The following is a 121,821-nucleotide window of genomic DNA, read 5'->3' as shown; positions in this document are numbered from 1 at the left end:
TTCTCTGTGTAGCCCTGGCTGTCCTGTAACTCACTCTGTAGACCAGGCTGGCCTCGAACTCAGAAATCTACCTGCTGCCTGCCTCTGCCTCCCGAGTGCTGGGATTAAAGGCGTGCACCACCACCGCCCAGTTTTTTTTTAATTAATTAATTTATTTATTCATTTATTATAAGTACACTGTAGCTGTCTTCAGACACACCAGAAGAGGTCATCATTACGGATGATTGTGAGCCACCATGTGCTTGCTGGGATTTGAACTCAGGACCTCCGGAAGAGCCTTCAGTGCTCTTACCTTCTGAGCCATCTCTCCAGCCCCTTATTTATTTTAATTAATTTTTTTAAACAGCTTTCTACCAGGAAGTTAGAATGAGGATTGTGTGATACTAAAGGATTGGAGGCTAGTTTCAGCATCTTTGTCTGGGGGCTCACAACTGCCTATAACCATTTAACACCCTCTTCAGGACTCCACGGACACACACACACACACACACACACACACACACCATATCTTTTTTTCTTAAGGAAAAAAAAAGTCGCAGCTGGACATTGGTGGCACACACCTTCAGATCCAGCATTCAGGAGCCAGAGGCAGGAGGATTACTTGAGTCCAGGGGTTTGAGACCAGCCTAGGCAATTCAAAGAGATCTTTTCTCAAGAAAGAAAAAGGAAAGAAATCACATGGGAACTGGTTCAAAGGCATGCCCTTTGACCCGAGTAGTGCCTCTGTGTGGATTAGATGTATACTCAAACACACCCATGTCTGTCTGTGTTACACAGTAAGGACCTCCGTGGTCCCAGCTTCCCTGTGTTTTTTTTCTAAGAATTGCCTTCTAGGATGAAGAGAAGCCAGAGGTCTGCAGTCAACCAAACTGTGTGGGTGTCTGACGGCCACCAGGCAAGATCTCCTGTCCTCCTACAACTCTTGGCAGGAAGCAGAGGGGGAGAGGTCCTATGGCTACCAGGGCTGTTCTAGTTTATTGCTGTCATTCTGATGAGTGTTTTTTACAAGATGCAAGCAAAGTACGACTATTTATGGCCATGTGGATAGAGAAACTGATACCCAATGCGCGTGTGGAAGAATAAAGTATCTCTGTAAAGCTGAGCCCTGATCCATAAGCCCCTGTGAGGATCAGCTGGAGGCTGGGAGCTGGGGCTTATACCTGACATGCAAATGGCTCTCTAGCAGTTGACTACTAAGACACAGGCTTCTATGTCGACTGCAGTGAGGCCATATGGGCTGGTGCTTATAGGCTTTACAGCCCACAGACCTAGGATCGGGTCTCGTAGTCCCGTACACTAAGACAGCTTTGCCCCCCAGTTTCCCCCATGTCACTGGAAACACAAGACATCTGCTCACACTCTGAAGATTCAGTGAGAAAAAGAAGAAAGCCCACGGTGAGAACTTAACAGACTTCTCCTTCTCCTGCCTTAGAAATGTTCGGCTGTGAGAACCAGTTGCTAGTGAAGTCTGGGCAGTGGCCGTAAGACCCTGAAAAAAAAAAAATCCCGGGTCAGAGGATTTATTTTTCAGTGATTAAACGTTTATTAGAGAAAATTAGTAAGCAGGTCCCAGAGTGTGGTAAACTCAGAGTCACCCCAGCCCTGTGTGCTAATACACATACTTCAGTTACACCTTGCACAAAAATTATCCGAGCAGATGCAACAGTATCCTAAGACAACTATAAACAGTTTACCAAATAGTGTGCATTATAACGGAGAAGAACACCCCCTCTGAGTATTTTAGGCAGTTCTCATATACCGAAGAGCACTAAAACCAACAGTAAAGAACTTCTAATCACCCAGGTCTTAAAATGAAAAGGAACAGCTTCCAAAATGTTTCCAGTAGCTGCTTTGGGACTGTGGCCGTCCTGAGTAAGTTCAACTCTAGATAACTATTTTATAATAGCATAGTTTTAAAACAATAGTTGAGAAAGTAAGCTTCACAAAGATAATTTTTTTTTTTGTGATGTTCACTGCTGTGTCCAAACTGATGTCTGGGTAATAGTGAGGGGCCCAATATCTGTTGGGTGAGTAAATACCACATACATTTATTTCCCTTAAGTACTTAAGTTACAGACGTTTTTAAAGACGTATATTATATATTATTTAGCTACAATCATTACTTCAACCATTAAAAACAGGTTTTTAAACATACGGTACTGCTTTAGGGAGGTCAAGGGCTGAAGGAAAGGTCAGAGGTGTGGAAGTCAGCTGCTGGAAGCCCTCTTCACTCAAGAGTCTATAGTAGTTTTCAAGACTCACTCCAGAAGCCCCATTCTTGACTCAGCAAACCGGTCAGAGCAAGAGGTACACGAAGACGAACAAGGCCAGGTCGAAAAGGATGAAGAGCCAGAGATCCAGCCAGTAGGAGTGTTTCGGAAGCCCGTTCATCCCGGACTGAGGTGCCTCATCTTGGTTCCTCCTTCCAGCTTCGTACGAGCCCCTCCGTTCCCGGACACCGTCGGTACCAGGAGCCGCCTGGCTCACCTCTATCTCCGTGTCGCTTCACTTCCGCGCACCTGAGACCAAACCTGAAGACCGCTTCGTGCCCAGTCTAACAACCAATTCCGGGTAGCCCCCGGATTTTTTTTTAAGGTTTATTTTTATTTTTAATTATGTGTCTGTGTGTGGGTGTGTGCACTGGAGTGCAAGTGTCCCCAGAAGCCAGAGGTGTCAGGTGCCCGTGGAACTGTGCTGCTCAATATGGGTGATCTGCATGGGTAACAGGTCCTGGGTGGTCTGCATGGGTAACAGGTCCTAAGGAAGAAAAGGACAGGATGTTAAGTGCTGAACCGTCACTCCAGCTCTCAGAATATATTTTTCTTAATTTTAGCACATCTATTTCTCTCTCTCTCTCTCTCTCTCTCTCTCTCTCTCTCTCTCCATGTGTGTGTGTGTGTGTGTGTGTGTGTGTGTGTGTGTGTGTGTGTAGGTCAGAGGACAACCTGTTAGAGTCAGTTCTCTCTCTCCACCATACGGGTCTCAGGAATTGAACTTAGGTTTCAAGCTTGGTGGCAAGTGCCTTGGCCCACTGAGCCACCTCACTGCTCCCAAGCATGAGAATCTTTGAGTAAATCTGTAATAAAGGAGAGGAGTGTGCCTCATTAAGAGAATTATAATTAACTTGGGGCTGGAAAGATGGGCTCAGCAGTTAAGAGCACCGGTTGTTTCTTCCGAAGAACCTGGGTTCAATTCCTAACACCCACATGGCACCGACCAACCATCTGTCATTCCCGTTCCAGGAGATCCTATGGCCTCTTCTGCATACACCTGGTACACAGACTTACACACTACCAAAGCCCCTATGTACAGAAAATAATTAATAAATCTCAAAAGAAGCATAATGATCTCGAACTGAATATTGGCCTGACTGATACCAGTTATGCCTGTTTTATGCAGTGGGATTATCAATCTGGCTACTAAAGCAACAAACTCCTCAAGAAAATACATAAAGACAAGAATGCCATCTTGTTGAACCTTAGTATCCACAGAACCGTTTAATTGCTTGTTAAAGTGGAAGCGTTTCAGGTAGAGATACAGACCTGTAACTTAGAACTCGGGCAGCAGAGATGGGAGGATGAAGGATGAAAAGACCAGTTTTGCCAAGAAAAAAGGAGGGAAAAAGGAAATTTGGGCTGAGTGTGGTGGTACATGTTTGTAATGTTAGTAGGGTGGGGTTAAGAGCTGCAGAACCAGAGAGCGTCACATCCGGGTGAGGCGAGCCACCTTCAACTACAGGGTAAGACCTTGTCTCAGAAACTGACAAAACAGGACGTCTCTCCAGACTCCCGGAAGTTCCCTTTCCTTTCACAACCAGAACCAACAAAGGCAGGCTGCCTCCACACCCCTATTCTTGATTTTCTTCTTTCTCTTCTGTCTCCAATTCTTTATACTCTTCCTCAGTCCTGATGACTGCCAACTGGTGCTACAGGGTGATGACGGGCAGAGTCCCTAGGACACTGTCAAGCTGGCACATTCAGAGACTGGGATGATGTTTGTGTGTGGTTCATCGGAACTATGATGTATAGCTCAGCCTCCAGAGGAGCTTTGCAAACTTAGTTTTGTGATGTTTAATCTTTCTGAACATGTTGATATAGAGGGACGCTCAAGAGACGGGACAGATCATTCCAGGAAGGACTGCCGTCTAAGCATGAGTTTTATTTATTTATTTATTTATTTATTTATTTATTGTCTCCTTATCATGGATTGCAAACAGCGAGTATATTAGCTCTCAACCAGCTTCATGAGAAACCGTAGCAATAGATCTGTTTGCTGCTGCGTGGTTACCGAGAGAGGCAACTTCCTTGTAGTCACCTACATATGCCAGGCAGTGAGGTCATTAAACATGAAAGCCGCCATGTCTGAGGTGCGGCAGGTCTCTTCAGGGTACACACTGTTAATGAGCCTCATAAAGACCCACCCTCTCTGATCCTGCGATAAGGCAGAGGTGAAGGTCCAATCCTGTCTGCCAATTCCTACTTCCTTCTAAGTTACAGCGTGATCTGAAACCAACTGTCTCAGCTGGCTCAAAGGACTACATCTTTTTATTTTCTGAAGATGTTTTTATTTACTCTTTGTGTGTGAGTGCTTTGTCTGCATCTATGTTTGGGCCCCGTGTGCGTACCTGGCGTCCACAGAGGTCAGAAAAGCTTGTCATTCCCCTAGAACCAGAGTTAGAGATGGTTGTGAACCACCACGCAGGCCTTAGGAACTTGGATCTTCTGGAAGAGCAACAAGTTCTCTTAGCAGGAGTTCCAGCCTCCCCCTTTCTTTCCTCAAACCCCGGGTTAAATTATACAAGTAGATGTTCAATAAATAATTCTTTGTTTTGTTATTTTGAAACAGGATCTTACTGGGTAGCCCTGGCTGGCCTGAAACTGGTCCAGCTGTTTCTGCCTCCTAAGTGCAGAGAGGCTTAAAGGCTTGCTCTGCCACATCTGGCTTCGATTAATCATTCTTTTTTAATTTCTTCGAAGCCTTTGGTAACTCCAGGTCCTGCACCACCATACTTACCTAACTCAGGATCGGAAAGTTGCTCTGCAGCTACTTTTTTCTGACACCACAGGTGCCACAAGCGAGAGGCTATCCTTTTCCTCCTCCTCCTCCTCCTCCTCCTCCTCCTCCTCTTCCTCCTCCCCTTCCTCTTCCCTCTCCTCTCCCACCTCCTTCTCCTCCTCTTTTGTCTTCTCTTTCTTCTTTTTGAGATTTGACCTTGCCCTGTAGCCCAAGATGGACTTGAACCCAAGGTAATCCTGCCTCAGCCTCCTGAATGTTAGGATTCTAGTTGTGTTACCGCTCCCAGCTATGGAAAACTTTCTGCTTACTATTTCCAAAATATTTCTTTACATTCCCTGTCAAATGGAACTGCAAAACTCCTTTGTAATCCCCGAGATCACTTCTCAAAAGAATCCACTGAGTGGGGGATGGGGGCCCAGGCCTGTGGTCCCACCCCTAGGAGGCAGAGGCAGCAGGATTGATTCAAACTCCATCTGGGACCATGGTGAGTTCCAGGTCAACCTCGGCTACAGTGTGAGACCTTGACTCAGTAAAACAAAAGACATCGGAAAGCTCTACCATGGTCCTTCAAACTTTTCTCACAACAGATGGACTCTGGTATCTTCACCTAAGGCCCTGACTGTGTTCTAAGGCCCAACCTTCCATCTGCTTTCCCAAAACCTCCCTCAACTACCTTTGCCTTCCTTTTCTGTCCTATTGGTCCATTGATATGCAGGGTGTCCCGCTAAACTTGAACCCAAGTGCATGCCCAGTCACAGGTTGCACCTAAGCAGCTGTGCCACCCACACATGTAGATGACAGATTTTCCTTGGAAGTGGGAACCCTGAAGCAACTGGCACTACCACCACATTTCTCCTGCTACCCACCCCACCCCCAGCCCCTGCCCAGCGACTCCCATATTACAAATCTTTTGTTTCAAGACAGGGTTTCTCTGTGTAGCCTTGGCTGTCCTGGAACTCACTCTATAGACCAAGCTGGCCTCCAACTCAGAAATCCACCTGCCTCTGCCTCCCAAGTGCTGGGATTAAAGGTGTGCGCCACCTCCGCCCTACTTAACACAAATCTTTAAGGAATAACGGGGTATCCATTAGCCTCAAAAATTTTCCATCAGTGGGGACTGGTGACACAGCCCAGTGATTCAGAGCACAGGCTGCCCTTGTTGATTCAATCCCTTCCAGGGAATCCAATGCCTATTCTGGCCTTGGGGGAATACTATGTTCATATGGCACGTTTACATATAAGCAGGCAAAAACTCATACACAGAAAATAAAAAGAAATCTTAAAAAACAAAGCTCTGCAGGGTATGACTCTAGTGGTTTTAACAGGTACAGTTAAAACCTCTGCGTGTGCCAGAGGGCAGTCTTGAGTATGGTCTCTTCAGGCACTGCCCATCTCGCTGTTGTTTAACTGGCCTTAATTTCCAGACTCTATCTATGTATCTATGTATCTATGTATGTATCTATGTATCTATATGTATCTATGTATCTATGTATGTATCTATGTATGTATCTATGTATGTATGTATCTATCTATCTATCTATCTATCATCTATCTATCTATTTATCCATCTACATTTTTTTCTTTGTCTGAGACAGGGGTTTCACTGTGTAGCCCAGCATGGCCTGGAACTCGCTCTATAGACCAGGTTGGCTTCAAGTTCACAGATCCTTCTGCCTCTACCTCCCAAGGGTAGTTGGGATGGAGGGATTAATGTACCACCAGCACAGCTCACTTACACACACACACACACACACACACACACACACACACACAAACCCAGGGCAAGGGTAAGCATTCAAAACTGCTCTAGGTTCTGCCTGGCTTTTAAAAGACAGGGTGACTTGCTAGGGTCTGGGGTTCACCAGCTAGGCCAGGTTGGCTGGCCAGACAGTGCAGGGTTCTTTCTGTTCCTACTGCTGTTCAGTGCTAGAATTCTAAGCATCTGCTTCTTCCACATCTGGCTTTTTATGGATGCAGGGAGGGAATTAAAGCCCCCATGCATGGCAAGCACTTTTTTTTAAAAAAGATATATTTATTTATTTAATGTATTTGAGTACAATTATAGCTGTCTTCAGACACACCAGAAGAGGGCGTCAGATCCATTACAGATGGTTGTGAGCCAACATGTGGTTGCTGGGGATTGAACTCAGGACCTCTGGAAGAGCAGACAGTGCTCTGAACCTCTGAGCCACCTCTCCAGTCTCACTTTGCCATGCTCAACTATCTCTCCAGCCTCCCTCACATAATTTTTAATGCCTCTCCCTTCAACACACTATTGTTTAATTTCCCTTCCCTCTGGTTACCCTTGGTGACTCATTTCTCTGCGTGTGGAGTGTGTATATGGTGCTGGGGAAAACACAAAAACAAAAACAAAGCCGGGTGTGGTGGTGCACGCCTTTAATCCCAGCACTCAGGAGGCAGAGGCAGGCGAATTTCTGAGTTCGAGGCCAGCCTGGTCTACAAAGTGAGTGCCAGGACAGCCAGGGCTACACAGAGAAACCCTGTCTCGAAAAACAAAACAAAGAAAAACAAAAAAAAAAAACAAAAACAAAACTCAAAACACAGGGCCTTGTGCATGCATTAGACAGATGGACTACACTCCAGTCCCTAATTATTTCTTTTCTTCTCCTCCTCTCCCTCCTCCTCCTCCTTCTTTTCCTTCTTTTCTATTTTGAGGTCTCAAAGCACTGGTTAAGAGCGGGTCCGCCCGCTGACATGGGTGTGAAGCCTCTGTGGCACCTCTATCTTCCATACTTCATCCCATCGACCCACTGCTGAGGACTGGTGTCTGAAACACCATCAAGATCAGGAAAGGATAGAGAGAGACTGAGCTGGACTCCCATGGGTTGGGGATGGTGGCAATCTAATAACTAATATATAATATAGGTAGAGAGCTTGCTTAGCATGTGCCAAGCCGTGGGTTCACATCCAGCCTCATCCTCTGGCCTCACCATAATATGGTGGTTCCTGCCTTTTTTTTTTTTTTTCTTGTTTTGAGACAGGGGTTCTTTGTTTAACCCAGGCTGTACTGGAATTCACTTTGTAGACCAGGATGGCCTTGAACTCACAGAGATCCGTCTGCCCCTGCTTTCCGAATGCTGGGGCTAAGAGCGTGCAGCACCACAGTCCAGTTGTGGTTCATGCTTTTAATGATAACAGTTAGGATGCTGAGGTAGGAAGATTACCAGGAGTTGAGTCCAGTCTGGTACAGTGAGACCCCTCCTCAAAAACCAACCAACCAAAACCAAAAACAGTACAAAACCAAAAACCCTAGGTCAGCCAAGGTGTCCTATGCCTGTAGTCTCTATGCAAGTCAGCACTTGCCAGCCAGAGGCAAAAGAATCAAGAGTTCAGCCGGGCGTGGTGGCGCACGCCTTTAATCCCAGCACTCGGGAGGCAGAGGCAGGCAGATTTCTGAGTTCGAGGCCAGCCTGGTCTACAAAGTGAGTTCTAGGACAGCCAGGGCTATACAGAGAAGAGAAACCCTGTCTCGAAAAACCAAAAAAAAAAAAAAAAAGAATCAAGAGTTCAAGGCTATGCTCAGCTACATAGTGGGGGCAAAACACCCATACATGTAAAATAAAAATAAAATATTTTTTAAAAAGATACCATCTTTAAAAAAAGGCAAACCATCACCCATTCGATCCTTTCTCATGCCTCGGTGACTTAACAGAGCAGTGAACACAAAATTCTTCAAGGAAGAAGCCTTGGTGGTCATTGGTGGAGTCAGGGTCTCCAGAGAGCCCAAGTTGGACCCTAACTGCAGAGCTAGCCGAGGATGACTGTCAACTTCTGATTTTCTGCTTTCACCTTCCCAGTGCTGGCATTGCGGGCCTCTGCCACCAAGCCCAGTTTAGGAGATGCTGGAGATCAAACCCAGGTTTTCAAGTGTGCTCAACAAACAGCCTTCTGACTGATCTACATCCCCAGAGGGCTGGAAATGTGTCCAACTTTTTCTGAGTTGTGAGTTGATGGAGAGATTGGGGCAGAAGGGGAGTTAGAGATCCTTGAGATGCTATAAAGAATATTGTATCCAAAATTCTATCTGTGCTCTATGTAGAGATATCTAGTCTAATGCTTTCTGTAAACGCCCCCCCCCCGCCCCATTCTAGTGGGGAGGGTCATGCTATTTCATGAGGATGGAGGTCAGAGGATTAACTAGTGGGGGTGGGCTCTCTCCTTCCACCCTGTGGGTCCTAGGGACTGAATTCTGGACATCAGGAACTAGGGGTCAGAAGATCTCTAACAGGCAGACATTTAGGGATAGGACCACAAAAATAGGTGATGAAGATGGCAAACTTCCAGCTTCTCCCTCACCCTGCTGATCTGAGACAAAAGCCTGGAGGCTTAAATAGAAGGCCTGGCCTGCTTTTTCTCCCGCCAGTAGGGCCCACCTGCTGGAGGACCGGTCTGACAAGTTCAAGACTGAATGAGGACTGTTTATCCCACCGGTATGTGCTATAAGCCTATCGGCTGCGCTGTCTTAGTTCAAACTGACCAACCCAAACTGGGGGCTGAACAGTGTGTCCGCCCCCTACCCCCACCCCTCCAAAGACCCATAAAACCCAGGTCTGGAAGAGAAGCAGCACTTCTTCCCTCTGATGGACTGATTCTGCACGTGAGACCTGGGGCGGCGGCGGCTGCTGCTGCATGTTTCACTAGAGGTCTTTCCTCGATTTTTTTTTTTTTTTTTTGGTTTGTTTTTCGAGACAGAGTTTCTCTTGTGTGGGCCTGGCTGTAATCGAACTCACAGAGATCCTCCTGCCTCTGCTTTCGTCGTGCTAGGATTGAGGGTGTGTACCACCAGCCCTGGTTCCATTTCGAGCACTCACCAGTTGGCTCTTAGCCATCCATACATAACTCCTGCACGAGGGGACCCAAAGCCCTCTTCTGACTAATAAGAGGACCAGGCATGCAGGTGGTGCGCAAGCATGCAGGCAAAAATTCGTACGCATAAATAACTGTAAAAGTGTGAAAAGGTATTGGAAAGTAAGCTGCCGGGCGCAGCGCAAAGTCAAGGATTGTCTATTGTCTTTCGTCCAGGAAGTTCTCGGTTTGACTTGGTATCCCTTTCGGCTTTCACATCCAGTCTCGGGTGTCCGCGACATCCGGTCCTTCCGGGGTACTGGAGTCCCCGCCTCTGGTCCCGGGCAGCGCACACCTGGCGAGGGGGCGAGGTGGGGCGGGTGAGTCACCGCGGGCGGGTGGGCGGGCGAGCGGAGGTGAGGGCGGGGAGGGGCGTGGCCGGCCGCCGGGGCAGCAGGTCCGCAGGTCCGCTCCCGCCTCGCCGCGCGCACAGCGCTCAGTCCGTCCGCCGCCGCGCAGCGCGACTGTCCTCCGAGCCGTCCCGCGCCGCACCTCCGCGAGTCCCCCTCGCCGCTCCGCGCGAAGCATGGCGCGTCCCCAGGCCCTCGCCTTCGGGCTCCTGCTCGCGGTGGTCACAGCGACGCTGGCCGCGGCTCAGAAAGGTGAGGCGTGGACCTGGGGCGGAGGTGTGGTGGGGTCGTGTCTGGCCGGTGATGGGGAGCGGACAGCGGGGCTGCGGTCTCTGGCTCCGAGACCCGACGGTGCGGGCGGGCGGGACGCGCGCTCGGATGAGGCGGCGGTGTGCTGTGCCCGGCGGGGGCGGGCGGCCGGGGTGGCTGAGCGGCCACCGCCCCAGGTCTGGCGACTCCAACTTGGGGTTCCAAGTTCCAAGGCGCTGGCCTTCGTTGCTGCGACCTGCCAGTCAGCCCTCCCTCCCTCCGTACCTGCCCCGGTCCCCGGATGTGGGCCCCGGGAGGGGACAGGTAGCTCCCCCGAGGCCGCTATGCACCTGCGCGTCGGAGGCGGGCCTGCTGGGACTTACTGGCCGCCGGAGGTGTGTTTTTCCTTTTCTAAGAATCATGACTAATGAATGCAGTGTTTATTGTAGGGAGGACAGATACAAAGATAAACTGTAAAGACCTTTCTAAAAATCGCATAATCTCTCCACTCTTAATTAAAAATTGTGCATATTTGTGTTTCGGGATACAGGTAAATTTATATAGCTATCTTTCCAACATTTCATGAAGGAAGTTTTCTACTTTAGGCTTTTATTTTTAAAACTGAGTTTTCATGAAGTAGGACGATTTGTGGGAGTCAGAACAGTGACTTGAGTGATCTGTAGAGAGAAGGATGTGGAGTTCGATCTTAAGTACTTGTTCTTACTATAGAGTTTGCTCCAATTTTTGATTTATTTCTAAGATGGTGTCTGGAAGTGGAGACTTGAACAAAGCAGTCTGGAGAGAATTTCTTTCCCTTTTGTTTCTTTCTCAATTTTTTAAGTTAAATATAATTTAGTTCTGTTTTCTGGGAAGGATTTCATTCCCAACTGAGAGACGTGGCCTATATCCATTAATTACATTTTAATACAGTTTAATCAAGCTATAGCTTTCTGATCTCTTGGGCTAAATTGTAACTTGAGGGCTGGGATGTCAAGTCCCTGGCCTTGGTTCCCTAGAACCCCATAAACAAGGCACCTGTAACCCCAGACCTTGGGAAGTGGAACCTGGAGGATTAGCAATTCAAGGTCATCTTGAATTGGCGTAGCAACGGAGGCCAGCCTGGGCTAAAGGAGCCCTGTGAAATGAAGAAAAGCTTGAATAGAAACCTCCTGGGCCCCAAGTAGGCGTTCCTTAGGAAGTGACTTGTCGGGGAAGAGACATAGATGGCAGATCTGGAGTTGTTGACTTCTAGAGGAAAAGATAAAATTACTCACAGATAAGTGTGTAGTCGTAGAGGGGGACAGTGGGAAGTGACGGGAACAGACAGGTGTGGGAGCCTCAGTCTGTAAGCCCAGCACCAGCACTTGAGAAGCTGAGGCGGCTGGAGGGCTGTAGTGAGCTTGGGCTGTAAAATCCAGAAATATCCAGAAAGGGAGGGAAGGAGGGAGGGAGGGACTCAGAAGAAGGAAAGGGAAAAGATTCCTTTTTTTTTTTTTTTAATGACAGGACCATTTCTGGCTCAGTGGGTAAAGTTACTTCTGAGTTAAAGTCCCAAGGCCCACAGGCAGAAGGGGGAATGGACTCCCGCGTTGGCCTCTGACTTCCACATTTGAACTGTGGCATGTGTGTATGCGTTTGTGTGTATACACAAAATACATAGCTAAATGTGCAGAGTAAATGAGTGAAGGTTTAGCTTCAGAAAGGAAAGCCCAGTAGTGCAGCGGCAAGGCTGTAAGATCTTTAGAGAGTCGGGTTTATTTCCGGCTGGGCTGGTGGTGCAAGCCTTTATTGAGTCCTAGCACTCTGGCTGAAGATCTGGCAGGTAGGTCTCTGGTTGAAGGAGGCCTGGTCTATGCAGAGCCAGGCCGGCCAGGGCTACATATTATGTATATAGTTATGTACATAGCTGCATGTCTGTGATTCCAGATTGTGAACTTGAAGCTAACCTGGAGTATATAGCAAGACCCTGCTTCCAAAAAGACAAAAAAATTAAAAATTAAAAACAAAGCCAGCAACAACGAAGTTGTCCACGGGTAGTAATCAACACCTCTTAGCCCAGCACCGAGGAGACCAAGGGCAAAGGATCTCTAGTTTGGGGCCAGGGAAATGGCTCAGTGGCTGAAGGTACTTGTGGAAATGGCTCAGTGACTGAAGGTACTTGTGGATCAGTAGGCTTAGTGACTGAAGGTACTTGTGGAAATGGCTCAGTGACTGAAGGTACTTGTGGAAATGGCTCAGTGACTGAAGGTACTTGTGGAAATGGCTCAGTGGCTGAAGGTACTTGTGGAAATGGCTCAGTGACTGAAGGTACTTGTGGATCAGTAGGCTTAGTGACTGAAGGTACTTGTGGAAATGGCTCAGTGACTGAAGGTACTTGTGGAAATGGCTCAGTGGCTGAAGGTACTTGTGGAAATGGCTCAGTGACTGAAGGTACTTGTGGATCAGTAGGCTTAGTGACCAGGGTCCCCGGACCCAGGAAGTGGAAGAGAGAAGAAGCTCTTCAGCTTTACCCTCTGACCTCTGTACTTACCCTCAGAGTGCCCTGCTCCAGCCAGGGAGTAAATGCAAGGCAGAGAGAGAGAGAGAGAGAGAGAGAGCGCCTGCCGACAAGGAAGAAATACCACCGGTGCGCTAACCTATCCTGGCACTGCCAAGACAACCCCAGTCTTCCTCCCTTGGGGCCAGTCCCACCCCGCAGAGTTCTCGGCCACATTTCCCTAACAGACTTCGATTCACTGCTTAGAACAAATTTTTCTCTCCTGAAAATTAACAACGTAAAGGAAAGTGGAAGTGGGAACTGGCCAAGATTAGACAGTGTGATGTCACAAAGTGGCCAGTGTGAGGCGACTCACTCAAATTATAGCTGGAAAATATTCAGGGGTTACATCTCTTTTGTCTTAATTTTTAAATTATTTATTTTGTTTATTTAAGAGATGGGGGTCTATCTACATAGTTTTGGCTCTCCTGGAACTTACCGTGTACACCAGGCTGGCTTTGAACTCACAGACATCCAGCAGCCTCTACCTCTGTCGTGCTGGGATTAAAGGCATGCACTATTATATCCCAGTTTTTTGTTTTGTTTTGTTTTTTGAGAGAGAACACTTATATGACAAGTCACATGGGTGGAGGACTAAAGGCGTGCACCAGCACACCTGGCTCAGGACCCCTTCTTTTTTTTTTTTCTTTTTTAATATTTTTTTATTAGATATTTTCCTCATTTACATTTTCAATGCTATCCCCAAAGTCCCCCATACCCTCCCCCCACCACTCCCCTACCCACCCACTCCCACTTCTTAGCCCTGACATTCCCCTTTACTGAGGCATATAAAGTTTGCACGACCAGTGGGCCTCTATTTCCAGTGATGGCCGACTAGGCCATCTTTTTTTTTTTTTTTTTTTTTTTTAAAGATTTATTTATTTATTATATGTAAGTACACTGTAGCTGTCCTCAGATACTCCAGAAGAGGGCGCCAGATCTCGTTATGGATGGTTGTGAGCCACCATGTGGTTGCTGGGATTTGAACTCTGGACCTTCGGAAGAGCAGTCGGGTGCTCTTACCCACTGAGCCATCTCACCAGCCCTAGGCCATCTTTTGATACATATGCAGCTAGAGTCAAGAGCTCCGGGGTACTGGTTAGTTCATATTGTTGTTCCACCTATAGGGTTGCAGACCCCTTTAGCTCCTTAGGTGCTTTCTCCAGCTTCTCTCAGGACCACTTCTTAAAGGTATGATTGACAGAGTGAGTTGACAGTTGGAGCTACATTTTAAACTTAATTTTTTTTAATTTTTTTTTTTTTTTTTACAATTTTCTAGACTGTGTCTGTGACAACTACAAACTGGCAACAAGTTGCTCTCTGAATGAATATGGTGAATGCCAGTGTACTTCCTATGGTACACAGAATACTGTCATTTGCTCCAAACGTGAGTAAATCTTCTTATTGCCTGGAACTTTAATCTTGATAATACTTTTCAAATCGAGGCTCCTTGAGTTGTTTTATTGGCTCTAATCTGTTATTTTGTGGAAAGTATCTTCAGCCAGTAATTCAGTGCGGGGAATAGAAGGGCGTGTGGAATGGAAGGGTGCGTGAATAATCCTTGGCCTGGGATGGCAGCAGATTAAAAAGCTGTGCCCTGGGCACGTGAAGCTGCAGCTGTCTCTCATTGGGCGTTACTGTTATCACCTTTCCAGTGGCGTCTAAATGCTTGGCGATGAAGGCGGAAATGACTCACAGCAAGTCTGGGAGGAGGATAAAGCCCGAAGGGGCGATCCAGAACAACGACGGGCTGTACGACCCCGACTGCGACGAGCAGGGGCTCTTCAAAGCCAAGCAGTGCAATGGCACCGCCACGTGCTGGTGTGTCAACACTGCCGGAGTCCGAAGAACCGACAAGGACACGGAGATCACGTGCACCGAGCGCGTGAGGACCTAGTGAGTGAGCTTTCCCGTGCGCTTAAGTTTAGCTTTGAATACCAAATAAGATTTTTGTGCCTCGGAATTCAAAAACCGGGAAAAGCCAGGCGTAGGAGTTCAGGGCCAGCCACAGTGAGTTTGAGACCAGCCTGGGCTACTTAGATCCCTTTTGGAGTAACAAGTGTCCATCCTGTCTCCGTGCCTCATGAAATGGCAATCACCAACCTTGAGTTGGGCTTTATTGGCCCTAATCCAGTTATATTTGTTTTCTTGGCTCTAATCCAGCTGTGTTGTTTTGTGGAAATTGCCAAAGCTTTTTATCCTTGGCAAGTCATTAAGTGTGAGGAATGAAAGGAGGCCTGGAATGATCTCTGGGTTGTGACATTTCCAGAGCTGGCTTCTGAATGTCCTGTGTAGACAGGCTGGGTCTTAGGTTTTACGGAAACGGTAGTGGGCGTGACATCGGTTACTGAACCTCTGGTCCCCGTTTTGAAGTTGGATTAATGTAAAGTGCGTGTGAGTAGCTTACACTGAACGCACTCATGGATTGAGTCCTAAAGTGGGACTATTTGTGCTGGAGACAAGTGGTAGAGAAGCTGGGGCTCTCTCCCCGAGCACAGCACAGAGGACGGAGAAATAGATGAGAGCAGACAGGAGTCCTGTCAAGCTGAAGCCACTGTTGGAAGAACCTGGGAAGGCGGCAGGCCAGCTGGCCTCGTGTGCTGTAGCAGCAGCAGCAGTCAGTGTCAGAAAGGGCATTTCCTTGTGGGTGCGCTTTCTCCCAGGATGTAGGAGGCAGGTTCACCACAACACTTACAGGTTCTGTTAGCTCTCATCCCTCCCTGTTCAGAATTGGAATTCTGGCCTCTTTGGAAAATAGCTTAAAAGAGTTATACACAGTTGATACCATCTTGTCTTACAGCTGGATCATCATTGAACTAAAACACAAAGAAAGAGAAAACCCTTATGACCATCAGAGTTTGCAGACGTAAGTGTGATTGCACCTATACTACTGTATTTATGCACCTTGACAGGAAAACTATATAAGTGATCACGTGCCTTTCCCAGACCCAGATCACATCACGATGGGCTTCGTCCCTTTACAAGCTATGTCTGCTGGGTTTCTCTATTGTGAAGTTACCATTTTCCCTTTTGGAGTTTATGAATAATCCATTGACAGATACGTGGGTACTGTGTAAATGTTCTGCTCCTAATCAGATTGACACTCCAATGGCTGATGCTGGCTTGAACCACTAACTGTGATTTTAAATTAAATTAATTAAATGTGTGTGTGTGTATATAAAATAATTAAAATTATACAGTCTAGCCATCATTGCACACCAAGTCCCAAGTCAGCTAGGCTAGCTACATAATGAGCCCCCTTCTTTAAAGAAAAAAAATTGAAAAAAAAATGCTATATGCACATATACATATATATTTATGTATATGTCCTTGAGCTATCTACTTAAGAAGTAGAGATTCTATTGTGGTACAATTTCAAAAAGCGAAATTTGTAAATTATTTGCAGTGCCCTTCAGGAGGCGTTCACATCTCGATATAAGCTGAATCAGAAATTTATCAAAAACATTATGGTAAGTTTTGGGGGGGTTCTTTTTTTTGTTTGTTTTTTGTTTTGTTTGTTGGTTGGTTTGTTGTTGTTTTTTGGTAAACGAGCTAGTTTTAGCAGCAAGTTGGTAGGGGAGTGTGGTTTGAGTATAAATGACAGCCACTGCTTCCCTCTCCCACACCCAGACTGGGTCTCTCTGTGTTGCCCTGGCTGTCCTAGAACTCACTCTGTAGATTAGGCTGGCCTGGAATTCAGAGATCAGCCTGCCTCTGTCTCTCAAGTGCTGGGCTTAAAGGCGTGTTCCATCACTGCCCTGGCGAACAGCCAGTGATTTTTAATGGTAGCTAAATGAATTTTAGTATTAATTTAAATCCTGGGCACTTAATATGGAATCCCAGTGGTTTTCCTTCCATCGACCTCACAAGCTCCAGTGTACCCTTAAGGACACGTAAAGGACAAATAGTGTCTCTTATGCGGAAGCATGCTGCTCTTACACCTCGCAGAGCGCTCTGGGATTGCCTTCTGCACGCCCTGCCACAGGCTGTCCTTACCCAGCCTCTTGGTTTCCCTTCCTGTTGCTGTGATAAGGTGCCCTGAAGAAAGCGAGTTAGGGGAGAGAGGGTTTATTGGTGGTGGTTTGAGGTTTATTTTACTTGTATGAGTGTTTTTGCCTGCGTGTGCACCATGTTTTGACCTGGTGCTCCAGGTGTTCAGAAAAGGCCATCGGACCTCCTAGTGTCCGTGTTACAGATGGTTAGCAGCTAGGAATTAAACCCCTGTCCTCAAGGGCAACAAGTGCTATAAACTGCTAAGCCATGTCTTCAGCCCCAACAGGGTTTACAATTTTAGCTCACAATTCCAGATTAGAGTCTCCTTGTGGGAGTCAACTACAGCAGGAATTTACTTTGTGGTGGCCACCATTACATTGGTGGCCAAGCAGCTAGCAACATCCACCGTCAAGAGCAGAGAGAATGACTACACGCATGCCTGCCTTGCCCAGCTTTCTTTCATTTTAATACAGGCCCCAGCCTAGGAAGTGATGCAGGCCATAATCTTCCCACCTTAATTAACATAATAGAAATAATCCTCACAGATTTGCCATAGGTCAACCCAATATAGACAGTCCCTCATCGAGGCTCAAATGCTTCTAGATTTTAGTTGACATTTAAAACTAACCATCGTACCTAGTTGGCCCTTTACTTAACTCTTAAAGAAAAAAGCTGTTTGCATTGCTAGTTTACTCTCTTAGATAAAGTCCTCTCAGATTTTTCAGTTGCTAGTGATAAGTTATTCATTAATGGATGCATCCTGGTGGGTATAGATGACACAAAATAAAATTCTATATTCTGACTGCTGAACAAACTCTTTTTGTATTTTAATTATATTAATTTGTGTTTTCACTCTTTCTCCCCAGTATGAGAATAATGTTATCACCATTGATCTGATGCAAAACTCTTCTCAGAAAACACAAGGTGACGTGGACATAGCTGATGTGGCTTACTATTTTGAAAAAGATGTAAGTATAAACCGTGTAATTTTTAAAGCTTAATACTTTTTTGTTTTTGTTTGTTTTTTGAGACAGCATCTCAATATATATATCCCTGGCTGTCCTGGCACTCAAGATACACACACACACACACACACACACACACACAAACACACACATATATACACACACACATGCATTCATACGTATACATACATACACATGCACACACACACATATACATACACACATCTATCTCTCTATCTATATCCCTGGCTGTCCCTGCAGTCACACAGATCTGCTTACCTCTGCCTCCTGAGTGGCTGGGGTCAAAGACATGCAGAACCATGTCCCTATGTCCCTTTTTTTTTTTTTTTTTTTTTTAAAGACTTATTTATTTATTATATGTAAGTACACTGTAGCTGTCTTCAGACACGCCAGAAGAGGGCGCCAGATCTCGTTACGGATGGTTGTGAGCCACCATGTGGTTGCTGGGATTTGAACTCTGGACCTTTGGAAGAGCAGTCGGGTGCTCTTACCCACTGAGCCATCTCACCAGCCCACCATGTCCTTTTTGAGACAGTTTCTTGTAGGCTGGCCTCGGACTCCTGATCCTCCTGCCTCCATCTCCCAAGTTCTGGGCCCTGTCTACAAAGAGAGAGTAGTAGTTTGGGAAAGCAGAGACTATGAAATTACCCTTCCAAAGATGAGCTTTACAAGGAGAGAGGGCCTTGCAGTCCTAGGGGCTGTGGTTGGACCACTAGGTAGGAGAGCTTTATGAGGGATGGTGCATCCTTCCAGAGGCCTGGGGTCGAGGGGAGGATATAACATCTACATTTTGTGTAAAGTGGAGCAGGAAGATGGCTTAGCAGAGTGAAGACCATGCCCTGTTCTTTCAGAGGACCTGTGTTTGATCCCCAGCGCACACACCAGGCAGCTGTCAACTGAAGTTCAGAATAACAGATGGCTGGTGGCTGGCGCTGCCACTTGGGAGGCGAAGGCAGGCAGATCTGAGTTTGAGGCCATCCTGTCTACAGAGTGAGTTCTAGGATAGCCAGAGCTGCACAGAGAAACCCTGTCTTAAAAAAACGAAAACCAAAACAACAATTGAAGACAATAAAAGTAAATCTAAAGCAGAGAAAAATGTAAAATGAAAGAATAGAGATGTCTACCATGGCAGGAGCAGGCTGGCGAGAGAGCCCTTTCTTTGTAGCTTTCTCAGAGACTGGGGAACTTAGCCATAGTCAGATCGTGTTTGGGAGGGTGTCCAGGTATCAGCATTGTTAGGAGCAGAGAGATGAGGAAGCACAAATCCTGCTAGCAGGCGATATGGAAACCAAAGCTGGTAGGAAATGCATGGCCTGCTATCTTAGGAGAAGGAGGGACAGGTCTGTGATGTAATAGTGTCCCAAGTGCTAGACTACAAGTGAGTGTCACTATGACTAGTTTATGTCATACTGAGGACTGGTACCTGGACATGCTAGGTAAGCATTCTGCCAGTTTCTAGGCCCTCTGACTCCTGTTTTAATCTTTGCTGTGTTAGGAATTAAATCCAGTATGTATTCCAGTATGCTGGGGACAGTCTAGAACAGTCTACTACTGAACTGTGAACTATGTATACCTAGCTTTCTCTTTTCTTACACTTATTTATTTCCTCTCTCTCTCTCTCTCTCTCTCTCTCTCTCTCTCTCTCTCTCTCTCTCTCTCTCTCTCTCTCTCTCTCTCTCTCTCTGTGTGTCTCTGTCTGTCTCCTCATCCAGTATTCTAATAATTTCTATGAATAGGAGTCAGTCCCCCATTTTAAAGACTGATTCTCATTTTGTGTAGGTGTGTGTGTCTTTGTGTATCTGTGTGCATGTTAGCACAGGTGCCTTGAGACCAGAGGCTAAGCGCATCTCCAGGACCTCGATTACAGTTACAGTTTGTTGTGAGCTGCCTGATGTGGGTTCTGCGAACCAAACTCAAGCCTTCTTCATAGCTGAGATGTCAAGTCAGTCTCTGTTTTGGCTTTCTTTTTCCCGTGACAGAGTTTCTCCATGTAGCCCTGGCTGTCCTGGAACTCTCTCTGTAGAGCAGGCTGGCCTAAAATTTATAGAGATTCACCTGCCTCTGCCTCCCGGGAGATGGGATTGAAGGCGTGCACCACCACTGCCCAGCTTCCATTTTAAAAACATGTGAGCACCAGAGGTGGTAGAATACACTGTAATTCTGGCACTGAAGGCTGAGGCAGGGGGACTGAGTTCAAAGACAACTTTGTATATAAGTATATGTTTATCTAGTGTTTGTTCTTTATTATACCTCTTTGTTTTGAGACAGTCTTACGTTAGTCTAGGTTGACCTCTAGAATTCATGGTAGAGGGTAGGCTTCAGCCTGAGTTCTCCGATGGTAGGGTGAGAGATGGAAGATACTGCACCTGGCTAAGCGTGTGTTTATTACAGTGAGGTATTCTTCTGCAGTTTACTTCAGAATACTTTGGGCATGGAAGATGAAGGGATAGAAGAAAGCATGAGAGTGAATTGGCCATGTGTTGTTATGTTTCAGTCTGGACTTCGTTTCTCCTTTTGTGGATGGCATTTTTCCTGTAATAAATCCGTGCCTTAAAGTTTCCCTGGCTCAGCTTGTTAGCATGGAAACCAACCGTGAGGATTCTTGGCCGTTCTCTTCTGGCCCGCAGTTGGTATGCAGACACCGGTGCCTGTGCTGTCTGTCTAGAACAGTTTCTATTCTTCTCCTCTGTAGGTGAAGGGGGAGTCCTTGTTCCACTCTTCTAAGAGCATGGACCTGAGAGTGAACGGAGAGCCGCTCGATCTGGACCCCGGGCAGACTCTGATTTACTACGTCGATGAAAAGGCACCCGAGTTCTCCATGCAGGGCCTCACGGCCGGGATCATCGCTGTCATTGTGGTGGTGTCATTAGCAGTCATCGCTGGGATTGTTGTCCTGGTGAGTCAGGGCGCAGGGAAAGATGGGTTCTTATATTAGCCTGAAAAACTACCCGTGTTTGGAAACTTCAGTGAAGGACTGTATTGCGTTTCTGGTTCCTCTTTACAAAATAGTCACTTCCTAAAGCTGGAAAAGATGGATGGCTCATGAGAAAACACCTCAGCTGATGAACACAGCCCAGTTCCCTGCAAGGAATTCAGTGCTCCTGCCAGAGCACAGCAGACTAGAACTCCCAGATCAGTCACTGAGATGCACAACACCACATTTATTATTTGTTTGGTTTTGGGTTTGGTGGTGCCGCAAACTGAGCCCTGGCCCCAAAACAACACAGAGCTTAAGTTAGCAAGAAAATAATCAAAAGTATCCGTGTAGCAGTGATTCTACATAAATAACAAATTTGCACCGGGTACAGTATAATGAATGGTACATGCTCCTAATCCCAGCATTTGGGAGGTAAAGGTCGAAGACTCAGAGATTTAAAGAAGTCGGCTTTATCCTAGGACCTTAAGCGTGGTTGGTATCAGGCAGTCTCACCAGTACATCAGAATTCAGGATATGGCAGGGTAGGATGCCATACTTCTGTAGTCCAAGCCCTTGAGAAGCTCAGGCAGGAGGATCGAGACTTTAGGACCAGGGCCTGGAGAGATGGCTCAGTGGTTAACAGCACTTGTTGCTCTTGGAGAGGTTCCGGATTCAGCTTCCAGAACCCACAGAGAGTTCACAACCACCTGTAGCCCAGTTCTAAGGGATCTTAACTTCTGACCTTCATAGGTCCAATGTACTAGGCACCAGGTATACATAAACATAAAACAAAATGAATAGAAATCTTGGTGGGGCAGGGGAATGCCGAGGCAGGGAGGCAGGAGTAGGTGGGTAGAGGAACACCTTCATAGAAGCAGGGAGAGGGAGGATAGGAATAAGGGGTTTCCGGAGGGGAAACTGGGATTGGGGATAACATTTGAAATGCAATTAAATAAAATATCCAATAAAAAGAAAAGGCCGGACATGTTGGTGCACGCCTTTAATCCCAGCACTTGGGAGGTAGAGGCAGGCGGATTTCTGAGTTCCAGGCCAGCCTGGTCTATAAAGTGAGTTCCAGGATAGCCAGAGCTATACAGAGAAACTCTGTCTCAAACACTTCCCACCAAAAAAAAAAAAAGAGAGAGAGAGAGAGAGAGAGAGAGAAATCTTGGGGGAGGGGTAAAAATAAAAAAGACTTTAAGGCTAGCTAGAGTTTTACAGCAAGACCTTATCTCAGAAAGCCCAAATAAAGCTAAATTTGAAGGTGTGTGGTGACTTAGTTTTCAGTCTAGCATTGTTACCACACTTGGTTCCCATCCCGTAAAAACAAATATTGAGATCCTATTTTACACTGTCCGGGCTGCCCATGTTATCCGGGTGATTGGGGTAGGCACGATGGGGCACAGGGACGTAAGAGCTGGGCAGCTCACTTATGTTCTAACACGAACTCTAGATGAATAACTGCATGGAAGGTAGGAAGGTAATCTCAGAAATTAGCAGAAGGAATGCTGATGTTCTGCAGTGAAAGAAACCACATGATGGGGCTGGAGAGATGGCTCTGCAGTTAAGAGCACTGATTGCTCTTCCGAAGGTCCTGAGTTCAAATCCCAGCAACCACATGGTGGTTCACAACCATCTGCAATGAGATCTGATTTCCTTTTCTGGTGGTTCACAACCATCTGCAATGAGATCTGATTCCCTTTTCTGAAGTGTCTGAAGACAGCTACAGTGTACTTACATATAATAAATAAATAAATCTTAAAAAGAAAAAAGAACCACATGATGTTAAAATCTATAAAGGGATCTATTAATACATAAACGTAGCTGTGTTTTTTTTTTTAAGATTTATTTATTTTTATTATATGTAAGTACACTGTAGCTGTCTTCAGACACACCAGAAGAGGGTGTCAGATCTCATTACAGATGGTTGTGAGCCACCATGTGGTTGCTGGGATTTGAACTTTGGACCTTCGCAAGAGCAGTCGGGTGCTCTTACCCACTGAGCCATCTCACCAGCCCGTAGCTGTGTTTTTGTAGTGCTAGGGATTGGATATTAGAGTTCTCACATATGCTATGCAAGTGCTTTATCACTGAGCTATCCAAGCATCCCCAACTGTATTACTTTTCCACTGGTGTGACAAAACACTGTGACCTAGTCAATTTATAGAAAGCAAGAGTTGATTGGGAGCACTTGTGTATAGTTGCAGAGAGTTAAAGTCAATGATCACTAACTACTGTGGGGAGCACGGGGATGGAGTAGGGGGCGGGGTGGGGTGGGGCTGGGAGGAAGGCAGGAGTAGGAGCTAAGAGCTTACATCTGATCCATATGCACCAGGCAGAGAGAACTGAGAATAGCAGGGGCTTCCTGAAGCCTCAAGCCTAGCAACACACCTGCCCGCCCTACAAAGCCATGCCTCCTAATCCACCAACTCAGGGCCAGGCCCGAACATTTGCGCCTGTGAGCTCCATTCTCATTGAACCATCACGGCACCCTTTTCTTTTCGAACTCAGTGATCTGATTAGCTTCACCTTCTGCTCTTTTTTTTTTTTTTTTTTTTTTTTTTTTGGTTTTTCGAGACAGGGTTTCTCTGTATAGCCCTGGCTGTCCTGGAACTCACTTTGTAGACCAGGCTGGCCTTGAACTCAGAAATCCGCCTGCCTCAGCCTCCCGAGTGCTGGGATTAAAGGCGTGCGCCACCACGCCCGGCCTCACCTTCTGCTCTTAAATCCCAACTTTCCAAGAATTGGAGTCATAGATGTAAGCCATAGTACCTGACTTTCCCTTGTGTCTTTGTGTATGTGAATTTTTATTTTAATTTTGTTACGTTTCCTTTTGTTTTTAGAAGTGCAAACATGGACGCCCGCCGCTACAGAGAGAGGGGGGAGGGAGAGAGGGAACTTCTGAGTGTGGGAGGGTAGAAGGGGCTCCAGGAGGAGAAATACCCTTTATTTATTTGCATGTTTTATTTATTTTCTTACATGTATGTGCGTGTGGTATACTTCAGTATATGTGTTCACATGTGTGGGGACACATGTGTGTGCAAGTGCCCATGGAGGCCTAAGGGTAATGCTGGAAATCTTCCTCTCTAGCTTTTTGGTTTCCCCTTTAAGATAGGCAGACTCTCTCAATCAAACCCAGAGCAGACTGATATGGTGAGGTTGGCTAGCCAGCTTGCTTTCAGGCTGGGGAATCTCATCTCTGCCTTCTAAAGATGGCATTTCAGGTCCGTTTTCACACTTACCCACTGCTTTTGTGGGTTCTAGGAATCCAAACGTGTGAGTTGTGTCTCGTCTTGTATGGAGGTCAGGGGTCAATACCGGGAGTCTTCCTCTGTGCCTCTCCATCTTTTTATTTTGTTATTTTATTTATTTATTTGGGCTTGTTGGGACAGGGTCTCTCTACAAAGCCCTGGCTATCCTGGAACTCATTGGCCTTGAGCCTGGTCAGCCAGAGAGCTCTGGGAACTCTTGTCAAGTCACTGCTTCCCAACACTAGGCTCGCAGACACATGGCTACACGTGGCTTTTTTTTTTACAGGGACACGGGAGGGAACTTGTGTCCTTGTGTTTATACAACAAGTACTTTACCTACTATGCCATCTCTTCAACCATTAGTGAGTGAGTGCGTGTGTGCGTATGTGTTCCCCTGCCTATGGAGTCTACCCAGGCTGCTGTTGGATTCCTGGATTCAACTGATCACCTGCCTTTGCAGGGACACTAGGCATGTGCCATTATGTCCAACTAAAATTAAGCATTTTAACATTTGGTGCTGGGGTTCGTGGCTCACACCTGCAGGCCTAACCCTCAGGAGGCTGAGCTCAGCAAGAGGACTGAGAGTTTCAAGTTGCCCTAGGCTTCTACCAAAAGGAAAGCGTGACGAATTTAATGTGAAGCAGAAAATAGAAATAAGCTAGGGAAATATTTATGATGTGCAAAATAAAAAAAAAATAAAAGTGGATGTTCGACGTACCATATAATGAATTCTTACAATTTGATGAGGAAACCCAGAGAAAGAATGACAGCCGCTGGCAGGTAGAGGCCTTGTGCTGGAGCCTAGTTGAGGGGACTCAGCTAAGTGTGGCTATTATGGCCAGGTGAGCATGGCCAACGTGCAAGCCTTCCCCTTCTCAATTCCCTCTGCCTTGTTAAAAACTGTTAGTTTAGCCAGGCAGTGGTGGCACATACCTTTAATTCCAGCACTTGGGAGGCAGAGGCAGGCGGATTTCTGAGTTCAAGCCCAGCCTGGTCTACAAGTGAGTTCCAGGACAGCCAGGGCTATACAGAGAAAAACCCTGTCTCGAAAAAGCAAAAAAACAAAAAACAAAAAAAAAAAAAACACCAAAAACCCCCCCCCATAAAACAAACAAACAAACAAACAAACAAAAAACCTGTTAGCTTACATTCCTGAAGCTAGCCCCCAAGGCCTAGTCCTTTTTTTTTTTTTTTTTTTTTTAGATATTTTCTTTATATACATTTCAAATGCTATCCTGAAAGTTCCTTATACCCTCCCCCTTCCGTGCTCCCCTACCCACCCACTCCTGCTTCTTGGCCCTGGCGTTCCCCTGTACTGGGCCAAGGCCTATTTCCTATTTGACCATTTTCTCACTTGCCATCTTGTGAGGTTAGGATTTTGTGTGTATGAGTGGTGTGCAACAAAGCTAGACACAATGGCATAGACTCAAGGTGGCTGAGGCAGGAGAATTGTGGCATCAAGGTTCAAAGCTAGCCTACATAACATAGTCCTATCTTTTTTTGTTTGTTTTTTGAGGCAGGGTTTCTCTGTGTATTTCTGGCTGTCCTAGAACTCACTCTGTAGACCAGGCTGGCCTCAAACTCAGAAATCCGCCTGCCTCTGCCTCCCAAGTGCTGGGATTAAAGGCGTGCGCCACCACTGCCCGGCTTAGCAGAATCCTATCTTAAAACAGCAACAACCCCTTCCCTCGATATAAGATTGGTAGTAAGTAGGTACAGATGGTTTATAGGAGAGGATCTTCAGCGGGCAAATAAACACACAGAAGTCTAATTGTCAAATAGAAACCCAAGTAGAAGCTCAGGGAAGACGCTTGACTGAGTGTGAACACTTTCAATCCCTGCGCTCAAGGAGGCAGAGGATAGCTCGGGCCCACCTGGTCTCCATAGTGAGTTCCAGGCCAGCAAGGGCTACGTATGCAAGGAGTGTCATGTGTTGATGATGTCTGTGAGTATTCATTATCTGAGGATGAGTGGTAAGTGAATGTGTGGGGGTATTTTGCCTACGTTCAGTTAACAATTTTTGTTTCAGCAAGGTACCTCTGGTACTAATATAGCTGTTCAGAGAATTGGTACCATGGGACCAGTTTTTAGACTCCCCCAAACTGGTACACACGTGCTTAGGTGTGTTCAAAGCACATATGTTAATTTTGCCACCTTTGAATATTAACAGTAATGGTTTTTCTTTCAGGTTATATCTACAAGGAAGAAATCAGCAAAATACGAGAAGGCTGAGGTAAGTGGGTAAAGAATATGCTGAGTGTCTTATTCCGAGGAATCAGTGCCCCTTTCAAGACACTGGCAGACAGTTACACTGAAGTCCTGCACACGGTAGACTCTACAGTCTTGGGATGAGTTCTGTGACAGGCCACTTCATACTTGCCTTCTGTATCCTTGACAAGTGGCGCAGAGGCCTCTGGCTTTAGATTTTGGAGTCTTGTGGAGGGATATTCTAGTGAAGCCATGATAGAGAAACCCAGTATGGCTGCTGAGCTGATGTCCCAAGTCTCTGCAAGTTGATAATAATCGTTTGAGTTGGCCATAGGATGCACACCTTTAACCCCAGTACGAGGGAGACAAAGGCCAGCTAGGGCTACATTGAGAAATAATAAACTCAAAATTTATTTATTTAGATCCAGGGTCCCTTTACATAGCCCTGGCTGTCCTGGAACTCACTCTGTAGACCAGGCTGGCCGCAAACGTAGAGACCCATCTTCCTCTGCCTCCTGAGTGCTGAGGTTACAGGTGTGAGCCACCACATCCAGCTGAAGACCCCCAAACATTGAGGGGGTGGGGTTGGTGCTCGCCTTTAATCCCCAGCACTCAGGAGGCAGAAGCAGGGGATCGCTGAGTTCAGGGCCAGCTTGGTCTACTGGGTGAGTTCTGGAACAGCCAGTTCTTTGTTGCTTCTAAGCAAAGAAACCCTGTTTCCTCCTCCGTTGCAGATAAAGGAGATGGGTGAGATCCACAGAGAGCTCAATGCCTAGCCGTGTTGAGTGTTGAACTGAGGAGGGGGCCACCCGACGGGAAGTGGCAGAAGAGCTTGGACTGCAGATGTATAAACCTGGGGAAGATGAAGACCTACGAAGGGTTACTGCTTTGTTAGTTACTTTGTTAGTTTCACATTTGTAACAGTGAAATTTGTACTCATAAATACGAGCAGCTGGACACCGGCATTACCGATCGTAAAATTAGACGAATGTCTTCTATGTGCAGGTCCAGTGTGGAACTCAGAACTTAGCCTGCAAAGTTAAGATAGTTGATGCTTATTATGACAGAGTGTGCATCACAAACATTCCAACAGTAGAATACGGTGACTAGTCTCATTTTTTTGTGTGTGATTAAAGCTGCCCTTCTATATACCCGAGTCTTGTACATAATAAACTTTTTTTTAATGAAATAAAACATTTTAAAGTGAGTTTCTAAGTTTGTTTGAATCAAATTTTCCTAGCATATGCATAATTAAGATAATAGATCTCTAAATGCTCTGGCACTGCTAACTGGTACAAACCTATAATTCTGTACTTGGGAGGTAGAGGTAGGAGGGTTACAGCTTCCAAGGAGTTGTTGTGTATATGGTCTGCCACTGACTGGCCTTGGCTATCCAACTCCCTATCTGAAAGAAATAAAAGTCAAACTTAAAAAACTTGGGTAAGTCTTGTGTTATGGGAGGCTAGGGCAGGATTGTGGTTTTGAAGCCAGCCCAGGCTACGTAGACACAGAGTTCCAGGCTACCCAGCGAGACCCTGACCATCAGTAACATATTGTGAGAGTTGGGGTAGTGTGGGGTGGTTGGGAGGGTTGTTCAGTGGTACTATGTGCTTACCATGAAGAGGCCCTGTGTCCAATTTGCACTACCAGTGTCTTAGTCAGGGTTTCTATTCCTGCACAAACATCATGACCAAGAAGCAGTTAGGGAGGAAAGGGTTTATTCAGCTTACACTTCCACATTGCTGTTGATCACCAAAGGATGCAGGACTGGAACTCAAGCAGGTCAGGAAGCAGGGGCTGATGCAGAGGCCATGGAGGGATGTTCCTTACTGGCTTGCCTCCCCTGGCTTGCTCAGCCTGTTCTGTTATAGAACCAAGACTACCAGCCCAGAGATGGCACCACCCACAAGGGGCCTTTCCCCCTTGATCACTAATTGAGAAAATGCTTTACAGCTGGATCTCATGGAGACATTTTCTCAACTGAAGCTCCTTTCTTTGTGATAACTCCAGCTATGTCAAGTTGACACAAAACCAGCCAGTACAGCCGGGAAACACTCTTTGTATTACACCCTTAGTACAAACTGGAGCTTTTTGTGAGTACTTAATTCATACAGGATGTGGAACAGCCCTTCATGTAGAACTTCACAGAAAACGTCCTGTGACTGTGCACACACACAAAATGTCTGGACAGCAGCATCATTGCCGCTGACTCCTGATGCAGTGTGAGCCGCTGCCACCCCACCGGGATGGACTTCTGGCTCTTCCCTCTGTAAGCTGCTCTCAGCATTGTAGCAACGAGGAACGTGATGAACACCTGTGTGTTACTCAAGAGAACACCCAGGAGAATGCTACTGGGCATAGTTTTGAGAACTATATGACGTATAGACAAAGCTATGGAACACAGCGACAGTGATTCATTTATGCTGTGTGATACAGCTGCAGAACTAAGTGATAGTAGCCTTTACAGGAAAAGTTGGCTGACTTCTAAAATTACGAGATCCTGCCAAAGTGGGGGATGGGTTCTCCACCCCCCCCCCTTTAAAATCAGACCTCGATCCAGTCAACCCTGCTTGCTCAAGCCCAAAAGATTTATTTATTTATTATAATTATTATTCCTAAGTACACTGTAGCAGTCTTCAGATGCACCAGAAGAGGGCACCAGATCTCATTATGGAAGGTTGTGAGTCACCATGTAGTTGCTGGGATTTGAACTCAGGACCTTGGGAAGAGCAGTCAGTGCTCTTACCTGCTGAGCCGTCTCACCAGCCCAAGCTCAGCATTCTTAACTCACCCATATTTTGTAATTAGGATGATTGCAAGAGTAATAAAAGTTAAAAAAACAGCTGTGACCATTGTGGGCCTGCTACCCCTTTTACACAAGCTTTATTGGATACAGTGATAGAAGCAAAATTTAACACCCCCCCCCCCCGCAAAGATTGGAAAGGAGATTTCAGTGGAAATTTATTTGTTATCAGACAGCCTCCTGATGAACTGTTTCAAGGAGTCTGTGGATAGGCTACTAAAAAACAGCTAGTAGAATTTTCAGAAAAACCCCTCAAGCAGGGGTTTCTTTTTTTTTTTTTTTTTTTGGTTTTTCGAGACAGGGTTTCTCCGTGTAGCCCAGCTGTCCTGGAACTCACTCTGTAGACCAGGCTGGCCTCGAACTCAGAAATCCGCCTGCCTCTGCCTCCCAAGTGCTGGGATTAAAGGGGTGCGCCACCACGCCCGGCAAGCAGGGGTTTCTTTTGTCACACAATTTTCTTATGAGGATGCTACCGAAGCTCCCTGCGGCCATCCATCCATACAAAGCAAAGACAGATTTATCTGGATATCTTCGTCTTTGTGCAGAAATTGGACCCTCATACAATCAGTGTTTGGCTATGGTTGCTGCCTTACAGGGAACTACAGTACAAGCAATGCTTTCACAGCGCCAAAGTTATAAGGAATGTTTTAAGTATAAATCATCTTAGGAAAGACTGTCCAAAAATTAGAGGCATAGACAGACAGTAGAATTGCTCCCCTGGAATCTGGCCTCACTGCAGGAGAGGTAATCTTAGGGCCAGGACTCAGGAACTGACTAGGCTCAGATTAAGAAATTTTTTTTACATTTGAGTTAATGCAAAGCTCAGAGCCTACTCAGTGAGGTTTGTGTGGATCCTGCCTAGGGAAGTTTTTGGGGCCTCACCTTGCCTCCAGGGAATTATTTTTAAGCCATAACAGCATTATTACAGATCTATCCAGGTGTTGTTCAAAAGAAAGTTTAAACTTATGATTTATGAAAGGTCAACGAGGCTGTGGAACTTGTAGAGGCATTACAATCTGGCCTGCCTACTCTATATAGAATTATTATGGATTTGTAAGGGTTTTTTTTTGTTTTGTTTTGTTTTGTTTTGTTTTTTTCCTTTGCATCGTGATAATTGTGAAGGGTTTGCTTCTAGTGAGCTTGTAATCATTGAAAGGCTTTTTCCCTGGGCTGGAGAGATGGCTCAGCGGTTAAGAGTGCTGACTGCTCTTCCAGAGGTCCTGAGTTCAAATCCCAGCAACCACATGGTGGCTCACAATCATCTGTAATGGGATCTGATGCCCTCTTCTGGAGTGTCTGAAGACAATGACAGTGTACTTACATATAATAATAAATAAATCTTTTTTTAAAAAAAAAAGCTGAGCAGTGGTGGCGCACGCCTTTAATTCCATCACTTGGGAGGCAGAGGCACACAGATTTCTGAGTTCGAGGACAGCCTGGTCTACAGAGTGAGTTCCAGGACAGCCGGAGCTATACAAAGAAACCCTGCATTGAAAAACCAAAACAAAAAACAAAAAAAAAAAAAAAAAAAAACAAAAAAAAACCTGAGGAGATATCTATTCCGTGTTTTGAAAGAACCTAGTGGGGAAACCCCCACTCAATTCCCGTTTGGCATGCACCCAAAAATCATGAACAGCCGACCATCTTCATGTAAAAGCATGAGGTAGTTTAAATGACGGAGCTCTGGGACACTTATCTCCCGCAGGAGACAGAGGTGTTGACCACATGGTGGAGCCATAATGGCGGAGCTCCGGTTGAAACGTATCTCATGCAGGAGACAGTGGTTTCGACCCAGAGGCTTGGAAGCTAGGGACTTTTATAGAAAAGGGGTGGGGTCAGGGAGGAATTGGCGCGGTTTCACATGATTGGTCCATTTAAACATCAACAGACTGTCAGAAGGGCGGGAGATAGGGAGGCACCAGGCCAGTCAGGACATGTAACCACAGGCCTGCCCGGGCATGTCCTGGCCTGTTCTGCTATGTTCTCAGCCCCAGGTTTTAAAGCTCACAAACAACTCTTTGGGCTATTTGACATACATTACATGAATCACAGGTCTCAAGTTTTATTTCCTTTCAGTTTCAAACAGCAGTTACATCGGTTATTGCCGAGTACTGATATTTGGCATATTGCATGGTAAACCTTTTAGGCAAAATTGATAATTATTATCCAAAAGATAAGTTGTTAAAATTTGCTTGTGTGCATGCTTTTGTATTTCCTGTAAGTCTATGTATGCATCTTATAAAGACTACATCTACTATATTTGTAAACAGCCCTTCTATGGGACAGAGAAGTACATGTGATTGGATCACATGTTTATTCTTGTGAGTTTCCTTCTACTTCAGCACAAATAATCGAACTATGTGCTGCAGTCACTGTTTTTAAAGTGCTAAAATTGGGCTGGAGAGATGGCTCTGAAAGACCCACAAAGTGAGGACTCCCCCACGTTCTGACTCAGGAGAGGTGACACCTCAAATCACTCACAAGAAATGGCCTTGATGCAAACTGCAAGAGGACTTTTTATTCCTGGCGGGCTCTGGGGCCCACAGTCGTACACCAGGCAGGGGTAGAGGACCGTGGAACCCCGAGTAGCTGGGAGAGGGGATATTTAAAGGAAAAAAACCACAACTCAATGAGGTGGGGAGGGCGTTATTGGAAAATAGGAAAAATACCAGTTAAGAGTCATGAGGAAGTGGAAGTCACAAGGGATAATACCTGGTAATTGTGTGGTTATTTCTCAAGACAGTTTGTATGAGCCTCTAACAATAGCACATTTGCATAGCAGGTTCCAGGAAAGGTCAGGGTGACCCTTTTTTTGAACAAACACTCCCTGAACCCAGGAAGCAGGTTGGTGGAAGAATGTTGCTATCTGTTTTATGAGTAGCATGCCTTGGAGCATTGAGTCACAAAGGTCACATCCTCAAGCGTAGGCCTGAAGGCCTAGTCTTTTTGTTTTTATGTTACACTTTTTCAGCTCAGCATTAAGAGCATTGACTGCTCTTCCAGCGGTCCTGAGTTCAATTCCCAGCAACCACATGGTGACTCAAAACCAGCTGTAATGGGATCTGATGCCTTCTTCTGGTGTCGCTGAAAACAGCTACAGTGTACTCTTCATATATAAAATAACTAAATAAATAAAATCTTTTAAAAAATAATAAAAAAGTGCTAAAATCAATCTTTTAATTTATATACAGATAGACCGAGTGTGCGTGCACGCATTGTGTGTGTGTGTGTGTGTGTGTGTGCGCACGCACGTGTGTATCAGGGCTTACAATTGCTTGAAATTGTTTCTTTTTTAGATACTGCTAATTCTCAAATTTTGCAATTGTTTATGCATGGACAACTAAAGACAAAGTACTGTTCCTTAAAAGCCTGGCTTTAGACATTTAAGAACTCATCCTGGACTCCGTGAACAAGACCTCTTAAAGCAATGCCACAGCAGATTTTTTGTTTGTTTGTTTGGTTTTGGTTTTTCGAGTCAGGGTTTCTCTGTGTAGCCCTGGCTGTCCTGGCACTCACTTTGTAGACCAGGATGGCCTCGAACTCAGAAATCCACCTGCCTCTGCCTCCCAAGTGCTGGGATTAAAGGCATGCACCACCACCACCCGGCACCACAGCAGATTTTTTTCCCAGGTAGAGTATAAGCCTTACACGAGAACAACTGGCCAAATAATCTCATTCTTTATATCATTATACTGGCTAGTTTTGTGTCAACTTGACACAGCTGGAGTTACCACAGAGAAAGGAGCTTTAGTTGAGGAGATGCCTCCATGATCCAGCTGTAAGGCATTTTCTCAATTAGTGATCAAGGGGGAAAGGCCCCTTGTGGGAGGGACCATCTCTGAGCTGGTAGTCTTGGGTTCTATAAGAGAGCAGGCTGAGCAAGCCAGGGGAGGCAAGCCAGTAAAGAACATCCTTCCATGGCCTCTGTATCAGCTCCTGCTTCCTGACCTGCTTGAGTTCCAGTCCTGACTTCCTTTGGTCATGAACAGCAGTATGGAAGTGTAAGCCGAATAAACCCTTTCCTGCCCAACTTGCTTCTTGGTCATGATGTTTGTGCAGGAATAGAAACCCTGACTAAGACAAATTGGTACCAGGAGTGGGGTATTCCTGTGACAACCTGACCATGTTTTGGGGAGGACTGTGGAAGGACTTTGGATCATTGGGCTTGAATATCCATTCATTGTTAAGAGCTCTGTCAGATGTTTTGTAGGAGCTTGGAAAATAATGTTGAGAACAGTGCAGAAGATGGAGGCCTGGCTTGTGAAATTTCAGAGGGAAAATTAAAGACTCTTTTCAGGGCCATTGCTGTTTTGATTGTGAAGATTCTGTAGTTCTGGTTAGCTGGGGCTGAAGAATCAGCTGTGATTAACAAGATACCAGAACTACTAAAGCAAAAACTTTGCATTACTGGGACTATTGATGCTGGTTAGCTGAAGCTAAGAAATTAGCGGTGATTAAGAAGAGACCAGCGCTGGGCGTGGTGGTGCACGCCTTTAATCCCAGCACTTGGGAGGCAGAGGCAGGCGGATTTCTGAGTTCGAGGCCAGCTTGGTCTACAACGTGAGTTCCAGGATGCCAGGGCTACACAGAGAAACCCTGTCTCAAAAACAAAAAAAAAAAACAAAAAACAAAAAAAACAAAAAAAAGAAGAGACCAGCATCATTGAGGTGACATCTTCTGGCAAGTGTTTTCTGAAAGCACAAAGAGGCTGTGTTCCAGAGATAGCCAAGGTTGTACTCCTGCTGCAGCAGCGGGACTTGGTAATATGTAAGGGTCACCCAGGTGGTACTGGTTTTGAAGTCATGAAGGGGTCATGCAGAGCAGCTGAGGCTCAGCACTGTGAGAGGGCATGGAAAGCCATTGGCGAAGGTGCAGCCTTAGTTGCAATTGAAGGCCCAGGACTGAAGGGGTCACACAGTGTTTTGGAGATGCCAGTACCATGAGATGACCACCAAGAGCAGCAGCATCAGTGGAGTACAGGCATCTGGAGCTTAGAGGACGACACGTGTGCTACAAAGGGCATGGCTGGAGAAGTGACCCAAGCCCTTGGAGGAGCCCAGAAGATCGTGAGTTGGATTCCAGACATTGGACAGTTGGAGATTAATTTTTGCTTTTGATTGTGACTGTGCCCTGATATTTTCCCTCTTGAAGGAAGAAACTGTTTTAGTGGAGCCCACAGTTAAGAGACTTTTAATTGTAAAAAGACTTTGAATTTTAAAAGAGATAGATATTTTAAAGAGATTGAAATTTTAAGAATATGTAAAGACTGTGGGACTTTTAAAGTTATTTAGATTTTGGGGATGAGTAAGAATGTAAGGGTTGAGGCTTACTAGTGATGTGTTTGTGTGTCAAGTTGACAAGGGGTCAATTATATTGGCTAGTTTTGTGTTAACTTGACACAGCTGGAGTTACCACAGAGAAAGGAGCTTCAGTTGAGGAGATGCCTCCATGAGATCCAACTGTAAGGCATTTTCTCAATTAGTGATCAAGGGGGAAAGGCCCCTTGTGGGAGGGACCATCTCTGGGCTGGTAGTCTTGGGTTCTATAAGAGAGCAGGCTGAGCAAGCCAGGGGAGGCAAGCCAGTAAAGAACATCCCTCCATGGCCTCTGCATCAGCTCCTGCTTTCTGACCTGCTTGAGTTCCAGTCCTGACTTCCTTTGGTCATGAACAGCAGTATGGAAGTGTAAGCCGAATAAACCCTTTCCTGCCCAACTTGCTTCTTGGTCATGATGTTTGTGCAGGAATAGAAACCCTGACTAAGACAATCATCAAAATAGGTATGGCTTGAGATGATAATTTGGTATTTTTTAGAGAATGTGCATGTCAAATTGTAAAGACTTGTTGTCAGTGTCCTCACAGTGTTCTCGGTGTCCTTGTTCTACCTGTACCACATAATGGTGTTAATTCTGGGGGACTTATGCTTAACCAATTATTGCAAATGGATGCTCACATTTCTGATTTTAGAAAATTAAAACATGCACATGTGACTATTGATACCGTTTCAGGCTTTCCAGCTGCAACTGCTTTAACGGGAGAAGCAAATAAAAATGTAATTAGTCATTGCCTGCATTATTTTTCTATGCTTAGTGTTGCAAATCAGATAAAAACAGGTAATGGACCTGGCTATTGCAGTCAAGCATTTGAGATGTTTTGTCAACAATTTAATGTTACCCATGTTACTGGGATTTTTATAATCCTCAAGGACAAGGTATTGGGAAACTTTAAAACAATATTTTCTTTCAAAAACAAATAAGGGGGAACTATATCCTTCAAGGTCACCAAAAGCACATCTTGACTTTGTCTTATTTTTTAAATTTTTTTTTTTTTTTTTTTGTGCGGGGCAGTGGTGGCGCACACCTTTTATCCCAGCACTTGGGAGGCAGAGGCAGGTGGATTTCTGAGTTCGAGGCCAGCCTGGTCTACAGAGTGAGTTCCAGGACAGTCAGGCCGATACAGAGAAACCCTGTCTCGAAAAAAAAAAAAAATTTTTTTTTTTTTTTTTTTTGCAAACTTACACTAAAGGTCAGCCTGCAGCACATCGCCACTGGCATCCAGTCACTTCCAGCTCATATGCCATGGTTAAATGGTGGAATCCCCTAACTAATATGTGGAATGGTTCAGATTCAGTTTCAATATGGGGGACAAGTTCTGTTTGTGTTTTTTCACAAAAAGAAGATGGAGCCAGATGGCTGCCTGAAAGATTGGTTTGTCAAGTGGACACAGTTCCTGAGTCCTTCTAGTAAGTATGATTCATTCCAATTATGAAGATGGCTAAAAATCTTTATCAGCCGGCTGAGTTAGTTTGAATCATAGCCTCCACTACACTTGAGAAGTAATGGGTTTTTCTGTTGATTCTCAAAGCCACCTCCCCCACACCAGGAGGCCAGGCCATGTGTCTGATCATTGCTAATTTACAACTGAATTGAGTGTATGGGACATTCCCCACATACAACCTTAATCCTGTTGCTCTTAACTTTTGACTTTGTATTTCAAGCAGATCTGTTCTGTTCATACAGGCTCCCTTCAGCAAAGCTCAGTCATGGAAGTTATTCGTCACTATGAAGAGATGCATTGGGTGCATTTTGTGGCTTTGGTCTGAATGGGAAAATGGTAAGCTATGAGGTCTGGCAGTCAAAGACGGGCAACTGATGTTCTATGACTCTGAAAGATCCCCGTTTTGGGGAGACCCTTGCTCAAATCCCGGGATGAGCCGACACCACAATAACTGGAGAGAAACCATTCTTGATGCAATATCGCATGAGGTTTATTTGAAAATCAGCATACTGAGGCCGAGCTCATAACCCGCACAGGGGCAGAGAAGATCAACCCCCAGCAGTTGCAGTCCAGGGTTTTTAAAGAATAAACCGTAAAGTGAGGGGAGGATAAGACTACCAAGAATGGGGAAGCTGAGTAAACATCGTAAAAATGGGGATGGTGAATTACAACTCATCTCTCACGCTGATGGAGAAAGAAAAAAGAACTCCATGCTGGGTTTCGTTTCTAGGGGGTCTAAGAAACACATTGAGTTGGGGTCCTACATTCCCCACTCCTAGTAAATAGTTCTAATCATAGAACTAGAAAAATTAAACCTCTAACTCAGTACAGCCCATATCAGCCTGCTCTACTTTTTGATATTGTTGGCGCAGCTGTACAGCACTGACCCGCTGTCTGACGAAAGCCATTATCTTGTTAATTATGCAGGGACCTATAGTAAATTAAAGAAGCAAAACTAATAAGGGGCCCATGAGGGCAGATAGTAAAGTAGTCATCCATGGGATTTTGTGAACCAACCTTCAAACCATCCTCCATTAGCTTCTCACTCTCATTTTCATTTTTTAACCTTTCTCTGAGTTTGGCCATAGAGTCTCTAATTGCTCCTGAATGGTCAATATAGAAGCAGCATTCTTCTTTTAGGGCTGCACACAGTCCTCCTTCTTTGAAGAATAATAAATCTAAGCCTCTCCTATTCTGTAAGACTACTTTGGAGAGTGAGGTCAAAGACTCTTCTAACTGACTGACTGACTTTTCTAAAGCCTTAATATCTACTTTCATTGCTGCTTACAGCCCTTCTAGACCTGGTTTCAGTTGTTGGGGTCCCCGTATCAATTCCAGCTGCTAGCCCCAAACCCATGACCATTGCGAGGGTGAGGGAGATAGGCTCTCTCTTCTTTCTGGTATTTTTGAAGTCATAAGCGTCTAGGACCTTGTTGTCAGGGTAGTAGTATATCCTAGGGATTAACTGCTTTAACAAGCAAAAATCTTTTGACTGATTGAAAACAGCAGTAGTAACACAGGGAGTCAATCTGGAGCTGCAAGCCCAACAATAATGGTTGCCAGGCCAAAGATATTGGTTTTTGGAAGAAGCAGGAATAGTCCAGATATGGTTGCAGAGGTGTCTATGAGAAGGAGGTACAACCCCTATACATTTCCCTGATCCTGAAATTTAGGCTAAGGTGAGCCTATTCTTAGATTGCCCCCAGGGGTAGAAGCTTGCATCTGAAATCATAGTAATTGAACCACCTGCTGCCGCTCCTTCATAATAAGAGGGCCCGGCTGCCAAACAGAGCCAACATGAAGTCGCAGCTTTAGGATTTGTAACATTGAGAGCCTTAAAAGCCCCTTGAATGAGACCAAAGAGTCTTTCACCAGTAGCAGAAGGCCGGGTGGAGGTTTCTGCGCTGGGAACGATCTTCCCCTGGGGTTGGGGCTCGGGAATCGTGGGGGAGGGGTGGTGGTAGTACTTGTCGGGGAGGAAACTCCTGTATTTTGCCTGATCCAGTAAGAATAGTGGGAGGGCTCTCAACCCTGACGCGAATGTGGAAAATGAAGCCATTGTCCCATCCTTGCATGTAAAATCTGAGCCCCCAAGTACGCCCCTTAGGCCAATCAGTAAACTGCTTAGCTACATATTGTTGTCCTTCCTTGGTGGGCAAGACTGAGTGACCACCTTGGGTCCTTGCCACTCCATGGGGAGAATACCCCAATATCTCAGGTAGTTTGTTTATCAGTTCCTGATCCTCTGGGGTGTAGTTAAAGCCTACGTTTCTGAGTTCATAATGGCCCTTAGGTTCCTCATTTTTCTCTCTAGCTGTGAGAATCAGCTCTCTGGGCCGCCTGTTTGGCGGCTAGGTCAGCCATCTGATTTCCCTTTGCTATGACATCTTGGCCTTTCTGGTGACCAGGGCAGTGTATAATGGCCAGGTTTTTTTGGCAAGTGTACGGCTTCTGGTAAGCTCAAGATTTCTTCTTTATTTTTAATATCTTTTCCTGCAGATGTGAGTAGCCCCCTCTATTTATAAATTGCCCTATGTACGTGAGCGGTGGCGAAAGTGTACCTGCTGTCCGTGTAAATATTGATATTCTTTCCTTCCACCAGTCTCAAGGCTTGGGTGAGTGCGATCGGCTCTGCTTTTTGGGCTGACGTCCCTTCAGGCAAGCTGCTGGCCCAGATGGTTTGTTTCCCGTCGACCACTGCTGCCCCTGCTTTTTGCTTACCTTCAACCATGAAGCTGCTACCATACGTGTACCAATTGAGGCACCCTGGCCATGGCTGATCAGTGAGGTCTTTCCTGCTTCCAGTTTCTTCTGCCAGGATGTCCATACACTGGTGCACTGGTAGGGAGGGAGTCGTTGGCCTCCGGTAGCAAGGTGACAGGATTCAGGATAGCAGGGGGTGCAAACTGCACTCTTTCAGTTAGTAAGAGGCTCTGATAATGGGTCATGCGGGCATTAGTCATCCAGCGGTCAGGTGTTGTCTGACGATGCTTTCCAGGGTGTGGGGGGCTACTACTATAGTTTGTTGGCCCAGAGTCAGTTTGTCAGCATCTTTGAGAAGTAGTGCCACAGCAGCAATGGCTTTTAGGCAAGATGGCCATCCAATGGCTACTGGATCTAGTTTTTTTGACAAGTAGGCCACAGGTCGTTTCCATGGCCCCAGGGCTTGGGTTAGGACCCCTTGCACTATCCCTGCTTTTTCATCTACATAAAGAGTGAAGGGCTTGGTCAGTTCCAGCAAGGCTAAGGCTGGTGCACTGAGTAAGGCCTTTTTAATCTCTTCAAAGGCCCACTGATGATCAGGGGTCCATGAGAATGTCCCAGTCTCTTTAGTGAGGGGGTAAAGTGGGGCTGCCAGGGTGTCAAAGCTTGGGATCCAGAGCCTACAAAACCCAGCTGTGCCCAGGAAGTCTCTCATCTGCTTTGGGGTTGTTGGGGTAGGGATTTGAGTCACAGTTTTTTTCGAGCTTCTGTCAGCCAGTGCTTCCCTCCCCTGAGAGAATAACCCAAATAGGTTACTTCTGTCTGGCAAACTTGGGCTTTCTTTGCGGATGCCCTGTACCCTAATTCACTTAATTCTGCCAGTAATCTCTCGGTCCCCAGTCTGCACTCTTGCTCGGTGTTGGCATCAAGAAGTAAATCATCAACGTACTGGATGAGAGAAACTTGTGGGTTTTCTGACCTGAATGGTGCCAAGTCTTGGTGTAGGGCCTCATCGAAGAGGGTAGGAGAGTTTTTGAAACCTTGGGGCAAACACGTCCAAGTTAGCTGTCCAGCCTGTCCCAAATCTGGGTCTCTCCACTCAAAAGCAAAGATCACCTGGCTTATGGGATGTAGTTTCAGGCAAAAGAATGCGTCCTTCAAGTCCAGAACCGTGTGCCATCGTCTGTCAGGGGGGAGAGAACTGAGCAGGTTGTAAGGGTTAGGGAGAGTAGGATGAATATCTTGTACTCTTTTGTTTACTTCTCTTAGGTCTTGCACTGGTCGATAATCATTAGTGCCTGGCTTTTAGCTGGCAGCAACGGAGTGTTCCAGGGAGACTGGCAAGGGACCAGAACACCCAGTTCCAAGAGTCTTTGAATGTGAGGCCTGATGCCTTCTTGGGCCTCCTTGCTCATGGGGTATTGTTGTACCCTGATAGGAGTCAAACCAGTTTTTAGCATCACAATGATGGGAGGTACCCTTTTTGCCTCTCCCATGGCCCCAGTCTCTGCCCAAGCTTGGGGATATCTCTCTAACCAGGTCCCTTCCAGTACTTTTCTCGATGGGGCTGGAGGCTCATGTAATCTATATCCTTCTTCTAATTTTAGAGATGAAATGATAGAGGTGGGGGTTTGCCAAGTGACTGTGGTTCCTCCCCAGGAGAAGCTTATTTGGGTTTTTAATTTTGATAGTGAGTCTCTTCCCAGTAATGGCATGGGGCATTCAGGGATGACGAGGAAGGAATGGGTTACTTGGCTTCTTCCTAGGTCAACCCTCCTATCAGTGGTCCAAGAACATGGCTTCTGACCAGTGGCCCCAATCACTATGATTTTCTTGTTTCTTAATTTTCCCAGTGGCTCTTTCAGGACCGAAAATTCTGCTCCGGTATCAACAAGAAAATCCGTAGGGGTCCCCTCCACAGTTAGGGTTACCCTTGGCTCGGGGAGGGGGTCCGAGCCCCGTCTCCCCTAATCATCATCCTCTAGGGTGAGAATCTTGGGCGGTCTGGTGTCTCTTTCTTGGTGCAGTCTCTTGCCCAGTGTCCCTTTTCTTTACAGTATGCACATTGATCCTTATCTAGAGGTGGTCGTGAGGGTCCTTCAGGATTCTGAGGTCTTCTCAACCCTGTGTTGCCCAGTTACCCTGTCTGTCTATTTCCTCTTCTTTTTCTATAAACTTCCTTATCACCTATGAATGCAGCCAAAATCCTAGTTAAATTTCTTTCCTGCCTTCTATCTTGTCTATCTTCTCTTGCCTCAGCCTCCTTCTTCTCTCTTTCTCTTTTTTTCTTCCTCTGTCTCTCTCTTATGGTACACTTTCTCTGCTTCCTTAACCAGGTCTTACAAAGACAACGTTTGCAGACCTTCTAGTCATTGTAGCCTTCTCCTAATGTCAGAAGCAGACTGCCCAATAAAGGCCATGCAACTGCTGCCTGTTGGCCCTCTGATGTAGGATGAAAGGGGATGTAGTGCCGATATGCTTCTAAGAGGCACTCTAAAAACATAGCTGGGGGTTCCTTTTCCTCTTGTAGAATTTCTCTTACCTTGGCCAAATTGGTGCGGCGTCTGCCAGCCCCTTTTAGACCTGCCACCAGAGCCTGGCAAAAAACTGTCAGCCACTCCCTACCTTCTGGCATGTTAGGGTCCCAGTTAGGACGATTCAGGGGGAAGCCTGCATTTATTTCGTTCTGGAGTTGCATTGGCTGTCCATTGGCCCCCAGCATGTTCTTTCATGTCTCCAGCAGAATCCTTTCCTTCTCCTCTGTGGTGAAAAGGACCTGTAAAAGCTGCTGACAATCGTCCCAAGTGGGCTGATGAGAGAACATGAGAGATTCCATTAGATTAGTCAGGCTAGAGGGGTTTTCAGAGAAAGGGATGTGGTTTGCCTTCCAATTATAGAGATCAGAGGAGGAAAAGGGCCAATATTGAAGGGGCTGCAGTTGTCCAGGGTCGGCTGGTGGAGGGCTGTAAGTATGTAGAGGCAATGCAGTAGTTGAATCTGGCCCCTCTGGGCTTTTGGTTCCGGCAGCTGGTACCTCTGCTACTCCTTCAATGGCACCCTGTTGAGGGATCTGAGGGGGTGTTATTGGGGTTATGGGGGTGGTGTGTTAAGCCATTCTGAAGGCTCCTCGATCTCAGGATTGATCTTAGGAGGAGCCGAGGGTTGCTGTTTGGGCTCCACCTTTTTTTGCCTTAGTTTTTTCTTCTGAGTCACAGAGAGCTAGGACTCGGGAGCCTGCCTTATTCTTCTGAATCCAAGGTTTCAACCTGGATGGGGGGTCCAGTGCCAGATTTTCCCAGACAAAAATGTAGGGTGCTTGGTCAGAATGAGACCTAGGTCTCTTCAACAGAAATTACAATCAAATCAAGTGTGTCCTCTGGAGGCCAACCAATATTAAAAGTTGGCCATTCTGAAGAGCAGAAAGTTCTCCAGGGTCCCTTCTTGACATATACCGATAGATTGTTGGCCCTGGTCTTTTTTTTTTTTTTTTTTTTTGGTTTTTCGAGACAGGGTTTCTCTGTGTAACCCTGGCTGTCCTGGCACTCACTTTGTAGACCAGGCTGGCCTCAAACTCAGAAATCCACCTGCCTCTGCCTCCCGAGTGCTGGGATTAAAGGCATGCGCCACCACGCCCAGCGTTGGCCCTGGTCTTAATTTCAGTCTGATGGTCAAGAGTCAGTCCAAGGGGAGTACTAATGGTCTGTCCCATTGTCCAAGTCACATACAGGAAGACAAACAAAACACACAAAAGACTACAAAGACCGAGACCAGGACCCACCTCCTACGGGACTTCCAACACCAAGAAACAGAATCAGATGGGCACAAAATCTCTCCTCTCCAGGAGGGTTTTAAGTTCCAATGCAACACCCAGATGGGAAATCTCCAGGCGTCCCTGGAGCTCCCTCTGACTTCCTGGGATGTCTCCCAGGGTGGCAGTAGGTTATCCCCTTACATGTCTGTCAATAACCCTCCTTTCCATCCCGGACAAGGAATTCGTTGCTCTCATGAGCAGATGACTGCAAACTGAAAGTACTGAATTCAGACATAGCCTGCAGACAAAGACATAGACAAAAGACAGAATCTTACCCCCAAGAGGGGTCTCTGGTAATTGGGGTGGCCACAAAATCCCAAATGAGGCCCCAACTGAAAGACCCCCGTTTCCAGGAAGAACCTCGCTCAAGTCCCAGGATGAGCCGATGCCCCAGTAACTGGAGAGAAAAGGTTCTTGATGCAATATCACATGAGGTTTATTTGGGAATCAGCATGCTGAGGCTGAGCTCTTAACCCACACAGGGGCAGAGGAAGTCGACGCCCCAGCAGTTGCAGTCGAGGGTTTTTAAAGAATAAACTGCTAAGTGAGGGGAGGATAAGACCACAAAGAATGGGGAAGCTGAGTAAACATCATAAGAATGGGGATGACAAATTACAGCTCATCTCTCACGGAAAGGTTACAGGCTATCTTTGGCAAACATTCTTGGTCCCTTACACAATGAGTCAGGTGCCTTGGTGGGTCACCCAGTGGTCATCGTTCTCTCAGGCTGAAGGCAAAAGAACAAAGAACTCCATGCTGGGCTTTGTTTCTAGGGGTCCAAGAAACACATTGAGTTGAGGTCTTACAGCTTCAAGGTCATCAAAAGCACATCTTGCCTTTGTCTTATTTTTAAAATTTTTTTTGCAAACTGATGCTAAAGGTCAGGCTGCAGTAGATTATCACTGGCATCCAGTCACTTCCAGCTCATATGCCATGGTTAAATGGTGGAACCCCCTAACTAAAGCATGGAATGGTCCAGACCCTGTTTCAATATGGGGGAGAGGTTCTGTTTGTGTTTTTTCACAAAAAGAAGATGGAGCCAGATGGCTGCCTGAAAGATTGGTTTGTCAAGTGGACACAGTTCCTGAGTCCTTCTAGTAAGTATGATTCATTCCAATTATGAAGATGACTAAAAATCTTTATCAGCCAGCTGAGTTAATTTGAATCATAGTCTCCACTATACCTGAGAAGTAACAGATTTTTGTAGCTGCCTGCGGCCACACTAACTGGGTTCCTGAGTGGGAGGCCAGAGATGTATGGAAGGAAACAGCAAGAGAAGTAATGGAGGCCAAGACATGTTTCTGTTCAAGGCCCCCAAAGTTTACTAAGAGTCTGTGTTTATAACGAGGGGAGGCCCATCCCCCGCCAACCCATTCTTGGTGCCTGTTGCCAGCCTGTAGGTGATCTGCCGGGATGCTTTTTCTGGAATATCTCAAGGGCCTCTCAGCAGGTAGCAGTGTCTTGGAGAAGAGCATCAGCAAGTGACAGAACAATAGAGCCATCGAGGTTGGAAGGTTCCACACCCTGGTGGTAGTCTCATACTCAGTGCTAGCATGGTCTGAATCAGCCTGCTTCAAGGCTGGGGGAGGCTACAGTTTTTTCTGTTGATTCTCAAAGCCACTTCCTCCTCCCCCCCTCCCCCCAGGAGACCAGGCCTTGTGTCTGATTGTTGCTAATTTACAACTGAATTGAGTGCTTGGGACATCCTGAAGACAACCTTAATCCTGTTGCTTAAAAGCAACCTTTGACTTTGTGTTTCAAGCAGATCAGTTACCTTCATACAGGTTCACCTTCAGCAAGGGTCAGTCATGGAAGTTATTCATCTATGAAGAGATGCATTGAGTGAATATTGCAGCTTTGGTGTGAATGGGAAAATGGTGTGCTATGAGGGCTGGCAGTCAAAGACGGGCAACTGATGATTCTATGACTCTTTTATCAACCTGAGACAGAGGCATGTGCCAAGAGGCCGTGTTTGTTCAGAATAAACACTGGAAGGTCGTGTTTGTGCAAATAAACACAACCAAGCTATACATGGCCTCCAGGACAGGTAAGATTGAACCTAGGCACACACCACCAGCCACCATAATTCCCAGTTGGGAAATAATAATAATAATAATAATAATAATAGTAATAATAAATTACATAAAAATAATAAGCAAATTTTATGCCCCAGTCCAGCTAATTTTTAATAAATAAAAAGGGAGGAACTGTGCTGTTCCCCCAGCCTTGAGCAGGCTGGCTCAGACCTTGTCTGCCACAGTTTGCCAGCCCACATAGGGTGGAGTCTTCTGACCTAGGTGAAGTCTATTGTCCTGTCAATCAATCTGCAGCATCCTGCAAGAAGCCACTACCTGCTGAGCAGCTGAGCTTGTCTTCCCGACTAGATCCTGGCAAAGTGGGGGATGGGTTTTCCCCCTTTAAAATCTGACCTTAGAATTAAACACCGAGCCTTGATCAGAGAACTTTGTCTTGGCTCGTTATTTCTCTCGCTGTCCTTCCCATCCAACCCCAGCTTTCCTTCTGGAACCCAGTAACCCGTGGCCGCTGGCAGTTACAGATCTCAGGGAGTTTGTCTCCATACTGAGTCCCACACCAGCCAGAGAGCTACTTTTCCCCAGAAATCCTTTCTCAAACCAAACCAAACCAAACAAAAGCATTCTATAGGATTGCAGCAGCAGGGGTGTTGGTGGCCCCATGAACTGGAAGAATCCTGAGGCTGTGAGTGCTAGAGAAAAGCCACCCATGCTACATCAGCTGGAGGGTGCAGTAGCCCCAAACATCGATCAGAACCAGGGAACAACTTTCCCTTGCTGGGCCTCTCTAGCGCCCTCTGCTGATACTGCTTCATATCTACGTGCACATTTGGAATTGGTACATTGAACACACTGAGTTCTGTTCTGAAGCTACCCCTGCTAAGCTGTGTGCCTATGCACACTCAGTACATGCTCTCCAAAGCCTGTCGTGGTGATGTTGCTTCAGTCCCCCACCTAGGATGCTTTCTGTACATTATCTTTGGGGTCTCCTGGCCATTTGTCACTGTATCAATCCTGAAGTGCTAGCGTTTCCAGAACCTGTTCTTTGTTTTGTTTCTCTTGCAGGAGGGTCCTGTCCATCTTGCCTTAGTTATCTAGATAAGTAGATAGCAGATGAACAGTCTCCACGTCTCCTCTTCATCCTGAGTTCCCAATTGTTTCACATAACTAGCCTTTAGTGATCTCATGCCTTCCTCCACAAACCCATTTCCTGTCTTCAGTTTTGGGATTAGACTCAGTCTGCGCATGCATACAGGCCTCTGTGTGTGTGTGTGTGTGTGTGTGTTAGGCAGGTGCTCTACCACTGAGATATAGCCTCTGGCCCCATTTTACCTCAATGGCTTGGTGGCAAAGACCTTCAGGATTTAGGATATAGGCACCAGAAGGTCCCTGTGAAGTTACAACCCCTTTGATATATGTTGTGAACTCCAGGGCTACCTAGTGAGACCTCACCTCCAACACTAAAACCCAGCAAAACAAAATCAAAGATGTATTGGTTGCCTCACCAAGAATCAAGCCCCAAATAGTCTATGACTTACATTATTTTTAGTCACTAGCTCCATTCTTCATCAGGAATTCATGTTCCTTTAATCTGTCTTCACTGATTACTTTGCAATCAATGTATTATTCTCCCTCTTGCTCAAATTCCACATTGACACCAACCAAAATCATTCGCCTAAAGCTTAGCATACCTAAAGCTTAGCATACCGTCTACTGGGAGTTCTGGATATTGAAAACAGACTTTCACAAATTATTCACTATCTAGCTGAGCAGTCTACCAATGGACTACATCCCAACCCCTTCTCAGTTATTTTTTTCCCGTGTGTTTTTGAGACAGGGTCTGACTATGTAGCCCTGGCTGGCCTAAAACTCACTCTGTGGATCAGGCTGGCCTCTTCCTTATAGAGATCTGCCTGCCTCTGCCTCCTGAGTGTTGCTCAGTTAATTTTAGAAATTTATACCATTGGCCCTTTCTTGTGCGTGCAGGACTCGCCAGCAAAGCAGATGCCACACCAGGATCCTTCTGCACATGTTTATTGGGAGAGCTTGATTGCAGAGGCGAAAAGACCCCAAGCCCAGAAATGGTGCTGCTTATATAGGCCTAGAAGAGGTGTGTCTCACACCCGGATTGGTTATGCTTTCCACCTCATTTGCATGTTCCTCATCTGATTGGTTATTCTCTCTCAGTATCTCACTGAGCCTCATTATCATACCTCATTTGCATGTCTCTCATCTGATTGGTTATTCTCTCTCAGTACCTTGCAGAGCCTCATTATCATGCCGGGGGCCAGGCAGTGACTTGGTGAAAACTTTACTGTATATATACACATTGGTTGTTTACCCAGACTTATGAGTGGTGGCCAGAGGTAGCCAGCGCCACCCTGCAACTGCACATGTGGCTTCCCACAGCCCTTTCCCTTCTATTTTTGAGAAGGATCGCTTTAAGTTGCACAGGCAAACTGCAATCCCCTAGCCTCAGCTTTCAGGTGTCTGCCACCAGACCTGATTTACTTATCCCATCTCATGCTGCAGAGTGAGGGACCTAGTTGAATGTCTGGTCTGTATCTTTTCTTGTTTGTTTGTATTGAGATAGGTACAGAATGCCTGCAGGCAGGAAATGGTTGAATCTAACTAAGGTGGCTGCCAAAGCAACCACCGCAGACAACCTCCTCTTCATTATAACCCTACATGCATGTTAAGTGACATGTCCCCAAGTGTACCAGGACAGTTGAAGACAGCTATGGCTGGGGCCAGGGAGAACTTTGTGAAAAGAGGTAGTGTTCAATTTCAAGAGAATTTGTCATTCCCAGAAATATATAGGAATAGTCTTTACCTTCATTTGCCTATCCTTCGCCCATAATTTTGTTTTGTTTTGTTTTGTTTTTTTTGGTTTTTTGAGACAGGGTTTCTCTGTATAGCCCTGGCTGTCCTGGAACTCACTTTGTAGACCAGGCTGGCCTCGAACTCAGAAATCTGCCTGCCTCTGCCTCCAGAGTTCTAGGATTAAAGGCATGTGCCACCATGCCTGGCCTATAGTTTTTTTAATGCCATATTTTAACTTACTTTTTAGATAAGGTTTCCCTATGTAGCTCTGCATGGACTTCAACTTGCAACAATTCGTCCGTCTTTGCTTCCAGATCACAGGTGTGGACCACTTGCTATTTGTAGGTTTTATTTTATTTTATTTTATTTTATTTTATTTTATTTTATTTTTGAGAAAGGGTCTCATGTCCAGCCCAGTCTGTCCTCAGACTAAGACTTCTGCCTTAGCCTCTGGATGGAGTTGCATGCTCAGCTTCCTCTTGTCCTGTATCTGTAAGCTCCTGGCCCCCAGCTGATTGAGAATCTGGTTCAAGGGGTTTTTCCTGCTCTACTCTTGGGTTTCTGTTTTGTTTGTTTTGAGGCTGGGCACAGATTTGATAAAGTGGCTGAGGGAGGTTAGCCTTGAAAACCTGCTCCACCTGGCCCTATGTCCCAAGTGTTGGGATTACTTCCTGTGTCACCATACCCACCTGCCTTGGTGTGAATCAGGATAGACTTCCTTTTCTAGAATAAAAGGCTCATTCACTGTTCAACTGCCACAGTCTTGCTAGTGATTCTATAACTTCATGAGGAAAAAGAACCCACCTGGAGTTAAAACTAGTAATGATTTATAAAGGGGTTTATCAGCCATCTATACATACATATCATTGGCAAGAAAAAAATGTTGGGGGCTGGAGAGATGGCTCAGTGGTTAAGAGCACTGACTGCTCTTCCAGAGGTCCTGAGTTCATTTCCCAGCAACCACATGGTGGCTCACAACTATCTGTAATGGGATCTGATGCCCTCTTCTGGAGTGTCTGAAGACAGCTACAGTGTGCTCACATAAATAAAATAAATACATCTTTAAAAATAAAAAGAAAGAAAAAATGTTAAAACAACCTCTTAAAACACACACGTGGTTGTAATCCCAACACTTCAGAAAGATGACAACAGGGCAGGAGGTGAGCCCTGGCTATATATGGCCAACAGGGCAGGAGGTGAGCCCTGGCTATATACGGCCAACCTGGGTTGCTATTATTTAAGACTGGCCACTTTTCTATGCCAAGGCTGACAGCCAGCTCATGTTCTTCATTTTGTATCCATTAACTTCAGAAATGGTGATAAAATGTCCCCAAGCAGTAGCCATATGTGAAGTTAAAAACCTGTCAGACAAACTAGTAAATATGTTTGTTAGTCAATATTATTACAGATAAATGTGTGAGTATTCACCCCAGGCCTTTTTAGGTGTGTAGTAAATAAAGAGACAGGTACCCAGACTCCTGGGACCTCAGAAGAAATGCAGCTAGTTACAACCCGGGGAACTGAGCAGGCTTTCCAGCGAAGGGATTTGGACCGAGGATTGAAAGATGACCAGACGTTTCTGACAGAAAGGTCAAAAGAGGGCCATTCCAGAGCAGAAGGTCAAGTGTACACAGAGGCCTCAGGTTGCAAGACAAACTAAGTTCATGGTCCCTGATTGGTGTCAGGGAAATAGGCCTGCATGTTCAAGCGTCAGGAAATGTGGCTGGAGAGGGCAGTCTGCAGTTAGATTGTCTACATTTCTTTGTTTTCCAAGTATGTGGCTATTAGCCTGTGGGCTAGTAGTGTCTAAATTTGGCTGTCAGAAATACCCTGGAAACTCCTTAAAGACACTGGGAAAGGCCAGGTATGGTGGTTCATGCCTGTAACCCCAGTTTATGGTCGTTCTCAGCTATGTACTGAATTTGAAGTCATCCAGAGCTACACATAGTCTTGTCCAAACAAAACTAAACAAAACAACAACAAAACCCACAGAGTAATGGGGTGGGGAGTGTCAAGCACAGTGGACCCTCGCCTCCTTCAGGTCTTTATCCCATAGAATTTAACCCACTATCAATACAAAACACAGCCTCACGTCAAAGGGACCAAGAGATAGTTTATTTTGGTGTCAAATATAGGCGACTGTGGCCTAGAAACACTGGAGGCATTTAGGCCTCTACTTATCTCCCCCTCCCTCTCCCTGCCTCCTGTCTCTCTCTGTCTCTGTCTCTCTCTCCGTTTTTCTATTCCCTCAATTCCCCTCCCCAGGCCCTGAATAAACTATATTCTATACTCTACCACCATGTATCTGGTCCCTCAGGGGGAAGGGATGCCTCAGCATAGGCCCACAGAGGCACCCCCTTCCCCCACACCTTACCTCACCTATACCAAGCATATTCCATCTTATCTTTTTATAAAACACAACAAGCACAGTCTAGGTTATTCCAAATACCATGTTCCAACATGATACCAGTTTCATTTTTATTAATTAAATTAATAATTTATTTCTGCTTTGTGTATATTTGTGCTCACATCCATAAGTACATGAGTCCCATCTCGTGGGGGTGTGGAAGTCTGAGGATAACTTGTGGGAGTTGGTCCTCTCTACTTTTAGGCCCCTAGACCTTAGCACAACTGACTCCATGATGGAAGTACTATTCAGGCTGTAAAACTCAGCACACAGACAGCACCACCTGCCAAAACTAAAATAAAAGCCCAATTCATCAAAAGTCCATAGTTCTGGTAAAGTTTCTACATGTCCTAATGTTGCTTTTTTTTTTTTTTTTAGTTCCACTTCTGGTTAACTGTTCTTGTTAATTGAAGTATGACAACCCAGGATATATATATATCCTGGTAGTAGTTACTGGCCAAGTAATAAAGCTGTCCTATTGGCTTAAACCTGTGTACAAGTTGTTTTCTCTGGTGGATACCACACAATAGGTCCAGGCATGGAATCCAGGGCATCAGGCTTGGTATCCATGCCTTTACCCAGAGCCATCTCAATGGCCGTCAAGAAATTGTATAGAAACAGAACAAAGAAAGTTTTAAATCAAGACTGTAGAAACTAAGGGGTCTGTACAAAGACTATACTTGATAATCACAAGGCTGTTAAGGTAAACACAGAGGTGGGCAAGAGTAGCTCTTTAGGGGACTACAATTAGCTCAAGATAATTTGGCTCAGGGCTTGCAATATTTCAGCTCCCTACAATCACATCTTAATCAGTTAATTAGCCCTAAAGAATGTTTATAACCCTGCAGTTTTTCCTGTCGGTTTACACCTCTTAGTCTCCATCTTTCTGTGTGTTTACCTACTTCTAAAACAGTGTACAGTCTGCATCCATTCACTAGCACGTAAGAAAAACCAGATGTAACCTCCCCCGCCCCCAGCCTTTTCTTCATTGAGACAGGGTCTTGCTACACAGAACTCCAAAGCAGGATGTTTATTTATTTAGAACTCCAAAGCAGGATATTTACTTATTTATTTATTTAGGATGCAGTCTCTGGTAGCCCAAATTGACCTCCAGCTACGTAACCAAGGATAATACTGTACTGCGTTTCTTGCTAGACCCACTTTTACCTTTTGGCCCTTCTGACCTCCTGAGAGCTGGGGTTTCAAGTGTGTGCCATCATACTCGTTTCTACATTATATATATATATATATATATTTTTTTTTTTTTCTTTAAATTAAGAAGTGTCTGTACCTGACCTCCTCCACCCATACAGAGAATCTGGAGTTGCCAGTTATGATGAGCTACACCAGTGATGGGGACTGAACTCAAGGTAGGCGGCTATGAAAACATTAGGAAGTTAGGAATCTGCTGAGCCCCCAATGTGTCCTTTGTTTGTTTGTTTATTAATTACCAGACAAGGTTTCTCTGTGTAGTCCTGACTACCCTGGAACTCGATTGGTAGATCTGGTTGGCCCCAGAGGCCTCCCGAATGCTTGGATTAAGGGCATGTGCCACCATGCTCGGCTTGCCAAGTGTCTATTGGATGAATTTGTCAACCAAACTGGGTCAGCAAGAGGCTGTGCAGAATAAACCTGAAATCTTACCTATGGCAGTTTGCACTGCAAGTGTATATCGCACACTCAAGGCTGGGTGGGGGAAAAAGGATAGTTCTTTGTTTACAAGTTCTTTGTGATTTCACTCTTACGTTTCCGGTCATTTGATAAAACAAATTCCTAGCTGACCCCGCCTAGCACAGCTACCCACCCACCAGGCACCAGGCAGTGCGAACTTGAAAGCGCAGCCTCTGGAGGGCTTGCAAGGCTGCAGAAGTCGGACGCATGCGCAGTAGCTAGAGTCCTAGAGTTCGCGGGAAGCTGGGGCCTTGCTCGCTTATGATTGGCTACCGCGGTAGACTCCCACCCACCGAGGCGCAGCGCTGCCTGGTGATTGGGCGAGCCCACAGAGGCCGGACGCGGTTTAGGGGGCGAGGTTGGGGAGGCGGGAAACGACGCGGCCAGCGCAGGGTCGCGCTGTGCTCTTCTGGTGTTGGTGTGGAGCGGCTCGGAAATGGCGGTGCAGCCTAAGGAGACGCTGCAGTTGGAAGGCGCGGCCGAGGCGGGCTTCGTGCGCTTCTTTGAGGGCATGCCGGAGAAGCCGAGCACCACGGTGCGCCTCTTCGACCGCGGCGACTTTTACACGGCGCACGGAGAGGACGCGCTGCTGGCGGCCCGCGAGGTGTTCAAGACCCAGGGCGTGATCAAGTACATGGGGCCGGCAGGTGAGGGCAGCCGCGGCGGCCGGGCCCGGGCCGGCTCGGGGATCGCGTTGCCGGAAACCTGGGCGCATGCAGCGGTGGGGCAGCGGCGGAGCGCCCCGCCCGAGAGAGGTGCCTGCCGGGGCCACGCGCTTAGCATCTTGTTTTGGTTCGCTTCCGCACGGTGCGCTGGGCGGCTGCACACCGCCGAGACCAGGCTGTCCTCGGACGCCTCGAGTTCCAGCCTCCCAAGTTGATAGGATTAGAGTCTTGTGTCACCATGGGTACCTCCAAATCAATAACAGCCCGCAGCCTAGGAGCGAGGAGTGGAGGGCGTTTTGGGAGCTTCCTTTAAGACACCCTCATTTGCCAATAGGCTGTGTTTTGTTTTGTTTTTTTAAACCGTCCCGCTTGAGAACCTGGGATGGACCATTGCTGAAGGGCAGTATTATCAAGTGGTCAGGACCTAGGATTTGTCCTGGAGCTGAACTGCCCGGATTTCAGTTGCGGATCCCCTACTGTTGGCTGAATGCGGTTGAGCTAGTTGGAAAGCTGTGCTCAGCTAGCTTGCTTGCTTTCTTTCTTTCTTTCTTTCTTTCTTTCTTTCTTTCTTTCTTTCTTTCTTTCTTTCCCACCTTGGCTCTCACCACTCAGCATCATCTCTCCCCAAAAGGCTTCAGAACTCATTTGTGGCCTAGGAAGATTAATTTGATCACCATAATAGCCCCTCCCCCACCCACCCCCATTGCTTTTTCTTTCAATTACATTGAATTTCCATTATATCATACCTTGGAGTTGTGAGTTCTAATTTTTTTTTTTTTTTTTTGGGTTTTCGAGACAGGGTTTCTCTGTGTAGCTCTGGCTGTCCTAGAACTCACTCTGTAGACCAGGCTGGCCTCGAACTCAGAAATCCACCTGCCTCTGCCTCCCAAGTGCTGGGATTAAAAACAAGCGCTACCACCACCCAGCATGAGTTCTAATTCTTTATGCTGTTATATGCAAATGGATAGCTCTGTCGTATTTCTGCCTGGTCTGTGCTAGGTAGTAGTCTGCTGCAACCTTCACAACCAGTTGAATTTGTTTTTGTTAGACAGCTATTCTTTATCTTGAGTTAAAGAGTGAGGCACACACACACAAGAAATGTTGTGTCCATTATTACTCTTCTCTCACAATCTTCCCAGTCCTGACCTCTAGTTTTCCTTCTCTGGATATTCTGGGATATAACATGTAAATGAAGAGTTTTCAAGGCTTATCTGTGTCATCAGCGTTTCATTCCTTTTGGTTGCTAAGTAATTGTGTGGATTTCCCACTTTTCATTTAGCTCCTTGTCTGTGGAGTTTGTTTTGGCTCGGTTTCTGGAGACAAGGTCTCACTATTTAGCCTTGGTTGACCTGGAACTCAGTAGGTTTACCAGGTTGTCACTTACACTGCCAGTGCCTCCTGGGAATACAGGCTTTCACCACTTTGCCCAGCTGAGCTGTTACTGGAACCTACATTTCCTCGAATCTGTACCCGGTCCTCCCAACAGTGCAGTGAACAGTAAGCTCTTGGCAGCTTTCTGGATCGCAGCCCATGGGCGTGGGTAGGGTTCTGTTGGTTTTTCATAGTTCTCTGGAGCTCGCATCTGGTGGTATCCCTTTCCTGACATTTTACCTGCATGATTGGGGTCATGTAAAGATGTGTTATTCTAAAGCCCTGTGATTTAGAGAGAGCCTCCTGCCTGAGCCTCCCGGGTTCAGATGCTGCAGTTCCATGCGTGCATCTTCATATTACAGGGTCCAACCCTTCTCTCCTATGTCCCACTTCCTGGCACAGTCGGATGCACATAGGGGTTCCATGTCATTCTCAAGAGACTCTCGTGTGAACGTGAATCTGCTCCTTCTGTGGGTCATGTCACAGCAGAAAAGTCCTGTTTCGCAGACAAGGCCCTCAGATGCTTGTCATCAGGTGTGCACGGCCTCTCAGTGGGTCACACGTGTGCTGCCTTCTAGAGAAATGGCCCCTTCCTTCAGAGGATAACCAGCAAACTTTTTTTGAGATGGGTCTACATTGGTTAAGCACAGGATGGCCTCTGGCTTCAGACCTTAGCCTCCCTGGTGGGTACCACCTTACCTATCTGGGAAGTCACTGTATTTCTGTGGTGCTAGGGATAGAAGAGGGCACTCGTCTCATTTACCTCTCTGCTCCTGGGTCTTAGTAACACATTTAATAATGAGTTCCAGTTAGTAAAAGGACCAAGAAACAGTTCTCTGGGTTCTAGCTAATGCCAGATAGATACCATTGCTGTGTACTATAGTTACACACAAGAGCAGAGAAGCCAGACGTGGTGGCGAATACCTTTAATCCCAGCACAGGGGTAGGTGGATCTCTGAGATCAAGGCCAGCCTGGTCCACCTAGAAGAGTTTAGGACAGCCAGGGCTATATAGAGAAACCCTGTCTCAACACCATCCCCACCCTCCACCCCCAACCCTCTTCTCCCACCCCCCCAAAAAAAATCCTTCAAACTGAAAAACACTAACTACAAAAAGGAACAGAGAGGGGCTTGTACATCTGAGAGGGCTTCGTGAAGTGAGGAGCCGTTAATGCAGTGAGTGTTTTAGCAGCCCTGTCCTGACCGGATGCTTCTGGCACGTGCTGTGGGTTGGTTCAGCAGCTGTCCCAGAATTCATCCAGACCATCTTCCCTCAGCGTGATATTTTTTACCAAATAAGACTTTGCATTTTAGTTTCTAAATTGAGAGCTGATATATTTTTATTTTACTTTATTTTTTGCTTTTCACACAGCGTCTTAGTGTTTAGCCTTGGCTGGCTGGGAACTTACCGTGACTCACAGAGACCCACCTGCCTCTCTGTCTTCCCAGTGTTAGGGCATTCGCCCTCAGACTGACCTCTTAGACATTTATGTACTGGATTTTATATGAATGTGTTTTGTCTGAGTGTCTGTGCATGTATGTCTGCCTGGTGCCCAGGGAGGTCAGAAGAAAGCCTAAAAATAGATGTAAGTGGCCATGTGGGTGCTGGGACAATTGAGTTTTTGTTTTGTTTTGGTTTTTTTGTTTGTTTGTTTTAAAAGATTATTTATTATATGTAAGTACACTGTAGCTGTCTTCAGACACTTCAGAAAAGGGCGTCAGATCTCATTACGGATGGTTGTGAGCCACCATCTGGTTGCTGGGATTTGAACTCAGGACCTTTGGAAGAGCAGCCAGTGCTCTTAACCACTGATCCATCTCGCCAGCCCGAAAATTGAGTTTTTATTCCAGTGGTTGGTGTGGTGATTTTATCTGTGTGTGGAGAGATTGACTTTATGTGTATGGATGGCTTCTCTGATGCTTCTCTGCACCATGTGCGCGAATCTAGAAGAGGGCAGAGTTCCTTGGAACTGAAATACTTCCTGCTAAATCAGGGTCTCATCCTTGGTACTATTTGCATTTTAATGAATAAATCATTCATTTCTTGTGAGCCTTTCTGTTCTAATCAGCTTCTTGCGCCTGTCCTCTAGATCCCAAAGTGCTATTGTTCCCTCATGACAGCTTATGTGTCTCCCAGAATTATTATACGTCCCCCCCAAGAGGAGCAGAATCACGCCCAGTTGAGATATAGATGAGAAAGTTTGGAAATTTTTAAAAAAATGTATGTGTGAGTTGTGTCTGCATGTCTGCATGTATGCGTATCGTGTGTGTCTGGTCCCCACAAAGGCCAGAAGAGGGCATCTGATCCCCTAAAACCAGAGCTACAGATGGTTGTGAGCCACCATGTGGGTGCTGGGAATTGAGCTCAGACCCTCTGCAAGAGCAGCAAGTGTTCTTAACCACTAGGCCATCTTTCCGGCCCCTGGAAACTCTTGCTTTATTATGTTCTTTTTCTTTTTCTTTTTTTCTTGAATCAGAGTCTTGCTGTGTACTGCCTGGCCTGGACCTGGATCTAGCCTAAACCAGCTTGGCCTTTCACTTATAGAGGTCTTGTCTGTCGATGCTTTGACTGTAAAGACACCCAGCTTCCTGAGGACTCTGTTGACTGTAGGAAAGTAGATTGCACATAACCAAAGAGGGAGGCAGTCTGGTTGTTTATTAAATCACACCCATGAGAGAATTTGGTTTTAGAATCTTTGCAACACACTGGGAACCCTGAGCATTTACAGGTTTCATTGTCAAGCCTGGCAATGCTGAGGAGATTGGCTAGATCACTAGACATAACTGCCAGTACACAGAAGGTTCTGTGTGGTTGGAGCAAGCTCCCTGGTTATAGGGAACTGTGTGTGTATCCATGGTGATAGGGGAACAGGGTGTGTATCATGGTGATAGGGGGACAGTGTGTGTATCCATGGTGATAGGGGACAGTGTGTGTATCCATGGTGACAGGGGACACTGTGTGTATCCATGGTGATAGGAGACAGTGTGTGTATCCATGGTGATAGAGGACAGTGTGTGTATCCATGGTGATGGGGACAGCGTGTGTACTGTGTGAGTGTATAAAAGGGAAAGTAATTATTTACATATGCTAGCAAATATAGTCTGAAACTCCCAGCCTGTCACTGGTAAGCTGCTGGTTAGGGACAGTGCTGAAAGGGAGACTTGTCTTGTTTGAACCTTGAGTTCTGTTTACGAGTGGAGTATGACTAGATGTCTTTTTGTGTTGTGTTCCTGAGAAGCCAACCCAAGCTGTCACACATGCTGGGAAGGTGCTTTAATGTTGAGCAAAACCCAGCCCTGAGCAGTTTCAGAGTCCTTTGTAAAATGTACTTTGTTTTGTTTTTTTGCTTTGATTTTTTGTTCTGTTTTGTTTGGTTTTTTGAGACAGGGTTTCTCTGTATAGCCCTGGCTGTCCTGGAACTCACTTTGTAGACCAGGCTGGCCTTGAACTCAGAAATCTGCCTGCCTCTGCCTCCCAAGAGCTGGGATTAAAGGCCCGCGCCACCCTGCCCGGCCTTGTAAATTCTTTTTATTCATCTCTTTTGTGTGTTATGTATATGGGTGAACACAGTGCAGTAGGTATGCAGGAATCAGGCCTTTTCTTCTACCTGAGAGGTCTGAGTGACTGAACTCAGATTAGGAAGCTTTTACTCACAGCAGTTACCTTGACAACCCCACGCTTACTGGCTTTGAGACTGTATCTTCTCTGTAGTCCAGGCTGCCCTCAAACTCCTCCTGATCTGAAGTTATGCCCCTGCCTCAGACTTCCAAGTGGCTAGACTGCTGCTATGCCCCGTTGTACATACGTAGTATTTGTCCATTCAGCAGTTTGTTGGAAGGTTGGCCTGCTGAGGAAATGCAAGTCTGGGCTAATTTGTGAAGTTCTCGAACATGTATTACCTCACAGCCTCATCTTTAACATTTAACTTTGTTCATTTGTTGTTTATTTCAGGGAGTAAGACCCTGCAGAGTGTTGTGCTTAGCAAGATGAACTTTGAGTCTTTTGTGAAAGATCTTCTTCTGGTTCGTCAGTACCGAGTTGAAGTTTATAAGAATAAAGCTGGAAATAAGGCGTCGAAGGAGAACGAATGGTGTCTGGCGTTTAAGGTGGCTAGTTTCCTTTTGAATGTTTGTTTTAGAAAATTAAATTCAGAGCATGTCTTACTATATTAACTAGGTTGTGACAGCAAAATGCCTTGAGAAATTTTGATAGTGTTGGGTTTCTAAAAGTTATAGTTTAATCACAGTTTAGAAATTCAGTAGTCTATCTATATAAAATGTTTTGAACACGCCAAACCTTGCCTCACTGTTCCTGAAATACAACATTAGATGATAACCTGGACATAAATATTATAATTTAAAAAAGATTGGTTTTAGTTATCTTTTTAATTAAAAAATTACTTATTTTCATGTGTACTGGGTCTGCATGTCTGTCTGTGTACCACTTGCATGCCTGTTGCTAGAGGGAGGAGACCAGAGAGGGCCTTGGATCCCTTGGGATTGCAGTTAGACTTGTGAGCTAGATTCTAGAACACCACCCAGTGTTCTTAATCTCTGCGCTGTCTTTCTGCCTCCAGTTTGTTGTTTTTAGTTTTTTTCTTTTTCTTTGGAGGCAAAGTCTCCCTGTGTCCTCAGGATGGCCCAGGGTTCTTGGCAATCCTTGGAAAATGGCTGTCTTGTTGTGCAGGTGGCGCATGCCTTTGATCCCCACACTTGAGAGGCAAAGGCAGGCTGATCTAGACCAGCCTAGTCTATATATATGGAGAACTACACAGAGAAACCCTGTTTTGAAAGCTAAAAACAATCAACAACAACAACAAAAAAACAAAAACAAAGAAAAATGCCCAACTCAGCTTCTCAAGGTGAGGAATTAAAGGAAGCTAATTTTTCTTGAGTCTGGTGTCATCGATCGTCCTGCCTCTGCTTCTCCAGTGCTGATGTGATTACAGCTCTGCCACACTTGCCTTTCTTGGCCTTTTTCATATGTGAAGTATGTCAGACAGGTTTTACTGTCCCTAATGTCTCATTTATAGGAACATTTGTGACTGTGAGCACATTTCTTAGTCCACACCTTTAACGAGCGATATAGCGTCACACAAGCCTGGAGGGTGCTTTGGCCTTTGAGATAGCATCCTCCTGTGGCCCACGCTGGCCTTGATTGGACCCTGACATTCTGTCTCAGTCTCTTGTGTGCTGGGAGGCTTGAAAATCAGTTTGGCAGAATAGTTTCTCTGTGTGGTCTTGGCTGTCCTGGAACTCACTCTGTGGACCAGGCTGGCCTCAAACCACAGAGATCTGCCTCCCTCTGCCTCTCGAGTGCTAGGATTAATGGCATGCACCACCATTGCCCGTCTCTGGAGAAATCGGTAACTGCAAAAGGAAGAGAGGGTCTTTAAAGCACATGTAGTAATAATTGAAAATAGACTGACCGGCATGATTTTGTAAAAAAAAATACAAAATTAATTGATTGGATCATTATTCACTTGCAAAACTTAACTATGTCCAATATTCCTTAAAAACTGTTTTTGTTTTTGCTCAGGCTTCTCCCGGCAATCTTTCTCAGTTTGAAGACATCCTGTTTGGTAACAATGACATGTCATCTTCCGTTGGCGTTATGGGTATTAAAATGGCTGTGGTTGATGGTCAAAGACAGGTTGGAGTTGGGTATGTGGATTCCACCCAGAGGAAGCTGGGCTTGTGTGAGTTCCCTGAGAATGATCAATTCTCCAATCTCGAGGCTCTTCTGATTCAGATTGGACCAAAGGAATGCGTTCTACCTGGAGGAGAGACTACTGGAGACATGGGGAAACTGAGGCAGGTAAGGGCATTCAGTCTAGGAACATCCTTCATTTAAAATACCCCTTCCCCTGTATTTCCTTGAACCTAGGGCCTCTAGAATGCAAGGCCAGTGCTCTAGCACTGAGCTCTGGATGCTAGGCCAGGGCTGTACCACTGAGCTCTGGATGCAAGGCCAGGGCTCTAGCACTGAGCTTTGGATGCAAGGCCAGGGCTGTACCACTGAGCTCTGGATGCTAGGCCAGGGCTCTAGCACTGAGCTCTGGATGCTAGGCCAGGGCTCTAGCACTGAGCTCTGGATGCTAGGCCAGGGCTGTACCACTGAGCTCTGGATGCTAGGCCAGGGCTGTACCACTGAGCTCTGGATGCTAGGCCAGGGCTCTAGCACTGAGCTCTGGATGCTAGGCCAGGGCTCTAGCACTGAGCTGTGGTTCCAACTGATGATGCTTTTCATTTATCAGGGGAAAAAAACAGTTTTAATTCTAATTAAAATAATGTTTTATTTTGAGGACAATCTTGATTCTTAACTTTGAAAGAACTTGGCATTCTTTTTTTTTTTTTTTTTAAGATTTATTTATTTATTATATGTAAGTACACTGTAGCTGTCTTCAGACTCTCCAGAAGAGGGCGTCAGATCTCGTTGTGGGTGGTTGTGAGGCACCATGTGGTTGCTGGGATTTGAACTCTGGACCTTCGGAAGAGCAGTCGGGTGCTCTTACCCACTGAGCCATCTCACCAGCCCCGAACTTGGCATTCTTAAGTCATCACGACAAGTGTTTGTATAAGACTTGCTGAGGTGGCTCAGCAGTGAAGAGCACACTGGCTGCTCTTGCAGAGGTCCTGAGTTCAGTTCCCAGCAACCACATGGTGGCTCACAACCATCTATGATGGGATCCGATGCCCTCTTCTGTCTGATGCCATCTTCTGTCACGCAGGCATATGTGCAAATAGTGTTCATAGACTTGAATACATAAATCTTAAAAAGAACTTGTTTTTCGTTTAGTCTTTTCTTCTGTCTTCACTCCAGGAGAATAGTTGTAGTAACTGTTAGCTGTATTTGGCATGTTTATCAGACATTAAATACTTACGATATTTATTTCGTATTTTGTTGGCGATCTTGGCCAGGCGTGTGCTAAGCAGGTAGGTATCACTGAACTATATCAACCCAAACCTAGAATTTTTCTTTAAGTTTCTAGGGTTTTTTTTTTTTTTTTTTGAGTCATTTTCTTACTTGACAGCCCAGGTTGGCTTAGAACTCACAGCCGTCCTGCCTCAGCAGCCTGAGTTCTAGGATGACTTGAGTGCTACCACAGATGGCTCCTGTTTCCCTTTTAAAATTTAACCTTTACGGAACTTTTTGTCTATGTTGTGTGTGTACGTGTATTTATTATTTTAGATTTGCAGCCAAACCTGGCCTTGAACTTAAAAAACAAAAGGAGATTTATTTTCCCCAGAGATTTATTTTCCTCACTGTGTAGCCGTGGCTGTCCCGAAACTCACTTCGTAGACCAGGATAACCTTGAACTCAGATCTGCCTGCCTCTGCTTCCCAAGCCTTGGAATTAAAGCTGTGCACTACCATACCCAGCTAAAAATGTGTGAGTGTTTTGCTTACGTGTGTATATGTGTACCACATGAATGTCTGGCATCCATGGAAGTCAGAAGAAGGTATTGGGTCTCGGAACTAAAGTTACAGATGGGTTGGGAGCCCCCAGGTGGGTGCTGGGAGAGGAGGCAGTGCTTTTAACTGCTAAGCCATCTTCAAGTCCCGCAGATACTTTTTAAGACACGTTCTGTCTGCTAACTCACTGGCCATGCTGGCCTGCTTCTAACTGGCAGTCCTCATGTCTCTTCCTCCTAGGGCTAGGAGTACAGGGATGGACTTCCGTGCCCACCTGATAGTACTGGGCACTGATAAGGTTCCCAGCATGGCAGGCAAGTTCTCTAGTACTGCACTTACCCCTAGCCATGCCTCCCCTCCCTCCCAAGGGTCTCAACATGGCATTCAAACTCTTCTCTAAACGTTTCAGCTTCTTGGTTGGATTAAAGGTGTGCAGCATCGCAACAAGCAAGAAACTTTTTTTGAAACTTTCATTTAGTCATAACTTTAAAATTGAATTCAAAGTTCACAGTTTTTTTTTTTTTTTAAATGAGTGACACTGTAGATTTGGCTATCCTGGAGCTCCCTGTGAAGACCAGGCTGACCCCGAACTCAAAGATGTGAGACCCACCTACCTCCGCCTCCTGAGTTCTTAGATTTAAAAGTAGTTCCTGCCGGGCGGTGGTGGTGCACACCTTTAATCCCAGCACTTGGGAGGCAGAGACAGGCGGATTTCTGAGTTCGAGGCCAGCCTGGTCTACTGAGTGAGTTCTAGGACAGCCAGGGCTACACAGAGAAACCCTGTCTCGAAAACACACACACACAGACACACAGACACACACACACACAACACACACAGACAGACAGACAGACACACACACACACCACAGACACACCCACACACACACACACACACACACACACCCACACACACACACACAGTAGTCCTAAGGACTTGTATAGTGAACAGAATTTGATGCATGTTAGTAGTCTTCTAGGCTGTCGTTATTTTATGCTTTCTCATGTTAGATATTTCCTTTTCTCATTGATTTCCTCAAAGTAATTTGAAATCTTTCCTATAAACAGGTTATCCAGAGAGGAGGGATTCTGATTACAGAAAGAAAGAGAGCCGACTTCTCCACTAAAGACATTTATCAGGATCTCAACCGGTTACTGAAAGGCAAAAAAGGAGAACAGATAAATAGCGCTGCCTTACCAGAGATGGAGAATCAGGTCTGTGGGTTACAAACGTGTGCTTACATCACTACAGTGATGTTTTTAAAGGCTAATTCAGTCACTTTAAAAATTGCATTTATCTATTGTGTGTGCACACACCCGTGCTCATGGACCTGCATGCACGCACACCACAGCGTGCGTGTGGAAGTGGGAACAAGTTTCGGGAGTTTGGTTTTTACTCCCACCGTGTGAACCCTGGGGTAGCGCTCAGGCTTGGTGGGAGGACCTTCTGCTGCTGAGCCTCCTCATGTCAGACTCACTGTGAAATCTGAACTCAGCGTCGGTGATATTAGCCTTTGCCTCTCAATTGCTGGAAATAAAGGCGTGTGCCACCACTCGTGGTGGGTTTCACTTTGATTATACACGTATGGTGTATATAATATCACGTGAGCATGCGATGGTCATGAAGGCGCTCCCATCTTGTTCGTGAGCCCAGGACACTTGTGGGGAGCTCTTTTTGCCGGCTGGGTCTCGGGCTCAGACTCAGATCACAAGCCTTGGGGACAGGTGCTTCAGCTGCTGAGTTGTCACCAGCATGAGAGGCTGCCCTTTGCATTGTACACTTGTGTAGACTTGCTATGCATCCCAGGCTGGCCGCACCCGTGACTTGCCTGTGTCGGCCTTCCACTCATGGACTAGAATTCCAGGCACGGGCCTCCATGCCCAGCTGATCTTCTTGTACTTTTGTTTGCATTTCTGGTATCTCCTCATCTTATGATGGAAGAATCAGTTATTTAAATTTTTATTTTTAGGTTGCAGTTTCATCATTATCTGCAGTAATCAAGTTTTTAGAACTCTTATCAGACGATTCAAATTTTGGGCAGTTTGAACTGGCTACTTTTGACTTCAGCCAGTACATGAAGTTGGACACGGCAGCAGTTAGAGCCCTCAACCTTTTCCAGGTAAAAAAAGTCAACATGGGTTAAAAACTGAATAATTAAAAAAAAAAAAATCCTTTTGCCAGTAATGGCTTGTTTAAGGGATCTGTATTTTATAACATTATTGTAGCTGGAATAGATAGTTCTTAACTGTTGTATTTATTTTTTCTAGCCTCAAGTAATATATGTTGACTTGCCCTAGGGTTTTGAATAATTTTGTGTGATGATAGCAGTGCTTTAAAGTTCTATTTTGAGTTTGGTTAAACACTGCAGTAACTGGAAGCAGAGACTGGGAGGACAGAGGGGAGGGAACTTTGGTTGGGATGAGAAAAACGGCAGTAATTACGAAGCGGTGTCGTTGAGGGCAAAGTATGCCTCTGTAAATACAGATTAACGGCTTGAAATTTGGTCTTAGCTTAGAAACATTTGTGTGGGGGCTGGAGAGATGGCTTAGCGGGTAAGAACACCAGGTCCTGAGTTCAAATCCCAGCAACCACATGGTGGCTCACAACCATCCGTAACGAGATCTGACGCCCTCTTCTGGAGTGTCTGAAGACAGCTACAGTGTACTTACATATAATAATAAATAAATAAATCTTTAAAAAAACATTTTTGTGAACAGTTTTCAGTTTATTTTTGGAGAATAATACTCATTCTTTTTGCCCAAAGTGTATTTCATGTCCTATTAGTCTTTGCTGATGTGTGTGTATGTACGTATGTATTTATTTCTGTGTTCTAGGGTTCTGTTGAAGACACCACTGGCTCTCAGTCTCTGGCCGCATTATTGAATAAATGCAAAACTGCTCAAGGACAAAGATTGGTTAACCAGTGGATCAAGCAGCCGCTCATGGATAGGAACAGGATAGAGGAGAGGTACGGCGTGGAGTGTGTGCTTTCGCTGCCTCCGAGCAGCGTGTGCTTACTGTGTGGGAATGCCACTCACTCTGATACACACTCAGTTTCACAACTCATTTTAGTTTTTCTTTTGTTTTGGAGTCCTGGTTGACTCTGAACTCAATATTTAGTTGAGGATGAGAAAAGAAATTACTATGCGCATGGTGTGTTTTTGTGTGTATGCCCTCTGTGTGTGTAGAGGCAGACAGACAGACAGACAGACAGACAGGCAGGCAGGCAGGCAGACGCATGAGCATGTACTGGTGTTCACTATACAGTCGTGGCATCCGTTCTTCCAGCTTCATGTAGGCTCCGGGGGTCAAACTCATCAAATAGACAGGTTTCTCAGCAAGCGTCTCTGTCCTCTGAGCCTTTCTCTCACCTAACTTTGAACTTTTGATCCTTTTGCCTCTACCTCCCAGGCCCTGGGCCACCACCCGCAGTTTATGTGGTACTGGGAGGTTGAAGCAGTTCTGGAAACTCGTTCAGGATGCTGTGCTGAGCTCTGTCCCTAGTCCAGTTTCTTTTCTTTTTTAAAATTTATTTATTTATTTTATGTATGAGTACACGGTAGCTGTCTTCAGACACACCAGAAGAGGGCATCAGACCCCATTACAGATGGTTGTGAGCCACCGTGTGGTTGCTGGGAATTGAACTCAGAACCTCTGGAAAAGCAGTCAGTGCCCTTAACCAGTGAGCCATCTCTCTAGCCTGATGCTGTACTTTTAATACGCTGGTTTGATACGAGCCATTAGCTTACACAAGACCTAGTCCCAACTCGCATACCTTTTATGTTCCCATCCCCTGTCTTCCTTCCCCTGGATGATCCAGTCACTGACGAATGCCCTGGTGATCCAGGTGACGTCTGAGTGTATGCAAGCACATCACGTGTGTGCGGGAGCCCGAGAACATCAGCACAGAGTGTTCAGCACCCTGTAACTAGTTAGAAGCAACTGTGACTGGTATCTGGGTACTGGGACTCAAAACTGCTTTCTTTGGAAAAGCAGCCAGTGCTCTTGGTCATCTCTCCAGCTCCCACGAACGTTGGTTTTAAAAACCAAATGTTGGCTTGGTGAAAGACTCAGTGGTAAAAGACAGTTGCTGCCAAGCCTGATGACCTAGTTCATCTGAGGGACCCACACTGTAGAGGGAGAAGATTCTTGAACTTTGTCCTGCGACCTCCATGTGGGTGCTGTGACACATCTATAAACCCATGTACTCTGAGAAGTAACTGTGATGGTTGTTTTGAAATACCAGATATCTTAGGATTGATTTCCAGAGAGCCCTTTGGAATTTTAGGCTCTTAAAAATTTATCTTGCATTCCAGTTAAATTGTGAATTAATCCCTATCAAATTTTGTGCAGCTGAGGAATTGAATTTAATATGAGTGATAGGTATATTCTCTGAATGCCACTAGAAGCTTTGATATTTCTAAAGTTGTGATTTTTAAAGTGGCATTGTCAAGGAGACAAGTCTTTTTCTTTTTTTACATTGTCTGTTATCTAGAGGTGTAAACTGACACTGTAATTACTTCTGAAGTGGTTTGCTGAATAGACTTGTGAAACTAGCAATTTGTTAGGCTTCTCAGGATCTCTGGGCCAGACTGAAGGAGCATTGTGATTTGTTTTGTGCTAGTGTGTTTTGCTTTTTTTGCTTCAAGTCCGGGTCTTGCGTAGCCCAGGTTAGCCTCAAACCCAGATTTCGTGTTCTTCCTGTCTTCATCTCCCAGGTGCTAGCATGCAGGCATGGCTTACTGTACCTGTCTGTTGTGCCTGAGTTTTGTAGAAGATTGCTCACTCTCCCTCCCTCCCCTCCCCTCCCCTCCCCCCCCACCCCCCTCTCCTGAGACAGTTTCTCTGTATAGCCCTGGCTATCCTGGAAGTAACTCTGCTCCTCTTCCTCTTCCCCCTCTTCCTCTTCCCCCTCTTCCTCTTCCCCCTCTTCCTCTTCCTCCTCTTCCTCTTCCTCCTCTTCCTCTTCCTCCTCTTCCTCTTCCTCCTCTTCAGATCTATTTATTTATTTTATGTTTATAAGTACGCTATAGCTGTCTTCATACACACCAGGAGCGAGCATTGGATTCCATCACAGATGGTTGTGAGCCGCCGTGTGTGGTTGCTGGGATTTGAACTCAGGACCTCTGGAAGAGCAGTCGGTGCTCTTAACTCCTGAGCCATCTCTCCAGTCCTGCTCTTCCCTTTTTAAAGTTAGTTTTTTTTTCTTTAGCTAACCATGGTGATACCCACGTGTAACAAAAATTCCAGCCTTGAAGAGATAGAGGCGGTGAGGATAGCGACTCGTGTGTGTGTGTGTGTGTGTGTGTGTGTGTGTGTGTGTGTGTGGTGTGTGTGTGTGTGGTGGCGTGTGGCCACACATGTGGAAGTCAGAGGACAATGTCCGCGTGGACCTCCCGGGGACTGAACTCAGTTGTCAAGCTGCCCTCCTGTTGAGCTGTCTTATCACTTACTCTTATTTTACGTTACTTATTTATTTTCTGCCAGGTTAGATTTAGTGGAAGCTTTTGTCGAGGATTCGGAACTGAGGCAGAGCTTACAGGAGGATTTGCTTCGCCGGTTCCCAGACCTTAACCGGCTTGCCAAGAAGTTCCAGAGACAAGCAGCAAATTTACAAGACTGTTACCGACTGTATCAGGGTATTAACCAGCTCCCCAGCGTCATCCAGGCTCTGGAGAAATACGAAGGTAGTGTGCGGTCGGCCGGCCGGCAGCTTTGTTTTATGTTAGCTTTGTCATTTTCCCCTCACCCTGTTTTAACAAATGTGCTCTTAGGTCTGTGGGGATGTCACACTTTCCAATAGGTCTGCATTGAGTCAGGCACAGACAGGGGTTAATAAGGAAACGGACCTTGGTGGCCAGCTGTAGGAGTGTAATGTAATGATTTAGCAAGGGGGAGGGAGGGCAAGGCCTCCCAGCACCACGTTTGCCGTGTTTCCCGTGTTTGGGCCTGCTAGGTCAAGGTCAGCCCCCCAGACTGCACAACATCATGTCTCAATAAAAAGGAAGTCCATATAGTTATCTAATAGAATACATGTGAGTGAGATCATGTCCTTGACAAAGGTGTGTGTGTGTGGGCACTGTGGAAATGAGTGTGCTTTGCATAGATAGATGGATCGTGTGTCCCTGTGCGTACGTGTGCCCAGAGCAACCCTTCAAAGTTTCTCTCCCATTCATATGTTTGCTTTCCTAGTTGGGCTGATGGCCAGTCGATGTGCGCTCTTGGACTCTGCCGCTCCCCCTCCCTCAGTGTGAGGTTATCGGGAGGGGCAGCCGTGTCTTAACTCTGTCTGGGTGCTGCAGATCTGGACGTCATTCCCATTTGTCCTGAACCAGTGCTCTTGGCCATTGGGTCGTCCATCTCCCCAGTCTCCCCCTGTACCTTCCTTGGACTGAATACAAGCTTCTACAACGCTAATTTTAGTTTGTGTAGTTATTAAATATCTAACATGTAAAGCATTTTGAGTTGGAATTGGACATCAGCAACTCTCAGAGCTATTGAAACATACCCCGCAGGAGCTTGGCAGTAGATTGCTTATATGGCTGATAGGCGATGAGACCCAGTATCTCAAAATAGACCTGTCAGTGTTATGGGAAAATTTGCTTTCTTTTCCACACAAATTTAAACTCAGCTTCATGATGACAGAATACAAATTGAGTTTTGTTGTGACAATAATTTATTTTGTGTTATGTGTGGAAGCAGGAGGGGGCAGCTTTGGGGAGTTGGTTCTCTCCTTCCATCCTGTGGGTCACAGGACTCGAAATCAGGTAGCCATGCTTGACAGCAAGCCCCTTACCCACTGAGCCACGTTGTGGGCCCGAGGCACCAAGGTAACTGAGGGCTAAGGAGTTTAAGCACTTGGTACACAGGCCTGGACTGAAGTTGGGGTGCTCATAGTTCCAGGTGGAGGCAGGGGATCTTTGAAGCTCCAACCTGGCTAGCAAGACTCAACACATCAGTAAGCTCTAGGTTCAATTAGGAGACCTTGTGGGTTCGGGATCTGGAGAAAAGTCCGCAGTTTTTAGAGCACTTCCAGAGGTCCTGAGTTCAACTCCCTCTCTGCTGGATCTGAGGACAGCAGCAGTATACTGACATACATAAAATAAATACATCTTTAAAAGAGAGAGAGAGAGAGAGACCTTCCCTTGAGACTGCTGTGGGGAGGAATAGCGTGGAAGCTTCCTGACAGCAGCCTTCACTTGGATGTGCATCCGCTCCCATCTGAGCCTGTGGACAAACACGTGGGAAAAAAGATGATACTTTACAACGAGTTCTTATTTTCTCAAAGGACCTTTGTAGAAACACGCCTCCTCCCCGTTTGTTAGATGTACCAACCGGTGGTACGAGCTCATCACTGAACCTGGGACCTCAGTTATCTCAGAACCCGTGCAGTGGAAGAGCCGACTCCTGCAGGGCTCCTCTGGTCTGCACACACATCATGGCTCATATACAAAAGAGACAGAATGAAAACCTGATTCCTCCACTCTGTGACTACGAATTTCTGCTCCTCGTGCCTCGGTTTCCCCATCATATAAATGCGTAGCATCTGCTTGTTTCCTTTTTATATCATTTTGTCTGGTTTCAGCAGGAGTTAGGGATGCGCTCTGACTGGGTCGCTCTAAGCAGTAATGATGCACTGAGACTGGGTCGCTCTAAGCAGTAAGGCCTTAGCACACAGCAGCTGTTTGGGGCTTTCTGCTTTCATGTATCTCCCACTGTACAGTAGCAGATAGCCTTTTGTTTCCTAGTAAGTCACCTAGTACACACTTAATTACTTATTATTTACTCATCTACTCACTGATTGACCGATTGACACAGTGTCCTATGAAGCCCTCCCTGGGTGGCCTGGAATTCTGTATAAACAAGGCTGGTCTTAAGCTCACAAAGAGCTGCCCTGCTCTGCCTCTTTTTTTTTTTTTTTTTGGTTTTTCGAGACAGGGTTTCTCTGTGTAGCCCTGGCTGTCCTGGAACTCACTTTGTAGACCAGGCTGGCCTCGAACTCAGAAATCCACCTGCCTCTGCCTCCCGAGTGCTGGGATTAAAGGTGTCGCCACCATGCCTGGCCCCTGCTCTGCCTCTTAAGTGCTGAGGTAAAAGCACTGCACAACCGTGCCCAGCTTGTGTGAATTTTTGTTTTAATCCTCCCTTTCTGTGACTTAGCACATTTAAGTGTTCATGTTTGCCCTATTCCCTCAGCACAGATCTGGTCATGAGAGGCGGCAGAGCTCTGAGTTTGAGGCCAGCCTGGTTTACATAGGAAGTTCTAAGATAGCAAGTACTGTGTAGAGAGACTCTGTCTCAAAAAGTAAGACTGACTGACTGACTGACTGACTGACTGACTAAAAATACCAAGTCCTAGTCTGAACCCCTTTTGGTATGAGTCTGCATCTTCCTCTTTCGGCCCCTGGTTCTAGAAGCATGCACTTCTTCATCCTCTGCTCACACGTCTGCTTCTGACCCTGACCGCAGGGCTGCGCTGACAGTTGCTGAGGTGCCTGTTTGTTGATAGATGTAGCACACGCACGCGCACACACACACACAGTAGCACACACACACACACACACAGTAGCACACACACACACACACACACACACACACACGCGCGCGCGCACGCGCGTGCGCAGCCTGAGCTTATAAACTTTAAGAAGACGTCTTGTCTTGTGTTCCGTGTTCCCGGTTTCCTTCTGTGGGTCCTCCCATCCCCATTATTTTTAAAGAGCTCAGCACAGTTCTTTCGTGTGTGGAATTTACCGTGCTTTAAAAAGAATATTAGCATCCATTATTTTGAGAAGTTACAGATAATTTGTCCTCCTGTGATGTTTTCCGTTTTGACTCATTCTAAGCTTGCTTTTTAGTCCAGAGAACAGCAAGAGTCAGGTGTGTTCACAGCCAGCAGGGGGCAGCAGCAGCACGGAAAGGGAGGGCATTTGCATTGGTTACAGTTTTTCTCTGTAAGATACTTGCTGGCTCATTTGGAGGTTCTAGCTGGTAATGCAGTTAGCTGCACAGAGGTCCTCAACAAAAGCAGTTTTCCTATCTTAGGGAAGGTGACTGTGTGGCTTTAGTTGACCCCATGGAGTGGTAGAGCGGGGTGATTGATGCCTGTCCAGCCAGATCACCCTCACATCTAGAAACAGGGATGAAATTGACCTTTATGTCTATCTCAAACGTCGCAGGGTAAAATAGAAAATAACCGTGTTCTACATTGAACACGTTTCCAGCAGGTTAAGATAACTCACGCAGACATACAGATTATTTCATGTCTAACTTATCCGTTCAGACTTTGTAACTACTTTGAAAAGTTATTATTTTATTTGTATTTTCATGTCTATCTGTGCCTGAAACTGGTGTTACAGACCCCTAACCCTAACCCCTAACCCTGACCCTGACCCTGACCCTGACCCTGACCCTGCTTGTCAGCCCCTGTGAGGGTGCTGGGAATTGGACCCCTTACCCTCTGGAAGAGCAGCCAGTGCTCTTAACCACTGAGCATCTCTCCAGCCACGTGCAAATGGAATTTTGATAGAGAGCGCATTGAGTCTTTTTGGTTGCTAATGTCGCCGTTTTCACAGTATTCTGCCCATCTATGGGCGTGGGATGTTTATCCCTCCAGGCCTGACACTTCATGCTTCAGTTAATTAAGAAGTTCACAATTCATTTGGTGATCTTTGACATCCAAGATCCTTACTGAGCAAGCATGAGAGATGCTGAGAAGGCTGAGAAGGCTCAACACTTAAAAGAGCACTGGGTGCTCTTCCACAGGACCTGGGTTTGATTCCCAGCACCAACATAGCCATCTGTAAATCCAGGTCCAGGGGATCTGACACTGTCTTCTGGCCTCCTTGGGTACCAAACATGTAAGTGTTGCATAGACATACATACAGGCAAAACACCTCTGCACTTAAAGTTTTAAAATTTGAAGAAAGAGAAATTACTGATGCTATATATAGTGGCTGATAACCATAATTCCCAAACTTAGTATGCTGAGGCAGGAGAATTGCCATAAATTCTGAGCTACATAAATTCTGGGCTACAAGAGTGAGACCTTGTTTCAAAAGCCAAAACAAACAAGAAGAAAAGAAAACAAAAGAAAGTCGGAGAAACAGCCAGCTTCTAGGATTTGAGAGGCTGGGGAGCCTCACTGTATCAGCCAGTGATGCGTTTAAGGCTAGCAGGGGTTAGACATGTTGAAGTCACAGTGCGAGACAATAAGGGGAGAGCGGTGGAGCTGAGGCCTGCTAGTGTGTGTTCTCTCTCTGTAATTAAAAGGCAAAACCAAGCTGCCTTAGCCTGCAGAGGCCGGACAGGGCATCCAGTACTCTGTAATTGGAGTTATAGACAGCTATGCGCTGGCATGTGGTGCTGGGTATGGAAGCCAGGCCCTCTGGAAGAGCAGTCAGCCCTCGTAACCTCTGTCTGAAGCCCTTTCGGCAGCCGTGTATCTAGTGTTTGTAGCTTTGTTTCATTTTGTACTACACAGGCTGTTTTGGCTTCTAATAAAACTTATTTTCAAAATAATGGTTTTAAACATATGAAATAAACAAGGAGAAAAGAAACTAATTGTATTGAAGTGTAGTTATCAAGATACAAAACCTTGATACAGAGCTATACACTTGATTTTTTTTGTTTGTTTGTTTGTTTTGGTTTTGGTTTTTTTCAAGACGGGGTTTCTCTGTGTACCTGGCTGTCCTGGATCTCACTCTGTAGACCAGGCTGGCCTCGAGCTCAGAGATCCGCCTGCCTCACACTTGTAATTAATGCATTTAAATTGTGTATGCATTGTCCATCTGTCTGTCCCTCTGTCTCTCCTTCCCTTCGGAAGGGACAGTAAGATATCAGGTCTCCTGGAGCTGCCTAGTGTGGGTTCTTGGAACTAAACTTGAGTCCTCTGCGGGAGCAGCGTGCAGTGTTAACTCTCCAGCTCCTTAGCAATGCATTTAAAAAGCTTGTAAGGGCTGGAGAGAGCTGGCTAAGTGTGTAAGATGGAGAGAGAGCCGGCTAAGTGTGTAAGATGGAGAGAGAGCCGGGGCTAAGTGTGTAAGATGGAGAGAGAGCCAGCTAAGTGTGTAAGATGGAGAGAGAGCCGGCTAAGTGTGTAAGATGGAGAGAGAGCCGGGGCTAAGTGTGTAAGATGGAGAGAGAGCCGGGGCTAAGTGTGTAAGATGGAGAGAGAGCCGGGGCTAAGTGTGTAAGATGGAGAGAGAGCCGGCTAAGTGTATAAGGACTGGAGAGGGAGCCGGCTAAGTGTGTAAGATGGAGAGAGAGCCGGCTAAGTGTGTAAGATGGAGAGAGAGCCGGCTAAGTGTGTAAGATGGAGAGAGAGCCGGCTAAGCATGTAAGGTGGAGAGAGAGCCGGCTAAGCATGTAAGGTGGAGAGAGAGCCGGCTAAGTGTGTAAGGTGGAGAGCGAGCATGTAAGGTGGAGAGAGAGCCGGCTAGGTGTGTAAGATGGAGAGAGAGCCGGCTAAGTGTGTAAGATGGAGAGCGAGCATGTAAGGTGGAGAGAGAGCCGGCTAGGTGTGTAAGATGGAGAGAGAGCCGGCTAAGTGTGTAAGATGGAGAGCGAGCATGTAAGGTGGAGAGAGAGCCGGCTAGGTGTGTAAGATGGAGAGAGAGCCGGCTAAGTGTGTAAGATGGAGAGAGAGCCGGCTAAGTGTGTAAGATGGAGAGAGAGCCGGCTAAGCATGTAAGGTGGAGAGAGAGCCGGCTAAGTGTGTAAGGTGGAGAGCGAGCATGTAAGGTGGAGAGAGAGCCGGCTAAGCGTGTAAGGTGGAGAGAGAGCCGGCTAAGCGTGTAAGGTGGAGAGAGAGCCAGCTAAGCGTGTAAGGTGGAGAGAGAGCCGGCTAAGCGTGTAAGGTGGAGAGAGAGCCGGCTAAGTGTGTAAGGTGGAGAGAGAGCCGGCTAAGCGTGTAAGGTGGAGAGAGAGCCGGCTAAGCGTGTAAGGTGGAGAGAGAGCCGGCTAAGCGTGTAAGATGGAGAGAGAGCCGGCTAAGCATGTAAGGTGGAGAGAGAGCCGGCTAAGCGTGTAAGATGGAGAGCGAGCCGGCTAAGCGTGTAAGAGCGTTTGTTGCTTTGGCAGAGGACAGGTTTGATTTCCAGCTTCTGTGGCCACCACAACCATTCCAAACTCCAGTTCTAGGACATCTGATAGCCTCTTCTGACTTCTGTGGGCACCAAGGATGCATTTTATATAAAAGTAAAGATAACTAAATCTAAAGGGGAGGGGGATGCTGACAGATTGGCTGTGGTAGTTTAATTCTGTATCCCAGCTGCTCAGGAGTCCGAGGCAGGAACATCGATGATGCCCAGGGGCTTATACTAGCTTATACAACGTAGTTACAGCCTTGTTTCTAAGAGAGGAATGAAAGAAAGGCCTACTCTTTCTTCAATTTCAGAGTAATGAATCTTTATTTTTAATAAATGTGACGATAGGTGCCTATGGAGGCCAAAGTCTGAAGCCCTTGGAGCTGGGGTTACAGATAAACTGTGAGCTGCCCAGTGTGGGTCTCAACATTGAACCTGGGTCCTCTGCAAGAACAGTTTATGCTTGAATCCACTGAGCCATCTCTCCAACCTGAAATGATGAGTTTAAACGAAACTTTAGGATAACTCCAAAAGCTATTAAACGATTTGAGAGTGTGGTGGATATTTTGATTGGTAACAGACACGGAAGTCTAATACTGTGCACCTTTGTTACCTGTTTTGGGAATGGGAAAAAGGTGAAATGATGACCCGTGTCCATGCCCCGCCTTGATGTCAAGGGGTCTGTGGGCCTTGCCTTAGCTTTTGCAGGGCTTTCCAGGCTGTGGTAGTTAATGGAGAATGCAGTCTTTCAAAATCCAGTTGGAAACTGGCAACTAAGGTTTAGTGGAGGTTAAAACCCAGGGAAGGAGGCTGAGGGGTCGTGAAGGTTCCAGGAGGTCTGCATTAGAGAGGGTAGGGGACACCGCGGATGACAGGAGCCTCACATCTGCAACAGCTGTTTATTATGGTGTAGTGTATAGTGACTGTTCAGCATGGGGCACTGCCTGAGTGCTGTGTCGTCTCAGGCACGCACCTATCCTCTGGGTAGTCGTCATCGTCACTATCTTGTGCAGACAAGGACAGGGCTCAGGACAGGGCTGTGCTGCGGACGAGAAAGCCACAGAGCAGCATGCCCGGGCTAGCGCCAGCCCTGACTCTGCCTTCTTGCACGTTGTTGGTTCCTGTTCCCCTCCTCCCACGATTCCTCGATTCCTCGGGATGGCTCTCAACAGCCAAGTTCCAGTTTAAACACTGGATTCAGCCTCTGCTGATTGGAACGCTGGGTTGTTAATGGAAATTAGGATGTAAATTAGGTCTTATTCTAGTGGCTTTGTCTTTGGCTCACTTAGTCATAATTAATGTTTCCATACCCTCTGAAGGAGACCCAGACCTGCAGGGAGGGCAGTGCTCTAGGAGTAGGGCCTTGGGCACCACCACAGTGGCCCCCTGTCTATAGATACCCTTTGAGTTAAAGTATAAAAGAGAATTGAGTTTAGAGACCTGGACAGTTTGTGCTTTCTGGTTGAAAGGATTTCATTATTTTAATATTATGATCTGTTGTTTTTACTTCTGTCTCTGCTTTGTTTTAGGAAGACACCAGGCACTGTTGTTGGCAGTTTTTGTGACTCCTCTTATTGATCTTCGTTCTGATTTTTCAAAATTTCAAGAAATGATAGAAACGACTTTAGATATGGATCAGGTATGCAAATTTACATTTAATTCCCACAGCAAAGTATTTTTGGAAGGGAAAAAGTAACCAGAAACAACAGAAAAATCATATTTAAAAAATGTCTAATTTGTCTTGAGTTTGTATTTTTGGCACTTTGTGTGGCACCTCTGTGGCCAATTGATATAAACTGAAGTGACAGACAAGGAAGAGCGGACCTGCCAGGCAGTGCTGGGGACTCAAACCCAGGGCCTTGAATGTGGTGCCCTTGGGGTCGAGAATAAGGCGGGGCGGGTCTGGGCTTTTACTAAGGCATACTTAGAATTGGTGGAGATGTTGGTCCTTGGCTCTTTGGAATGCCCCGGTTAAGTCAGCTCAGCCTACTGTGAAGAGGTCCCCACGGGGAGGCAGTTTGCTTTGACCACAGCCTAAGCTGCTTGCAGGTTTACTAATCTATGCAAGCGTCCATCCACCGAGAGGATGGGGGCAACCCAGGCAACCAAGAGAGCTGAGGAGCGAAACACTGCTTGGTTGGGACAGAGACTAGGAAGGGCTGCAGAGTAAATGTCATCTGCGAAATAAAGAAGTGTGCTAGGAGTGAAGCTTGGCCAGAAAAATGAGGACTGTCCTGGAAGCCTTGAGAGAGAACTGTCCGTGTGAGCTACCTCCTCGAAGCCCTGTATCAGGGTCCACCCGGGTGAGGGCAAAGAGAAAGTCAATATGCAGGGGGACAGTAAAGAAGGGAGGGATCCTTCAGGTCCACAATGGTAAAGTAGGAAGGCAGAGGAGGAGTGTTAGGGAGGAAGGTAGAAGTGCTGGTAACCACAGGGTGGGTTGGAACCACTGCCGTATTTAATGTGCTGTGTGGTAGGCACCGGAAGCTCATGTACTGTACGCACTGGGAGAACAGGAGTGTTGTGAGGCCGTCAGTGGGAGTCCCTGAGATAGTGGGACTTGAGTGGCTTGAGGCTGCAGCAGTGGGTTTCAAAGACGGGAAACTGGGGTCTGGAGGGAAAGGAATAGGAGGATAAAGACCAGTTGCGGTGGGTAGCAGTCACGGTGTGGAGATATTCCACACTCGAGAGTTAACTGGATCTGTAGGGTAGGGATGGGGGAGTCTGAGGTAGAGATGTGTGAGGCAACTAGGGAAAGAAGATGGGAATCAGGAAAGGTTATGGGGGCCAGGGTGGCTTCAAAGCAGCTACGGATTTCATGGCGGAGTAAAGGAACCAGGCAGACAGGCATGACGAGAAACACTTGAGAAGAATCACCCTACAAGAAGGCAGGGAAGAAGAGGGTCTTAGGTGTACAGGAGGGGGTTCCATCTGTGCAGGAAAGAGCAAGGTCTTAGGTGTACAGGAGGGGGTTCCATCTGTGCAGGAAAGAGCAAGGTCTTAGGTGTACAGGAGGGGGGGGTTCTATCCCCCCCCCCCCCCCCCCACACACACTGAAGTTGGTGATGATACTGCAGCATTGTCCTTGGCTTGGCAAGGTCACCGAGTCTGGGAGTCTATGCTAGTGGGGCTGGGCCTCTCTGTGACTGGGCACAGAAGATGAGCCCACATGGGGGCATACAGACTTCTGATGGCCAGGCTGCCAGTGGGTTGGGCGTGACTTCCTGGGCTACTGAGGGTTGTCAGGAAACTGCCATCTCTTATCTTGCTTTTAAAGACTTTTTTGTTGTTGTTGTTTTGTTTTGGTTTTGGTTTTGTTTTTTGTTTTTTCGAGACAGGGTTTCTCTGTGTAGTCCTGGCTGTCCTGGAACTCACTCTGTAGACCAGGCTGGCCTCTAACTCAGAAATCCGCCTGCCTCTGCCTCCCCAGTGCTGGGATTAAAGGCGTGCCCCACCATGCCCGGCTTCTTTTTTTTTTTTTTTTGGCTTTGCTTTTAAAGACTTTAAAAGCCATTTTCATCAACGTCTGTACTGGGGTTTGAGAGCCATCCTCTTCCTTTTCTCGTTTCTTTCCAGCTCTGTGGTTAGGACTTGTAGAAGTTAGGTTTGGTTTGACTGCTTCCTCCCATGCTCCCAGAAATAAGACTCAGACTCAAAATATATTTACAAATACTTTGGCTATTATAGCTAGGCTCTTCTCTGACTAGATCATAACGTAGACACCCCAGTTATTTTAACCTACATTCTGCCACATGGCTAGTTACCTGTGCTCAGGTACTATGCATCTGTCTCGTTCCGTCTTCCCCGCGGGAATCTTCCTATGCCTGGCTCTATTCCAGAATTCTCTGTGCCTCCCAGATATCCCACTTCCCATTTCCTGCCTAAGCCATAGGCCATAGGCTTTTTAAATTGACAGGTGATGTGTCTATACCGTACAGAAAATATTCTCTCTGCAGTGACAGAAATAAAATGGGTAGCGAGGACTGTGGCCTCCGCTGTGGAGGCTGAGTCCAGGCAGGTACTGCATCATGGCGGAATTTTCGTCAGCTTGCTGCGTAATTTCATGAAACTTACCAAAGTCAACTTTTGTCGACTCTGTCTAACTCCATTCCCTGAAGGAGGCTATAGGTCATAAGCTCCCTCCTCTGGTGGCCACCTTGACCCGGCTGGTAATCCCAGTTGGGTTCTTCAGCTGACCTTGGCTTGTCACCCACTAGGGACTGTTTTGTCCACTAGGTCTAGTCTGCATACTTCCTGCCAGCCGCTCGAACTCACCCGGGAGTGAGAGTGGAATCCTGTGTAACGTACAGGTCAGAGGTCAGAGGCCTGGCAAAGGTAATGGAACTCTTTACTATAGATGGATAGGTTGGCAGAGGAGGCTCACCCTGTTTCAGTCTGGGCAAGGTCGTGTAGGGAGAAAGGAACGGGAATTGGAGCAAGTCCCTCAGCCCTTGCCACCTCTTGGAGTGGGCAGAGGAGGGCGGAGGTCTGCCAGACTGCTGTAAGCAGCCACAGGGGAGGAGAATCCAGGCGGGGCAGACTAGGTTGTGGGTTTCAGGGTCATAGAAGGGGAGGGGGCAGAGTTGGCACGGAGGAGGGAAGAGGATGGGGAGAAGGTTGAGAAAGGGGAGGTGGCAAGTTAGAAGGGGAGCAGTGGTGGGGAGGAGAGGGTGAGGAAGCCAGTGATTCAGGCAGCTCAGTCCTGGTGGATGACTCAGGGTCCAGGTCCCCGGGTAAAAGGCCAACGAGACAGGATGTCAAGCACTGGCCACAGAAGTGCAATTCCCCAAAAACTTGAACAGTACGGAGCTCATGCCCTATGCAGAGATTTTCAAGGTCATGGAGAGTATTAAAGTTTATAGAGTGCCTTCTGGTGGCCATTTAGATTGGTTATCTAGAGCATACTGAGGTCAGGCCACAGAGCAAAGAACCAGGTGTGTTAGACAGGTTCTGAGGTGGACCCAGTTTAGCTAAGTTTCTCAGCAGACAGTTTGCGGGTGTTTGGGGATTGATTTTAGATCCGGCAGTGCCCATTGTCCAGTCTTTGCTGGTTGGCTTATTTCTTGAGTGGAGAAAACCTCTTGATGGCAAATGGCAGGGCTCAGGATGTTGGCTCAACTGCTACCGGTAGCCATTCTAGAGCCAGAAAGGTTAAGAGGATTAGCTCTTGGCTGGTCATACTAACTTGAGTGGCAAGGGATAGCTAGTAAGTCCATCCCTAGAGACCTTCATGGCCAGGCTTCTAGACTACTCTGGGAGCTGACCTCTTGAGGCCAGGCCATGCCCCCCTCCCCCTGCTGGGGCTTTGCCTTCCTGGGTGGGGTTTTCCCTCCCAGTGCATCTTTTATGTGAGGTGTATTGTGCAGTGTGACTTGGTGGTGTTCTGTGGCTCCCTATTGCCAGAACCTTTGCATCCAATCTGTAACACTCACGTCAGCTCCCTCCAGAAGGAGGAGGGGCCTTCAGGGTGAGCCCTGCAGGCTGGGGAGGACTGCTGTGGCCAGTAGCAGTTACCCCTCAGTCACTGCAACTGGGGGCACTCACAGTTTATAGTGTAGAACTGTCTTAAATAGTCACAGTCCTGATTATAGGCTGCACTCCTGGGAGCAGACCTAGGCAGGCCTCTAGCCATACCTCAGGTTAAAAGGCAAGTTCAAATCACCGTCATCATCGCAGAGATTTGTAGTGAATTTAGACATTCAGATTACATTTTTAGAACTACTCTCAGAAATTCTCCAGGGACTCTTAGTTGTTGATGTCTAATCCTTGAGAGCCTGGTTGTGTTCCAGCTGTGCTTAGGAGTTCGTGTGATGAAGGGTCTCATTTACACAGTGCCATGCTTCCTGTGTCCTTCCCTCACACCACCCCCAAGTAAGTGTTTCTGTGGCTGCTTTCCATAAGTCCTCTCTTTTTTTTCTTTTTCCTATTTTAGAAATAAATGTAGATCAAAACTATCCTAAGCCAAAATTCCAAAAGGCATTGATTTAAAAAAAAAAAAAAAAACCCTTAAAGTTTCCTTTGTGTTTCAGTGAATTATATTAATTTTTAAAGATTTTTTTGACAGTTTCATATGTTTATACCATTTATTTTGAACATATCCAATGCATTTCTTCCCACTTCTCCGTGATGGTTTGAATATGCTTGGCCCATGGGAAGTGGCACTATTAGGAGATGTGGCTGTGTTGGAGGAAGTGTGTCACTGTGTAGGTGAGCTTTGAGGGCTCCTGGTAATCAAACTCTGCCCAGTGTGGAAGAAGTCAGTCCTGGTCATCTCCTGCCTGCCTTCAGATCAAGATGTAGAACTCTCAGCTCCTTCTCCAGGACCATGTCTGCCTGGACACTGCCGTGCTTCCTGCCATGATAATAGTGGACTGAAGCTCTGACGCTGTAAGCCAGCCCCAGTTAAATGTTGTCCTTATAAGAGTTGCCTTGGACATGGCGTCTATTCATAGCAATGGAAATCTAACTAGGACACCCTTGGTCTTCATTGTCATGTTTTCCTTTTTTTCCTTTTCATTCTTTTTTAATTCACTTCTGTTTCGTGTGCATTGCTGTTTTGCCTGCATGTATGTCTGTGTGAAGGTGTCAGATCCTCTAGAACTGGAATTTCAGACAGTTGTGAGCTGTCGTGTGGGGGCCGGATGCCTGCATGTTCAGGAATGCCTTCCCCTTCCCTGGGGGCTGTAACTCTCAGTGGCATCGCATGTAGCCAGGATCCCTGTGAGTCCCCGCGTCCATGCAGGGGTGTGTACTGGCTCGACATGGTTTAGCTAACTGTACCTGCTATGAGGAGAGCAGTGGCTATGTCCATAAAGCATTTCCAGCAGTCCTTCCCATCCTCTGCCACTTAACACTTTTAACACCCATTCTCCCACGATCTCACCTGGGTTACCTACCCTCCACCGTGTGCGTGCGTGAATGGGAAAGAGACAGACACAGACATACACTCAGTAACCACTTCTCGTCACTTAGATGACTCATGTATGCGTTACTTACTGACCACTACAGAGAGAAGCTTCTCTGGCCATCGCTGAGGACAGTGCTGACCTGGGTGTAAGAATAAATCGGGAATAGGCAGTTTGATGTGTCCGTTTAGGAAAACAGCAGTAATAGTTTTCTCTTGTGAGTGCCCGACTCGCCATCAAAGCAGATGCCACAACAGGATCCTTCTACACATGTTTATTGGGAGAGCTTGATTGCAGAGGCGAAAAGACCCCGAGCCCAGAACTGGTGCTGCTTATATACGCCTAGGAGAGGTGTGTCTCACACCCGGGTTGGTTATGCATTCTACCTCATTTGTATGTCTCACATCTGATTGGTTATACTCTCAGTATCATACCTCATTTACATGTCTCTCATCCGATTGGTTATACTCTCAGTACCTCAGAACCTCATTATCATGCCTGGGCCAGGCAGTGACGTGGCAAAAAACTTTACTGCATATGTACACATTGGTTGTTTACCCAACCTTATGCGTGGTGGCCAGCGGTAGCCAGAGCCACCTTGTAATGGTATATGTGGCTTCCCACAGTTTTCCCCGCCTGGGGCTGGTGGTCTCCCTAGTTGAGGTCTTCTGACCAGGTTTACAGTACCTGGTAGGAATTCCCTCCTGTGGATTACGCCTCAAATCCAATCCTAAAGCCGTTGGTTATCCCCATAAAACTTCATGCTGCTCTTGGTGGTCATTTTTATGATAGCTTGACACAAGCATGTGAGATGAGGGAACCTTGATTGAGAAAATGCCTCCATAAGCTCAGCGTTGTAGAACATTTTCCTAACTAGTGATTGCTGGGAAGGAGCCTGTCCCACTATGGGTAGGGCCACCCCTGAGATGGGCTCCCAGGCTCTATGAGAAAGCAGGCTGAGCAAGCTATGCAAGGCAGCAAGCAGCACCCCTCCATGGCCTCTGCATCAGCTCCTGCCTCCAGGTTCCTGCCGTTTTAGTTCTTGTCCTGACTTCTGTCAGTGGTGGACCGCAGTGTGGAAGTGTGATCCGCATAAACCCTTGCTTCCCCTGGTGCCCCATCTCAGCAATCGTCACCCTAACTAGGACACTGCTGTCCCTCCAGTGGGCAGATCTTGTTGGTTGATGAGGATTGCAGTATGCAGTGTCCACTAATAGTGAAGTTCATTGATGGCTTTTCTCTCAAAGTACCCTGCACAGCACTTTCTGTCACTATGAAAGCTAGCCGGTAGCAAGGGTGCTTCTAGGTGAGTTTCAGCTACTTGTTGTATTTGATCTTGTGGCATCACACACCGCCAGCATTTCCTTCCCGGATGCCTCTGGTTTGTCTCACCCAGCTCTACTTGGTTTTATGTTTTCAATTATTGTTTTTTAAGTTACATTCTTTAGTGTGTGTGTGTGTACGTTTGTGTGTGTGTGTGTACAGACCAGAGGACAATTTGAAGGAGTCGGTTTTCATGTGGGTCCTGCAACTCAAACTCAGGTTGTCAGTCTTGGCAAGAAGCACCTCTACTTGCTGAGCCATGTCACTGGCCCCGCGTTGTTGTACTCGGTGAAGGTTTCTTTGGTTAAAATGTTTTTGTGCTTTACCACGGCATTTCCCTCTCCCTGGAGGTCAGCTGTTTGGAGAAAAGATTTAAAAGTCCTTCTGGGTTTTCTTTCATTAATTCCAAACATTACTGTTTTTGTGTCCTCTCATTTATTGTTGTTGTTTTATATGTATGTGTGTCTGTGAAGCCAGAAGAGATAGATTTTGGAGCTAGATTTCAGGTGGTCGAGATAGGGTCACTGGTAACTCAGGTCCTCTGACGAGCAGCAAGCACTCTTAGCCACTGAGCCATTTTTCCAGTCTTCCTTTTTTGTTTGACATTTATTTGTGTGCAGTCCGTGGCGGACACAGAGCGCGTGGAAGTTTATCATGTGTTATGAGATTATGTTTCCTTAGTGTGTCTCTAGCTGAGTGCATTCCACACAGCTTTAGAAAGGAGTCATTTACTCAGTTTGACTCACCTGCTGAGTCGGGGAAAGTCATGTGGGTTTCTTACAAGTTGACTCTCACCATTTTCTAGGTGCGCCTTCTTTAGTGATAACATTTATCCCTGGTTTTGGTTTTGTCTAATAGACAAGGTGACGCTTAGTTTTTTACATGATAAGGAATTTCCCAGCTTTCGTGAGTCTTTAGGGTGTAAGTTAGAAAACTTAGGTCCAGATTTTCTTTCTGAAGTTAAGCTGAGCTTTTGTTTGGCGGTGCTGGACACTGCACCCAGTATCATGTATAAATACACTCTGCAAGCACTTTACCACGGAGCTGTGACTGTAGCTGTTTCCCCGTGCACCTTTGATAGTGATTTTAGCCTGTTATGTATTTTGCGGTTTCTCAGGTCTCTGAACTTCCATCAGATTCTTTTGTGATTCTTCTTTCTTGCCCATCGCTCCCTGACACAGTCTCACCGAGTAGGTCAGTGCGTGTGTGCTTAGCCTCTGTAATTACTCTCAGTTGTATTGATTGATTGGGGTTAAGTTTTGGGTTGGGAATGTAGCGCACTTGCCTAACTGGTGTGCAGAGCCGTCGGCTTGTTTCTCAGCACTGCAAAGATGAAGGAGGGGGAGGAGTTTCCTTCCCCGGGCTCTCCCCATCTGAGTGGATAAACTGACTGGCTTGGAAGTCGTCTCCTTTGTTTATTCTTTCCATTTGTTTGGTGTTTTTTGGGACAAGGTCTTACTACGTAGCTCTGTCTGGCCTGGATTTCACTGGCAGGAACTTGTAGATCTTCCTGCTTTTGCAGGGAGTACAGGTTTACCTCCATGCCTAGCTTTTTTCTCATCAAAGTGAAAAGCTGGTCCCTGTCTCCACGTTGAAAAAATTACTAGGCCCTTAGGACACCTGATAGCAAGTTACATTGCTTCATTATCGACTTATGTGTTTAGCCCTGTGCTTTTAAGCCCTTGGATTTATTTCCATTCTACACAGTAATTGTTGAGTTTAAATTTGAAATACGTTTATTAGACTGCCCTCCTGCTGGTTGAGAATACTTTAGGTGCTTGGTTCCAGGTTTGTAGGTTTTTTTTCCCTCGGTTGCCATAAAATTATAGTGTGCTGTGGTCTGTCTTGTTCATATTAGGATGCTTCAGTTCCAGATGTTATTACTGTATACACACACGGGTTTATTTCACTCTTTCTTTGTATTTATTGAGAAAGGAGGAGGAAGAAGAGACAGAAAGAGAGAAAATGCCAAATTAGAATCAGAGGACAATGTACAGAAATCTTATTTTTTAAACTTTATTCACTTAATTTAGGATGTGTGTGTGCACACATGTGTTTGTTTTCTATGTGCATGCAGGTATCTGAGGAAGCCAGAAGGGGGGGCTTTATGTCCCCTAGAACTGGAATTAGAGGTGGTTGTGAGTTACCTGATGATGTCAGTGGTTCTCTGCAAGAGTCATGAGCCCTCTTAACTCCAGTCCCAGGAGTCAGTTTTTTCCTACTCTCTAGATCTTGGAAGCTAAACTCGAATCGTTATGCTTGGAAGCACTTTTACCAACTGAGCTAGCTGGCCAGCTCCAGGGTTTCTTTTTTCCCCAGCCAGTTCATCTTTCTGCTCCATTCTGGAGGACTAGCAGTCTCTTAGCTTGCCCCCTCTGCCGTGAGAAAGACCTCACAGATTGCAGTAGGTGTGGAGGAGGCTGCCTACTGACTTGCTCCTTCACTGGCTCAGCTTACTGTCTTACGTACCTCAGGGCTACTGTCCAGGGATGGCCCCACCCACAGTGAGCGGTCCCTTACACATCAGTCATCCTCCCATGCCTGGCCTACCTGCTAGATTTCATTGAGGGGGTTCCTTCTTCTCAGGTGACAAACTTAAGTGACACAGCCACCACTACGTATTGAACTCTGCCGGTGTTCCTCCTTTCTTTCCTGACTAACCCTAGCCCCTAACCCCTGACCCCTAAACCCTGACCCCTGACCCCTAACCCCTAACCCCTGACCCCTAAACCCTAAAACCTAACCCCTAACCCCTCAACCTAACCTTGGAACTGGCTGTGTATAGATAGGCAAGTTTGGCCTCATGTACAGTTGCCTGTCTTTGCCTCCAGAGTGCTGGGATTAAAAGCTTGTAGAACCATGTTCTGGCATGAAGTAGATTTTGAAATGATCTCCCTGGTTTTATATTGAAGAATCTTTACTTGGCAGCAGCTAGATGGGATTTTCTCCAGCTGATCATTTGTTTGGAAGAACATGCTTATACTGTTTTATCTAATACTTCTGGGGTAGTGGAGTTTTTATAACATAATTGTCTAAAACATATCCTGGGCTAGAGAGTTGACTCAGCAGTTCATGTACGTGTTCTTGTAAAGGACCAAGCTTTGGTTTCCAGCACCCACAAGGCATGGCAGCTCATATCTATTTGTACCTCCAGACCCAGGGGATTCCATGGATTCTCTGGCCCCAAGGTCACCAAAGCACACACAGTACACAGATACTACCAGGGAAATCACTCACATCCAAAAAATATGAAAATATATAAAACCTAAAAATCTTAGTATCTTTTATGTTTGCTTTGTAATCCCTTCATCTTTTGATGTGCATCCTCTATAAAGGTTCTACTCTTTCAGAATTGGTAATTTGATTTCAGACCATCTCTGGTGTATTAATGAGTCCTTTAGTGACTTGGCTAAGGCCCAGCCCTACCTTTCTCAGTCTTTTCATCTTACTGTAAGCTCCTTGCTCCTCTGTCTGTCTGTCTGTCTGTCTGTCACCTTTACTGATCCAGTGGCTTGTTCTAATGCCAAGGTAGGTGGTACTGTTTGAAAAACAATTGACTAAAGTTGAGATGTCCTACGTGGATGGGGCGAGTGGCAGCCTCCTGAGCGATGCCCAGGGGATGTGTGTCCTGTATCAGCATTTATTTCAGTCACATTAAAGGCCAGGTCATTTCCCCTGTTGTGTTTAGCCCCCCTGCAGCTCTTTTCCTATTTTTGTTTTAAACATTTATTTGCTATATACGTACTTTATTTATGTATGTGTGCCTGCCTCCGTGTATATGTGCAGCATGCGGGTGCAGGGCCAGAGAAGGTCAGAAGAGACATTGCATCCTCTAGAACTATAATTATAGGTGGTTCTGAGCCCCATGTGATAACTCCATGTGGGTGGCGTGAGCGTAGGAACTTGGGTCCTCTGCAAGAGCAAAATTAGCTGCCAGTTCCATCTCCAGTCTCGTCACAGCTTTCAGAGGTGCATTCTCTGATCTGAGGAAGGAGATAAGGATACCCCTCCAGATTTGAGGCTTCGCCTCACCATTTCTTTCCTATATGGTGGGGTTGAGGGTAGGAACGAGGCCTGGCCCCTACTTTGCCTTTTCACTGGAAGAAGCAAGTTGTGTAGTAAGCACACTTCCGATCTTCCGTGACAGCATTGGGTCCCCTCCTCCCCACCTGCCTCCTGTAACTGTTTTAAGTCTTGAGCCTTTTTACTGAATAGTCTTCATTTTATGTTTAAATGACTATTAGTATTCTGTTCTGTTGATGAGTTATGCAAATTATGTGTCTTCAAGTTGTGCTGTAAACTTCACTGTATTGAGGCTTTATCAGAAAACTGTATGGAGGTTTTCTCTAGCCTGGGTGCTTATTTTGCCCCTATTTCATCATTTCCATAAATTTTCAGCCGAATAGCTGTGTCAGAGTAAACATATCCAAGTCTCATTGTGCTTTGCCCTGCCCTCCATCTTTTTGTCTGTTTTGTGTTTCATACAGGGTTTGTCTATGTAGCCTTGGCTGGAACTCTCTCTATAGAGCAGGCTGGCTTTGAGCCCAGAGATCTGCCTGCGTCTGTCTTCGAACACCAGGATTAAAGATGTGTGTCAATGCGCCTGGCCACTGCTCTTTTTAAACATGTACCGACTTCACCCTGAGCAGGCATGGTTGAGTGAGTGCGTGGTTTCAGGAAGCCTCCCTAGTGTCTGCAGCTTCTTTTTCTTAGGTGGGGACAGGAAACAGGGAAGGAGCTGGTGGAATAGCTGCCTGCACGGGGAAAGCTCAAGGCTGTACAACAGCTCAAGGCTGTTTAAATATTCATATCTTTTATTACTGTGCTCTCCTCTCCATTACTCTGTTGCTCATCTTAGGTGCTTATGCCTGCTCATTTGATGACCTTAATACTTTCCTTATATGCAAAGAAGTGCCCTGACAAAACAGCTTTTATGTTCTTATTGTTTTGGTGAAAGCTGTGCTATACCTTTTATCTTTAAAAAGATCTATTCAGAATTTTAGCTTTTAATATTTTATATAGTTGGTACATGTTTTATTTTAAATATTTTATTGATTTTCCGCTAGCTTTCTGTAATTTGATTTTTTTTTCCTCCCTGTGAATTCACTTTAGGAATATGAAAATGTGCTCTGATTAAGTGGGTAATAATTAGGAGCAATTTGTCTCAGCCTTATTTAGTGAATATGTTTTTGCCATCTTGTTTTAGAAAATTGACTCACTCTCATATTAAGCTTTTATGTATAATTGTCTATTTAATAACGTTCAGTGCCTGGTACAGATAGACTTCTTTTTAAAATATTACTTTGTAATTTTATTTGTTTAAATTTTAGTCATTTGCTTTAAAAAAAAGAAAAAGAAAAGAACAATCACTAGGCTTGAAGAGCTATTAACATTTAAGTTTCTGTTTCCATGGTTTGCTCCTTAACTTGAAACCAGTTCTATTTAGTGTTCAGGTAAATTGCATTTTAAAGGTCTCTACATAATAAAAACTTGAAAATCCCACGTATGTCTTTGCTTTTAAAACTGAGATTCATTTTTCATTACACTTTCTGGCTGGTTAATAATATAGCTGGTAAATAATAAAAAGTCAGGCGTGGTGCCACAGACCGTTACTCCAAGTACTCCGGGGGCAGAGGCAAGCAGATCTCCAAGTTCAGTGCTAGTCTGCAGCTAGACCTGTCTCCAAAGCAAAAGCCTAGGAGCAGTTTACAAAGACAGTGTTTAAGAGTACCATGGCTGGATTTGATCCCAGCATTCACTGCCCTCTAAAATGTGTCATCAAATCCTGACATTTTGAGCTGGGTGTAGATGTGCACACCTTTAATTCCAGCACTCGAGAGGCAGAGGCAGGCAGCTCTCTGTGAGTTCAAAGCCAACCTGGCGGAGCTCACTATGTAGACTAGGCTGGCTTTGAATTCACAGAGAGGTTCTGGCGCCTCTACCTTCTAAGTGTTTAAGTGTTAGGATTAAGGACAAATGCCACCACATCTGGCAGTCACACAGGTTTTGATTGTGTGTGTGTGTGCCTGTGCACTCGAGTGCGAGTGCGTGGCTGGACATCCCACCCTCCCGTATCTGTGGGAGGGTGGTGCAGGTGTGCATGGCACAGCTGTGGAGACAGAGGACAACACCAGGGAGTCATTTTTCACCCTGTACCACATGGGCTCCAGGGATGGAGCTCAGGTCGCCAGGCGTGGCAGTTATAAGTTCTTTCACCCATGAGTCACCTTGCCTGCACTCCCTAGATGGAGATTTTTAAGAATGGTTTTTTGGAGGAGGCATTGGAAGTGGAGTGCTGTGCTGAATTGGAGCTATTGAGGTTCTTAAGGTGGATTTTTGATTAGGGAAAAGCATAGTGTAGTGATGATTTTGAATATTGGATATTCTTTAGTAATACTTAAGGAAAATGCAAACAGGCTAGTGTTGGAGACAGCTGCATCATGAACTTTGGATCTGCTTCCTGTGGGTAATTCCTGTGTCTCTAGAACTCTTAAGCTCCTGTTAAAATTTGTTAATAAGTAGAAAGTTCTTGGTAGTGTTGGCTGGACGTGTTAGGGGTGGTCACTCCTGCCGCGCTCACCAGATGTGCACAGGCAGAAGAAACATCACGCTTCGTAAGTCTGTTTCCACACGTCTGTTTGTATGACTTACCTAGTCCTTGCTCCTGCGATAGGTGGAAAATCACGAGTTCCTCGTAAAACCTTCATTTGATCCTAACCTGAGTGAACTAAGAGAAGTCATGGATGGTCTGGAGAAGAAGATGCAGTCCACCTTAATAAGTGCAGCCCGGGGACTCGGTAAGATGGGTCTGGAGGGGCAGGGTCATTCCGGCCAGGTGTCCCCGAATCCTTTCTCTTTTCACCCTGAGAGGGCACGTGCTTCAACTGCGGATGGCAGATGTCATTGCGTGATTCCCTGTGAACATGTTGTGATTTTGTTATTAAACTATAATTTTTATTTATGCGTGGCTCTTTGCTGTCCTCTTTACAAGTGTGGACTGGCTATAGTTTTTATTGAAAATTTTGGTTGCTGTTTTTCAGCCAACAAATTTGTATCTGGCATTTTTAAGTGTGGCCTAATAATTACTTTGAGTAAAATTGTAAGTGGAGGCCATGATAGAAAATTTTGCAGATCTTAGGTATATAAATTTTAGCTAGCCAGTCATTACTTGTTCTGTGAAGTCTTCTGTGCTTAAGAAGAATATACCCTAGTTTTTCTAGTGTCTCCTTGTCAGAGTCAGATTTTTGTTTGGAAATTGCATTTGCCCACTTTTAATTCTACCCTAGTTTTCAGATATTCTTTGGTTAAAAAGAGAAGCCTGGCCTGGGGTGATGGTTTAGCAGATAAAAACATCACCAAACAGCCTAACCACCGAATATGGACCTGCTTGGTGGAAAGAGACCTGACTCCCATAATTTGTCTTCTGAGCTCTACATTGAGCCATGGCACACATTTCCACACACTCCACATACAAATAGATAAAGTGAGAACAAATAAATTAAGAAATTTTTATGCAGAACTACTCAAGCATGGGTTTTTCCATACCCATTTTCATAGAACTCCAACATCTGAAACAGCATGTGCTCCCCACCATTGGTGCTTCCCATCATTGGTGCTCCTCACCACTGGTGCTCCCCACCAACAGTGCTCTGCCATCTTGGGTGGGTTTACACATAAAAAGCAGCTTCTCCCATGTCAGAGCCAGCTTTCATAAGAGAGGTTAAGGATTCCATAGATATATTACACATAGTTTCCCAATGAAATGGCATTTGAACCTTTTCCAATGAGCCAATCATAATTTCTAGTAATTATGATAAATAACAATAATTTTTAGTCTTATGATATAATAAGTATGTTGCACTAATCAGATGTGGTTGTGACCATTTACACCAAAAAGTGGCTGTATAAATTTATGACTTAAGTTTTTTCTTTCTAATCGTAAAGGACTGGATCCTGGCAAACAGATTAAATTGGACTCCAGTGCACAGTTTGGATATTATTTCCGTGTGACCTGCAAGGAAGAGAAAGTGCTTCGTAACAACAAGAACTTCAGCACAGTGGACATCCAGAAGAATGGCGTGAAGTTTACCAACAGGTCAGAGGGCCTGCTTGTTACACTCGTAAGCTTGTGCTTCTTCATGGCTCCTCCGGTAAAAGCAGAGTCTTGAACAAGGAATTTTTACTTTCTCCTGTTCACTGACTTAAAAATATTAACTAAGAGTCGGGTTCTACTCTCTTCCAGGAAGCTAGTGGATATCTTAGCGCTGTTAGCCCAGGAGGGGTAGTCCTAAAAGCCCCCTGGGAGGGGCAGTGCCTCCCTCCTGTGCTGTTCTAGAACCGTGGCCTGCCTTGCTATTGCTACTCCTTAGTGTTCCCAGGACAGAAAACATATGGATGGGATCCACTCTTGTATGTTTACTTTATCTGAGTGTACCGGTGTTTTGTCTTTGTGTCTGTATGTGTGCTCCGAGCATACCTGTCAAAAGCCAGAAGAGCATGTCAGACCTGCTGGGGCTGGAGTTAATGGACAATTGTGGGACACCATATGGGTGACCCTGGGTCTTCTTCTAGAGCAGCTCTTAGCCACTGAGCCGTCTCTCTAGCCCTGTATTAACTTATTAAGTACAGTGCTGTATGCTGACATTATTCTAGGTGTGTTAGACACCCCAGTTATGGAAATGGCGTAATGGTTCCTTATAATAATTTTCTGAAAGAAGTGCGACAGGTGCGTTTATTTCCCCCTTCACAGATCTGATAAATCTCAGTTCCTGCTCACATGCTAGTAATACTGCTATATACGGAAACCTCGCTCTTTTCCCCCCCTCTTTTAAACAGTTTATTTTTTTTCTTTTTTATTGGATATTTTCTCTATTTATATTTCAAATGTTATCCCTTCCTGGTACCCCCCCTCAAAAAAAAAAAAAAAAAAACCCTATCCCATCCTCTCTCTCCCTGCTTCTATGAGGGTGTTCCTCCACCCATCCACCCACGCCCACCTCCCTGCCCTCGATTGCCCTACACTGGGGCATCTATTGAGCCTTCATGGGACCAAGAAAGTTCTAGCTAGAGCAGTTAGGCATCAAAAGAAAGTCAAAGGGATGGATACAAATTGGAAAGGAAGAAGTCAAAATATCACTTTTTGCAGATGACATGATCATATACTTAAGTGACTCCCCAAAATTCCACCAGAGAACTCCTACAGCTAATAAACAACTTCAGCAAAGTGGCTGGATGTAAAATTAACTCAAACAAATCAGTGGCCTTTCTCTACTCAAAGGATAAACAGCCTGAGATAGAAAGTAGGGGAATGACACCCTTCATAATAGTCACAAATAATATTATGTACCTTCGTGTGACTCAACCAAGCAAGTGAAAGATCTGTATGACAAGAACTTCAAGTCTCTGAAGAAAGAAATCAAAGAAGGTCTCAGAAGATGGAAATATCTCCCCATGCTCATGGATTGGCAGGATTAATATAGTAAAAATAAAAATGGCCACCTTGCTGGAAGCAATCTACAGATTCACTGCAATCTCCATCAAAATTCCAACTCAATTCTTCATAGAGTTAGAAAGAGCAATTTGCAAATTCATTTGGAATAACCAAAAACCCAGGATAGCGAAAACTATTCTCAACAACAAAATAACCTCTGTCAGAATCACCATCCCTGACCTCAAGCTGTACTACAGAGCAATCGTGATAAAAAACTGCATGGTGCTGGTACAGAGACAGGAAGATCAAAGGAATAGAACTGAAAACCCAGAAATGAACCCACACACCTATGCTCATTTGATCTTTGACAAAGGAACTAAAACCATCCAGGGGGAAAAAAGCATTTTTTTAAACAAATGCTGCTGACTCAACTGGCGGTCAGCATGTAGAAAAATGCAAATCCACCCATTCTTATCTCCTTGTACAAAGTTCAAGTCCAAGTGGATCAAGGACCTCCACATAAAACCAGATACACTGAAACTTACAGAGGAGAAAGTAGGGAAGAGCCTCGAACACATGAATTCCTGAACAGAACAGCAATAGCTTATGCTCTAAGATCAAGAATAGACAACTGGGCCGGGCGTGGTGGCTCACGCCTTTAATCCCAGCACTCGGGAGGCAGAGGCAGGAGGATTTCTGAGTTCAAGGCCAGCCTGGTCTACAAAGTGAGTTCCAGGACAGCCAGGGCTACACAGAGAAACCCTGTCTCGAAAAACCAAAAAAAAAAAAAAAAAAAAAAAGAATGGACAACTGGGACCTCATAAAATTGCAAAGCTTCTGTAAGGGAGAACTGTCAATACTGTAAGGACACTGTCAATAGGACAAAAAGACAACCAACAGATTGAGAAAAGATCTTTACCAATCCTATATCCAATATACAAAGAACTCAAGAAGTTAGACTCCAGAGAACCAAATAACTCTATTAAAAAATGAGGATCCAGAGCTAAACAGTTTTCAACTGAGGAATACCTAATGGCCGAGAAGCACCTAAAGAAATGTTCAACATCCTTAGTCATCAGGGAAATGCAAATCAAAACAAGCCTGAGATTCCACCTCACACGCTAAAATAAAAAAGTCAGGTGACAGGAGATGCTGGTGAGGATGTGGAGAAAGAGGAACACTCCTCCATTGCTGGTGGAATTGTAAGCAGGTACAACCACTCTGGATATCTGTCTGGGTATTCCTCAGAAAATTGGACATAGTACTACCTGAGGACCCAGCTATACCACTCCTGGGCATATACCTAGAAGATGCTCCAACATGGAATAAGAACACATGCTCCACTGTGTTCATAGCAGCCTTATTTATAATAGCTAGGAGTTAGAAAGAACCTAGATGTCCCTCAACAGAGCAATGGATACAGAAAATGTCGTACATTTACACAATGGAGTACTACTCAGCTATTAAAAATGGTGAATCCATGAAATTCTTAGGCAAATTGATAGAACTGGAAGGTATCATCCTGAGCGAGGTAACCCAATCACAAAAGAACACACATGGTATGCACTCATTGTAAGTGGATATTAGTCTAAAAGCTCCAAATAACCCAGATATAATTCATAGACCACATGAAGCTCAAGAAGACGGAAGACCAAAGTGTGGTTGCTTCTCCCTTTAGAAGGAGAACAAAATCCTCACAGGAGCAAATTTGAGATAATGTAGAGCAGAGACTGGAGGAAAGTCCATTCAGAGATTGTCCTACCTGGGGATCCATCACATATACAGTTACCAACCCAGACACTATTGTGGATGCCAAGAAGTGCATGCTGAAAGGAGCCTTATAATGGCTGTCTCCTGAGAGGCTCTGCCAGAGTCTTACAAATACAGAGGCAGATGCTCACAACCAACCATTGGACTGAGCATGGGGTCCCCAATAGAGGAGTTAGAGAAAGGACTGAAGGAGTTGAAGGGGTTTGCAACTCCATAGGAAGAACAACAATATCAACCAACTAGACCCCCCAGAGCTCCCAGGGACTAAGCCAAAGGAGTACACTTTACTCCAGCTGCATATGTAGCAGAGGATGGCCTTGTCAGGCATCAATGAAACCTAGCTCTTAATATAACTCATTGATTTTTCTAATATATTGTATCACTCCTATTCAATAAAATACCTCTTAGGCTACATAAAGACAGAACCTATAGGTAAAAGAAATTGGAATGACTGGCCACATGGTGCTAAAAGTGAAGAATCCATTACCTTCAAGGTGTGGAGAAGATGGCGTGCTTGCTTATATATCTGACTTTGATCATATCATTTTTCTTTTAAAGACTTACTTATTTTAAGGAAATGATACATCTGCATGTATACCTGCATGCCAGAAGAGGGCATCGGGTCACACTGTAGATGGTTGTTAGCTACCAAATGGTTGCTGGGGATTGACTTGGAAGACAGACAGTGCTTTGAACTTCTGAGTTTTCTTCAGACTCATTTTTTTCTTCTTAAAAGGCCCAATGTGTATCCATTATTCAGAATAAAACCTTAGACTATGGCCCATATGCCCAGGCACCAGCCCATCTCTTCAGCAGGAGTCTCAGTTTATGACATGTTCACGTCATTTCTTTCAATCTTTCCATTTGCGTATTCCCTTGTAATCTTTTTGTGCTGCTTTAGGCCCATGGCCAGGTGCAAAATTGTTGCCTTGGCCAGCTAGTTCTGTCCACTTCCCTGCGTCCCACATTTTGCTTGTGTAGTTTTTCTCTTTAAAAACGTCTACTGTTTATTTCGTGTGGGGTGTGTGTGTGTGTGTGTGTGTGTGTGTAGGGGGCACACGTACACTGCATGTGTGTCTGCCATCAGACTGTGGCCCTTGCCCTCTTAGCCCGTCACCTGCCAGGGTCATCCCTTTTCTTTGATGTCAGCACTTTTGGCTAAGTCTCCTTTCAATCCTCTGCAGCGCCTTTCATTTTAACCTGCAGTTGTCATTGTTCAGATGCTTCCTTTGTAAGACAAACCTGGATATAAATGCAGGCATTTTGATACTCTTAATAATGTTTTGATTTGCAGTGAATTGTCCTCTTTAAATGAAGAATATACTAAGAACAAAGGCGAGTATGAAGAGGCCCAGGATGCCATTGTTAAAGAAATTGTCAATATTTCCTCAGGTAAACTTAATAAAGCATAAAATGGACAATATCCTAGCTTTTTCTAATGGGATGTGTGAAGATTGTTTTCTTCTGTTTTAACTTTCTTACTGCATTTATTTATCTGTGTGTGTGTGTGTGTGTGTGTGTGTGTGTGTGTATTTGTGGAGGCCAGAGAACAACTTGCAGGAGTTGATTACCTTTTTCTACTTCTGTGGGTCCTGGGATTTAACTAAAGTACTCAGGCGGCCGGCATATTTATCTGCCCAGCCGTCTCACTGGCTCTTACGGGTTTCTTCTTATCTTTTTTTCTTTTAAGGTAGGAAATTTCTGTGTTGTAGCCGATTCCTGTGTTGTTGCTGATTCCTGTGTTGTGTTGTAGCTGATTCCTGTGCTGTAGCTGATTCCTGTGTTGTAGCTGATTCCTGTGCTGTAGCTGATTCCTGTGTTGTGTTGTAGCTGATTCCTGTGTTGTGTTGTAGCTGATTCCTGTGTTGTGTTGTAGCTGATTCCTGTGTTGTTGCTGATTCCTGTGTTGTGTTGTAGCTGATTCCTGTGTTGTGTTGTAGCTGATTCCTGTGTTGTAGCTGATTCCTGTGTTGTAGCTGATTCCTGTGTTGTAGCTGATTCCTGTGTTGTGTAGTTGCTGATTCCTGTGTTGTGTAGTTGCTGATTCCTGTGTTGTGTTGTAGCTGATTCCTGTGTTGTAGCTGATTCCTGTGTTGTAGCTGATTCCTGTGCTGTAGCTGATTCCTGTGTTGTAGCGACTCCTGTGTTGTTCTGTAGCTGATTCCTGTGCTGTAGCTGATTCCTGTGCTGTAGCTGATTCCTGTGTTGTGCTGTAGCTGATTCCTGTGCTGTAGCTGATTCCTGTGCTGTAGCTGATTCCTGTGCTGTAGCTGATTCCTGTGCTGTAGCTGATTCCTGTGTTGTGCTGTAGCTGATTCCTGTGCTGTAGCTGATTCCTGTGCTGTAGCTGATTCCTGTGTTGTGTTGTAGCTGATTCCTGTGCTGTAGCTGATTCCTGTGCTGTAGCTGATTCCTGTGTTGTAGCTGATTCCTGTGTTGTAGCTGATTCCTGTGTTGTAGCTGATTCCTGTGCTGTAGCTGATTCCTGTGCTGTAGCTGATTCCTGTGTTGTGCTGTAGCTGATTCCTGTGCTGTAGCTGATTCCTGTGTTGTGCTGTAGCTAATTCCTGTGTTGTGGCTGATTCCTTAGTTGAAGTGTTCTCTTGCTTTATCTTCTCACGTCCTGAGTTTGAAGGTGTGATCCACTAGACAGTGTTTGTTTTAAATCATTATCTGGGTTCACACTGAAGGGTATGGAAATAACTATCACTGTAAAGCAAGTGCAAATCACACAAGACAAGCTGTTGGTAATTCTGCGTGCTATTTTATAAATTTTCAGTCTATTCTTGGCACAGCACTGGGGGTGTTGTGTATTTTTTTTTAAAGATTTATTTATTTTATGTATATGAGTACACTGTAGCTGTCTTCAGACACACCAGAAGAGGGTGTCCATTATAGATGGCTGTGAGCCACCATGTGGTTGCTGGGAATTGAACTCAGGACCTCTGGAAGAGCAGGTGCTCTTAACCACTGAGCCATCTCTCCAGCCCCCAGGAGGTGTTGTGCTTTGTATTTAAATTTTATTTTGTCTCATTTCAGTTTTGTTTGAGACAGTCTTAAACATTGCGAGCTAGCTTTGGGTTCCTAACCCTTCTGCCTCCATACACACACCGGTGTCTGCAGAAGCCAGAAAAGGGCACTGGTAGCTGTGAGCTACCCAGTGTGGCCGCCGGTAACTGAACTCAGGGCTTCTGCAGTTCAGCCAGCCTTTTTAATCACTAAGCCACCTCTCCAGCCCCGGTGTGGTTGAAATCTTAACAAGGTTAAAAGTTATAAGGAGTGGGAGTATAGCACAGCTGTAAAGCGTGTGTCTTAACGCATGCCAGTCATGGCGGCGAATACCTCTGATCTCAGCACTGTGGAGGCAGAGACAGGTGGATTTTTGATGGGTTAAAGAACACAAAACATAGTTTTATAATATGATGAGATGATTATTTTTATGTGGGTATTTAAAAGTTGATTATTATTAACAAAACATTACTTTTATGTGGAACAAGAGAATGAACAATAAGTAGTGTGGGCATGGTACACACACCCTTAATCTCATCACTCAGGAGGTAGCAGTAGCAGCAGACCTCAGTGAGTTCACAGCCAGCCAACCTGGCCTGCATAGTAAGACCCTATGTAAAAAGACAAAAAATTGTAAAGTCAAAATTCCAGCCATTGAAACACAAAGTAATTGTAAAGTTTAACTCTGGGGCATCTAGAAATTAGAAGACACTCAGGCAGTACTGCACCCCACTAGCATGGGGACTCTGCTGAGACTCTGACCCTTGTTGCTGTCGCATGTTTTATCCAGCCTTAGAATCAGGGAGGTTTGTGTGGTAGCTTTGGCTCTAATGCTGTGTCACAGTGGAGTCTTGAATGTGTGTTAAATGGGCACCAGGGATCAACTCAATCCTGCAAGCGTGCGTGCTGATCCAACAAAATGAAACTGCAAATATTCTTGAAATCTGTTCTTGCTCATTGCTTATGGTGATTTTTTTTTTTTAAAGTGGTTTTATAGTTTTCCAAGACACGGTTCTCTGTATACCCCTGGCTCCTTTGGCTGTCCTGGAACTCACTCTGTAGACCGGGCTGGCCCTGAACTCGGAGATCTGCCTGCCTCTGCCTCCTGAATGCTGAGATGAAATGTGCGCATGCGCCACCACACCTCTCTTGTGGTGATCTTAACAGTGTTGTCATGCTTTCTCAAATTTCCCAACTTTTAGGGGAAAGTACGTTGTGCTAGTTAATTGGGATTTCGTAAGGAAAGACCTTGCTCTCTGTTTTTGAAGCATGAAGGATACAGTGAAACAACGTTGAGGTTCAGGGCTTTTCAGATTTTGTTATAGCAAACTTGTTAACTTTTTAAACGGCCTTGAGCTAAGTCTATTATAAGGTGTATTATATTGTTTTATGTTTTTACAGGCTACGTAGAGCCAATGCAGACGCTCAACGATGTGCTGGCTCACTTAGACGCCGTCGTTAGCTTCGCACATGTGTCAAACGCAGCACCTGTTCCTTATGTACGACCAGTCATCTTGGAGAAAGGAAAAGGAAGAATTATACTGAAAGCCTCCAGGCATGCTTGTGTTGAAGTTCAAGATGAAGTTGCATTTATTCCAAATGACGTGCACTTTGAAAAAGATAAACAGATGTTCCACATCATTACTGGTAAAAAAACAAAAAACAATTTTTCTCTCTCTTCCTAATGATGATAGAATGGAAATGTGTTTTCAATTAATGAAGAAAGCCTCTCTTTCTGGCATTAAAGAATGTATTACTCTGGTGGGTCATACATTCAGATCCTGATTAGAAGGAAGACTTTTGGGGTGGCTAAAGTTTAGGAGATAATATTGTTTCAATATAAAACTCATGCACTGGCTCACCAGAGCCAGGCCTTGGAAGAATGGGTAGGAACTGTGTTCTGGAAAAGCTGGAGCCTAGGCCAGCACTCCTTGTAAGACACTCATGTGTTCATACTCATTTAAAAGGAGGCTGAGCTGTCCTGAGATAGTAACTAGAACCAGAGACTAGAAAATAAGAGAGAATTACATTGTAGAAATTATGGTTCCATCCTGTTAGTTCCCTAAGTGGGTATTTAAATTATTTAACCCAACCCAGATAAGTAAATTGTACATTTGCCAAAAGAAATGTCGTGTAGCATGGAGTTTAAGTGATTTGAGGAGCTTGCCCAGACTGGTTACGTATAACTAGCCCACTTATTAATGAATATTATTACTGAGTAGTCATTCGGGCGTAATCGACATCATTAAATGAGCCTGTGAGCCAGGGAGTGTGTGTGCGTAGTAGCCCACAGTGACGCTCCAGCTTAGCTGTGCGGTTTATGATCCTACTCTCTGGTTATAGGGATCTCTGTGGGTTTGTCTGACTGAATGGTAAGAAAGTTGCATTTGGGGCTGTGTGGACAGTGACTGTCCATGCATGTTTTTTGATGGCTCGTGGGTGGGTTTGCATATCATTGTGACTTAAATAATTGTCAATTGCAGTTTTGGACTACTAGTAGCTTAATTGTTAGTAGTGAAAGAAATCAGTGGCCTGGCATATAATTCATTTATAGGTCCCAATATGGGAGGTAAATCAACATACATTCGTCAGACCGGGGTGATTGTACTCATGGCCCAGATCGGGTGTTTTGTGCCCTGTGAGTCGGCAGAAGTGTCCATTGTGGATTGCATCTTAGCTCGAGTCGGGGCTGGTGACAGTCAACTGAAAGGCGTCTCCACATTCATGGCTGAAATGCTGGAGACTGCTTCCATCCTCAGGTATGTGTCCTAGTCCCTTGAAAGTGGAGACGTGTGGCCCCATTTTATTTGAAGTGCATTTGCAGATTTGTCTATAATATGCCACAGGTATTCTTAGTTTAGTGAGTGTTTGCCTGTGGCTGATTGGAAGCCGGGTATGATGGCTGCTCACCTTAACCTCGGCACTTGGGAGGCACAGGCAGGTGGATGTCTGTGAGTGTGAGGCCAGCCAAGTCTGTGTAATGAGCTCAAGGATGATAGCTGGACCGCAAAGACAGACCCTATCGCAAAAGCCAGAGAGAGAAATAACTCACACATGAAAGGTTACCAAAATCACTAATGTGAATTTTATGTATTCTGCTGCCCTGTGTTTAACACATAACACTGTGCTACAGATATCCACTACCTCTGCCTCTTTTTGCCTTTCTGTCCCCTCTGCCATGATGAGCCCCGGACTGCATTTTTTTATCATGTAATTATGCGTTTCAGGTCAGCAACCAGAGACTCCTTAATAATCATTGATGAGCTGGGAAGAGGAACCTCTACCTATGATGGATTTGGGTTGGCATGGGCTATATCAGATTACATCGCAACGAAGATTGGTGCCTTTTGCATGTTTGCCACCCATTTTCATGAACTTACTGCTTTGGCCAACCAAATACCAACTGTTAATAATCTACATGTCACAGCGCTCACTACTGAGGAGACCCTGACTATGCTTTACCAAGTGAAAAAAGGTGGGCTTCTCCGCTCAGTGTGGGCCTCGGGGCCTGAAGTGCCGTCAGTGCATTCTTTATTCTCCGTTGTGATTAATTGCTTTTAAGAACGTATTTACCTCTGGCTTTCTAGTGTAGAGATGAGCAATATACATTGTCTGTATCAAAATGATAACGGGGGAGACGGAGGTTGGTTTATTACAGCTCTCTGACTATAGGCTGGTTTTGCTTTTAGCGTATAGGAGGATTACAGTTTCTTAAGGGATCTATCTTATTTTTAATTAGTGTATACGCCTGTGTGAAGGTTGGTGCACATGACACAGGGTCTAGAAGACGGCACTGGCTTTTCTCAGGCTGGAGCTAGAGAGGGTTGTGACCTCCCAGACCCAAGTGCTAAGAACTGAACCTGTGTCCTGGAAGGGCTCTGTGATTTTAACCTGAGCCAGCCATCTTTCTGGCTTTTTGTGGTCTTTAGACCTGGTGAGTCCAGATTCTTTGGCACTGTTAGCGGTGGCTCTGGCATTGGTGATCCCTGGGTGTGGCATCCTTCCAGAAAGGCTGCTGGCTAGCGCCCACTCACATCACTGAGTCAGTGATGCTGACCTCCATAAGGAGGTTCTGTATCGTAGGTATTATTTCAGAATAAGGGGTTCACATATCTGTCTTCATTTCTTAGGAAAATGTGTGTGGTTGTTTTTTTGTTTGTTTTATTTATTTATTATTTATTTATTTATAATTATTGTCCGCATCGTCTTGATGCTTTCCTCTTTGTTATTTTTGCCTCGGTGGGAATTATTTTGAGTTCCTATGTTTGCATTATTGATACTTGTTAGAGAAGGTAATATTTGTAGTAGATCTGGCCAATTCAGCACAGCATGAAACTGGTCCTGCTTTTAAGATATTTGTGTGTTGTGTGAAACAGAAGTGATTTCCGAATACTTACGGGATAGATGAGTATGGCGTGGATAGAGATAGAGTAAGCCCGGCCCCCATTGTGGGCGTGCTAGCATGTACTGGACTGTGGTTTACTTTTGTTTGCTCTGAACTGAGCAGCAGCTCCACGTAGCCTCACTTCTGCTTACGCGCGGCTGCACCCTTACTCCACTGCTGGTTTGTGGTAAGGCAGAATGAGCAAGGGTGCAGTCACATCGTTGACGATTGGTTAAAAGGTCTAGCTGAGGTGCTCTGAACCGATTGGCTAACGTATTTGAAATATAAAATTACACTTTCTAATGAGTTGATAAACAGGGCATTCCTTCCATTCACATAAGTGCTGTTTCTTTCCTCTTCCACGCCACTCGTTTCTGTAGGTGTCTGTGATCAGAGTTTCGGGATCCACGTGGCTGAGCTCGCTAACTTCCCGAGGCATGTGATAGCGTGCGCCAAGCAGAAGGCTCTGGAGCTTGAGGAATTTCAGAACATTGGAACCTCGCTGGGATGTGAGGAAGCCGAGCCGGCTGCAAAGAGACGCCACCTGGAAAGAGAGGTCGGTCAGCAGGGCATTCGTCAGGGGTGTGAATTACTGAATCTGTGTGCCATGCCACCAAGATGAGTTGCGCGTTCCCTGTGGGATTCTAGTATTTACTTTTTGGTCATTCTTACTGGCTCATATTTCTTAGCATAACCAAAACCCATCCCTGGATTATTGTTGTTGTTTGAGGTAAGGTCTCTCACCATATTGCTCTAGCTGGTCTACAACCCCAGGTCTAATCCTCCCCCTCCTAACCTAAGCTGATCTACAACTCTAATCTGCCTGCCTTTCCTCCAAGAATGCGGGGATTAAATATGGGAACCACCAAACCTGGTTCGTTCTCTCTCTCTCTCTCTCTCTCTCTCTCTCTGTCCCCCCCCGCCCCCCAATCCTTTCTATGAAGGAAGGTTAGAGCTGGAGCATAGTCCTGGCTTCTGTCACAGGCTCACGGCCCTCCCGAGAGTTGTGGATTTGGCAGAAGGAGTAACGAATGAATAATGTAGGCAAGTGTTCATCTAGATGTAATTCCTAAAGCTATAGATGTCAGTTGATAAGTGTAACAGCGGCAGCAAACAGGACTCCTGCTCCATGCGGTTGAGATCTTAGACTTTCTGAGGAGAGCGGACTGTGGGCAGTGGTTATTACCAGAAGCAGAGCTTTCTCTGTAGCTATGGGGTCAGGGTTAGATGGTCACGCAGTGCTGTATGGAGCAGATGTCTAACTTGTTTCTTTTTCACAACCACAGGCCTGCTCAGTAATAAAAGAACTTCACTGCTGCCTGGTCCTGGCAGCTTCGCGGTGCCATACATTGTGACAGACCTTACAGCACTGCACATTGTGACAGGCCTTACAGTGGCATACATGTGACAGGCCTTACAGTGACGTACATGGTGACAGATAATGGCATATTTGTAGCTTTTACCCAGTGGGCTTTTTTTCCTGTAAGGATAGACAGTTGCTATACAAAAAGGAAAGCTATATCCTAACTTGCCCATAGTTGTAGATATGGAAAGCTGCCATCCTGAGCATGGAGTGTCTCTACATCCAGACTTACTTAATGTCCAGCCAAGCCTACAGAGCTGGTGATTAGGATTAGGCGGGGCTGTGTTACATGATTCCTGGTTTCCAAGAAAACTGAAATTGTGTACTTTTATTATAATAAGACGTATTTTGAAAAGACAGCTAAAGGAGACAACCCGTCCTTGCTGCCCTTAGTCCGGGCTCTTGGTCCTTCGGTTTGAGAAAGTGCATTTTTATCTCGGCAGTGCTGGAGCTTGGCTTTGCCTGAGTGAGGACTTGGGAGGAGAGAGAGGGGGTTTGTGTTTCATTGGTTTGTGTGTTTGTTTGCCTGCCTCACAGCACATGCGGAAGTCAGAGGACAGTTTTCAGGGATCGGTTCTGTTGCTGCCTACCCTGTAGGTCTCAGAGATCCACTTCAGGTGGCCAGGCTTTTGCCTTTACATGCCTTGTCGTCTTGCCAGCTCCTTCTGTGTGGTTTTAAATGGAGAGCTATTGGTTCTTACGGTACTTGCCGGTTGCCCCTGTGATGCTGATGCCAGGTATAAAAATGGGCCATTTAGTTTTTTGACGTGCTGTAATAAATTACACAGTACTGACTCTTGCTTCAGACGTGCTCTAAATTCTTTGAATCTTCACAACAAATGTATGAAGTTGGTAATATTAATATCCCCATTTTGCTTGTGCAAGTTAGGGAGTTTCAGTGTTTATGCCTTGGAAACCTTAAGTTCTTTTTTGCTGAGATTAAATTCCATGTCAGATGAAGCAGAGGGACTTAAGAGCTGTTCAGTTCCTTGTCATCTGAAATTACAGTGTAAATGTCTTATTAATAGCTTACTCTGGAGAAGTTCATAGCAACCAAGGACTCTGGGATTCTCAGAATTGCTTGCCCGTTTATGATAAAAATGTGTGTTAAACATCTAACAGCATATCTAGATGAAAGTTACAGAGAGAGTCCATTGCTTACGCTGGACATGACCCATTGCCGCTTTCCCAGAGGCCCCAGGCTCGGCTCCCAGCCTCCCACATTGGGTGGATCTTGACCAGCTGTAAACCCAGCTCCAGGAGATCCGACCCTGTCTCCTGGCATATAAGGGCATCCACGGACATATGTCATACCCACATGAGTACGTTGTAATGACTTTGGGACACGTGTGTTTTTCAGCAAGGTGAGAAAATTATCCTGGAGTTCCTGACCAAGGTCAAGCAAGTGCCCTTTACTGCCATGTCGGAAGAGAGCATCTCAGCAAAGCTGAGGCAACTGAGAGCCGAGGTGGTCGCAAAGAACAACAGCTTTGTAAATGAGATCATTTCACGGATAAAGGCTGCTCCGGCTCCGTGAGAGGACAGTGGCTGGGGCGTGCACGGGGGACTCACCTTTACTGTGTGCTGTTTTGGGTGGTGCTCACCACTGGAGCCTGGCCTAGCAGCATACTGAAGTATTTAATGATACTTGAAAACATTTCGGTCTGTAGCTGGGTGCTGTTTAAATGGGGATGGGCAACTGTGAGCACTATACTGAATTTTATAAATAAAATCATGTAGTTTGTAGATCTGGGGTACCTTGTATTTCTTTGCAGTATGGCTTTTCTCCTAATACTTACCTATAGACCTTGTACAAATAAAGAATCTCAAAACAGGCGCGCACACATAGTGCTTAACTAGAAATGGAAACCTCGTGGGGTAGCACAGACCTTTGCTCCCATTGTGTGGCAGGCTGGCCTGGTCTGTGTACTGAGACCCTGTGTCAAAAGGCCTGAGTAAATATCTTTCTAAGAAAATAGGTAATAGATAAGGAACCAGTGAGAAGGGCCAGAGCTGAGGAAGCTACTGTGAGAACTACAGGAACCACCTCACCGTGAGGGGTGGGTAGAGTCAGGTCTGCTGAGGGAGTACAGAGGGCGCTCGCACACATCAGTGGGAATGTAAACATTCAACCCTCAAACAGTTAAAAACTTGTGCTTCCTATCCCAGGGAGATAGAGAAGAGAGAGAGAAACATCCCAACAGAATGGACACACAAACAGCAACGGTTTCATGTTGCATTGTAGCCAAAAGGTGGGAGCAGCCCCAGCATCCTAACTGGATGAGTGTGTGTTAAAGTGTGGTCTGGATGTATGATGACGTCTGTTTGTGTTCAAAGAAACCAAGTAACATGGGTAAGATTGGACGAGTCTTGAAAACGTGCTGAGAGAAAGACAGCAGCCATAGAAGTCCACACATGGTAGCTGCATGATGAGTCGTGGGTAAGCTGGGGTTGGTGTTGGGTTCGGTGTTTGTGAGATGGAAGATCAGTCCTGGGCACACACACCTGTGAGCACACCAAAACCGCTGAGTTGTGGACACGCGTGATCGTTGCATGTGAACTGGATCAGTAAAGGTCACTTCAAAAAGAGGAAACAGCTATAAACACAGAAGGGTCGTAGGGCTGGGCAGAGGTGAGCAGACCTCTGAACGTAGTGAGTCCCAGGGCAGCCACCGATTCAAAGTCAGGCTTCCCCAGTTTTCTAGCTACCAGACACCAGCAGCCCCATGCCAAGCTACTGCCTGCTCCATCCTCCTCCAGACCTGACCACGACTGCAAGTGGCAGTGCCCACTGTTGGTCACCATCGGAGGGAGTGTTGCTGGTGGGTACAAGCTTAGTAAAACTGAAAGCATGGCCCTGACATTCTAAAACATTCTACTATCCTAGGGGCACATTAGCATGTCCATGACAGCTGGAAGACAGAAAGGAGCTACAGCTCCACCAAGCCATGCTAACAGACCTTCAAACAGGAAGCAGAGGAAACACTTTCCCCCACTTACATGAAATTTGAGTCCCAGACAAGGACCTAGGATCCCTGGACTCTGGAGTTAGACACAGCTAGGAGCCACTATGTGGGTGCTGGAAATCGAACCCCAGTCCTCTGGAAATTAGGCACTAAACAACTCTCTCCAGACGAGTGTGGAATTTAAGTGGAGTGTAAAACTGTTCCCAGCAGGGTGCAACTAAAAAAATGACTAAACCCGGAGAGTCCTGGTAGGGCAGGCTTTTCCCCAGGGTGTCCGGACTGTGAGTTCCTGGGTGGCTTTGCAGGTCTTTTGTTGAAAGCTCCTGTTAGGATGGGCAGTTTTGTTTCGTACATAAACGTTTCGGTGTGAAGATCATTGGAGATCAACCTAACCTTTAAAGTTCTGTTTACTGTGATCTTTTTTTTTTTTTTTTTTTTTTTTTTGCTAGCGTCTCTTTTAGGAGTGCCAAAGACTTGTGAAGAAGGCCAACTCAAATAAAGGGTCTTTCTGTGAGAAGCCAGGCCGGTCTGGAGCTGTAGATGCCCCTGCCGTAGCCTTCACTGTGGTGCCACCTCCAGCTGCAGGGGCATTATTTGCTTGCTTACTCGTTTATTATTTCTTGCTACACAGGGTTCACTGTGTAACCCTGACCCGCCTTGAACTCATCGAGATCCGCCTGCCTCTGCCTCTTCCAGTGCTGGGATTAAAGGCGTTTACCATGGCTCCTGGCTCAGCCAGGGATCTTTACATAATTCAAAAGCAATTTTTAAAGTGAGCTGAAATATTTCCATCCCTTGGACGGCTGTGAAGGGGTGGTTTTAGACTGCTGCACAGAAGCACGTTGGAGATGGAAATCAGCTACGGTGGGTTGAGTTGTTAGGGCCACTGAGTCGGAGACAACACGCAGTCTCGGAAGCTCTGAAAGCAAGACGACTTCCATACTCTAAAGGAAGCTGGTGATTTAGTTATGAGACATTTTTGAAAGATGGTTAGGATCCTGGGAACTGGAGTTGTTGCCGTTTCCCACCCTCCAACCCCCAGGCCCTTCCTTTTGGAACCTAAAGCAACCTAGTGAGTTGGGCTGGACGGATGGTCCAGTGGTTAAGAACACTTGCTGTTCTTCCAGAGGACCTAAGTTCAGTTCCCCACACCTGCATGGAGGGTCAATACTGCCTGTAATTCCAGTTCCAGGGGTCCTAGGCCTCTGGCCTCTGACTTTCTAGTGTACTGCACTCAAATGTATGCATACTCCCACATAAATAACATACAAACACGCATACTTAAAAAGCAATGTCATTAAGAAGACAGTTCATACAGATTTTTTTTAGCTCTCTAATTTTGTGGGGTTGGTTTTATTCAAAGTTGAAATATTAATTAGCCACTATTACCAGAATAAAACGAGTATGTTAGTAACAGATTACAAACTCAACCCAGTGTTAACATGGAATCTGTTAAAATGTAAAATGCTTCTACATTTAACAGTAAAAAAAAAAAAATCCATCTATAGCATGGCAGAGGTGGCGCGTGCCTTTAATCGCAGCACTCGGGAAGCAGAGTTAGGCACGTCTGCAAAGTAAGTTCAGGGTTATAGAGAGAAACTGCCTTGAAACACCCGCCACCTCCCCCACCATGTATCTATGATGCAATTTTGTAATTGATTGTATTTTTCCTTAAAAATTTTGTTGGTGGGGTTTAAAGGTTCTAATGAAACAGTGGGGAAAGGTGTGTGCCTGTGTGTGTGTGCGTGCGTGTGTGTGTGTGTGTGTGTGTGTGTGTGTGTGTTTAGATATACTAAGTTTCCAGCTGTACCGGCTTAGCTGGCCGGTGACTAGGGTAGGTATATTTAAAGAATAACTTGTTCCCCTCAAAAGTCTCAACGTTCCACATACCAAGCACATCCTGTGAGACTTCTTGAGTATTAAATACATCTTCTATCCTTGGTCTTTCTGCATTTAGCTTTTTTGGGGAAGTGTGTTTTTACCCTCAGCATATGGTCTGAGCTGCTGATTCAGTACTGAATGGCTCCTAAAAGCTTGCTACTTACATTCTGTTGATTAAGATGGTGCGCAGAATCGTCAGGAAAAGCTAGCCCCTGCTCGGAAATAAACATGGTTAATTAGCTTGTGGAGGAGAACGAACGAGGGAAGAGACTTTTGCACAGATTTTTGGATGTTTGGGTTAAGGAGAAAGGGTGTGGTCAGACAAGAGGACAGAAATGCCCAGAACGGCAGATTGTTCGTGTGAAGCTGGAGATGCAGCCCAGTGTGAGAGAATAGCTCCTGCCACATGTCCCCTCTGTGCCCACACTGCTTTATTTTATTTTTTTTTAACAGAGCTTTTATTGCTCTGCCTTAGAATTTACACTTTCGCTGTTGCCCACCTGTGATCCCAGCACTGAGGAGGATTCTGACTTTGAGGCCAGCCTGGATTTACATAGGCAATTTGAGGCCACCCAGAGCTACACCATCTCAAATGACTAAAAATAAAATCCTCGCATAGCTTCTCTTGGATTATGCACAGCCTGGTGCAGCCTTGGGGGTGGTAACTCCTTGTACATAGCGTGCCACTGTAGCGACGACTCCTTTCTCTTCTCCCAGGAGGGGGGGCAGTCTTGTCTTACACAGGCCACAGTGTTTTTCTCCAGCTCCCTGTTTTCAGGCAACATTCAGAATATACTCGAATTCCGGTCAGCACAGTTTTACTCTAGGGTATGGTCTCTCCTCTCTGAAGTGCCCCCCTGAACATAAGCAGCCATATTGGAAAGCCAGGAGCACAGAGCTGTACGATGGCTGTTAGGTAGTTCTGTATGGACTGTCCTTATTTTCTTAAGAGAGAGTCTCAAGCCCAGGCTGGCCTCGTATCTTGAGACCCTTTTGCCTCAGTTTCCCTAATCCTAGGATGGTAGGTGGGAACCCCAATGCCTCCCCCCCCCCTTCCAGCCTCACTCATAATCTAGACCTGGTGACTAGAAGACTGTGTTGGAATCCTTGTTCATCTTGGTGAGAGGCAAACAAATTAGACAGTCCCTTAAATGGTTAAATTGAGAAGAAAGGCATTCTATCTATAACTACTTTTTATGTTAGAGAATTGCCTTGACAGTCTGGTCACTGCAGCCCTAGTGAGTTTTACAAGTTATCTTGGATGGAGATAGCCAAAGCCAAGTGGGGAGTAATTAAATCTAAAGCAATTTAGCTTCTCAATTCAATCATTGACCTTCAGGCTTAAAATATCCCACCAGGATGCTTTTTCTTTTTTTTTTTTTTTGTCCCAGGGCTCCATGTAGCCCAGACTACTAAACTTGCTGTGTTTAGCTGGGGGTGACCTTGAACTTTTTCTGCCCCCACCTTTCAAGTGCTGGGGCTATAGGGTTACCGCATCATGTCCAGTTTATGTGCTGCTGGGGGTTAAACTCTCTGTGTGTGCTAGGCAGGAACCCTATAGCTGAGCAGTACGCCGAGCCTCCATTTTTCACATAATGATTAGACTTAGGTTTTAATGTTTATTATCAAGCATACTGTGGTGTTTTATTGTAGAACACTGGCTAATTCAGTCGTATCAATCAAGAAAATGACTCTCCATGCTGAGTCCTTAATGCCAAAACATGGATTCATGATTTGCTAAACTCAGCCTTGGTATTTACTTCATGAAGTAATTCATCGCAGACCTCATGAAGGTCTGAGAAAGGGTTAGGGAAGCTCTTCCAAAGACTCCCTAAGCAGTTGTCATAGTTACTTGGCCATGGCAAACACCATGACCAAGGGACTTAGAGAAGGAAAAATTTCATTGGGTGCTCACAGTTCCAGAAGTTTAGCGTGCGTGACTGTCATGGCAGGAAGCACTGCAGGAGCAGGCAGGCTCAGTGCCAGAGCAGTAGCTGAGAGCACACGGCTTTTGTTTGCTTTTTTCTTTTGAAACAGGGTCTTAATATGTAGTTCTCATTGTTCTGGAACTCTCTGTAGACCAGACTGACCTCAAACTCAACAGAGATCCACCTGCCTCTGCCTCTGCCTCTGCCTCTGCCTCTGCCTCTGCCTCTGCCTCTGCCTCTGCCTCTGCCTCTGCCTCTGCCTCTGCCTCTGCCTCTGCCTCTGCCTCTGCCTCTGCCTCTGCCTCTGCCTCTGCCTCTGCCTCTGCCTCTGCCTCTGCCTCTGCCTTCTGAGTGCTGGGATTAAAGATGTGCATCACCACACTCAGCTGAGAACTCCCATCTTCATTTACAAACATGAGGCTGAAAGATGTAGCTGGGGATGATGTGAGCTTTTGAAACCTCCAAGACTGTCCCTAGTGACACAACGTCTTCAATAAAGAAATATTTCCTAATCCTTTCCAAACAGTTCCATCAACTGGGACCAAGTAGTTAAATACAGAAGCCTCTAGGGGCCATTCTCATTAGTATGACCACATTCTCTCCCTGGCTCCTATAGGTTTGCTGCCTTATAATACAAATGCATCTAGTTCAACTTCAAAAGTTCCCTGTCTTTTCTGTCTCAACCCCGTTTAAGAATTCCAAAGTCTCTCCTAAGACCCAAGGCCGTCTCTTACTTGTAAGCCTCTGAAAAATCAAAAGAGCAAATTATACACTTCCAATATATAATGGCACAGAATATACATGACTATTCCAAAAGAGAAGAAGTATAGGACATGGTGAAGAAATTAACTGGACCAAACACAGCAGGGCAAACTCCAAATCCTGTAGTTCCATATTTGATGTCAGAGGGCTTAGACCACTCTGCCTTTCCAGCTTGGTTGACTACAGCATACTTCTCTCTTGAGATGGTTCCACTCCTCACATGCAACGCTCCCTGGCTGACATCCCATGGCTCTGACACCTCCAACACCCTGTGGTGCCAACACAATCCTTGACATTCATAGAATCATGAGATGGCCTCCCAGAGCCTCCATGTAGGGACTCTCTTGCCACATGTCTGGCCTCCGTGGCTCCCCTTAACTATAGAGGAAGATTCTCTACTTGTGTACCCTTTATGACTTTAAAACCAGAACCACATGGCGTTACTGCCATGTCCTGTACTTCAGTACAGGCCTTGACTGCAGCCTTCTCCTCCAACTGTATATTTTACTTATGTCTTTGCCCCACCTACTTTTTCACTGTAGACCTGCATAGCAGTGTTCACAAGCAAGTGACAAAGTCAATATTAGGCTGTCTTGAAATCTCCTCTGCCAATGAAATTAATCCAAAACTCCAATTTAGGTTCAGGAAGATTCTTAGGACAAGGTAAAAACAAAAACAACAACAACAACAACAAAACCAGCCACATACTTTGCCAAAATATCATAGGAATGGTCTCAAGCCCAGACAGTTACCCTCTGAAACCTCTTGATCCAGGCCTCCATAGTTCACACTGGTCTCAACACTTCTGTCTTCCAAACTCCTATTATGATGCCCTGTTAAACTCCACTTTGAGCATTCAATTGCTTTCCTGGTTCAAGGTCCCAAAGTCATCCTTTAATCCCAGCACTTGAGAGCCAGAGGCAGGTGGATCTCTTTAAGTTCGAGGCAGCTGGTTTGAAAAGTGAGTTTCCAGGACAGCTATGGTTACATAGAGAAATTTTGTCTCGGAAAAACACGAAAGTGTGTGTGTGTGTGTGTGTGTGTGTGTGTGTGTGGTCTATCACAGCAATAGCCCCAACTCCTGGTACCAACTCCAGTCTTAGTTACTTTTTCATACCTGTGACAAAACATCACACCAAGGCAACTTATACATGACGCTGTTTAATTTGGGGCTCTCAGTCCCAGAGGGTTAGAATCCATGACAGTCTGGGAGCATGATAGCAGACAGACGTGGCATTGAAGCAGTAGCTAAGAGTCCACATGCAGGAGGCAGAAAGCTAAGTGGGAATGGCCAGAAGTGTTGACATTGATAGTGAGAATATAATGTTAGCAGCGTTTGGAGCAAGACACTGGGGGGTGGGGGGAGTAGGGGGTGTCTCAAATCTTAGGGTCTTTTGGAAGCCCTGCATGTTCTTCCACAAGTTAAGAATGCTTTTACCAGGCTGGGGGGGGGGGGGTAGCCCTGGGCTTCTCCTTATTACTCTGTTGAGTATATGCAACTACTGACTGAGCCCCATGGGCCTGGACACAGCAGGAGTAAAGAGAACAGCAGTGTAGCCCACTCTGAGGACTGACTTGGACCACAGTCCTGCTCATCTCTGTCACTTTAAACTGGTCCCTCCCCTCCTCGGTTTCCTCCCCTCTTCTGTAACCTAAGATATTAGAGTGGATGTTAGAGTTCTCAGATGCCATTCCACCAGGGCCCAGTGAGGAAATGGTTCAGAAAGCGGGCCTACAGAGAGTGCCCTGACCTAAGAGCATTCAGAGATGCACCGCTAGTTAGGGTTGAAGGTATAGGGTCAGGGCCATAGCCTTGAACGAGATTTTTCAGCTCATTCCCTAGCTCTGCATAGCAAAACAAAACAAAAGCCCACTAACCAAGAAAACGTGTCTTTGTCCTCAGTTTGATCCCTGAGGAGCCACATGGTAGAAGAGAACAGACTCCAGCAAGCCATCGTCTCACTTCCGTGAACTACATTCCAAACACTTATTTCCCTGTGGCAGAAATACTCAAAATCATTTCCTGTAGCTTTTTGAGGTACAATTGCTTTCGAGATACACAGTCCATACTTGTCCCTGTGCTGTGTGGGAGCAGGGGGTGCTCCTAAGTCACACAGTCAACCTCTCCCCAGTTTGTTCCTCCCTCTCCAAGCCTCTGCTCAGCACACCCACTTCCATGAACCAACCCTGCGATTGCAGCGTGAGTAAAGTCACCTGGGACTTTACTTTCTGTGTTTACATTGTCTCATTCAAAGCAGTGACCTCTGTTTTTCTGATGAGCTGAGCCACAGGAGCATCCTGCACATCTCTGCTGTGAATTTTGGTCGTTTACCCACAGAAGTGTAAATCACCCACAGAGTGTTAGGATAACGACCACGCTGGGCTGGGGGAAGGGCGTGAGCGTGGGAATCTGCTGCTCTTTGTAAGATAATCTCCAAAACTGGACAACAGCCACATAACCGTGCTATTGGAAACCAGAGAGAAAAAGCTAGACAGTTGTGCTTAGAGGGTTGAACACGGCCCTCTGGAAGCCTGAAGAAGGCAGCAGTGGGAAGGGGCCGTGTATTCCTTTATGTGTTTCTTCTGATCGACATAGTGAGTTTCAGGTCAGCCAGGGATGCAGAGCGAGACCTTGCCTCAAAAACAAAAACTCCACAAAACCAAAACCAAGACAGACAAAACAAGCAGTTTCATATACACCAGCAATAAAGTCATAGAAAGAAGTCAGGAAAATATCCTGTTCGAAATCCTCCCCACCCCCAAATTAAGGACTTTGGAACATGATTGACTGAAGGGGAGAAAGTTCTACAGTAAAAATTTCAAGACATTGTAAAAGAAAACCAGGTTAACCGAATACGCCTTTCATCCCAGCACTTTGGAGGTGAGAGGCACTTGGATCTCTGAGAGTTCCAGGCTAGCCTGGTCTACAAAGCAAGTCCAAGACAGCCAGGGCTACACAGAGAAATCCTGTGACAAGAACCCCCCCCCCAAAAAAAAATAAGGAAATCAAAGATGATACCAGGGGACAGAAAGAACTCCCAATCCCCTGAATTAACAAAATTAATATTATGAACATGGTTATACTGTTAAAATTAACTTACAGATTTAATGCAATACCTATCAAAAATTGCAAAATTATTTTTTGCAGATCTAGAAAAAAAATTAAGAATTCATATGGAACCACAAAAAGTCTCAAATGGCCAAAGCAACACTGTGGAGAAAGATCATCTTTGCTGAGGGTCATCATGGACTTCAGATTATACTGTAAAACTCTAGTGATAAAGACAGCTTGGTCCTGGCATAAGAACAAAGACATGGGCCAGTAGAACAGAATGGAGGGCTCAGAAATAAACCCACGAAGCTATGGCCACTTGATGCTTGACAATGGCGGCAAACCAAACCAACCCAAACCAGAAAAACACTGGGAAAAGCCTATTCTATAAATCGTGCTGGCAAAACTGAATATCCACCTGAGGAAGAATGAGATTACATTTGTATCTTCCATCCTATAGAATAATCGATTCTCAGTGGACCAAAGACCCCAATTAAAAACCCAAAACAGTAAAAATAAATAAACCTTTAAAAAAAAAAGTGCCAGTATTAGCCAAGGCAGGTGATTTCCCGAGGGACAGTTAAGTGCAAAGACCCAGTGAGAGCTCAGGGCCTGGGCCAGACTCGCACAGCTGCACAGCTGCACAGCTGCACAGCTGCAGGGCTGCTCCTGTGCCTCTTAGTCTTCATGCATCAGGCAGCTAACCAGTGCTGTGCAGCATGACCCTCCTCACTCTGGCAACAAAATGTAACATTTTTCTCTGCATCAGCTACACACTAGCTAGTAACAGGTTCCTGTCCCCTCTGCTCAGGTTGACTGAAGAGATGGGGAGGACTCCCAAGGGTGAGTCTACTGCCTAGCCCTTTTCTGGCTTCTTGCTGCCAAGCTGCTGTGTGCAGGGAACACAGGCTCATGAAGACCATCTTTAATGTACCCATCATCTTATTTAGATCATTTTGTGAGTTTCCAGATTCCTCATGAAAGGTTCAGTTAAAATCGTGGAAGAAGTCTGCTCTCTGTACATCGTCCTCAGAGGAGGGACAAAACCCTGGCTGTGGAGAAATCAACGGAAAGGCAAAGCTGTTGCCCAGGTTAAGGTAACTAGAATGTGAGGCATCTTCTTGTATGAAGGGAGAAAGTGTTCTAATGTTTTCATCAGGGAGAGAGAAATTGTTATGAGACCCTAGCACTTGTATTGGAGTAAAACATGAAACGAGGCCTGGGAGTATTTATCCCATCCTCTCAGTATTTAGAATTTCTCTAAATATAATCTAAGAGTACTTAGTCATCCTTTAAGCAGCCTCCGGATCTCTTAGGACATGTTCACGTCCAGACACATTGTTTATATCCAGGCTGGACATTTAGCTGTTGCCACTAGATTGTATTTTCAGGTTGCAATGGTGGGAATAATAGGTTCTCAGTTTTTATAGGTGGTCAGGGCTCGGCAGGTAAAGACCCCTGCTGTGCAAGTGTGAGAATCTGAGTTTGAGTCCCCAGAACACCATAAAAGCCAGAAGCATGGCAAGAATATCGGATCCCAGGGCTCCTGTGGGAGATGAGAGGTGGAGGCAGGAGAATTCCTGTAAATTTGTATGGCATATGAAATGGAAAACAGCAAAGAGACTCTGTCTCAGGGCAGAAAGCAAGGACTGACTTCAAAAGTCCTCTGACCTCCCACCTGTGTACCATGTGTGCACATGTGTACACACACACACACAGAGGATGTGATATAATGTGGATGGAGAAATGGATGGGTAGATGACTGAATGGATGGATCAGTGAATGGATGAATGGATGGAGGATGGATGGATGGATGGATGAGTGGATGGATGGGGGCATGGATGGATGGGTGGATGGGTTAACTAGTTCTGGATAATCAGGTTTGGCACTTTATAAACTCCAATTTAGGAGGTCCTCACATAGAAACAGTTGGATAGGTTTGTTTTCTCATTTCAAGATGCTAAAACAGCGAGGCATGAGTGGCACACGCCTTTATTCCCAGAACTGGGGAGGCAGAGGCAGGTGGATCTCTTGAGTTCAAGGCCAGCTTGATCTGCAGTGAGTTCCAGGATAGCCAGGGCCACTCAGAGAAACCCAGATTCTTAGAGAACTTAAGGAGTTTGATAGTGGGAGTGTCATCTGGGTCAGTGTGAATGAAAATAGTCACTACTGTTTGAAGGCCAGGCTGATACCAAGTTGAAGGTAGATTTTACCCAAAAGTCTTGGCTCAGGTTTTGGACTTTAGAGGAACAGGCTCAGCCACACTGAGGGGCGGTGGTGGGGATTAGGGGCAGTCAGCTTCAGCAGGAATTGGGTGACTCAAGTCTGTTCTCCTTTTCAATGTGAGAGTAGTCTGAAGACAGTGTTCTCTACCCTCAGAAGAGCTTTCTACAATGCTGTGTACTGAGTCTCAGGATGCCACCTGTCCCCCCAGCACGTTCCCATGGGCTGCAGGCTACACCTTCTCACTTATGCCAGAGTGTAAGTACTGAGAGAAGGTGTCACTTGGGTGTATAGCTGGTGGCCATAGAAATTTGGGGCCTGCATGTGAGTCTGGTGCTGGAGACGGCATCTTTGGTACCCTGCCTCCAACCATCTTTCTACATCAGCCCTGAGCTCCTCTCTTGTAAGCCTAACTGAGGTGACGCTGCGGGTGGGGCAAGCACGCACACCCTGGCCCATGGGACAAGCCCCTGTTGGTTGCTGTCTTTTTTGTGACTGGGCTTCTGACAAACTAAACATCATTTTGCCTTAGGGTCCTCAGTACCCACCCTTCACTACTGTGATTTCTCTTTATGTTCGCCAGGTATTAGTGAGGTCTACTCTGTGGAGTGTGTGTGTGTGTGTGTGTGTGTGTATGTTGTGTGGTATGTGTGTGTGTTTGGGCCAGTGCTGTCATATGAGTAAGCACACATACCCCTCGTGTCTCTCTATAACTCCAAGGTCTGTGACAGCTGTGGAGGGAGGGGGCTTCCATTGCACACAATCGTGTTTCTGGAGCAATGACTTCCACTGATGTAAAGTCACGGGGTGACCAGCCACTCCAGTTGTGGGGTACGTATGTGTACCTATGGGTGCATACTGCAAACAGTGCCTAAGACTCTCCATGGGACAAGGGACAAGAAGCCAGTTGGAGGTAGAGGGGACCACACTAGGATGTGAGGTTGGAGCAGGATATCTGCTTCAGCCCCTCTGCCCCAAGGTCGCCCCTGAGTTCAGGCTTTCCGTCCCTAGGGGTTTCTCTGTACTAATGCTGTGACAGCCTCTGGAAGGACAGACACACTGTATCCTTTAATGTGTCTCACTCTGTATTGCAGTGGCTGGGAACAGCCTCTGGAAGGGCAGACACACTGTATCCTTTAATGTGTCTCACTCTGTATTGCAGTGGCTGTGACAGCCTCTGGAAGGACGGATACACTGTATCCTTTAACGTTTCTCACTCTGTATCGCAGTGGCTGTGACAGCCTCTGGAAGGGCAGACACACTGTATCCTTTAATGTGTCTCACTCTGTATTGCAGTGGCTGGGAACAGCCTCTGGAAGGACAGACACACTGTATCCTTTAATGTGTCTCACTCTGTATTGCAGTGGCTGTGACAGCCTCTGGAAGGACGGACACACTGTATCCTTTAATGTGTCTCACTCTGTATTGCAGTGGCTGGGAACAGCCTCTGGAAGGGCAGACACACTGTATCCTTTAATGTGTCTCACTCTGTATCGCAGTGGCTGTGACAGCCTCTGGAAGGACAGACACACTGTATCCTTTAATGTGTCTCACTCTGTATTGCAGTGGCTGCGGAGCTATTCGTGGGAAGAAGGGTCTATTTTGGTTCATTGTTTGAGGGTGCTGTCCTTGGAATAGGGAAGTTGTGTAACGAGAGTGGCTGGAGCTATGCCAGTTGTTCTTCCCAGGACCCAGTCCATAGGAACATGCCACCACATGCCACCCACATGCCATCATATGCCAACCACATGTCACCCACATGCCACCACATGTCATCATATGCCATCCACATGCCACCACATGCTACCCACATACCACCCACATGCCATCATATGCCAACCACATGTCACCCACATGCCACCACATGTCATCATATGCCATCCACATGCCACCACATGCTACCCACATGCCACCCACATGTCATCATATGCCACCCACATGCCACCACATGCTACCCACATGCCTCCCACATGCCACCACGTACATCACATGCCATTATATGCCACCCACATGCCACCACATGCTACCCACATGCCACCCACATGCCTCCCACATGCCACCACATACATCACATGTCATCATATGCCATCCACATGCTACCCACATGCCACCCACATGTCATCATATGCCATCCACATGCCACCACATGCTACCCACATGCCACTACATGCCACCCACATTTGTGTGTCTTCCTCTCTAGTTGACTGTCTCTGCGACAGCTTCTACAGGCAGAGGTGTGTTTTCCAGGTGATTCCGCAGTGAGCTAATGGAGGTCGGCTCTCTCCAAGAATCAAACTCAAGCCATCAGGTTGGTGACAAGTCCCTTTTCCTGTTGAACATCTCAACAGCCCAGGATTGGAAATGTAATTTTACTATAAATCCATGTAAGCCTAAGTATCTGTGTGTAGCTAGTGGGACATTAGAGGACGGCATGTGTCTAGAGAACACTTTACAGGGTCCGGGGAGTATAGGCACTAGAGAGATGAAGAGCCCACTCCCACCCTCTGCAGGAAGCACCTTCATCTTAGTAGGTGTGTTTCCTTCCATCACATCCAGTTGCTGGTCCTGCTGCACCCTGCCCATGGAGACAGAACTGGGATAAGTTGTTCAAGCCAGGCAGACTCTTGGTAGATGCTACCCATGGTTCCTTATCTATGGGCCCCTTACATTGTTCTCCTCTTCCCTTCAGGGTGGCAGAGACCATAGGCCAGATCTTCATTTGAATGACATAGAAAGAAACCTGACTTGCCACACCCTCCCTCTCCAGTTAAAAACTGCATGGCATGCCCAACAGTTGGTGAATGGATCTGTGTGCTTTCCTTCAATATTGTTTTATTATAAGTGCCTCTAAGGAATGATTTTTGACATATAGCTAAGTTAGATTAGCCTCCACCAGTGTTCCAAAATCCTAGGAAATCGTTGAACCAACCTTGGGCTTTGATTTTTTGTAAAAAGGTTACTCATTCAGATGAAAAGCCTCCAGTGTTGACATGTGGAAAGCCGCTCCCACATTCGCCATTACAAGATGGCACATGAGCTGGGTGTTTGAACAAGTAAAAAGGCTTACTGCACATGTCTCTGGATAGTCCCTGTCCGCGAGGACATACATCCGTTAAGTACGTTATCTTGTCTGTTTGGAAATGGCCCTGTGAGGATGCGCCACATCAGAGGCGGGACAAAAATTCTATATAAGGCACAGGGCTGGGTTCCTCAGAGTCTTCGCATCCGTGTGTAAGCTTATGCTCTCCCTCTCAAGATGCATTAAAGCTTGGCTGCAGAAGGATCCTACTTGTGTGCCGTGTCGTTCTTGCTGGTCGAGTTGGACGCGTGCAAGAAGTGGTGCCGAAACCCGGGACTTCGAGACATCGTTCGCACCACCGGAGACCCCTCAGCGTTGAGGTGGATTCAGAACTGCAGTGGACTCCGCCCAGAGAGGTGTGTCGGATTTTTTTCTAATCTTGGTCTTCAACTGTCTCCACCTTGGGAGGGTTTGCCCGAGGCGGCAGTGTTAGTGATCGGAGTCTTCTTCCTTTTCTTCCTGGTGTTGTATTGTTGAGGGTTGCGGATAAGTCCGACATAGATAAGCGGCCCTGCGACCGTTGACATTTTGGCCGTTGATCTCCTGTCAAATCTCCTGTCAAATCTCCTGTCAAATCTCCTGTCAGATCTCCTGTCAGATCTCCTGTCAGACGGACGTAGATAAGCCGCGAGGAGGTAGAAATCTGCCGTGCTACGTAAGTCGGGTGTAGATAAACCGCAGGCACCATCTACAATGGGTTCGTCCCAATCTGTGGTTCAAGCCCTTGATAACCTTCTTAAACAAAGGGACATTAAGATTGCACCCCGCACACTTAAAAATTTTGTGAAGGAAGTTGACCGTGTGGCGCCATGGTACGCCTGCTCCGGATCACTTTCCCGCGCCTCGTGGAAAAAATTGGGAAAAGATCTAGATAGAAAACTGTTAGAGGACGATCTTCACCCTGGGACCAAGGCCATTTGGAAGATGGTTAACAACTGTCTAGAGGATGAAACCTGCGGTCCAGTAAGACAGGAAGGCCAGCACACGTTAGAATCAGTCCAAGATAGCATGTCAGAAACCGAGCGGAGTGAGAGGTTGGGTGCTCGAGCACATACAAAAGGGATATCCAAGAAAAGAGGAAAGGGACCCCCCGGAAAAGGTAAAAAAGGGGGAGAGAAGCCTGATCAACCTATAAGGTTGGATCACCCTTCTAATAATGATAAGAAAAAAGGGGAGAGTATCTACCCAGTAAGGGAACTTCAAGAACTGAAAATTAGCTCAAGTTCGAGCGACAAACTTGACTCCTCTGAGGAAGAGGACTTAGAGGAAGCTGCAGCTAGATATGAAGAAGAGAGGTATCACCCTGATGAAAGGATCCCAAGGTATAAAAATAAAAAACAGCCCCCACTCCAACAACGCATGCAGCTTACCCCTACTGCCCCACCCCCTTATGGGGCACGACCCGCATCTTCTTCACTTCTTTCTGAAAAAACCCGCCATAAAGTGACACAAGCCTTCCCCGTTTTCGATAATGGGGAAGGAGGTAGGGTTTATGCACCCATAGAATATAATCAAATTAAGGAACTTGCGGAGTCGGTAAGGAAATATGGGGTGACGGGGAGCTTTACATTGATGCAACTAGATAGATTGGCCATAAATCCGCTCACTCCTTCAGATTGGCAGATGATTACCAAAGCTGTTTTACCAACCATGGGACAGTATATGGAATGGAAAGCCCTATGGCATGAGGCAGCCCAAAATCTAGCTAGGTTTAATGCGGCAGCACTCACCCCAGAACAACGCGATTGGACCTTCGACCTGTTAACAGGGCAGGGCCTGTATGCGGCTGATCAAAACAACTATGCATGGGGAGCTTATGCGCAAGTTGCACATTCTGCTATTAGGGCATGGAAAGCTCTATCAAACAAGGGTGAGGCCAATCAACAATTATCAAAAATTATTCAGGGCCCCCAAGAGCCCTTCTCCAATTTTGTGGCAAGAATGACAGAAGCGGCTGAGAGAATTTTTGGGGACTCTGAGGCCGCAAACCCCTTAATAGAACAGTTAATTTTTGAACAAGCCACACAGGAGTGCCGAGCAGCTATAGCCCCTAGAAAGAGCAAAGGCTTACAGGATTGGCTTAGAGTTTGTTGTGAGTTGGGGGGACCCCTTACTAATGCAGGCCTGGCGGCTGCAATTCTTCAGTCGCAAAAGCAAGCAACAAGACAAAAGGGACATAAAACATGTTATAATTGTGGCAAGCCTGGCCATCTCAAAAGAGACTGCAGGGCCCCTCCTCGTGAGAGGAGGGTCCTTACCCTATGCACCAAGTGCGGTAAGGGTTATCATAGGGCAGATCAATGTTGGTCTGTCAGAGATATCAATGGCAGGCTACTTGCACCACAGGAGGCTAATGATACTAAAGAGTTTCCTCGTGTAACAAAAAACGGGAAACCGGGCCCCCGGTCCCAGGGCCCCCAAAGATATGGGAACCGATTTGTCAGGACCCAGGAAGCAACCAGAGAGGAGGCCCAGGAAGACCCTCAAGGGTGGACCTGCGTGCCGCCACCGACTTCCTACTAATGCCCCAAATGAACATTCAACCGGTCCCGGTGGAGTCTGTATTATCTTTGCCCCCGGGGACCATGGGCCTTATTCTTGGTCGAGGTTCGCTCACCTTACAAGGCTTGGTGGTACACCCAGGAGTGGTGGATCGCCAACACTCTCCTGAGATTCAAGTCCTATGTTCCAGCCCTCGGGGAGTCTTCTCTATTAACAAAGGGGACAGGATTGCCCAGCTATTGCTCCTCCCTGATAACGCCAGAGAGGAGCCTGTGGGACAGGATGTGAAGAAAATGGGTTCCTCCGGAAGTGATTCGGCCTACTTAGTGGTATCGTTAAATAGCAGACCTAAGCTCCGCCTTAAGATAAATGGGAAAGAATTCGAGGGCATTCTAGATACCGGAGCAGACAAAAGTATAATTTCCACACATTGGTGGCCCAAAACTTGGCCCACCACAGAATCATCTCATTCGTTACAAGGTCTGGGATACTAATCCTGTCCCACTATAAGTTCTGTTGCTTTAACCTGGAGATCCCCCGAAGGTCAGCAGGGAAAATTTGTACCCTATGTGCTCCCGCTCCCGGTTAACCTCTGGGGAAGGGATATCATGCAGCACATGAGTCTCGTCTTGTCTAATGAGACAGTTTCCTTAGAAGGCAACTATTCAGATAGAGCAAAGCATATCATGACCAAGATGGGTTATAGAGATGGGGAGGGACTGGGTGCACAAGGACAGGGACGAATAACGCCTATTGCACCAAAGGAAAATTATAAAAAACAGGGACTGGGTTTTTCCTAGGGGCCGCTGAGATAGCACAACCTATACCATGGAAAACAGAGGACCCGGTGTGGGTTCCTCAGTGGCCTTTATCCTCTGAAAAATTAGAGGCAGTAACACAATTAATAAAAGAACAGTTAAATTTAGGACACATCGAGCCATCTGTCTCTCCTTGGAATACTCCCATATTTGTTATTAAAAAGAAATCTGGAAAATGGAGGTTGCTTCATGACTTAAGGGCCATTAATGCACAAATGAAGTTATTTGGCCCCGTGCAACGTGGTTTGCCGGTGTTATCTGCCCTGCCGCGAAAATGGAATTTAATTATTATAGATATTAAGGATTGCTTTTTTTTTATACCATTATGCCCTGAGGATAGGCCTCATTTTGCCTTCACAGTTCCCTCATTCAATCATATGGAACCAGATAGAAGATATCAATGGAAAGTTTTGCCCCAGGGCATGTCCAATAGTCCCACCATGTGTCAGCTTTATGTACAAAGGGCTCTTAGCCCAATAAAGGAACAATTTCCTTCTTTAATTTTAATACATTATATGGATGATGTTCTTTTGTGTCACAAAGACCTGAGCCTATTAAAAAGGGCATACCCCTGTTTGTTGGACACTCTTCAACGGTGGGGTTTGCAAATAGCTGCAGAAAAGGTGCAGGTTTCTGATACAGGACAGTTTCTAGGGTCGATAATTACCCCAGACAGGATTGCACCCCAGAAAATAGAAATACGGAGGGACCATCTTCATACTTTAAATGATTTTCAAAAGTTGCTGGGAGATATTAATTGGCTTAGACCCTTTTTGAAAATCCCCTCGGCGGAGTTGAAACCTTTATTTGAAATATTGGAAGGGGATTCTCATATTTCCTCCCCTAGAGCCCTTACTCCAGCTGCTGACCAGGCGTTGCGAGCAGTTGAGGGGGCTTTGCAGGAGGCCCAATTGCATCGCATTAATGATACTCAACCTTTTGATTTGTGTGTTTTTAAGACAACCCAATTGCCGACTGCAGTTTTATGGCAGGGTGGACCTCTACTGTGGGTCCACCCAAATGCTTCCCCTGCTAAAATAATAGAATGGTATCCTAATGCAGTTGCACAGCTTGCCCTTAGGGGCCTGAAAGCAGCTATTACCCACTTTGGAAAAAACCCAGATACCTTAATTGTGCCTTACACCGCTGTACAAGTTCAAACTCTGGCAGCCACCTCCGATGACTGGGCAGTCTTGGTTACCTCCTTTGAAGGACAGATAGATAATCATTATCCCAAGCATCCCATCTTACAGTTTGCCCAGAATCAGCCTGTTGTGTTTCCACGTGTGACATCTAAATCCCCACTTGAAGATGGGGCCGTGGTATATACTGATGGGTCAAAAACCGGCATAGGTGCCTATGTCCACAATGGGGAGGTCACCTCTAAACAGTTTGGTGAGAATTCTCCTCAAGTAGTGGAGTGTCTTGTGGTCCTGGAGGTTTTAAAAACCTTTTCAGGAGCCCTTAATATTGTGTCTGACTCTCATTATGTGGTT

The 121,821-nt window shown here is 45.9% G+C and overlaps 2 protein-coding genes and 1 pseudogene across 3 annotated transcripts; 2 read left to right on the top strand and 1 right to left on the bottom strand.

Moving 5' to 3' along the window:
- Positions 1 to 2,267: 2,267 nt before the first annotated feature.
- Positions 2,268 to 4,359, bottom strand: LOC110312321 (sarcoplasmic/endoplasmic reticulum calcium ATPase regulator ARLN pseudogene; annotated as a pseudogene).
- A 5,885-nt stretch (positions 4,360 to 10,244) lies between these two features.
- On the top strand, positions 10,245 to 27,579 carry Epcam (epithelial cell adhesion molecule). Its single transcript, XM_029470896.2, has 9 exons — positions 10,245 to 10,484; positions 14,297 to 14,404; positions 14,673 to 14,913; positions 15,818 to 15,883; positions 16,424 to 16,487; positions 17,877 to 17,978; positions 20,689 to 20,892; positions 26,353 to 26,397; positions 27,107 to 27,579. The coding sequence occupies exons 1-9, from the start codon at positions 10,409 to 10,411 to the stop codon at positions 27,146 to 27,148; spliced, it is 948 nt and encodes a 315-aa protein (XP_029326756.1). The 5' UTR covers positions 10,245 to 10,408; the 3' UTR covers positions 27,149 to 27,579.
- Positions 27,580 to 51,753: 24,174 nt separating this feature from the next.
- Msh2 (mutS homolog 2) lies at positions 51,754 to 102,847 on the top strand. 2 transcript variants are annotated; one of them, XM_021186546.3, is made up of 16 exons: positions 51,754 to 52,045; positions 57,386 to 57,540; positions 58,973 to 59,251; positions 61,915 to 62,061; positions 62,817 to 62,966; positions 63,682 to 63,815; positions 66,335 to 66,534; positions 74,460 to 74,569; positions 87,832 to 87,955; positions 89,103 to 89,253; positions 93,653 to 93,750; positions 96,769 to 97,014; positions 97,922 to 98,126; positions 98,595 to 98,842; positions 100,132 to 100,307; positions 102,475 to 102,847. In XM_021186546.3, the coding sequence occupies exons 1-16, from the start codon at positions 51,835 to 51,837 to the stop codon at positions 102,649 to 102,651; spliced, it is 2,811 nt and encodes a 936-aa protein (XP_021042205.1). In that variant the 5' UTR covers positions 51,754 to 51,834; the 3' UTR covers positions 102,652 to 102,847. The 2 variants fall into 2 exon arrangements, with proteins under 2 accessions (XP_021042205.1, XP_085688806.1); XM_085832680.1 differs by lacking the exons at positions 51,754 to 52,045; positions 57,386 to 57,540 and adding an exon at positions 58,182 to 58,295.
- Positions 102,848 to 121,821: the final 18,974 nt, after the last annotated feature.

Source organism: Mus caroli, unplaced genomic scaffold, assembly GCF_978045245.1.
Source record: "Mus caroli unplaced genomic scaffold, Mus_caroli_1 scaffold_18, whole genome shotgun sequence".
Classification (NCBI taxonomy): Eukaryota; Metazoa; Chordata; class Mammalia; order Rodentia; family Muridae; genus Mus; species Mus caroli.
The sequence above is the reverse complement of the archived record's forward strand: the minus strand, read 5'-3'. Positions and strand labels throughout refer to the sequence as shown.

Coding starts and splice junctions, on each gene's coding strand:
- Msh2 (XM_021186546.3), top strand. CDS start 51,835: ATGGCGGTGCAGCCTAAGGAGACGCTGCAGTTGGAAGGCGCGGCCGAG. Junction 52,046..57,385: donor CAAGTACATGGGGCCGGCAG/GTGAGGGCAGCC, acceptor TGTTTATTTCAG/GGAGTAAGACCCTGCAGAGT. Junction 59,252..61,914: donor ACATGGGGAAACTGAGGCAG/GTAAGGGCATTC, acceptor TCCTATAAACAG/GTTATCCAGAGAGGAGGGAT.
- Epcam (XM_029470896.2), top strand. CDS start 10,409: ATGGCGCGTCCCCAGGCCCTCGCCTTCGGGCTCCTGCTCGCGGTGGTC. Junction 14,405..14,672: donor TACTGTCATTTGCTCCAAAC/GTGAGTAAATCT, acceptor TCACCTTTCCAG/TGGCGTCTAAATGCTTGGCG. Junction 20,893..26,352: donor TCGCTGGGATTGTTGTCCTG/GTGAGTCAGGGC, acceptor TTTTTCTTTCAG/GTTATATCTACAAGGAAGAA.